Here is a 144,179-nt window from a genome sequence, read left to right on the forward strand (position 1 = left end):
TCTGCAAAACAGGCTTGGGATATTCTAGCAGGTCTTTATGCAAGCCGCAATGAGGCTAAAATTGCTTTGCTGCGTAAAGAGCTAGAGTCGAAGATTATGCATGAGGAAGATGATATGGACACTTTCCTTGCTAGTGTCAAGGATATCAATGAGAAACTCATTTCTGTAGGTGAAGTCATTTCTGACAGTTCCCTTGTGCAGACTGTTCTTGATGCCTTACCAGATTCCTACCAGACTTTTGCTAGTACTTGGAGACTGATGACCCAAGGAAATCCTGAAGTTGTCAAGTTTGATGCATTATGCACATTGTTGTTGCAAGAGTCACTTTCTAGAAAAAACAGGACTAGGCAGCGTGCAGTTGAACAGGCTTTTATTGCTTCTCAAAGAAAGGGTGGTAACAGTAATGCAGCCACTTCTTATGGTTCTGCTGCGAGTGGCAAAAATTCTGTTCCTAATGCTTCTGCTGGCAGCACTTCGTCTGGCAATTCTGGTGATAAGGGCAAAAAGAAGATGCGTTGCCATTATTGTAAAGCCAATGATCACTTGATCAAGTCGTGTCCTAAGTTGAAGGCCAAAGAGGCTAAGAAGAAAGAGGGTGGTTCCACTGCAAATGCCGGTTCCACTACAAATGCAGCCATTGTTGAGTCTTCTGTGAAAGGAGATTGTGATGCTGATATTGATGCAGAATGGGCTTTTAGCGCAGAGTGCACTTACAATCCTGCTGTCCATGATGCATGCTTGTCAGTTGCTGCAGATTCACATGTGTGGTATTTCGACAGTGGTGCTACAAAGCACATTACCTCACATCGTGAATTGTTTACCTCTCTCGAGTCTGTCCCTCATGGGAATTCAGTCACTTGTGCCAACAACGCCTCTTATCCAGTTCAGGGAGTTGGAAAGATTGTGCTCACTGCTGCTAATGGCAGTTCCTTCACACTTGTTGATGCACTTTATGTACCTGGGATCAAGAAGAATCTATTGTCTGTATCCGCACTTGCTAGACTTGGACTTGTAGTCAAATTTGTGGATGACAGATGTACAGTTCATGATCTCAGTTTTGGTGATGAAATTGTTGCATATGGGCTTTTGTGCCGTGGGCTGTATAAGCTCACTTTGTATGACAAGTGTGGACAAACTTTTGCAAATGCTGTTGCAGATTCAAGGGCTATTTCAGATGCAAAACTTTGGCATGCACGTTTTGGTCATCTGAATTTTGCCAGTTTGCTGCGTTTGCAGAAATCTGATATGGTTGCTTCTTTGCCGCCTCTTGAAGCACCTATCAAACATGTTTGTGAAGGCTGTATTCTGGGTAAAATGCAGCGTTCTAAGTTTCCAAAGGATGGTTCAGTTAGGGCCACATGCAGGTTGCAGCTTGTGCATAGTGATGTTTGTGGGCCCATGCAAACTCCGTCCTTGGGCAATTACCTGTACTTCGTGACTTTCATTGATGATTACTCCAGGCATGCATGGGTATTTCCGCTTAAAGCAAAGTCCGAAGTTTTTATGTGCTTCAAACAATTTTTGGCTATGGCTAAAAATGTCTCAAAATGTACTATGGGCACCCTCCGTTCCGATCGAGGGGGGGAGTATATGTCTCATGAATTTAATGCATTTCTGGCTAGTTGTGGGATAAAACACCAATGTACAGTGCCTTATACACCTCAGCAAAATGGTGTTGCTGAGAGGAAAAACAGGTCACTAACGGAAATGGCACGATGTATGGTCAAAAGTCAAGCTTTGCCGCATTCTTTTTGGCTTGAGGCCATCATGTGTGCCACTTATGTACTTATTAGGTGTCCTACGAAAGCTTTGCAGTCTATTACTCCATATGAAGCATGGCATGATAGAAAACCTTCTATTGAGCACATGCGTGTTTTTGGCTGTTTGGCATATGCTTTGGTGCCACAAGTGCAGCGCAGAAAATTGGATGATAAGGCTGTCAAATGTATTTTTGTTGGTTATAGTGCTGAAAGCAAAGGTTACAGGTTGTATCATCCGCAAACAAAACGTATTCTGGTTTCACGGGATGTAGTGTTTGTGGAAGACTCTGTTCAGCCCTTGCTGTCATGTACTAGAGACAGTAATGTAAGCTCACATGACATTTATGACACTTTGTTGCCTCTTTTCAGTGGTGGAAATACGAATGTAAGTTCCAATGAGGCAAATGTACAGCCTATGGGGGTTTCTGAAAATGTTTTAGAACAGCCTATTACTGATGCAGATGTACATGATGTACTTGATGAGGAAAGGGCTGAAAATGAGCAGGCTAGAGGTATGCCAAAATGGCTGGTGCACACTTTGCGTGACAGTAAATTGGATGCACCTTTATCTAGTCGTACTCGTTCAGGCTCTCGCCATGCATCTTATGCATCAGATTGTTATGCTTTGGCTGTGTCTAGTTTACATGATGTTGAGGAGCCTCTGTCTTTTGATGAAGCACAGAATTCAGAAAATTGGATTGCTGCCATGAAATCAGAATATAATGCACTTATAGAGAATGACACATGGACTTTATGTGATTTGCCTCCTGGCAAAAAGGCCATTGGTACGAAGTGGGTTTACAAGTTGAAACGCAAGCCGGATGGTGAGATCGATCGCCATAAGGCTCGACTTGTTGCAAAGGGTTATGCACAACAAAAAGGCATAGATTATGAAGAGACTTTTGCTCCCACTTGTCGTATGACTACTGTGCGTTTTCTATGTGCATTGGCAGCTCATTTTGGTTGGGATGTACATCAATCAGACATTGTTACTGCTTTCTTGAATGGTGACATATTTGAGGAAGTTTATGTAACGAAGCCTCGCGGTTTTGTCATAAAAGGACAAGAGGACAAAGTGTGCAAATGTAAGAAGGCTTTGTATGGGTTGAAGCAATCTCCTCGTGCTTGGTATGAGAAAGCTGACACTCATTTGGTTAAACGAGGCTTTCGTAACAGTCCAACAGAAAGCACATTGTATGTAAAGCGTGAGGATGATGTATTTCTCATTGTGGTTCTTTATGTTGATGATTTGCTGATCACTGGACCAAATGAGAGACATATTGCTGAATTTAAGGCTGATTTGAATGCTACTTTCAAGATGAAAGATTTGGGGCTGTTGCATCATTACTTGGGTATACAGTTTAAGCAGTGTGATGGTGGTATTGCCTTGTGTCAGAAAAGTTACATAGAGACATTGCTATGTAAGTTTGGACTTGAGGATTACAAACCTATTGCCACTCCCATGGAAACAGGTTTGAAGTTGAGTCTACATGATGCTGGCGATCCTGCTGATGTCACTCTTTACCAAACTGCTGTTGGCTGCCTCATTTATGTATGCAACACGAGGCCAGATATTCAGTTTGCAGTCTCGCAGGTCAGCAGATTTATGCATAGCCCAGGGTCTAAGCATTGGCAGGCTGTCAAGAGGATTTTCCGCTACCTTAGTGGCACTTTACATCTTGGCTTGTTTTATCCCAAGGGGGGATCATTGCCGCCAGACTTACATGCTTTTTCGGACTCAGATTGGGCTGGTTGTTTTGACACGCGAGTGTCCACAAGTGGTTTTTGTTTCATGCTTGGCAGTTCATGTATATCATGGTTGAGCAAGAAGCAACCTACTGTGGCCACTTCGAGTTGTGAGGCTGAGTACAGGGCAGTCTTCACAGCTACGGTTGAGTGTGTATGGCTCAGACGCCTTATGGCTGACTTGGGTGTTGGACAGGACACTGCCAACACTATCTACACTGACAGTCAGAGCGCATTGGCAGTTGCGAGGAACCCAGTTTTTCATGCTCGCACAAAGCACATTGAGGTGCATTACCACTATGTCAGGGAGAGGCTCTCAGCGGGAGAGATCAGCTTGGCTTATGTGCCAACACAGGACAACCTTGCAGATCTTTTCACAAAGGCATTGTCTCGTGAGAAGCTTGAAGCTTTCCGCAAAGCTTTGGGCTTACTCCCCTTTGTGGACTGATCCTGTCCTCAGGGCATGGCACTTCCCTTTACTCATGTGCCAGCTCTCGTTCACCGCATCACTCCAGGGGGGATTTGTTACCATATACATGTGGTAGTGATGTGTGTGAACACACTAGGACCGCCGGGGCATTTTTTCCCTCTTTAGGAGGTTTTTTCCCCCGTGCATTGTATATACGCCCATCACTCTAGGGCTATCTATCTTTCCATTGCACACTAAGTAACACACTCTCTATTGTGTGCCTTGAGCTTCCTTCGTCTTCTCCAAGCTGTGTGTGTTTCTCTGCAACCCTAATTCCAACACACACACAGGTCTAGACATGCATATTATTACCACTTGGCCATTGACACTTTTTAGAGAACTTGGCCAACAATTCAAAGCACCTTAAGCTAAAAATTAGATAGGCATTAGCACAAGCATTTGTGTATATTACACACCAATTATATTTGTGTATATTTGGCACAAAAGCATTCATGTATATATATGAACAATTTTTCAAGCATTATGACACAGAGACAATAACTAGCTACACAAGGTGTCTATTATGGCCACTTTTGGCTGCTTGGCATCTTCAACAAGTCTAGACTATCAATCCCTTCCTTGAGCTGTACATTTTCAGTAACAATGTCCCAATTCCATTTGCAAGCATCTCATTTCTTGAATCAAATGGACACTCACTGATAGCTTTCACTCTGTCAGCACTTTCAACCCACTCGTAAACAAATGCCACCACATCCTCTTTTAGAAACTTCTCCCACTACCTCTCATCTTGATTCTCCAAGCCAAGAAAAATGACATAGCATGCAAGATCATTGAAGTACATTGTATACAAAGAATCATCTGGCACTAATGTGTTTGACTTATTGAGGGAAAAGATACCAAAAGGTTTCTAGCTTTTTGAAGTACACTGGCCTTGGAGGGTTATCAAACTTCCAACTACTAACATGGCAAGCACCTTGTGAGAGCAATCCACTTAAGCATCTTTTGCCCTGGTTCAAGCACTTGTCAATAGCTTTTTCTAAGATCTTGTGAGTGCACGAGGTCCACAAAAACATCTCTGCTACCTAACTCAATGCAAGTAAGAATACCTCTGCATCATTTTGCAAGTAATAGCTGATGTTATCATCTTCAATTATTTTGCTAAAGTATAGCATTAACATATCTGAGGGTTAAGTGGTTTTTTTGCATATTGTGCACATATGCAAGCACATTGTTGAAGTCAACAATGACTGCTAAATCTTCACTGCCAATGAAGCGTCCGAAGTGCGTAAACACTTTGCACTCAATTTGCTCTACCTCGTCTTTGGGTGGTTGGGATTTTGAGCCAACCACGTGAATTTTAACTACATAACACATGAAATGGTCAAAACAATCGAATCAAGACACTGCACAAAAACTAAAAAAAACACTTATATAGTATATCGACGACTGACAATACAATAGCATGGTAAAAAAAGCTACAAATCTGCAAGAAGCTAAAGCTTCTTGCATGCTCGAGTTTTGGATGGGAGTGTGGTAGTAATTTTTTTGGAAGTCATGAGCCTTCCCATCCTCCATCTACTTTTATTTCCTTTGCATAGCTCCTCGTCAACAAATTGGAGCGTTGCTTCCATTTTGGGCTTCAACGACACTTCTTCCTTAGACGACACACCCTGATTTGCATTGCTTGGCTCTACAATCTGAGAATAAATGGGCTCTTCAGTTTTCATGGGAGAACACATTCCAACATCAACAGCCTCAGCCTTCCTAATAAAGCATGTGAGAAGATCAGGTACTAAATGGTGATCATAATGATCTTTCTAACCATGGATCACAAATACGCGGATAACCTATAGACAAAAAGAAACCTTGGGTAGAGCCCTCTAACTTCTTGTACTTCCTCAATATGGCATCCAGATCAAAGAGCTCATACACATCACGGGTGAATGATGTGGAAGTGCTTGGGTGACAACCCTGGTCAACCACAACTCACTCACCTGGCACAATGCAGACATTCAGTATACATACCAAAGTAGTTTGGTTCGTATTCTATGAAATCACCAACTTACCTATGGGCTTCTGATACACATTCCCTTGAGCCCAAAATTTTTCTATAGTAGGTATCTGACATTGGCAGTTGAGTACAATGCATTTAAGCTCAATTGTTTAGACAATTGAAAAGCAGAAGGGATGGTACTTGTGGCCACATGACATGTAATAAACCCCGACCCCATGCTAGCCCAAAAGAACTTGGCCACATGCCACATAGTTCCCTCCAATTATCACAATATCAACACCCAACACAATATTGGATGGTGGGGTAGGCACTAGTAGGGCCCTACCCTCTCGCTTCACAAAGTTGCAGGCCTCCTTCAGAAAAGAGGCTTGCCTTTTAAGATCACAATGCACCCTCTCCAATTTCGGAACTATTGTCTTTACAAAATGAAAAGCAGAAGATAATTATGGATTGAATAATCAACCATGAAGCACTCTCAAGCACATCTAAGAACTTCTAAGCATAGTTGCACTTCAGAGCACTTCGAAGTACTTTGAAATGATTCAAAGTGCATGGAAGTGCTTCAGAGTGCATGACTATCGATAAAAAATCCAAGTAAATAACTTATATGCTAGATCTTTTGAGCACTTCTAAGCGCTTTGAAGCATTATACAGCTTCTATGAGCACCTGTAGGAACTTTTTAGCACTTCTTTGCATTTGAAAGCACTTCTAGGCATTTTCAAAGTGCTTGGAAGTGCTAGGAGGTGTTTAGAAGTGCTTCAAAGTGCTTGAATATTGAAAAAACCCTTGTAAATCACTTAGATTCTAGCACTTGCGAGCACTTCCAAACATTTTATTGAATCTTTCAGCACTAAAATGCTTCAAACTGCTTAGCAAGAGCACTTTGAAGCACTTTAGAGCAGTTAAAAGTGCCCTCAATTGCTTAGAAGTCCTTACAAACTTTAATAAGAAATTTGAGGCACTTCTTAGCACTTTGAGGCATTTTGAAGCACTTCTAAGCACTATGAAGCTTTTCAATGTGTTTAGGGTGCTTCAAAGTACCCCAAAGTGCTTCAAAATGCCCTTATTATGCACTCAAAAGCACTTTAGAGCAGTTAAATTGTTCCCTCAAGTACTTAGAAGTGCTTACAAGATTTAATAAGAACTTTGAAGCACTTTTAAGGATTTGAGGGCACTTTGAAACACTTATCATCCCTTTGACAGTTCTCAAAGTGTTTAGAAGTGTGTTTCGAAGTGCTTTGAAGTGCTTCCAAGTGCCCTTGTTAAGCACTTTAGAGCAGTTAACCCCTCAAGTACTTTTAGGCACCTCAAGTGAACTTCCCAATGTGATCCCCATTATTTAGTTTTTCTTTTAGGTATTTATTTTACTTATTTGTCAAAGTCTTGGGTAGGAAAATTTACTAGGATTTCTATATAAGCAACCCCTTGCCTCCATTTTATACACATTTAGTTATTCATTGCCAGGGTTGATTGGTTCACGAGACTCTCTCTCTCTCTCTCTCTCTCTCTCTCTCTCTCTCTCTCTCTCTCTCTCTCTCTCTCTCTCTCTCTCTCTCTCTCTCTCTCTCTCTCTCGCGCGCGCGCGCGCGCGTGCGCGCGCACGCGTGCTCACTCCCCTCGGTCTCTACGCTTTTGCATCGTCGCCTTTGACACAATAACATTATATAGAACTTTCCCATAGGCACTATTTAACTCAATAGGGTATCGTAGAGGTGTGTCAGAGTCTAACCAATCATCCTCTATTTCAACTTGAAATGCATGTGTAACTCCAAGATTGGCTTCTCGTTGGTGTCTAATATGTTGTTGTTGCTCCTTAGCTTCATCTTGAGCTTGTATCTTTTTCATTTCTGCTAGTGCCTTGGCTACTTTTTTTTAATGGATGCCATGTAGCTCCTCTTGGCTTAAAGGATCATGGTATCTTTTAAATTTACTCCCATTGAGGAAGCCAATGGTTTCAATTCCATCAAGAGTTTCTACACGAATGGTACCTTGTATGGTGATTTTGCATACTCTATATGGTCCTTTTCCTACATATTTCAACTTTTTCTTCTCATCACGCACTCCATACATAAGGACTTTATCCCCAACCTTGATATCCTTGTTCTTTAAATGATGGTCAAACCATTTCTTTCTCGTATCTTTCTCCACAAGTGCATTTTGCACAGCCAATTGTCTTTATTCATCTAGCCTATCAAGGATATATAAATGCTCAACTAAAGGGTTACCATCCCAACCTTCTTGTGAAGCTACCCACAGACTAGGAATTACAAACTCCCATGGCATAACTACTTCTTGGCCATATACCAATTTGAATGGTATACAATTAATAGCGACTTTGTAAGCAATACGATAAGCGCATAGAGCCAATTTCAGCTTCAAATCCCAATCTGTACAATGCGCTTCCACTATTTTGGTCAAGATAGAAATTAGTGTCTTGATAGTGTTCTCAGCTTGGCCATTTTCTTGTGGATAATAAGGTGTAGATTTATGGTGGGCTATCATGAAGTTTGTCGTGAGTTTCTTTATCACTCCATTTATGAAATGGGTACCATTGTCACTCACAATTTCAAAGGGACAACCAAATCGCATAATAATGTTCTCAAAGAGAAACTCGGCAGTTGACCTTGCATCAGCTTTGCATGTCGCCTTGGCTTCCACCCACTTTGTCACATAGTCACAACGATAATATATCGAGATTGAGTGTTACGAGCTGCCAGACTAATTGAGCCTACAAAGTCTAAACCCCATTTTTCAAATGGTTGAGTCACTTTAATAGGATATAAGGGCATCTGATCCTTTCGTTTGTGTGATCTTGTAATGTTGGTATTCATCAACCCCTTTGCAAAAATTGATGCATCCTTGAGTAAGGTAGGACACCAATAGCATGATTGCAACACCTTTCTAGCAATTAGTTCCCCTGAAAAATGTCCTCTGGCTATACCAATGTGGGATTCTTGCAGTATGTATAAATACTCATCCTCCCGAGCACAACGTCTAAGAATATCACCCTTCCCTAGCTTGTAGAGAGTTCCTACAATAAGAGTATAATTCCTTTAACAATTTTTTAGCTATATCCTTACGAAGCTCTTTGGGTGGAAAACCACTAACTGAAAAGTTCACAATCTTCTCGCTCCACTCATGCATGGTCTCGACTAGGAATAGGGATGTATCGGGCAATTCATCATCGACTCTAGTAGGGGCTTCACCATTGGGCATGCGAGACAAATGATTCCCCATGACATGTCTTTTACCAGGTCTCACCACAACGGTAAAATCAAACTCAAGAAGAATTAATAACCATCGTGTAATTCTTTCCATGGAACAAGGTTTATTCACTAAATACAACAACGCTTGATGATCAAGTAGCAAAATTTCTTTACTACATAAATCATAGATAAACCTTCTCGCATTGTAGTGGTGTAGTTCCTCTCAGCATCATTTAATTGATGACTTGCAAAGCTAATGGGGTAGTCCAATTTATGTTCTCTTGGTTGAGCTAGAACACACCCAATAGCAAAGTTCGATGCATCAATATGCACATGGAAAGTTACATTCCAATTGGGCACTCGTAGAATGGGAGCACTTGTCAAGGCTTTTTTGATAACTCATAAGCATGGTCACACTCGGCGGTCCAGTGGAACTCAATAAGAAGCTTGCACAATGGGCAAGATATCTAGGCAAAGTTTAAACTAAACCGTCGGTAATAACCAACATGGCCCATGAACCTTTGAACTTTTATAGTTTGTAGGTGGTGGAAATTTGAAACTGGCTTTAATTTTTCTCTCATATGTGGAAATCCCATTTTTGGACACTATATGCCCTAAAATGACTCCATGTTTAACGCAAAATTGGAATTTGAAAGGGTTTAATGAGATACGATACAATCTGCACTTTTCAAACACTTTTTGTAAACACAATAGATGTTCTTTTCAAGAAGAATAAACACAAAGGTCATCTAAGAAAGCTTCGCAAAATTCCCTCAAATATTCTCTAAAATCAGTGTTTATTAATCTTTGGAAGGTAGCAGTGCATAACACGAAATGCAAACACTCCAAATTCGGTTATCAAAGCAGTTTTATCTTGGTCCTCTAAGTGCAATTGTGATTTGATTGTAGCTAGAATACCCATCTAAAAATCTATAAGCTTCCTTCCCTGCAACTATTTCAAGCACATGTTCTGAATATGGCAAGGGGTAATGGTATCTCCTAGTGGTGGTGGCACTGACTTTCTTAAGATCCATGCACACTCCGAGTTTCCCATTCTTTTTCATCACAATAACTATTTAAGATGCCCATTTTAAGTGCTCAATAGGATATATGAATTCGCATTTGACAAGCTTTTCAATCTCTTCTTGAACAATCTTTGCATACTTAGGATTAATAGGGTAGGGTCGTTGTTGGACTAGTTTATCCATGCTCTTCATGGGAATTGTGTGTTGCACCATGAAAGGTGAAACACCTTTCATAACATGATATGTCCAAGCAAATAAATCCTTGAATTACTTTAGAAGCTCCTTAAGTACATATTCCTCAGTCTTTGTTAGATCTTGGGCAATGAAAACAGGTTTGGAATCCTCACATGGGTTTGCTAACTCTATTTCTCTTAACTATCGCTAGACCATCATAGACTCCATTGCTTCCATTGATAGGTGTTATATGGGCCTTTGTATACATAATCTTACACTGCTCCGTGGTGTAAGATTTGAATTGATCAGGTGCAGGGTGTAAATCTGTGGGGTCTTGTTGCTCTATGGACTGTGATTTCTCCTTCGCTTCCTTTTGTTGTTGATCTAGCTCTTGATTTTTTCATCTCCTTACAATACGGCTCAACTTTGGCCTCTCTGTAGCTTCTACTTGTGCAATTTCAATGGGTTGTGGGTTGCACCACATGACACTTTGAAGGTATTGACCCTAATTATCTACCAACTTTCGATGAGCATTACATGCCCCCACATAATTAAGCCATTTTGTTGTAGATTTCCTTTCATTTATCCTAGCACATACATTGGCTCGATATTGTCGCCTCTTATATCTCTTACTCCTCTTGTCTAATTTTCAATTACCACCTTCCTCTAGTGAAGAGTCACTAGATGAATTGCTACTTGTGTCTTCTCCTCTCTCGGATAGATTGTCATCTACGGTATCATTGAACCCTCAATGGTTCATCCCCACATTTGCACCAAGATTTAACTTAGATTCTTCATCCTCAAAGTCAATTTCAATTGATGATTCTGACTCCGAATCGTGTGGGCTATAGTCTTTTGAGACGCTACTGGTTCTAATGTCAGTCAAGCCTTCATTAGAAGCTATATACATTTCTCATATCATATTTAAAGCTACGAGTTGTGGCATTTCATCCCCCTCAGGTGTTACCCAGATCATCCCCTATTTACCAAGTGTCTATGCTTGCTGCTAGGTGGACCCAATCCACATTGTCAGACTCAGTCATCCCAGGTAAAACATCCACATAAGGGGAATCTTTTCCAACATCAGTGTCCTTTTTACACGTGTAACAATACTGCAATGAAGCCAAGTGAATTGTGGTGTCAGATCTATGATCAATTATAAATCTGTTTCCTGGAGAATGTGCTCTGTAATGGAAATGGCCTATTAACTTTGAGAGTAGCTAAATTTAGAGAGAGTACTTTTGTGGAATTACTTTGTGAGCATAGAGGGTGAACTTCATTGATGGTAGAAACATAAACATAGCATTTAGTTAACTTGGCATGAACAATACTTTTGCAAGAGAGAGAGTTTAGAGAACATGACAACAATTGAGGACCGGATTTATGTGGAGCTGATCCCCCACTAATAGGCATTTGTATTACAGTTTCTCCCACCAACAGAGACTTGGTACAATACAATCTTTGTGTTCCTTGTGATCTAAGTGATGCAATGAAGATCGAAAGCTTCATGCATCATGACCATAACATAAACTTTGTGGAAAGCATTAAATATCCCAAGCCTTAGTCTCCCAAGGCCTCAAACACCTTCGAAGATGGAAAGAGCTAGCGGGGAATGAGGGTAGGGAAGAGGAAGAAGAACAATATAAAATAGGAGAAAGAACTAGTTCCTCACTTATCATCACTCTTCTTGCTAGCATACATAATATCATAGTGTGAAGATGGAAAGCTTAAGAATTGAAGCATGGCTCTTGGTTGGATAGCCAACGTGTTGGTGTAGGCTCTCAACTTCTCTACTTGCTTGGAGAAGGATATAGAGCTCTTGCACTTTGCACTTCACACAATGAAAGTGTGTGTGGGAGAGTATACCCCTCAAGCAACCCCCTAGCTTTCTTTGGTCGACCCCCCCTTTTATCTTATGAGATTGAAGATCATTGGACCTAGGGGGATTCACTCTATATACAAAATGGGATGCCACCTGCGAACGGACAACTTTGATAAAACCCCTATATACAACTCATACTAAGGAATATGACAATGAAGAAAACTATCATACCCCTATCTAACATATAAAATCTAGGTCTCACATGATCTAACTAAGTAAAACTAGTCAAAGAGTGTGTAGCAAAGTGATTGACAATGTACTAAGGAACCACTTGTATTGATAGCTAGATGTACCCTCAATGTGTCTTAGTTTGACTTTCAAACTATGTGTCCAATCAGCCTGCACTCTGGCTACTCGTTCAATTCTGACCCATCCAAATCTGGTGTAAATCAACCCTTGACCTGCTCCAAATCAGCCCTTATCTATGACCGGCTTGATGCAAAATTTGATGTGTGATATGATAGAAAAATTCCCCTAAATTCATTTGAGTTCTAATGCACACCGATGACCAATCGTTACAAGTAATCAACCCGGGTTAGGTCCCCCCCCCCCCCCCCCCCATAAATATGATATCCCCCTCCCTTATTTTTAACCTTGGGAGATAAATTATTCAGGGCCTGCCCCTAACTTATATGCTTATGTACCTTGTAAAAACCCCCCCCTCCCTTGCACTTACGTGGTGCAGTAAGTTTTTCATGGGGAATCCCCCGGGCATTGGACCTCCCCATGACTAGCCAATTACATGCAGGGGCATATCAAGCAACAAGGGTAGCCTTGGGACAAGTGTCCCCCTTTCCCCTTCGAGAGAGGGGACTTGATAAATGCTAAAAAAATTAATTAAATCTACTCAATTATCATTGGACCCCTTGGGAGGCCAACCAATAGGCTTTGGACACTCCTTGAGGGTAGCCTAGCTAGGGGCTTGACATGTGTCCCACTTGCCTCTTGAGCAAGGGGTGCCCTTTGTGAGAGAGAGTGGTCAAGAAACCACCCCCCCTACTTGCATAGCTCTCCCCCTCTTTGTAGGGTTATAATCTGACTTTTGTGACACCTCAAGCCCCTCAACCTTGGGCCTAGTTCTCACCACAAGCTTGGCCCTTAAGCCCCTCAAGCTTGGGTTGGGTTCCCACCGCAAGTACAACCCTAGCATCTCAAGCATGACAAGCACCTCAAGCATATCAATCATCAAGCAGTTCAAGCATCTCAGTCATAGGCACATGACAAGCACCTCAAGCTTGGTCCGGGTTCCCACTTCAAGCTCAGCCCTAGATTACCTAAGGTCAAAGGACTTTTACACTAACCTTTGGAGGTCTTTAATGAAGCTAACCCTAAGGTATTTATGATCCATTATCTAACCTTGCTCTTTGATAGACCATCTCTCATTTGGACCCCTTTACCATTGGCCCCGTGTTGAGATAGATCTGAAAGCACATGTCTATATTCTATCCCTTGTTCCCGTTTTTTCTTCCACATTAAATGATCAATTTAATATGAGAAAATCATTTGGGTTGGTTAGATATTAGATTTTATGACATTACCCCTCTCTTGAAATCATAGTCATTCTCGACTATGAGGTAGAAGAGATAAAGCCTTAGTCATTAGTCAATCTTTCTTATTAGCGGGTAGAGGATCCCTTTTTACCCTACGACATCTTTCTAAGATGGATGGCTAATCCATTTGGTGCTTGGGAGGCATAGCTGCCGCAAGCATGTCTGCTCTTTAGTCCATTTCATTTTCCCAAGTAGAGTGACAAATTCTACTTGTTGTTTGAGAGACGTTGTCATCACAAACATGATACTAAGCATACATACTATTTAAATTTGTGCATAATAAAAAGAGAGCTAGTCTTATAAGATAAAAACATTGGTCATTTACAAGAAATTTGTACATTTTCTTACTCTAATATAGCATTGTAAGCATTGACAAGGTTCATACTATCCTTAAGATGTATTCCTTGCATCCATCTAGCATCTTCAAAAGGATAATTTTTGAATTTAATAAAATACCATCCTATAAGCTTACCATGTCGTAGTACCTTGTCTTCATGCCAAAGGATAGCTTGAGGTTGTAGCAGCTCTTCTTGGTTTTGAATTTTGGGAGGGTCTTCAATAATTGGCTCACTTGGTGGCTCTCCTTTGTAGGGCTTAAGTAGGCTCACATGAAAAGAATTGTGTATGAGTCAATGGTTGGGCAACTTGAGTTGATAAGCCATCTCATTGATGGGCTTCAAGATTTGGAAAGGACCATAGTCTCTTTTTGCTAGTTTAGCATAGTACTTTTGATGGCCCGTAGGATTTTTACCCGTTGTTTGCCTTAATCGAGCCTTGGAAAACTTAAGTAAGACCCAATCATTTTCTTTGAACGTTAAGGTTGTTCTGTGTTTGTTAGCATCGGCTTTTTGCCTTTGTTGAGAGATGGATATAGCCTCCTTAATCTTTTGCCTAACATATTTAACAAAATCAATCGTTTATAGGCTACTTAAGGACCTCTCTTCTTAAGCAAGAAAAGAGAAACCAAATGCTCTGATACCAATGTAATGGAAATGGCCTATTAACTTTGAGAGTAGGGGAAATTAGAGAAAGTACTTTTGTGGAATTACTTTGTGAGCATAGAGGGTGAACTTCATTGATGGTAGCAACATAAACATAGCATTTAGTTAACTTGGCATGAATAATACTTTTGCAAGAGAGAGAGTTTACAAAACATGACAACAATTGAGGACCGGATTTATGTGGAGCCGGTCCCCCCTCCAATAGGCATTTGTATTATAGTTTCTCCCATCAAGAGAGACTTGGTACAATACAATCTTTCTATTCCTTGTGACCTAGTTGATGCAATGAAGATGGAAAGCTTCATGCATCACAAGAAAAACATAAACTTTGTGGAAAGCATTAACTATCCCAAGCCTCGATCCCAAGGCCTCAAACACCTTCGAAGGAGGAGAGAGCTAGCGGGGAATGAGTGTAGGGAAGAGGAAGAAGAAACATTTCATAAGAGAAAGAACTAGTTCCTCACTTATCATCACTCTTCTTGCTAGCATACATAATAGCACAGTAATGAAGATGGCAAGATTAAGCATTGAAGCATGGCTCTTGGTTGGATTTGCATTGCATAGCCAAGAGTGTTGGTGTAGGCTCTCAACTTCTCTACTTGCTTGGAGAAGGAGATGGAGCTCTTGCACTTTGCACTTCACACAATGAAAGTGTATATGGGAGAGTATACTCCTCAAGCAACCCCCTAGCTTGCTTTGGTCGACCCCCCCCCCCCCTTGTAGCTCATGAGATTGAAGATCATTGGACCTCTCTAGGCCTATCCAATCACATGCCGGGGCATATCAAGCAACAAGGGCAGCCTTGGAACAAGTGTCCCCCTTTCTCCTTTGAGAGAGAGGACTTGATAAGTGCTAAAATAATTAATTAAATCTACTTAATTATCATTGGACCCCTTGGGAGGCTAACCAATAGGCTTTGGACACTCCTTGAGGGTAACCTAGCTAGGGGCTTGACATGTGTCCCACTTGCCTCTTGACCGAAAGATGCCCTTTGGGAGAGAGAGTGGTCAAGCAAGCATCCCCCCCTACTTGCATAGCTCGTCCCCTCTTTGTAGAGATATGATTTGAATTTTGTGAAACCTCAAGCCCCTCAACATTGGCCTAGTTCTCACCACAAGCTCGGCCCTTAAGCCCCTCAAGCTTGGGTTGGGTTCCCACCTCAAGTACAACCCTAGCATCTCAATCATGACAAGCACCTCAAGCATCTCAATCATCAAGCACTTGAAGCATCTCAAGCCTCTCAATCATCAGGCATGACAAGCACCTCAAGCTTTGTCCGGGTTCCACCTCAAGCTCAGCCCTAGCTTACCTAAGGTCAAAGGACTTTTACACTAACTTTTGGAGGTCTTTAATGAAACTAACCCTGTGGTATTTAAGCTCCATTAGATAGCCTTGCTCTTTGATAGCCCATCTCTCATTTGGACCCCTTTACCATTGGCCCCCTATTGAGATAGATCTAAAAGCACATGTCTATATTCTAACCCTTGTTCCCGTTTATTCTCCCACATTAAAATGACCAGTTTAATATGAGAAAATAATTTCGGTTGGTTAGATGTTAGATTTTATGACATGCTCGACCAGTTACAAGATCAACTCAAATGACAGAGTCTTGGAACTACAAGTAGACATGGGTTTTAGACCAAGCAAGCACCATTTTTGCTTCCCTCATGAAAGGATGTCCTAAGATCATCTCAGATGACATAGTGTGCTTGGAAAAATCCATAACAATGAAGGTATGCCTTATTTTGTGTCCAAAGACCTTGATCTTGAGATCTTCTAGCATCCCAATAGGCTTAACAATAGTCCCATTGGCTATCTTTACCACTATGTTTGTAGTCTCGAGGTGAGGTCTTCCCATAGATTCCCATCAATTTTGAGTTACAATGCTAACCCCAGCACCACCATCAGGATTGCCTTCACAATTAATCCCTTGCTAGTGATTGGTATGGTCACATTGGATTCATCGCCTTCAAAGTATTGTCCCAACTTGTTAATAGGTATTTCAGCAACAGAGTTCTTATTTAGGTTGGGTTGTGGATCTAAGTGTTCTTCCTCTATTGGCACCTCCCTACCTCCATCCATTTGTGCAAATTGTGGTAGCCCGACCTTTAGCTCTCCATTAAGAAAATCTCAAAGAGCTAAGAATAGCTCGAGATCTCCATATACTTTAAACATGGTGGTGGTTCTAACTTTTGAAGCCATGAAATCCATCAATTTGGCAATATTTAACGACACCTTTTGGGCTTTAGTCCCTTGACATGGGGAAGATGGGATCTGCATTTTTTTAATAGGGTCAGGTAATCCCTCTCTAAACATTTCTCTCCAACAAGAAGTACGCCCGCTTCCCAATGACTTAGTTACTTTCTTCTTGGATGACACTAGGTATGGCTAGTGGTCTATGGTCTTTGTGAGGTTGATTTCGCGTAGGGAACATTGTGTCAGTAATCTGGATCTGCCTAGGTGCTGGCTATAGATCCTTTGGGTCTCTTCTACCAAACCCATTAATTGCTTGACTCTCTCGATCTCCTCTATAGGGTTTGGGTGAGTTCATATCTTCTTCTTGGGTCCTGGCCATTGTGGCTCATGACGATCTTCCTTGTTTGTTTGTTTCCTACTGGTTGTTTTAAGTCTCCATGGTCTCACCTGAATCAAAATCCACTTCAGTGTCGTTCACTTTTATGGGATCGTCACCAGTCCCTATGTTGGTCTTTGAACTGGGGTCTGACTTTGCTGCTTTTTGCGATATCTTCCTTCGTGTCTTCTTCTTCTTCTTCTTCTTCTTCTGAGATTGGGCAGATTTTATGTCTCTTTCTTCAAGAATATAATTTTGGTTTTGGAGCATTGATCGTGTGAGTACATTTACTGGTACCACAAGTGTACTTTGTGATGGCTCCTCGATAACCTCAATTAAGTTCAATGGCATGATCTTTGCCGCATTTGGATTATTAGGACATTGGGCAATCAAATGATCTTTGCCACATTGATTACACATGAGTATCGGCATTGTAGATGTGCTCACTTAATTGATTTGCATTAGTGTGGCATTCTTTTGTAATCTAATAGGACACTCGGCTACAAGATGTGGACCCCCACACTCTTAGCATTGAAGAGGTGGTCTCTTGGCAGTGAAATTGATATTTTGGCCTCTTGCCATAAGAGCAGCTACTTGATAGATATGTTTGACTTGTCCCCAATAGTCCTTCATGTAGTATTGTGGACTTTCTTCAAGTGCATCAATCCCATAGGAAATATTAGAGTCCAACTCATCCTCGCAATCCACACAAGCAATAGATGACTCACAACCCACTTGATTCATAGAAGTGATTCTCAGATGTGGGGGTTGCGGTCCTAGCACTAAAGGTAGTAATGGTGTTGTTTGCACAATATTTTGGGCCCTAGGGACCATGTGTTGTGATGGTTGTTCAAGAGGTGGGATCGTCATCAATGCAGGCACTCAAGGTGTGTCCGTCCATGCTAAGGTTGGTCTATTGGCCATCGCCCATTTAAATACTATGTAATCCTTGGCTTGATGACCATACCTCCCACAGGCATTGCAATTCCCATTAAATTTTACTCTAAATGTAGGGCATTCACTAGTACTATGTGGACCATAGCAAATTGAGCACCATTATTGCTCTACTCCCTTCTTGGATACATATGATTGTTTCGTGGAGCACAATTGTCTCTAAGACTTTCTTGAATGGCCTTGGTGAGGTTTGCTAAAGTCATCCCATATATCTTTGGCGCTTTAGCAATAGGCTTTATGGTCATTGGCCCATGCCTCGATGCTTGCGAGCTAGTAGATTTAGGCTGAACAGACACTCTTTCTCCTTGAATCATTAAGTTGTCCTCCAATTGGATCACATTGGTGGTGACTGCTTTCCAAGTGGTGATACCTCTAATGACTAGGCCATTGTAGATATCCTCATGTCGTAGTATCCTAATGAATCTATCGGTTATTATTGAAGTGCTCATTTGGATTACGAAGAGAATTCAAATGCTTCAAGCGACTAATAAAGTTTCTTACGCACTCCCCTTCCTCTTGTTGGGCTTTTTGGAGCTGAGATGGTACACCCCAAAGCACTCCCTTTCGTATGTACTCTTTCAAGAACAGTCTCCTAAGAGTAGGGTAAATCATTTTTTCTTCCACCCTTAGGATTCTATACCAATCCCTAGCCTTCCTACTCAAGGTCAGGTTTGAAGCATTACTCTTATGTAGGTCATTGTGTTCTCCTAGGGAATCACATATTTGTTCAAATACTTTGATATAATTTCTCACATCCCCGTCTCCAATAAATTTTTGTGTGAGCTTGGCTATTTGTATTGCCTTACTTCTAGGCTCTCTATCAGGCGTGTTACACATATTTTCAGCAATAGATTAACCGATAGCTTGAGCAAATGTTGCCAAGTCACCCAAGTGAGCAGGTATAGTGGGGAAATGCGCTCTTGGGATTGCATGTGGAATGGGGGTTGGCATTGGGTTTGGCGTATAGGAAGCCCTTGGGTTCCAAGTTGGGTACAATGTTATGCCATGTGGTGGCCCAAAGTTCATATACGTGGCCTTGGGCATAGGAGACGTGGGATGTGACATGCTAATGCTACCTGGTATGGTCTCATTGAAATAAGGGATAAGATGTTGTGGTCATGGAGCATAAGTTTTTGAAACAATGGGAGGGGTAGGAGCTACATGAGCACAAGGGTCCATACGTGCATATAATTTATATGCACTTGTAGGTACCCTTGTAGGCATTGGGCCACCATGTAGCGGTGTTTTACTAATAAATGAGGTCCATGGCGTGTTTTTTGTCATGCCCATCACTGGGGTAGGTATGGTAGCCATGGTGTCATCAAGAGAAAGATGAGCTAAACTTGGAAAGGTAAATCTATCACTTGTGGGCTGAGATTGTACTGAGACCCCTGGCGAAACAGCATATGGAGGATCCATCGAGCTTACCAGGGGAGTCGATAAAGCTGGTTGCTTAGCCTTCCCTGTATCCAAGAATCTCATGAGACCCGTTGAAGGCATTTGGATCCCTTTGTTCTGCCTTTCCAACTCAATAACCCTATGGATGACATCACAAACTCTTTGTTGTTGCTTCTCTACGCTAGTAGCACCCGATGTGGATTGTAGGATATCTAACCAGCCCACGTGATATGTGTGACCTATGTATAGGTCAGTTAAAGTCTCCGTTTGTAGTTTATACTCCTAGTTTTCATTTAGAAATGCTTTATCTAAGGATTGAGGTGCTAGGGATGTCCTTTGAACTAAATGCAATGTGACTCTCTGTGGGTTGACCATTAGTGGTTGCTAATTCAGGAGAACTCAATTGCTTGACTAGCATGGATGTTGACATAGGGGTCTTCTCCTTTAGCTCTCTTCGTTGCTCTCAATTTCCTTTTTCCTAGTTGCAATGATATATCGCTCAACCTCTTGCACTTCGGCAAGGCTTCTACCATCAGGTAATATAACCTTGGAGGGGAATAGCTCTGAAGAGTTAGGGGGTGCAGTGAATGGAGTGTTCACATGCACACTCTCCAGGAGCATGGGATGTACTTTGGTCATGAATGGTGAATTTGCTTTCCCACCCCCTTCATTTACATCGCTAGCTCCATGTTTGGAGTGAGTGGCTCTACTAAAAGTCTCCTTTAAGCGGCTAAGCATGCTCAGCCTGTACCATGGGCCCATGGCATGCATTTCTTGGCTTGATCTATCGGAATTGGGCATCGGGTAATCTTCCATGAATTCGTAGTTAGAGAAAGAGTCACTAGATGCAATAGGTGGGTCCTAAGTGGTACTACCTTGGATTCCCGTTGAGGGCCTAGAGCCTAATGTAGAGGAATAATGGGTGCCCGCGTAAACGAAGACACTCTCTATATGATCGTCATCTAGCACACGACCAAAGTATAGATACATGTAACCTCAACACTCTAAAAGTGTTGATGAGTGCCCGTGAAGACTGCTCACCTAGTTTTTTTGGTGTTTGCAACCCAAATTTACTCTCAATTTTTTTGTTTTTATGGTTCTTTTTTCTAACCAAGCCATGGAATATGGCATGTGATAGCTCAAAATCAGAGTCTTGGTTAGAGGGACGTGTCGTGCTTTACAGCCCCCAATTCGGTTACTTAAAGCCCTCGAAATCCTAAAAGTAGTATTTTCCTAGTCGAAAAGAATGCTAGAATTAGTAAGTCCAAAGGGTAAGTATGAAGGGAAGGGTGGAGGACTTGAAGGACTTGTCTCACATGCCCTCCCCTCACTTGAGGGACTGGTCTTTATATATAGTAGTGTCTATACTATATCATAAAACTAAGACTTGGACGTGGGCCTGGGCTCGCGCTCGCGGAATGATCTCAATCCTTCCTTTTAATATAAGATTTTTTTCTTTTTTCTTTGGTATTTTTTGAGCGTTTTTTTTTTTAACGCAAACTTTTTATGTGGATAATGTTCAACTGCGTGGGCGTCGAGCTCACTCACAGAGCGCCTGTCTCACGCATGCACATAGTTGTACCTGGTAGCTCTATCTAAGCTATCTACATCTAATTAACACTAACTAGCACTGCACACACACTTCCTAACACAGCAAACTGCACATGGTCTACTGCTCACTGTCTACTGCACATTACAGAATTGCACTACTAACAGACCTTCTAAAACCTGCACATTGCAATACTAGCAGATTCTAACAAAACCTGCACATTACAGCCACTTAATAGATCCTAATTCAAACTCAAAAAACACCAAAACAGATGAAAGAATGGCTTCAAGAGGTAGCACTGAGTGCTCCTAAAGCTTAGTCCAAGGCAATCCCCGACAGCGATGCCAAAAATGTACACTTTACTACATGTGTCGGAGGTTGAGAACTTGCCAAACACTGTAGGCGAGCCACGAATGGCTGCAAGCACACAACTAGACGATCCTAGTAAGCTCAAAGGGGCAATGGTGTGTCACTCACCGCTCAATGCTTTCCGTCATGAAGGATCATGTGTCGTGAAGAAGAGGGAGCCGTGGTCACCGCGCTCAACCGCCTCGCCACCACCGATGCCGCTGCAATGCTCTCTCTCTCTCTCTCTCTCTCTCTCTCTCTCTCTCTCTCTCTCTCTCTCTCTGTCTCTGTGTGTGTGTGTGTGTCGATCATACACACACACATACACACGTGAGCACACGATCGAGAAGAAATTAGAGATGGAGTAAGAGCACTTCTTAGCATGCACCTCAAAAAATGAGGATTTTAAGTCAAAATGGACTTTTTCTAAGAATATGACCCATTCAACACAGTGGCCGGTCATTATAAAAATACTGTGAAAATAAGATAAGTGGTGCATATTTCATCGGCGATCACCTACACACCTATAGGACCAACAAGCCCGGTCCATGACTCAAATAAGTAATAAGGCATCCATCAAAGGTGATAGAGTGTTCGTAAGTGGTTAATAGCTTTACAGATAATGCAATCAATGCATGAGCCTACGCATCTCTAATATCCAAATGAGCTTTCTCAGTCGTAGGCAAATTAGCTCTAGCAGCAGTAACCCTGCCACCAAAACTTGCAAAATCAATCGTTTGTATCCTCAGAACCAAGACGTACATCAATGCCTTGCAAAACATTCCAAATGCCCTATGACAAAAGAACATGTTGCATAATGTAAGCCCACATTGGGCAATTGTCCCCGTCCAATTTATCCTCAACATCAAACATCTTGAATACATCTGTGATGTTGTTAGCCATGGTAAATGTCTGCACCCGACGTAAAAACTACTTAAAAAGAGGAGAAAATGAAGCGGCACTAACATGTGCTATATAGCAACACCCAAAGAAGACTGTAAGAGAGTTGTTATGCAAAAAATGGCACTGATAGAAATTTTACACAAAATGAGTAACCTATAGTGGGAATGGAAGCCAAATTGAGCCCAATTCGAAAATCTCAACAAACCAAAGCTCATTGAAATCGAAGAAAGTGAGCAGGCATATGTTGGGGATGCAAGTGATTATGCTTGGGAGGATGCAACTTTCTTTGATACCAAATTGTTGGAAATAGGGTTGCAGGAAAACACACACAGGTTGGGGAAGACGAAGAAGCTCAAGGCACACAATAGAGAGTATGTATTGCTTAGTGTAATGAAAGATAAGATATCCCTAGAGTGGTGGGTGTATATACAATGCACGGGGGGAAAAACCTCCTAGTGAGGGAAAAAATGCCCCAACAGTTCTTAGTGCGTTCATGCACATCACTACCCCATGTATATGGTAACAATCTCCTTAGAGTAAGGGAGATCATCTTCAATCTCAATTTGGAAAGGGTCCATTTCATGCAAGATACTTGAAAAACGAACGTACGTAGAAAAAGAACAAGAAGGTACTGACTAGGGATGCACTGGCCATAGATAGGAGGTTCGTTGTAGTCACACAAATGATGATGGATAAATGAGGATTCATATTTTTAGGCTACTCAAAAACCTCCGTGACACCCTCATGATTACATAGGGTGAGAGACACGCAGAACCTATAACCAAAATGGTAGCACGTTCCCAACTTAGGTTAGCTATTGTAGTTGAAATAAAAACTTTTTAATCACCGTCCCCAAAGAATTGTTTTAACGGTAAGGCTTTGGCATCTCAACCTACGGGTTGTGGGTTCAAATCCCCCACTAGGTCACACTCTAGAGGGACACCTTGTGCTCTTCTTGTGTTCACGTTGCTAGGGTTCTTGCCCTTGGATACTCGAGTGCACCCTCCTCCTAGGGTGGGTCACTCAAGGAGGAGGTTCCTAGTTGATTGCTACGAGTTCTCTCCATCGTCCCAACATGTGGTGCATCAATTAGGTGGCCATGGTGATGCCTACGTGTGACTCATGCCAATGGTACGTGGCCCTTGTCCGACCATGTAACATGGATAATATTTGGAAGGGATAAGCACCACCCCCATGGGCCCTCTAGTGTGTCGGAAAAAAAGCCTTCTTAATCACCACTTAACATCACATATATAAAGCATGCTTGCTACACAAACTTGACCTTTGAGAGATTATGTGCAATGTAAGAAGGTGGACAACAATGAAAGGAAGGCCAAGTTATCTTAAAAGTTACGTGCCAAGCTAGAAGAGGCACATAGGGAGCTCTTGGAAGCTAAAGCAATGGTTTTAGAGATAAAGGAGACAAAAAAATCCCAACAAGTAGCCACTACAACAACAAATAGTGCAAAGCCACATGAGAAGAAACCCCATCAAGCCACAAAAGAAATTTTTTTTTCAAAACTCACAAATTGTGAGTGTTAATTGTATTAAATCCAAAAGGAATACATAGCTAGCCATGCTCACCTGAGCCATGGCCTCCAAACAGACATATCACAGACTTCCCTTGATCAAGCTACAAATCCACATACGAGCTGATAGGGGAGCCACCCCGTCATTGCCAATCAAAACACTTTATACTACCGGCTTAACAGGGAGCCACCCTCGCAGGACACGAAAGTTGAAAGGGCGCCGATCTCCTACCACAGGAAAGGGCCCCACCCGTTCAGAATCACCGATGGTCGCAAAGAAAGCATGCCGAGAATAGGGCGGAGACAAGCTCCATCGCTGGCTACACAGGATCCTACACCAAAATCCGAAGAGAGTTGCGCATCGTATCACAAGCCAAGCAAGCATGCACGGACAATCACCCCCCAGAAGCAGCAGTTGCCAAACCCCTCATGCAACATGCACGTGAAGAGAACTCCTCCAACCCATACCGCAACGGAGCAGACGCAACACCTTAGTTGCCACGAACAAGAACCGAGAGCACACCTCCACAGAGAAGCCAGAAGTCATCCCTTCCGAGCGATTTGGCCTTGTATGTAGAGCAGGCACCCGCAAAGCCCTAGCACAAAAATACCTGAGGTGTCTTCACCTGTCATGGCTTGGATGTGGATTAAGCCACAAAATATTAAATAGGAAGAGGAATACAAGGATGACTAAGGAGTTTCTAACTTGCTTGTGACACAATATGTAGTTATGAGCCTTTTTGTTTGGATATATGATCCTTTTTGTTTGTCTATCTTTCCTTTTTTTATTTATTTTTTTAATAGTAAAACTCACAATTGTGAGTGAATTATATTGAACAACCCAAAAAATTACAAGGTCTTGTCATGCTCTTGCTGAGCCATGACATCATCCAGGGACTATAATTACATCGGCTATCAGGGCAGCCACCCCCACCAACCCGCCGCCTCCTCCTCGATACACAGGGTCCATAAAGTTGTCCTTTGAGATCTTTTATTTACCGATGGCCAAGATTTTCCCCCATCCTAGGCATTCCATCTGCTGACAACAAGGCACAAGTAGTCCTAGACCAATCTCCGAGTGTTGCTTGCGCCCGAGCGTCCATATTAGCACTTTGCTTTCTTGAGTAATTTCTGCGAAGCTTGCCACCTCCGAAACTCCTTCAAACACACGGTGGTTCCTTATCTGCCATACATTATGTAAGAAGAAGTATCTGACGATTTGAGTGCTGACGAGGAGGGCAGGACTTCCTGAATTCTTACCTCCAAGGAATAGGTCAGTCTTGAAAAAACTAATTTTCCATGTTCTTTGGACCCACTTGCATATTTTCCCTACGAGGCCTTTAATAGTTGGGCAGTCCATGAATAGGTGAGCCAGATCTTCTCTAGCCATCCTGCACCCCAAGCATCGATCTGACCCAATCTCTCTCTCCTGAATCTTCACCCCCGTCGGTAGATCATCCCAAATTACCTTCCATAGAAAGACCTTTATGTGTTGCGGAACCTTTGGCTTCCATATGTCCTCCATTACTTGCTTCCACCTTTCCTCCGGCCATTGCTTTTTCCACAGCTTGTTTAGGGGGCTACACCAATTCTTCTTATGCACATTGTCTGATAAATGCTTTTAGGATGGGGTTTTTATAAGAGACTGCTTCCAGGTCATTTCCAAGCATTCCAGTCAAACACCGAATCACAGATTGGCATCACTAAATTGTCAAGCTCCTTCATCCCTTTGTGGACAAGCAAGACCTCCAAGCTATTGAGATGGTACTGAGTAATCAGAAGGTCAATGGTTTTCCAACTCTTGTTGCCACTGTCCCAGAAGTGCCCAAGTCGCTTCAAACCCTTATTATTCAGTTTCCTGGCCATCTCAATCCAATAGGGAGTTTGTGGCGGATCTACAAATTTGGACAACAGGAGGACCGATGCAAAATGGAGTTCTTGAAGTATCTGACTTCTTCCCCCCACTTTAAGACTCCTGCTGCTCTCTTGCATTTTCTTATCAATTCTCCTGAGCTGCCCCCCAGTCTTAAGGTAGACCACTCCAGGGCTAACAGTTTGTCATGAACCTCCACCCCTCTCCACTTTCCTTTCTACCATCCGAGCCAAATTTAGCTGCTTCTATCATATCACTGACCATGATTGCCCAAACTTGATCCTATTTAGCCAGAAACAACAAACTTGGCGCAACAGGCTTCTACATGGGCCACAGGGTTGAAAATTATGAGGCCTCCTTGATTCACCGGTCAAGCAACTCATTCCCACCCAGCCCATTGCCATGGCCTGGAGGATTTCGTGTTGTTTTTCCATAAAAACCTTTTTACTGGTTTTAAGAACTCTTTCCAGTGACACTTAGCCATCTTGAGAAGCGGGCTAGTGAAGGCAATGTAAGGAATCATAAAGGCATTCATTACGTTTATCCGACTTGGGAATGGGAGAAGAACATACTCCCACCTACTCATTTTTGTTTTGATTTTTTCAAGCACCCACTCAAATCTTTGCTTGTGAGTCACGTCCACCCCCAAGGGGGCTCCCAGATGTTTGAATATATTCCCTTTTGTGACAATCCCCCCCGACCAGACAGAAGGGTCAAATGAGTCATTTTCCGATAGGGAGATTAGCCTTGACTTCTCTATATTGCACTGAGACCCCGAAGCTATTGAGAATATTTGTACAATCTCCAGAGCTTTTCTAATGACCTAGGGGCACGCCTTCAAGAAGAGGAGAGAATCATCTACAAAAAGTTTTTCTAGGAGTTGGCTATTTCCTGGCAAAGCAAGGCCTTGCAACTCCCCTTGTTCCGCACTAGCTTCGAGTGTCGTGATTAAAGGATGTGATCCTATGGGAAAAAGTAGGGGGGCCTGAGGGCATCCCTGCTTAATAGACCTTTTGAACTCAAAAGAGCCCACAATTCTATCGTTGAACAGGAGCTCTAACTGGCTTCCATCCCCCAGTACGCATACCAACCGACATAGGCGAGGCCCAAAGCCCAGAGCTTCCATGAAGGCTTCTATATATGTCCATGTTATTCTGTCATAAGCCTTGTCCAGGTCCAACTGCCGCAGAATGCACTCCTGCTTTGTGACAGTTGCGTATTTGATGCCCACCATTGCTGCCAAGATGTTATCGTAAATGGGCCTTCCTTTTTATGAATCCATGTTGATGGGGAGAGATGATCTTGGATAATAAGGGGTCTAGTATGAGGGCTACTGCTTTAGCTATAATTTTGTAGGCCACCGACATCATCGTTATAGGGCGCCAATGTTTCAGTTGAGAATAGCAAATTTGTTTTGGGATGGGTTTAAAAAGCCCTTTCTTTACACTTACCTCCAACGACCCTTTGACCATGGCTTTATTGGTCAATCTTGTGACTGGGGCCTTGACATCATCCGAAAATTCTCTATAGAATTCCACTATCATCCCATACCAACTAGGGGACTTTTCCTTGCCAAGGGCTTGCAATGCTAGTGAACATTCGTCTTCAGAGAATGCCGTTTCAAGCAATTAGCTTCTGAGTGGGGAATTTCCTTCTTGACACTCTGCAGTAAGGTCCCTCTGGCTTCTTTCACTTCTTTGGATTGGATCTCTGGCCGTCCAATAATTTGACTAAGATAGCTCAACATCAGACCAGCCATCTCATTCTGGTTATGAACCGCTGTCCCTTTCTCATCATAGAGCGAGCGGACATGGCCCCGGCTCTTCTTGATTTTTAAAGCCCTAAAAAATTACGTTTGATTGGAGGCTTTAGGTTGAAGGAAAGTCTCCCTCGAGAGAAGCCTTGCCTTTCTGATATCTTCTAACTTCTCATTAGCAAGGTTAGATTTGGCTTCGAGCCATCGTTTGTCTATCTTTCCTAAACCATCTCCTTCTCTGGTTGATTTGTCACACCGCAACACAATAGGGTGGCTCTGGTTTATATATGTAAATTATCACTCCACAAAGTAAAGCGAGGAGCATGTTTTTTTCTTGCACCCTCCTCTCACAGTGTGGTGTGACAAGCATTATGTGTGCACACGTGTGTGTGTGTGTGTGTGTGTGTGTGTGTGTGTGTGCGAGAGAGAGAGAGAGAGAGAGAGAGAGAGAGAGAGAGAGAGATTGCCAGGCCACAATGCAAGAGGGAAGTCCCATTTCTAGAGGGGAGAATTCCCGTTTCTTTTTGCACCCCCTCTACATTCTCATGTCACAATGCAAGAGGGAACCCGTTTTTCTACACCCCCACTCACATTGTAACATGATAATGCACACACACACACACACACGTGTGTGTGTGTGTGTGTGTGTGTGTGTAACATTCTTGCTCCACAACGTGGAAAAGGGGCCCCATTTTCTTTTGCACCCCCTCTACATACACACACACACCTTTGTCACCATATGTGTGTGTATATATATATATATATATATTAAACATTATTGCACCACAATCCAAGAAGGGGAGCTCTTTTGTTTTTTCATTCCCCTCTCTTGAGTTGTAGCACGACAAAACACACACACACACACACACAGTTCATCATGCCACAATCTGAGGCCCCTCTCACGTTGTAGTATGACCAGAAACATATGTACATGCACATGCGCGCGCACGCACGCACGCGCACACGCACACATACACACACACACACACACACACACACACACACACACACACACATATATATATATATATATATATATATATATATATATATATATATATATATATATATATATATATATATATATATATATAGTGTGAGGCAATGACTATATGTACGCCTATATAAAGATATTCTCAATACAATTACTAATGACATTGGCTTGCTCACCAGTATTGGTTGACACTCTAGATGGTTATTACTTGGAAATGTTCAGGGGAAATTGAGGAGGGTAATCATAATATGATCAAAGGTATACCATTTAGTTGTATCCTACACCTCATGCATTGAGTTGCATGATCACTATTTTTAAAGAACAGTTATATTCAATGATCCTAAGCAGTGGACTACATGAAATGTGGCTATAAATAGTTTTTCTCTTTTCGTATTATTGGTTTGCCCATCCAATGCAATCGTTGGTGGTCTTGGGAGTTAATAAAGTGAACATGCAGGCTCTTACAATACACCCCCTCCCCCCCCCCCCCTTTTGATCAAGTTGATAGATAAAGAACGTGGAGCCTGGATGTTGAACGATACCCAACTACCTTCTATTTTGCACTACACACACATGCATATACACATGTGAGCACAAGGTCTGAAAGCCTAAAATCATATCCTTCTGAAATGCATTCCAAATGAGTCTCACTTGACTCTCTCTCTCTCTCTCTCTCTCCTTTATTGACGCTCCCTCCCCTTGGAGGCCACTTTTTGGAAGCTCCATTACAAAGATACTAAAAGCAAGATACCAATCTGCAATCTTCAAACACCAATATTGATGGCGGATCACTTTGGATCATAGTCTTAGAAAAAGTTGTCGAATTACATATTACATAATCAAAGAGTGCATGATGTTTACAAAACCTACAACTGCGTTTTAATATTTGCACGACCAGACTAAGAGAACTAGATTTTATTCTCTTAAAATAGAGGGTAAAATGGGGGGAAAAACCATGTCTTGCAACATGGTCTGACAAAGGCTTATCCATGGTTGTTGACATCCAATTTATACTTTGTAAAGTTTCATAATTTGATTCTTTCCAGTTGCACTTATCCATCTTGAGCAAGGGACTGAGGAAAGCAATAAACGAGAGCATAATTGCATTTATCGCTTTAATCCATCTTGGAAAGGGAAGCAGAACGTACTCCCACCTTCTCATCTTTGTATTGATTTTCTCAAGCACCCATTGAAATCTTTGTTTGTGGGTAACATCCACCCCCACGGGGGCTCCCAAGTGCTCCCAAGTGCCTGAAGATACACCCTTTTGAGATAATCTCACCTGTCCAAAGTGATGGATCAAAAGAGTTGTTTAACCGTCTTAGGATTAATGAAAAGTTATGGATGAAAAATAGTTAACCCTTTACTCTTTTCCTTTTAGAGTGTTTTACATTGCATTATTTCATTTCAAGATCATAGAAGCGGGTTTACTAGAAAAAACCCATCGATTCGAGCTACAAAAGTCACAACAAAACTTGGCCAACACAATATTTGGAGGAAAAAGATTTTAGAAATCTGAAATAGTGAAGAAGTGCTAGGAACACGCTTCTAAATTGATGCTGTGAAAGGGCATAAATTTCCACTTGTAGAGTGACCATCTGTGCAAAGCATGGACATGCTCTTTGTGCATCCACAATCATGTTAGGGTTCAAATAATTTTGGGATGATCTTAAGTCTCCAATCACGCAAATGGCTAACCAAGCCACTCAAGCATTAATAGGAGCCTCATCAAGCTTATTTTCAAACAATTGTTTTGCTCTCAGTTGAAACATTGGCGCTCTATTACTATGATGTCAGTAGCCTATAGGATTATCTCCAAAACCATAGCCCTTAGGCTCACCCCCCTTTCTAAACAAAGTAATCACTCCCCACCAACATGGATTTATCAATGGAAGGTCTATCTATGATAGCATACTAGCAACAATGGTCGTCATAGAGTAGGCAACATTCACTAAACAAGAGTGTATTACACTACAACTTGATTTAGATAAAGCGTATGGTCTTTTTTAGAAGATGTCATGAAAACATTGGGCTTTGAACCACACATGTGTCGTTTAGTCAGCACCCTTGGTGTTGGTAGCCAATCTGAGCTCTTGTTCAATGAGTAAATTGAGGATGCATTCAAAGTCAAAAGGTCAATCAAGCCTAGGGATTCCATCTTGCCCCTTTATTGTTTGCCATTGGATCTCATTCTTTTGTAACTTTACTCGAAGTGAGTGCTGCTAGAAGGGAGATCCAAGGGTTGTCCCTACCTAACAACGACCAACTCCTAGACAAGTTGTTTGCGGATGATTCTCTCTTGTTCCATAAATATTTTTCTCAAGTGATTAGGAAGTCTTTATAGATGCCGATGAGTAGTGGTTGACTCTTGAATACCTTCCCTTCCAAGAAGAGATTGTTCTTTTAAAAAAACTATCTTCTAGGTCTTTTGAACCCATTAACAAATCTTCCTTGCCAAGCCATAGATCTCCAAACACTCCTTGAAGAGGTGTGGATTCATTGCGGCTGTCACCCGGCCATTGCTTGCCCCATTGCTTGATCAGGGGAGGAACCAATCCTATGAGACCATAAGGGAGTTGTATACTGTCACCCGGCCATTGCTTGCCCCATTGCTTTATCAGGGGGGGGAACCAATCCTGTGAGACCATAAGGGAGTTGTATACTGTCACCCGGCCATTGCTTGATCAGGGGGGGAACCAATCCTGTGAGACCATAAGGGAGTTGTATACTGCTTTGATTTGAGGTTTGAGAAAGTGCCCATTCCCAGGCCATCACCATGCCTTCCACTCGAACTTAGACTCACAGGAAGGCATCCAACCTTTTTCGAGCTGTTCTAAAACAGATCAAGCCCCCCACAACTATAAATCATTTGACCTGCATCATTCCCCAGCTTCAAATTTGGATCTAAGAGCATTGAAATTGGCTTACAATCAGGCATACCATACTTTTTCGACATATCCAAAGAATATTGCTTTGTGGCAGCCATACACCTTCCTCCGTGCAAATAATTTTAATGCCCAAGAAATACCACGAGTCTCCCAAGTCCTGCCTAGGTAGAGCCTGCACGTCCTCTACTTCAGCCACATTATCACCTCCAACAATCAAATCATCCACATAGATACATATTACCACAATTCCTACCTCATTCTTCCTCACATACAATGAATGTTCTGCATCAGACATCTCAAAGCCCAATGAAATAAGGAATTCCACAATCCTCTCATACCAAGCTAGGTGCTTGCTTCATCCCATACAATGATCCCATGTTCCATTTACATCAAGTACAGCCATCTCTTCATCCATAGCTTACCACCATTTTTCATCCTTGACATCATCCTCAAAACATGTGGGTTCTACTTCTTTTGTAATCTTTGCCATAAATGCACAATGACGAGCCACATAGCTGTCATAAGTCAATCTCTGCACAAGATTTCTTGCTCTTTCTGGCCTGTGTGGTCTAGGATCACTTCTAGGTGCCCTATTCCTTGCTTGCATTCTTCTTGCACCCGGAGTCTTCACAAAGGGTGGTATGACAAACTCCTCATTCAAAATTTTCTCAGAACCATTGCTATCACCATCATCATAACCACCACTCAAATTTGGCAACTTAGGGGCATCATCAACTTTTTTCTTTCCTTTCCTTGATACATTTGAAGAGTTTGCCGGACTCACTCTTTGACATAACCTACCACTTCATGGATTCTCACCATGACTTGCACTAGAAGACTCTTGCGACGCATCAGTCCCCAAAATATATTTTACATCAGCATACCAACTTGCCATTTCATAAAAAACAACATCCTTGGTCACCCTCACTTTACCCGTGATAGGATTGTAACACTTGTACCCTTTCTTCTCAAGGGAATAAAAAATATATATCATTTTTTTTGCTTTTGGATCAAGCTTACTTCTTAGCTCAACCAGCATATGCACGTAAGCAGTACATCCAAACACTTTAAAGTCTAACCCATTTTTGGTTTTTCACCACTGAAATTTTCTTATGGTGTCATATCATGTGTTGCAGCAGTAGGGGGCCTGTTCATAATGTAGACACCTATAGCAACAGCCTCAGCCCAATAACAATAAGGCATGTTCTTCTCATTCATTAATGCTCTAGCAACTTCTGCAATGTGCCTGTTCTTCCGCTAGTCAACACCATTTTTTTGTGGAGTATACCTTCATGAAAATTGCCTCTAAATTCCATGATTTTTTGAAAAACCACTGAATTTTGATTGGAGAAGTATTCTCCCCCTGCATATGACTTGAGGTACTTTCAATGTTTCCTAGTCTTTTTTTCAACCATAACTTTGAAATTCTGAAAATGCATAAACACCTCACTTTTTTGCTTCATGAAGTAGACCCATATCTTCTTCGTATGGTTGTCAATGAAACTCAGATAGTATCTACATCCACCCATAGATGCAGTTTTTGTCGGACCCCATATATCTGGATGCCCTAAATCCAATGCATTCCTACTTACATGCTTATCATGAGGAAAGGATGTTTTTTCATGCTTTCCAAATTGATAAGCTTCACATACTTTTTGCATTTATACAACTCAAAACATAGGTAAACCTATAACCATCTCTTTAGTCTGCATTATTTTTAGCCTTTGCAAATTTACATGACCAATACATTTGTCCCAAATCTCTATATCTGGAAGAACACTTGCACCTCGTGCAAACATTGCAACATTCACCTCAGGCACATTTACATCCAAAGTAAACATTCTGTCCACTTTCTTTCCTTGCGCAACCAACTTTCCATCCTTCTTATTCTCTTTGACAAAGAGATCACTGGAGTTAAACCTGACCTATAAACCCTACTCAAAGATTTGCCCAACAGAAACTAGGTTCTTTGTAATGTTGGGTATATGTAGTATGTCATAAAATATAATATCTAACTTTATTAAATGAGTTTCTCATATTAAACTGATCACTTAATATGGGAAGATAAAAGGGGAACAAGAGCTAGTATATATATATGTGCTTCTAGACCTATCTCAACAGGGAACCAAAAGGAAAAATGGTTGTATCTCAATAGGGGTCCAAAAGGAGATGGTCTACCAAAGAGCAATGTGTAGTAAGTGCTTCTAGATTTACCTCAACAAGGGACCAAGAGGAGAGATGGTTACATCACAAAAGGGGTTCAAATGGAGGTAATCTATTAAAGAGCAACCTGCATCTAATGGAGCTTAAAAGACCTTAGGGTTATCTTTATTAAAGACCTTCAAAAGTTAGTGTTAAAAAGTCATTTGACCTTACGCAAGCTACGGCTAACCTCGAGGTGGGAATCGTACCTAAGCATGAGGTGCTAAGTTGCTTAAAGTGGTTGTGGGAACCTTGCCCAAAGCTTGAGGTGATTTTTATGCTTAAATGACTAAGGTTTTTGAAATGTTAAATTCAAAGATAAATTTTCAAGAGACATGAACGTCCATGCTTGATTGACTAAGGCTCGAAGTATTCAACTCAAAACAAATGACTTAAGAAGCATAAAAGACACATGCTTTCTTGATTGACTAATTCCTTGAAGTATTCAATTCAACCAAATGACTTAATAAGCATAAAAGACACATGTTCAAATGTTTCTCCACATGTGGCTCTCATGATGTTCTTGAATGCTATTGGTTAGGTTTTAAAGGGGTCCAATAAGAACTTAGATACATAAAAATAAATAATTAAGTTCTTTCTCTCAAAGAGGCAAAAGAGGACACATGTTCAAATGAAATAAAAAAATAATACGAGAGAGAGAAAGAGGTGGACCAAGCATGAAAGGGGGGGTATACTCTCCCACACACACACACACACACATTCTCTCATTGTGTGGAGTGCAAAGTGCAAAAGCTCCATCTCCTTCTCCAAGCTTGTAGAGAAGTGGAGAGCCTACACCAACACTCTTGGCTATGGAATGCAAATCCAACCAAGAGCCATGCTTCAATACTTAAGCTTGACATCTTCTTCATCTTCATTACTATGATATTATGATATGCTAAGCAAGAAGAGTGATGATAAGTGAGGAACTATTTCTATCTCGTATGGAATGTTTCTTCTTCCTCTTTCATACCCTCATTCCCCCCTAGCTCTCTCCACCTTCGAGGTGTTTGAGGCCTTGGGACTGAGGCTTGGGATAGTTAATGCTTTTTGCAAAGTTTATGTTAAGCTCGTGATACATGAAGCTTTCCATATTCATAGCATCACCAATGTCACATGGAACACAAAGATTGTATTGTAACAAAGTCTCTCTTGATGGGAGAATCTATAATACAAATGTCTTTTGGAGGGGGGACCGGCTCCAAGTAAATCCAGTCCTCAACTATTGTCATGTTTTCTAATACTCTCTCTTGCAAAAGTATTTTTCATGCCAAATTAATTAAGTACTATGTTTATGTTGCTACCATCAATTAAGTTCACCTTCTATGTTCTCAAAGTGATCTCACAAAAATGCTCACCTTAATTCTCTTAATTCCGCTATCCTCAAAGTTCATAGGCCATTCCCATTACATTGGTATCAGAGCATTTGGTTTTTCTTTTCTTGCTTAAGAAGAGAGGTACTAAAGTATCCTATTAGTGGTTGATTTTGTTAATTATATTAGGGTAAGTGGGATTGGGATCTATTATCGGTTTTGTTGAGATCACTATGTGGGATATGGTGCACACCTCGGGAGATCTGGTCTTAATAATGGAGTCTTTTTATACTTGCCTATGACTTTACCATTATTGATCCATAAGAAGTCTAAAAGGAGCTATCCCTTGGCAATTCTGCTATGTTAGACTCACCCCACTACTCTCTATAATTAACCAATTCGAGCCGTGGGTGTAGATACTTAAGTCTTTATTTTCAAAGGCTAAGGGGAGTAGCAACTAAGGTTTTGAATTGCTAAAGGATACACTAAGTAAACACATAAGTAGTATAATTAGCATGGCTGACAATAACCAAGAGAGTAGAATGAACATTGATAACTTTGATTTTTCACATGAAGGTGCTAATGATGATGCCCCCATGTTTATCAATTATTTTGTTACTAGGTTGCACCAAGCTATGGGCAACCCTACTTTGCAAGCCGAAGTTACCCAACCAACTTCGTGCTTATGGGATCTCCTTTCCTCTCCAAGAGGAGAGAGAGTTCAGGAGACCTCTTGATGAGACTCCCAAAATAAAACTCTCTCCCATAAGAGAGGAGGAATCCAAAGAACGAGAAAGAAGAAAATCCCTAAGTTCCTCTGAAGATGTAGCTCCACAAATACGGTAGTCTAGACTATCACCAAATCCTCCCAAGAGGAAATGGTCAACCCATAATCCTTCTCCTTGTCACTCCAAAAGGGAAGAGAGGAAACAAAGGAAGAAAAAGGCAAGAAAGAGGTCACCCTCTTCTCCTTCTTCTTCACCTTCCTCCTCTTCCGACGAAAGCAATAGTTATTCTCTTAGAGAATACAAGAGGAGAGGACATAGCAAAACTTACTCAGCATGGCGAAGGTCCCAAAAGCTCAAGAAATTCAAAGAGAGATGAAAGAGTATCTCTTTTCTCACCAATGATGGAACCTTTGGTACCACAGACAAAGTATTGGCCTTCATCCAACAATTTGATGTGGCCTTTGGAGACGAGGGCTTCACGGAGTCCTCCAAGCTACACCATGTAGCTATGCACTTCCAAAACTCTACTCGTCAATGGTGCGCTAGCCTTCATGGCAACGACGAGGCCCCAAAGACATGGAAAACTCTACAAGTTTCCATCATGAAGCAATTCCTTGCAGGCGATGCAAAGGACAAAGTTCTTACCAAATGGCGGAGTTCTACTCTTCAACGAGTCTATCCACAAATATGTAGACAAGTTTTGGGGTTTACATTTCAAAGCTACAGTCTTTCGAAGAATAGACTTTGTCAAACAAAAGCAACAATTTTGTGTGGTATTACCTGAAAAAATGGCCGTATGTCAACTCACAACGGCCTAGCACTATGACCGAAGCGATCCACCACATTGTGGTTGCTTCAAGGATCAATTTCCAACAAGGGGTGAGAAGAAATTTAAAGCCCATGGAAAACAAGGATCAAAATGAATCTAAAGGGAAGAGGAATGCTCAAAACTCTTCCCAAGGCAGCACCAACACCAACAACAACAAGGCCGAGGAGAAAGGATCCTGCAAAGGTGAAAAAAAATCTCTCTCCCAAAGAATTAGAGGTCTTTTGTAAAGACAATAAATGCTTTAAGTGTGGGAAGCAAGGACATGGTTATCGTTCTTGCCCCAAAAGAAATGTTTGCAATAACTCTCCTAGAGATTCCATGGTTGAAGCTCCAAAAGAGGATACTCATTGCAAAGGCTCATTCCTCTCCTATGCTTGGGGGAAAGTAAGGGAGCATGATACCTTCATCTTGTTTGACCCTCGATCTACTCACAACTTCATATCAATGGAGCTGGCCACCAAGTTGGGCATTCAAGCTTTTGAGATGGGAGATACTGTAACTACTGACACAGCTTTCAAGGGATAGCAAGCCTCCATTACTCCCTTGATTGGGAAGGAGGCTTCATGTCCAAAAGCTACGTTGACAAAGAAGATTTTGTTTTATCTCTCCTCTCTAACACGAGGATGTTATCCTAGGGGCACCATGGTCCAATCGTGTGGCTACCAATATGAAGTCCCCGGAAAAGAGAATCTATTCCACCTACAGAAAAAAGAGCATGTACATAGATGCTAACGAGTTGGGGAACACCATATCCCTGGTAAATACGCTTGCTTTTGATAAGTCAATGAAAAGCTCTATTTTTAAATATATGATTTTTGATAGAGAATCTGTAAATAATTCTAATGTTTTCACAAGTAGCAATAAAGGGAATCAAGAGGAATTAGAGTTGTTTAGTTTCCTAAATGGATTCCAAGATGTTTTCAATGATGACATCCCTAGTGATCTACCTTCAAAATGAGGGGATGATGAGACCATGCAATAGAGCTTCTACTAGGAATCTCACCTCCTAATAAACCTCCTTATTGAGTTTCACAAGCTCAACAAAAGGAGATCATGAGGCAGTTGCATGAATTGGTGGAGAAAGGGATGGTGAGACCTAGCTCCTCTCTATTCTGTTCACCATTACTTTTAGTGCAAAATCTTCAGGCCATTCAAATTCTCTTGAGGAGTATAAGTGACACCTCCAAATTCAATACTTAGGTCGTATTATCTCTCAAGATGGTATCCGTATGGATCCATCAAAGTTAGAGGTAATAAAAGCATGGCCTAATCCAAGGAATCTACATGAGCTAAGAATCTATATTGGTATGTGTGCATACTATAGACACTTTTCTCAAATAGCAGGACCATTACATGGCTTACAAAGAAGAATGTTAAGTATTCATGGATTGCTAAGGAGAAAAATGCTTTTGACAAGCTCAAAGAGAAGCTTACCTCTCAACCAATTCTTATGCTTCCGGGTCTCTCAAAGCCATTTGAGGTCCAATGTGTTGCTTGTGGTGATTGCCTTGGAGCAATCCTGCTTCAAGAAGGGCATGCCATAGCATATGAGAGACGAAGGCGCAATGTCGATGAACGGGTCTTGGGCATATATGAAAAAGAGCTTTTAGTTGTTCTACATGCCCTAGACACATGGAAGCACTATCTCTTTGGGGCTCCATTCATCCTACGAATGGATCACAAAGTCTCAAGTACTTCATGACGAAAACCAAGCTTTCCGACAAACAAATGAGGTGGGAGACTTTTGTTTGCCTTTGCTCAGTGGTGCGCCATACATGCTACGACATGTGCGCTATGTTCTTCAGTTGAGACAAAGCTTGATCTCAGTGAGACAGTTAGCAGACTTTAGTTGTCAGATACTGCTTAGAGAGGAGTCTTTCTAAATGCATTGCGGTTCATTAGTGATTGCTAGAGGAGCCCGCAGCGGCCTGGTATATCCTATGCATGTGTCGGAGGTTCAAGATGACATAGTCTTGGTTTTGTTGTTGGCATGCTTTGAGCAAGAGACGAGACGTGTCTCCTTTGCAGAGCTCCACCATGCCCTCAGACAGAGCATTTAGCTGTGCAAGACATGATAGTGGACTCTGTAGAGACCACCTGAAGTATTTGAAGTGACCTCCCATCCTAGTGATGAAGCCACTTTGTTGCTCTTTCTTAGTAACTCCCCCATGTAGGCCCCTATCTTCAATGCACTTTTGCCTCCTTCCATTCACCTTTTTTGTGAGGAGAGATCTGCTTTGTCAATCATATCCCAAGCCATGATTGTCCAATCATGTCTTTGATTTTCTAGGGAGCCTACTAGCTTTGCACACATGGCTTCTACGTGCGGTGCTAGGTCCAAGATCCCAATGCCACCTTGCTCCTTGGGTCTCACCATCCATTCCCATTTCCCCCACTACCATGGAGTTGTGTGTTTTGTGCTATTTTTGCATAGGAACCATTTGATGGGTTTCAATAATTCTTTCCATTTGCATTTGTCCATATTAAAAATTGGCAAGATAAAGGATATTTATGGAATCATGAAGGAATTAATCATAGTCTCTTTTTTGTGGAAGTGGAGAAGTGTATACTCACACCTACATACTGGGTCTATTCGACCATTCATTAATTAATTAGACCCTCAGATCGCTACTCCCACTCTTCTCAAACTAATTGCACGAACTTTGCCACAGTTCCCGCCTGCAAATATGCGTCAGTTCCCATGCATGACTGTAGTCACGTCACTGCACAGATTTGTTCTGCTGCTTCGCTACCGCCACTCTTGGTTTGCCCTTGTTGTTGTTCCCCTCCCAGTCTCCTTGTTCTCTGTGCACCCCCCACCTCCAAATTCTCTTGGCACTACAGCTCGAGGCTTCCTCCTACTACAGACGTGCTCCACCCATGGCCTCTCCCAGACCAAGACAAAGTTTCCCTCGCCTCTCCTGTAACGTGCCAGGCTAATCCACGGATCACACTCTACCTGCGACCCATGCATCCAGCTCCTGCGTGCACCGTTCCCTCCGGCCTAGGCATCTTGGATGAATCGATGCCCCACTCTCTACAGCAACCTCTCTCTCTCTCTCTCTCTCTCTCTCTCTCTCTCTCTCTCTCTCTCTCTCTCTCTCTCTCTCTCTCTCTCTCTCTCTCTCTCTCTCTCTCTCTCTCTCTCATTCATGTCATGGCGCAGATTTGCACTGAGACGGCATGCGGAAAAAACGCCACGATTCCCACTCATGCTTGACACGAAAAATCTCCCATCGACACATGCGCCAAGCCGTGCAAGGGGAAAAGATAAAATCCTGTCTCAAAATAAATATAAAAGCCCAATAAATAAACCTAATTTTATAAAATTTCCTCTTCACAAATTCAAGGAAAGGAATTTTGTATCCTCGGAATAATGAATTTTCCCGAATAGACAAGAAAAATGTCTTCGAAGATCGAAAAAATTATAGCTTTTCATAAGAAGACTAATTGTCTATCAATACAAGATGATAAAAGTAGAATTTGACTTCGCATGCTCTCTCCGATGGTGCGCCCACACCCGAAGCAGCAATATAGAGCGGTCTCTCAATGCCTGGGTCAGCGTCCACTCTTCGAGTATAACACCTCACTCCCTACCTCCAATATTGTCATATGCATCACACGAGAAGCAGCACGACAAAGAGCAATCCCACTCTTTTATAAAATTAGGTTTATTTTTTGGGTTCACACTAATTTTCTCTTTTCAGACAGAGTTTCTCCTTTTCCCCTTGCCCTCAACCGGCACGATATTCAGCCAAGACACATTTTTCCCAAAAATTTCCACGTCTAAAATCTCTCTCTGTCCCTCTCTCTATCTCATCCACGTGACATGTCCATGGGAAACCCCCCCGCCGCCGCCGCCCCCCCCCCTTCCTCTCCCTTTTACTCACTTTAGCTTCCATCCAAAAAGCATCTTTGCTAATTGCTAACAAAAAAAATGAGAAAAACGTTTGAGGGACATACCCCTCCCACCTTCTCGTCATATAATTACTTATGTTTAGGGCCAAGTCTGATATGTCCACACCTTCTCATCTTATAATTACTTATCTTTAGGGCCAAGTCTGATATGTCGGGCGGGGGGGGGGGGGGGGGGGGGGGGGTATTCTCAAAGTGCAAAGTGTTCAAACACACCTAGGTGTTTATTAAGTTTCTTACGAGCACAACGGAGTGTCTCCTCTCTCATCTAACTAGCTAAAAAAAAGTATTCTAGGTAGAGGCTTGAGTCATGCACCTCCGAGCATTGATTATGTGCTGCTAACATGGGTACCAGGGCATTAGCCACCTTAGGCTTGGCTCACACACCACTTTTGTTCATATGCCACTATTTCAACACCCCTTTTTTTTATAAAAAAAATCTCAGCCTACTCCATAAGCAAATTTGTTAGACATTTCCAAAGACAAAAGTACCCATCCATTGACATGTCATATAAAGGATTGCTAGCCATAACAAGGGAAGATACTCGTAAAATGTTGTTTGGGTCTCTCTCATACACACAGACACTTATCTCTCTCTCTCTCTCTCTCTCTCTCTCTTTCCAACCCCCCACACACACGCACACACAAATCAAAATATAGTAAACTGCACCACAAGAATCCACAAACAAAATGAGAGAGCACATGGAAGCCAAAAGTTAGGGGAACAAAGATTATCTTTTAGAGGAAACCAAGTGTGTGTGTGTGTGTGTGTGAGAGAGAGAGAGAGAGAGAGAGAGAGAGGTGTTCAAGATAAAGAAGCAGTAAACAATTTTGATTGCAAGGGGCTCTAGACCAAGGTAGTCAAGGTGTTGAAGAAAGCTAAGCAAGAGAGAACGTTTTTTGGCAATACTCACAATTGTGAGTAAGTGATATATATTCCTCAAAAAAGAATTACATAGCATAACAAGCCCTGCTCCAACTAAGCTAGGCCATCCAATGGGAAATTTTCTAGATACATCATCTATTCTGGGAGCCAACCAATCAAACCAGTCATCTAAAACAAAATAGCAAAGATCGACTAACAAGGGAGCCACCCTATCAAGGAGAAAAGAGGAAGCATGAGCCAGCAATGCCACCGCACGAGGGGGAATGTCACCTTACCCAAGAATGTCTACCAAGCCATTAAGAAGGCCCCAACACAAAGCTGAATCATCCACCCTATCCCAAGAGAAGATCATGCAGGTCTTTGACTCATTAGCAACACAACAAAAAATCAAGGACTTCAGCCAATTAGAACTAATACACGAAGCCATCCATCCATGGGATCAGTGCATGGGCACAAGGAAACCATCAAGAACCAAGATGAACCACCATCCAACTTTGGACTCTAGAGGCCCAAAGCCCTTCTAGTAGATCTAGCAAGCCCAGCCTCATGGACCAACAAATGCCCATGGATTTAGAACTAGGAAAGTTACTATGGTTAGATGATATTGGACCTGAGATCACTTTGATAGCTTGATTCCAGTCTTAAAAGTTGTTTTGTTTTCCAATGGGAGACAATCCCTTCTTTGATTTTTTATACATTCTCTTTGAAGCTTCTTGTACAAGCTCTTTGAAGTCAGCCGTCCAGATGTCTTTTCACAAACTTGTCTAAAGTAGCAAAAGACAAAACAAATGCTCTTTTCTTTTTCCTTTTGCAGTAGTCACAAACGTGATTGATATAGCAAAAAGCATTACAAGAGACGCCATGCTCAGAGCGAGCCATGTCATTAAGCAAACAGTACAGACCATCAACTCCCTTTTTTTTTTTTTTTTTTTTGGCAAACTCACAATGGTGAATGAATTACATTAACATGATTAAAAAAGTACAAATTTTAGTGATGCTCGTGCTAAGCTATGATGTATTCTAACAACTAAAGATACGTCGGCTTACAGGGGAGCCACCCCATGACATTGAGAAGGACCTTAGAGAGATAATTAACTGAACATGGATCAAAAACCTTCACGTAAGAAAAGATCCATATTCTAATCAGACAATACTACACCAACCACCCTGTTCCATTCATCAAAATTCATTTGTTTCCCCATGGCGACAATAGTTTCCCTACTTTCTTGTATAATTTCTGTGAACCTAGTTGTTTCATGGGAATTCAGTGAGGGAGGTTCTCACTAGCCGTTCTACATTGCGAGCATCTATCTAAACCAACGTCTCTGGCTAGAACCTTCACATTGGTAGGTAAGGCTCCCCAAAGGACCTTCCATAGAAAAACCTTGACATCCTAAGCAACCATTTGTTGGGGTAAAGCCCCATGTGGCCGGTTAGGCCAGGTGCCCGTCCACTATACTTATTCATTATGTACATAATAGAATAAGGGGCTCACATGTAGAGAGTGAGTTTTAGCCCCTGCAAACACAAGGTATCCTCTTCTCCTCTCTTCTCCATCGACTCACACACGCTCTCGATCGCGCACTTCAACTGGTATCAGAGCTCAGGGATTGGGAGCACCATTGGAGCTCAGCGGGGAAGCAGGCAAAGAAGCAGCAAAAACTGCAGCACGTTTTTGCAGATCTGTTTTGGTCTACCAAAATGTTTTCATTCAAGCCGATTCCCTCTGCTCATGACCGGTTTTTCGTCCTCTTCTACTTTGCAGAACAAAGTTTTTTCAAAATCTTCACCAATTTTGAGATACGTCACTCAGACTGCCTGCACGTCTAGAATACACAGGTACAAATTTTTATAGATCTGTTTTGACCTATAAAAACATCACATTTCAGGTCCATTCCCATCACCCCAACCGTTTTCGCGTGGTCTACAACTTTGCAGAAAGAAGTTTCCGCAAATTCTGAGCGGTTTGGAAGATATGAGCTGACAGGCTGCAAGGTATTCGAAAAGTTGAAGATTATGTATGCATATTGTGGTGATTTGCTACATTCGGAGAGCTCGGATTGAGCTTTTGTCATTCTCTTGTTTTGGGCATTGATGTTTTTCTCTCAGTGAAGAGAGTGTGGGTTGATATTTTCAACACATTTATGCGCACACATTGAGAACACTTCGTGGATGTATGCATTCTTGTGGACTCTCAGGTTCGAGAGTGGTTTCATCACAGGTTATGTGCATTGACTTATGCGATTGAGCAGATTTCGGAAAGTGTGGTGCATAGATTTACAGAGAGTTTTGCAAGCATTTTTGGCATGATTGTGAGGTGAATTTTCAGCTCATTTGGATGCTCTTTGATATACATCTGGTAAATGCTTCATGCTCGTTTATATTGCCATGTGGATGCACATGATGTGCGCTTTTCGGCGGATGGTATTCTTCGCCTTGCAATGGCATATGTGGGCTGATTTTCAGGTATTTTGAGCATCAATTTGTGTCACATTTTGGTTGGTTTGCATCCAAGTTTATGCTAGTATATGCTTCGCTTGTAGAGTGCGGTTCATGCACTTTGTGTTTCGGATTACAGAATTGTTTTCCAAGTCTAAGGAGTTGAGACTTTGGGGTAGCTCATGTATACTTGAGTGCGGATTTTGCGCATGATTTGGTCATGGTTTTGAGCATGTTTATGGCATGTATGGTTATTATGGTTAGATAGTCAAACTCTGCCAAAACTCTGCCGGATTTTTCTTGCGAGTTTATTTGTTTATGCGGATGGTTTGCAATCGTGTTTTGATTGGATTTGGCACTCAGTGATTGCTTTGCCATAGTGTTTTAGCATTGCATTGTGAGAGTGTTTTCTCACCAGATTATGTCATTTGACATACATGTGGTAATCTCTTCAGGAGAGAGATTGTTGATGATAGTTTCATCGATTACCACATAGTGCTCTTGAATTAGAGCGGGTGTTTTGGCATCATTTGAGCGGTTTTGCTCACTTTGTTTCGTTACATTGATTGCCATATTTGTTGACACTTCTCTTAGACAACTTATGATGTATTTTGACAGTACTTGGTGTATGAGTTAGCCAGGCTTTGGCTATTGTCAGTTGATTGACTTGTGCTTCGTCTTGTCACAGGTTATCGCCATGGATTTGGCATGTACATCATTGTCAGGGTTTGTGCTTTTCCATACAAAGTTTGATGGTTCGAACTTTGAACATTGGAAAGCAGGTATGCATGATGCATTGACTCAGTTGGGCCAAGTGTTGCTACTACAAGGCATGGATGCTAAGCCAGAGTCTATGACTAACGATGAGTGGGAGGACTTGGATGAGCTTGCACGCTCGACGATCATGTTACACCTTGGTGAGTCTATCTATCGCATTGGGTTGGATGCATGTACAACTAGAGAGTTATGGAAAAGATTGTGCAATGCTTTTGGCACAAATGAGTCTAGAGAGATGCCTACAGTCAAAGGATGATCTTGCAGACATAGCGATGTTGTGTGTTGGCATTGTGGTCATACAGGGCATGTACGTAGGCGTTGTTTTCGGTCGATGAGACAGCACAGGAGGGATGCTATCACTTTGGATGATGTGGGAGTAGATGTAGCGTATGTGGCTACACATGACGGAGATGTCGACTTTGCTTCCATGTTTACTCTTGACTTTCTTATGTCGGTTTTTGACGACACATTACCTTCGCATTGGATACTAGATGTGAGTGCTAGGTTTCACCTCACACCGAGTCATGAGTGGTTTAGCATTATGCTAGTGGTATGCTTGGACATATGTGTCTAGCTGATGGTTCAGTGCATGATATTATTGGTGCAAGAGATGTCAGACTATCGTTGTCGAGTGGTGCATCATACATGTTGCGAGATGTACACCATGTGCCAGGTTTGACACAAAGCTTAATCTCTGTGAGTCACTTACGAGATAGTGGATGCCAGGTAGTGCTGGATGAGCACAGTTTGCGATTGCATCGTGGACAGTTAGTCATAGCTGGAGGTGCTACTGTTGGCACGATTCATGCGATGCGAGTACGTCATGTGTGAGACGGCACAGTTTTCGTGAGTACGCAGCCATGCAGAGAGATGAGGCATGTCTCCTTTGCGGATAGGTTGCATGATGCTCCAGTTTGTGAGCATGTTGAGCCAATTGTGCAGACAGTTGTGCAGCAGGGCATGCCATTCGTGGATACGATCACAGATACGGATGACTTGAGTGCTGAGGATTCAACCATGATTCAATCATTCATGGATATGCTTAGGCCAGAGGCTATTGTAGATGAGTTAGAGCTAGGCATTGCTCTTACCACACAAGGTACGGGACAGATAGATGCTCTTGGTGCGCATGTGACATGCGATGGACACGAGGATGGATTCCAAGGATCGGAGTTCGGGTGTCAGGGTGATTTCCATGAGTGGAGTTCTGAGCCAGATTTGACTGAGATGGACACATTGGTAGATACCGCTAGGATTGCATCAGCATTCGGGAGTCTCATGTACGAGATACTCATCTCGTGACCCGACATTGCATTTGCAGTGGGAGCAGTTAGTCGTGCAGTGACTGACGTTGTCCTTGATCATAGGGGTACTTTGCAGCGTATGGTGAGATACCTGCAGGATGTGTGCGGCTTTGGTGAGGAGTATGATGTCGATCGCTCTATACTTCCTCTACAATTAGAGCTGGATGCACACAGATTCAGTGAGCCAGTGGGTGTTGGCTGAGGTCATACTTGTGATGGCTTGTACAGGTTTTGTACGGTTTTCTTTTCTCTCTCACGGCCACATTGGCCTTTACGTGGGAGGTTGTTGGGGTAAAGCCCCATGTGGCCGGTTAGGCCAGGTGCCCGCCCAGTATACTTATTCATTATGTACATAATAGAATAAGGGGGCTCACATGTAGAGAGCGAGTTTTAGCCCCTGCAAACACAAGGTCTCCTCTTCTCCTCTCTTCTCCATTGCTGCACACACACAAACACACGCTCTCGCTCGCGCACTTCACCATTTTGGGCCCCAAATGTTCTTCACAATTGTTACCCATCTTGATCTTGACCATTTGCTTGCCCTATTTCTTGTTTAGGGGGGGGGGGCATTTTCAAGACCATAAGGATGTTATACACGTCCTTGGTTTGCGGGTTAAGGAAATGTGTTCAAGGGACACCGCTATGCTCTTTCCACTCGAACTTGGATTCATAGGAAGGTAGCCAACATTTGTCTAGTCATTCTAAAGCTCTGTTGCTCTATAGTTATTCAGTCACATTGATGTGGAACTTGGAGTCCAGTTGATCTATTCCTTTTCAGCTACTATTGTTAGTGTCCCAAAACTGGCACATTCGACACAATCCTTTGTTATTGATCTTTCTGGCAACTTCCCTCCACAGAATGAGTTCAAAAAGATGCTTCTTGCTTTAGATAGCTATGGGGACTAGTGATAGAGTTGTGACAGTACCTCATAATATCTCCCCATTTCAAGGCCTTTGAAGCTCTGTTGCACTTTCGAACCAACTTTCCCCCTATTGTGCCCACAAGTTTTAGGTAAGACCACCCAGGGGCAAGCAATTTGTAGTGCATCTCAAGACCTTTCCACTAGCCCCCTTGCGAGCACAATTTGGCCTTGTCCATCATGGCCTTTGTCGTAATAGCCCATGCATGGTCTTGATTTGTGATTGCTACCATAAACTTGGCACATTGAGCCTCTGCATGAGTACTATTATTAAGGATCCTGAGGGCCACCCTACTCCACCAGTGTTGCCCACTGCTAAAGTTATCAACTCTGTGTGTGTGTGTGTGTGTGTGTGTGTGTGTGTGTGTGTGTGTGTGTGTGTGTGTGTGTGTGTGTGTGTGTGTGTGTGTGTGTGTGTGCAAAACTCACAATTGTGAGTGATTGTATTAGAATGCCACCAAGAGATAAAAATCAACCTCAAGCTCATGCCGAGCCTTGAGGGACAGATGGTTATATCAGAGGCTAGTAAGAAGTACTACTACCAAAATCCCTTTACACAACAAGGCTCAATCAGATGGTGAGGATCGCCTTAAGGCAACATCCAAGGTATGCCTTTTACCTATCACATATATTAACTCCTTACTTTTTTGTACAACCTCTAAGCAGCTAGCCACAGAGAGGACGCTATCAAAATACGACAGTTCTTGACGTTCCAAATATTATTGAAGAAACAATATCTGACAATTTGAGTTATCAACTCTCTTTTCTCAAGATCTCCACATTGATCGGGGTTGCTAGAGAGGACAAGTCTTCAGCGGAGGGCCCTGAGATGGAGACAAAGTCCAGTGAACAAGGCAGGATAGACGGGGAGGTGGCTAAAGAAATGGATTGCCCATCCCTGGAGGTACAGGAAGAACCAATGGCTCTGGATGACCCTTCAAGTGAGACTACTAAAGACACTGAGAGTCCGATGGAGGAGATGCAAGATAGATCGGAACCTGTTGCTAACCAGGACAATGTGACACTAATGCTCAATGAGACTAACAAGCCTGAGCGTGTTGCAAGGGATGTTCAGGAAGTCAAAGTAGACCTAATCAGTCAAATTGTTAAAACTAAGCATAAGAAGACTTGCATTAGTACTGTGAGCGTGCTGAAATAGAAGAAGAAGAAAAGATGATTCTTCCCTTTCTGTCTGTGTTTGTTTCCATATGCCCTAGCTTGGCATTCAAGGGGTGTGTTGTGGTAGAGCTATCTCCTTGGTGGCAACTAGGCCCATGCGAATGTTAGATTCCTAAGTTGCTTCAACCACAAGGTGGCTCCCTTTGTCAGCCAATGTACGAATGTAATGGTGCTAGTAGATGCCATGGCTGGGGTCTGGAGCATGGCTATCATTGTAACTTTCTTGTTTTTGTAATATATATATACACTCACTATTGTGAGTTTTGGAAAAAAAAAAGATCTCCACATTGAGGCTAGATATGTGTTTGTCCCAAGGAGCTAGCTTGGTTGTTTGAGCATTCATCCTTGCTGACCAGGGTCATTGGTTCAAATACGGCCAAGTGACCCCTTGGCGCTCACGAACGTACTTTGTCGCTTCGCACAGGAGTTGTTTTATTTACCCAAAAAAAAAAGATGAGGCTAGATATGTTTTTAAGCAAGAGATTTTATTAAAAAAAAGTTGGGCCAAACTCACAAGTATAAGTGGATGTGTTATATTACTCTAAAAGAAATGTACAAAGTAACCTCAAGCTCGTGTCGAGCGCCCTTGAGGGATCTTGCACTACACCGAAGAGCTCCATGGCCCCAGATAGAGGGGGACCACAACCCATAGAGACAAGTCAACCATTGTGGTGCCAATTGCACTATTCCACTCTTGAGAGTTCTTCCATTTTCCAATGGTGACAATCCGTTCCCTACTTTCTTGTATAATCTTCATGAATCCATCTAGCTAACGTGAGATATATGTATTCCCATTTTTGTGACTAGTTAAACTTCTTTTGAAATAACAACTGTGATTTAGCCTTTCATTTGCCTCTATCTTATTGAAGGTGTTACTTTTCCACGTACGTCTTATTTTCACCATATCACAAAGTTACATGATGCTTTTTGATTTTCTGCTTGAAATGGCAGCTTTTTTGGTTTGATTGTGCTGACTTTTGAAAGCTGTCTCACACTCAATTTGTGTGTATTTGAATTGGGTTCTCTCTGACATTTGCATGTGCCAAAAAGTCCATCTAGAAGAACCCTCCTCTATGAGTAGTGGTGCTTGAATTTAAAATTTACCAAATACTCCAAATATTTCCTACACGACATTGAAGCCTTTTTGGCTTTCCGCAAGAAGCCATAGAGAAGAGTTGGGCTAGGCGTACTTTGAGTGTTTTCAGTGACTATTGAGACTTACCTTAAATGTTATTTCAACTTTAAAATAGTAAATGGATCGTTCTATTTTCACATCATGACATGTCTTGATTTTTTTCGAGTAATGATTGAGACTTATCTTAGATGTCTTGATTTTTTTCGAGTAATGATTGAGACTTATCTTAAATATTATTTCAGTTTTAAAATAGTAAATGGACCTTTCTATTTCACCTTTCATTTCACATCATGACATGTCTTGACTTTTCTTACATTCTATTGTTTTAGAATAATAAAGCAGTTTTTGAAAAAATGATCATTTTTCCGAACATACAAAATTTCTTACCTTGGATTTGCCAAGAGAAAATGGGTTTATTTTTGGGTTTTTACACTATTTTCCTCTATTTTAGGGTGTTGGTGCCACTTGTGAAACACCTTAACTGCACAGTTAAAGTGAAGCTTCACCTTGCATAATTTTAGTCAATTCTATAGACACACACACACACACACACACACACACACACACACACACACACATATACATCGGGTAAAGGGGCCAACTTTAGGCCACCTAGGGTAAAACCCCCAACTTAAGGCCACCTAAGGGACATTGCAAATTGTTGCCAGCGTACTCCATCGTTTTCAAGTGGGAGGGGTGCAATTGGAAGAGCTCATCAATGCCCACCAACATTAAAAATCTCACCACGAACGGTGCTTCGACGGCGACGTGCAACAACGTCAAAGATTTTTTGTGTAACAAAACTGGACGTGAATGGAAAGCCACACCAGGGGGGTATTATGAGACATGGCGGCCAACAAGGCTTGAACCCAGATCAAACAGCAACAATTTAAAGTTGAGCTTAGCTAACCACCTCGCCACAAGGCTACTTGTGTCCTAGTATTGGACCATTACGATTTTAAACTTGGGGAGTCCAGGGTCCCATTACAGGGGGGGCGGTTTCTTATTGGCCCCTTTACCCTAAGGGACACAACAAATTGCAAAAGCCCTGCTGAACAGAAATGTGTGTTTAGGGGTGTGCTTGGAAGCTCATGGTAGCGGGCATTTATAGGAAAAATTTAGACGTGAACAAAGATGGGCTCACGATACAAGAGAGCATTCAATATTTTCAGTGTAACAAATAAGACCATGAAAAAGGAGCCAGTGAGGGGTGGAATTTAAATTGTTACACCACATCAACTCGAACTCACAATCTAAGGTCCATGATGCAATCCTAGCCTGCGCTAACCAACCCAATGCTGGCTTCAATGTATCCCACTACTGGAGATAATTTCCATTACTAAAAGGGGTCAACAATCTCAGGACAAGGGGCCAATTTTACTTGGCCCCTTTACCCTATATTGATGAGTTCTTTTTATTTCACATTTCATTTCACAACCTCACATGGCTTGACTTTTCTTGAATCCTATAACTTAAATTTAGTCAATATTCGGAAAAGCCTCTTTTATTAAGCAGCCATTGGCCGAGTTTCCTCCTCACAAAGAAGCGAACCTAAAATACTAGCAAAAAATTAACTATTGACGTTCCCCTGGTCTTCATAACTCCGCAAATCTTATTGTACAATGCTAGCTACACTATGGAAACAAAATTTTTATTTCACAAGTGAAAACCAAAATCTAGCAGGTGCATTCTAACTATTCTTAGGTTTTTAGTGAGCCCGAACATGATTGTGGATGCACAAAGAACATGTCCATGCTTTGCACATAGTGGAGGTGGTTGACAGATAGGGTTTTGTTTTTGCACATAATGGATGGTCACTCCACAAGTGGAAATTTATAGTGAGAATACAATAAATTTATACCCTTTCACATTATAGTAGAAGTATGGATCATGTCTTGCAATTTAAACTCTACCAAGTGATAAAACCTCATTTTGCCACTATGTTGCCAGGGAAAAATGGGACGGTTTTAAGATGGTTGTTTTTGGGAGAAGCAAATATGGTCACAGGATTGTTAACCATCTTTTTTTTTTTGCAAAACTCACAATCGTGAGTGAATTGTATTATAACCATCAAAAGAAATACACAATGGCCTCAAGGTCAAACCGAGCCTTCAGGTTTGGAAGATAACAAACTGGACGCCTCTACAACATATTTGAGCTGACCTTCTAGGCTTTACCTTATGGGTGCCAACATGGCTTTAATAGTCCTAGATCAATCACTCAAGTCTTGTTTGCATCCAATCATGCACATCGTTACTCTGCTCTCTTGTATAATCTCTAAGAAGCTTGCTACAACCATTTCTCCTTCAAACACCCGACGGTTCCTCGCCTGCCATAACTGATGGAAGAAGCAGTACCTGATGTTTGAGTGCATACAAGAAGAGCAAGACTTCCCAACCTCTTGCCACCAAGGAACAAATCAGACTTGCAGAACCTAATTTGCCATGTCCTTCATAATCCTTTGATTGCCTGGCATTCCGTGAATAGGTGGATCAAATCTTCACTAACTATCCTACAACATGAGCAGCGATCAGACCCGATTAATTTTTCTCTAATTTTTACGCATGTCATCAACGCACCCCACAACACCTTCCACAAGAAGGTCTTCATGAACAGGGGCCATTTTGGCTTCCAGATGTTCTCTATAATTACCTTCCACCGATCTTCCGACCATTGTCTCTTCCATACTTTATTCAGGGGGCTAAACCAATTTTCCCCGTAGATAAGTGCATGGTAGATGCCTTTACTTTGGGGTTTCCAAAACAGGCTACTACTGGGCCATCTCCAAGCATTGCACTCAAACTTGGATTCACAAATTGGCATAACCACATTATCAAGTTCCTTTATCACTCTGTTGACAAGCAATATCTCAAAGCCATTTAGTTGATATTGAAGTGCTAGAGAGTTAATGGTTTTCCAGGACTTACTGTTTCCGTCCCAAAAGTCTCAAGCCGAACTAGACCCTTATTATTCACTTTCCTGGCCATTTCTATCCAGAAGGGGCTTTGAGGTGGCCCCAACAGTTTAGAGAGCCAGGGGGACCAGTGTAGGGAGGAATTTTTGAAGTATCTGGTAGCTTCCCCCCATTCCAATACATGAGCTGCTCTTTTGCACTTCTTCAGTGATAGGCCACCCAGTCTTATGTAGGACCACTTCGGGGCTAAAAGTTTGTCATGCATCAGAACCCCTTTCCACTTTCCACCATTCGATCCCAATGTTGCTCCATCTAACATGTCCTTGGATATGATAGCCCAAGCTTGGTCCTATTTAGCCATTGAGACCATAAATTTGTCGCAAAGTGACTCAGCATGAGTTACTGGGTTAAGGATTCCGAGACCGCCTTGGTCCATTGGTCGAGCGACGGATTCCCATTTTGCCCATTGCCATGGTCTAGAGGTTTTTGTGTTGTTCTTCCAAAGAAATCTTTTTATGGGTTTTAAGGATTCTTTCCAGTTGCACTTATCCATCTTGAGCAAGGGACTGAGGAAAGCAATAAACGAGAGCATAATTGCATTTATCGTTTTAATCCATCTTGGAAAGGGAAGCAGAACGTACTCCCACCTTCTCATCTTTGTATTGATTTTCTCAAGCACCCATTGAAATCTTTGTTTGTGGGTAACATCCACCCCCACGGGGGCTCCCAAGTGCCTGAAGATACACCCTTTTGAGATAATCTCACCTGTCCAAATTGATGGATCAAAAGAGTCGTTTAACCGTCTTAGGATTAATGAAAAGTTATGGATGAAAAATAGTTAACCCTTTACTCTTTTCCTTTTAGAGTGTTTTACATTGCATTATTTCATTTCAAGATCATAGAAGCGGGTTAACTAGAAAAAACCCATCGATTCGAGCTACAAAAGTCACAACAAAACTTGGCCAACACAATATTTGGAGGAAAAAGATTTTAAAAATCTGAAATAGTGAAGAAGTGCTAGGAACACGCTTCTAAGTTGATGCTGTGAAAGGGCATAAATTTCCACTTGTAGAGTGACCATCTGTGCAAAGCATGGACATGCTCTTTGTGCATCCACAATCATGTTAGGGTTCAAATAATTTTGGGATGATCTTAAGTCTCCAATCACACAAATGGCTAACCAAGCCCTATTTACAGGGGTCCTTGACTCAAGCATTAATAGGAGCCTCATCAAGCTTATTTTCAAACAAATTTTTTTCTCTCAGTTGAAACATTGGCGCTCTATTACTATGATGTCAGTAGCCTATAGGATTATCGCCAAAACCATAGCCCTTAGGCTCGCCCCCCTTTCTAAACAAAGTAATCACTCCCCACCAGCATGGATTTATCAATGGAAGGTCTATCTATGATAGCATACTGGCAACAATGGTCATCATAGAGTAGGCAACATTCACTAAACAAGAGTGTATTACACTACAACTTGATTTAGATAAAGCGTATGGTCTTTTTTAGAAGATGTCATGAAAACATTGGGCTTTGAACCACATATGTGTCGTTTAGTCAGCACCCTTGGTGTTGGTAGCCAATCTGAGCTCTTGTTTAATGAGTAAATTGAGGATGCATTCAAAGTCAAAAGGTCAATCAAGCCTAGGGATTCCATCTTGCCCCTTTATTGTTTGCCATTGGATCTCATTCTTTTGTAACTTTACTTGAAGTGAGTGCTGCTAGAAGGGAGATCCAAGGGTTGTCCCTACCTAACAACGACCAACTCCTAGACAAGTTGTTTGCGGATGATTCTCTCTTGTTCCATAAATATTTTTCTCAAGTGATTAGGAAGTCTTTATAGATGCCGATGAGTAGTGGTTGACTCTTGAATACATTCCCTTCCAAGAAGAGATTGTTCTTTAAAAAAACTATCTTCTAGGTCTTTTGAACCCATTAACAAATCTTCCTTGCCAAGCCATAGATCTCCAAACACTCCTTGAAGAGGTGTGGATTCATTGCGGTTGTCACCCGGCCATTGCTTGCCCCATTGCTTGATCAGGGGGGGAAACAATCCTGTGAGACCATAAGGGAGTTGTATACTGTCACCTGGCCATTGCTTGCCCCATTGCTTGATCAGGGGGGGGAACCAATCCTGTGAGACCATAAGGGAGTTGTATACTGTCACCCGGCCATTGCTTGCCCCATTGCTTGATTAGGGGGGGAACCAATCCTGTAAGACCATAAGGGAGTTGTATACTGCTTTGATTTGAAGTTTGAGAAAGTGCCCATTCACAGGCCATCACCATGCTTTCCACTCTCACTTAGACTCACAGGAAGGCATCCAACCTTTTTCGAGCCGTTCTAAAGCGCTAAAGGCAAGCAATCTCTCATTCCCATAAAGGTGAAATTGGGAGGCCAGCTGGTTTGATCCTTTCCAATTTCTACTGCTGATGCCCCAAAATTGGCCCAGCCGACATAGTCCTTTGTTATTGGTCTTCCTACCAACTTCCCTCCAGAAAGGGTTCAAAAGGACTCTTCGTGTCTTAGACAGCCAAGGGGACCAATGAGATATAGATTTGTGAAAAAAAGCTAGTTATCTCTCCCGATTCTAAGGTCTCTATTGCTCTATTGCATTTTTTAGCTAGCTCGCATGTTGTTCCCCCAAGTTTCAGGTTCAACAATCAAGGGGCAAGCAACTTGTTTTGAAACTCAATCCCTTTCCACTAACCATCTTGTAGCACAATATGACATCGTCCATCATGGCCTTCGTCATAGTAGCCGTAGCCTTTTCTTGCTTAGTAATGGCCACCACAAACTTGGCGCACTGGGCCTCTGCATGAGCACTAGGGTTAAGGATCCCGATACCTCCTTGTTCAAGAGGTCTTGCGAGGGAACCCCATGCTGCCCACTGCCAGGGCGTCGAGTCTTTAGTGTTGTTTCTCCATAAGAATCTGTTTACTAGTTTCAATAATTCTTTTAAGTTGCATTCGACTAGCTTTAGCAGTGGACCATTGAAGGCTATGCAAGGCAGCATGAACGAGTTGATCACTTTTACTCTGCTTGGAAAAGGAAGAAGCACATACTCCTGTCATCATATCTTTCTCATCACCTTATCCAAAACCCATAGGAATCTTTCCTTGTCATTGTGACATGTTTTTGAGAAATTATGTGAACAGCCCCAAAGTCTTCGAAAAATGTTTTTTGATGCCTTTGGACCTTTGGATGTAAATAAAGCATGCTTGTACAAAGTGTATAAAGGCGGTATGTGCTAGGTGTCTCTACGCATGTGGGCCAATTGTGCGGGATACATAGTTTTGTTGATTTTGTACATAGAGGTGTCGTGACTTCAAAGAGTGAGTGAATCATTCAAAAATATGAAGTAAAACTAAACTTTTATCAGCTTGGGTCATGAGTGGAGGGATATTTAGCTGTGAAGAAGAAAGTCTATGTTATTGTAGCCTACGAGGGCTTGGAGCCTTGATTGGAGAGTGTGTCTCTCATCAAGAAGGCCATGAATATGGCTAGTGACCTCTGCACTTTCACCCCTCTTCTCTCATTTTGGTGATGGAAGCCGCAGGAAGCAAAGCTCTCTTGTTCACGTGTGCCTGTTACTCAGGTTTGACAGTGGAAGCCCCTTGTTATTGTTATGAATAAGAGGGTATTTCCCCATGGTTTTCATGGTTTTTTGTCAATTTTTTGGCTAAACATCATGACTTTTTGTATAAATCATAATTGGCATGGTTTTTGAAGGGTTTGTGTGCATGGTTGAGAGCGGAGAATTTCCTTGGTCTTTTGTTGGTCGTTTTTCCAAAATTTAGTGGTTTTTTTGCTTCATTGAGTGCAATTGATCATAGTTGGGGCTATGGTAGTGTAGAGCGAAGCTAGTCGAGTGTAGGTGGGATTTTGTGTGTGTAAGGGTGAGTGAATTTGTGAGTGGACATCGGATACCATCCTCTTGTGAGAGCTACTTTACTTTTCCTCATATATCTTGTGAAAGTGGAGGTGTTATAGAGGCAACCCCCAAATCCTTCACATGTTTTGGTGCCTCCTTAATGAGGATCTACTTTGGCTCTCCCATTGAGACTTTCCCTAGAGTCAAGCTCAACCTTCTATTTGTATGTTGTTGTCATGAGTTCTCCAAGGTTTACATATGAAGATGGTGAAGACCCAAGAAGGTTCTTGAGATAGGTACAATTGCAATGTTTACCTACATGGAATGATTGTGAAGCTGAATGGTTGTGTATGTTTCCTCTCTTGCTTAAGGGTGATGCATATGTGTGGTACAAGAGCTTGCAGGATGAGGATAAGAGTTGTTGGTCATTGTTGGAAGCAGTATTTTGTCAAAGATATGTAGTGATCCCCAATCCAAATGAAGCTTGGTCAAGGGTGAAGAGCTTAGCTATGCATAAAGATGATTTTTTTTTCTTGCTTTTGGAAGAGGTTTAATGATATATGGATGCAATGGGAAAAGTGTGTGAAGCATGCTAAAGTGATGCCACTGAAGGAGTTACATGGTACGCACATGAAATTTGAGAGGTTGAAAATATTGATAAGCAAGTTGAAACCCACCTTGCATTAACATGTGGAATTGAAGAATCCAAAAAGCATGAAAGAAGCATTCCAGGTTGCCTACAACAAAGAGAGGAAAATAAGGCTTATGGCAGGTTTAAATGCTCCACCAAAGAGAGAGGATATGCACTTGGTTGATTTATTGTATGGGGTTGTTGAAAACGATAATGCACTCAAGAAGCCACTTGATATTGATTAGGAGAACATAAAGCATGCAAATGTAGCAGCACGTGATCATGTGGAGGAAAATGGCATGTATGTGGTGAATGCTTATGATGTAGATATAAATGACTCTATGGGTTCTCCTCTTTATGTTGGAGATGCTGACTTTTGTGCTTTGAAAAATAATTTGAATTGCATGGGTAAGAGTGATGTTGATATGGATGGAGATTATGTGTTTACATATGGCTTATTTGATGACAATGCTTTGGTATGCAAAGTTATGGGAACATCTACAATGGATGATATATGTGATCTAGGCTGTATAGACTCTCCTCTTAAGTATGAGGATGTTGATGTGGTTGAGTTTCATGGTCTACAAGGCTCTTGTGCTACTCTTGTGGTTGATGATGAAGAATGTACTTCCACTTATGGCGTGTTTGATGATATACCTATGGTTGTCAATCATATGGATGTTTGTGCTATAGATGATCTTATACATTATCATGTTGAGCTAAAAAGTATTGATTTGGACACTCTGAATGTTGATTTGAAGCCCAAATTTATGAATTATGTTACGCTCATTGATGATGGTATACCTTTAAATGACTTGTTTGGTGAGCTACTTGTTGCTGCAAGATCTAATGTCAAGCAAGAGATTTTAGAGAAATTTATGAAGATTGTGAAAGAGGGTTTTTGCTTTGGAAATTTTGATGAGATGGATGGACATATGCTTTGTGTTAGTGGCTTTGATATTCTTACCAAGTTGGATGATGGCATGCCTTATAGTCTCAATTGTGATGGGCAGAAGAAAGTGCTCTTTTGTAGTTTGGCATGCAAGAATGCTTTGGATGTCTTTATTGGACAAATTATGGTTGAGAATGTAGAAGCTTTGATGGATAGATTTGAGATCAATTATCCGTATTAATTGAAGCATCAAAGTTTTGGATTGGATTCAATGCAATCTTATGTGTATGATAGAGGAAAGAGACATATGTTTGATTTCATGAGCATATGGGTTTTTGCTTCAATGGAAAAAGCTTTTGGTATGATATGTGTATCTTTATCAGATGCAACATGGAGGTGGATGGTAAGAGAATCCATGTCTTTTTAAAGCTCCTTTTGTATATAGTGATGCTTTTGTGGGATGCAAATCGGAGGATGCCTACAATGATGCTAGAGTATATATGTGAAACACTTGAAAGTGTTCCATGCTTGTTGGGGGGGGGGGGGGGGGATATGTGACGTGATTTTGAGAAATGGTGCGAACCTCCCAAAGTCTTTGATTTTTTATTTTATTTTTTGATGCTTTTGGACCCTTTGGATGTGAATAAAGCATGCTTGTACAAAGTGTACAAAGCTAGTGTGTGCCAGTTGTCTCTATGCATGCAAACCTGTTGTGTGGGATACATAGTTTTGTTGTTTTTGTACATATAGGTGCTGTGACTTCAAAGAGCGAATAACTGCTTTAAAAATATGAAGAAAAACTGAACTTTTATCCACTTGGGCTCGTGAGTGAGGAGAGATATTCAGATGTGAAGAAGAAAGACTTTGTTACTGTAGCCTTCAATGGTAAGTGGGGGTTGTGTAGTGGAGGTGCCGATTTTCACCATTGAGAAGCAGACGAACTCTGAGGAGTGAAATAGAGCAATTGGTGCCGTTTTGGCTGCTTAGCACCTACATGTTCAACCGACAGTCTTGTTAAGTGTAGCGGGGTGGCTCTCCTGTTAGCCGATGTATTTGGAGTTGCTGAGAGAGGTCATGGTTGGGCACGAACATGATTTGAATTTTTAATTTCTTGGTTTTGTTAATACAATTCACACACTCACCATTGTGAGTTTGGGCAAAAGAAAAAAAAAAAGGTGTGGATCATGTCTTGGGCTGTGGAACACAAGCAAGTGGAAAAGAGACTAGTTTAAAGAACATAATACACAGAAAAGCTCAACCTTCTTAAATTAAAAGTGGGACAACTACATGATGTAACATGTAAGGCCTCCATGAGATTAGCATGCAACACCAAGTTATTGTTCCACGCACATGTAAAGACCATCCCATGGGTATAGAAATTGAAAGGTAATCATGTGCAATGTGATAGGGAAAGTGGATGCAAGCTAACGTAGGAGGAGTAGAACCTTGTAGATTAAGTAAAAAGTGTAAAAAGTGCTCTACCTGTTTTGTGGCTCCATGTGCAAGTTTCTTGGTCAGTGGATGTAAGAAGATTAGCCTAGTAGACTAAGCCCTTTTCGTGGGGGTGTGTGTAATAACTGAGTTTCTATTCCCATCAATGGCACTATGCTTGCTCTCCCCTTGAACGGCGTGAGATTCCTTTATAGTTGCTCTAATTTTAAGCTTTCCTATGGTCTTTTAATCAACATTTCTTGCTTGGCCTTTCGATCCCCGAAGATTTGAGTCTTTTTGCCGTCAGCTTTTTGATGTTCACCATTTGTGGGAATCTATCAAGATTCCACTATCCACATGCTTGCCTTTCGTTAGTATATGTATTAGCACAAGCTATATTAAAATGTTCATTGAATTCTACAAGCACGAGTCAAGCTAGCGAGCTCTGTCTCACAAAGTGCTACCTGAGCTAATCACTCCAGCACGAGGGGCTTGATGCTGCATCTCCCACACCATAAGTATTATAAAACAAGGTGAGGACTCACGATGGTCTGTTGAAGGTAAGGGGGAAGGAAAGATTTATCGAAAGTAGGTCTTAATCAGTGTTGCAGTTGTATTGTTTTAATATAAAATTATATTATACATACACACAGATAATTACAAACGAGCGGTTCCAGAACGGTTTACTGGTCGATTTGATCCCCACCATTGTCTTCAACGACAGATTATGCTATAAACTCCCTACCTAATGTCTTGTTATTTAAGGACTTCTTTTTTAATGGCCTCATAAAAAGAAGATAGGTTTAATAAACATAAGTACATAAATATATATGTGTGTGTGTATATATGTATGTATGGATATGTATATATTTGTATGTATGTATAGAATTTACTACAATTATGTAAGGTGAAGCTTCACTTTAGCATTCTAAAAGAATAGAATGCAAGAGAAGTCAAGCCTTGTGAGGATACGAAATGAAAGGTGAAATAAAAAGAACCATTTAATATTATAAAATTTAAATAACATTTAATTCATTCATAATTATAATTTTTGTTAAATAAAAAATAAAAAATATTATAAAATTTAAATAACATTTAAGGCAAGTCTCAATCTCACTGCCACCGAAAACATTGAAAATATGCCTAACTCAATTGTCCAAGGCTTCTTTTAGAAAGACAAAAATCAATGTGGTAATTTTAGTTAAAAAGTATAATTTAAAGTGATTCTATAGATTAAAACCAATCAAATACAAATTCTTTTGGATTCAACTTTACATAAATTGTATACACTATTATGGATCTGAGATTTGGTTCAATAAAACTTATCAAAACATTAATTTAATTGTGACTATCTAAGCATGGAAATGAGAATATAAATGCTTTAGTAAAATTTTTCTTGTGGAGTTTTCTATGATTTATTGATCGATGTAACTTTTTGAAGTCATGCTGATCTTAATAGCTTATATTGCATGTCAAACAAAAAAATTTAGTGTGTAGTTTTGCAATGTTAAAAAAAAAGTATTTATAGTTTTCATAAATGTCATTGATTATTATCCCAAGTAATTCTTAAATAGCCTAAGTGAATTAAGGAGAGATAGTTTAGATACATTCATACATGAAGAGAAACAATTACATACACTTCCTTTATTAGAGGTCTTTAAGCTAATAGGTCACGACTCTATAAATAAAAGTCCCACTTAGCCTAGTTTTTATCTTCTTTTCAAGGTTTTGTATGTGGGATTCTTGTTCGAGCTCTCAAGAACACCAATTAAATACCATAAGAAGGCTTATATTTAGTAAGATTTAGAAGAAATTATATGTGAATTGTTAGAAACAATATTAAACTTCACATGGGCATTCTAAAAGAATTAGGAATGGAAAGTCAAGCCATAGTAATGCTGTGAAATGAATGACAAGAGAATTTTATAATTGTTTGTACGAAAAGGTAGATCCAATCACTATAAGGAAACAATAAACTTGCATAATGTCCATGAAAAGGTGATGCAAGGAAACAATTGAAGGGAAAACAAAGTTATTTTACAAAGGCCCTTGCCATTTGGCGCTCATCTGGCCAAAGAATCCAATGGCCTCGGTGTTGCAACAACCTTGCACAATGAACCCTATGGCCTTCCACATGCCAAAAAAGAGATTGGTGCTCTTGCACCTTTAAGCATCACAAGCACTACGACCTGCTCCTTTGTCTTAGACAAACCAGTTAAATAATCACATCGGGATTGTGGGCTATATAAGATGATGCAAGATGCTGGACGAATACGCCCAAGTGACTAGGATGGTGCCCACAGACATTGTTTGTATCTGAACGAGTGGGAATGCTTGTACCGCTACAAAAAAAATGATGTGAGATTGACTTCCACATATTCGGACTAGAGTTTTGGCTCTAGATGTGGCTGCTCTGTGCTTGGCACATTTGACCTACAAAGGACCATGAGATGAGGGCTCATTGGGTTTACTGCAATAGGAAATGTGGCGGCTATATGGTGGTTCAAAGAGACTGTAGGAGGCATTGTCCACTGGGAGGGGGTCGGCGGTGCCAACGAGGGGCTCTTGTCTGTCTTACCCTCGACTCTTCTGATGCTTATGGTGGCTTCCCCTTATCTTTGGCAGTAGGAGAGGCCGCCCTCCCAACTCCCTTTTCAAGAGTTGGGATTAATGCAAGTCAAGCTCAACTACGCACTTTTTTAAAAAAAGATTATTGTTTTCCTAATTTAATTCAACTCTCTCTCTCTCTCTCATGGAGAGAGTAGAGCCAAAAAAAAAAAAAAGATGCAACATTGTGTGAGGACCCCAACTTAATGCCTTTAGCTATTAACACTACATCAAAAGTATGAAAAATCTATACTTTTCATCATTAACTTGCCAGGTGGCACTAACTGAAAGAAAATTGAAATGGTCCACAATTACTTGCCAAACGATTTGAAATGGCCTACATAAAATGATTTGAAGGAAATTAATACTAAGAGGCTTCTTTGTGAGAGAGAAAACAAAAAAGTGATATTAATATTTTAATATATTTTTATCACAATAAAATATACCATAAACTATTTAGAATCACATATATAAAAAATAATGACTAAAAAAGACATTCCGAAGCATTGTAACATGTGGTATCACAATAAAATATTAATTTTTGAAAAAAATGCAACAAGGAACTACTCAGATTACAATATATTCCAAAAGCTTAAAAAATAATGATTAAAAAAACACTTGGAAGCATTGTAAGAAATTGAAAAAAAAAAGTGAAAGAGGATGAGAAAGATTGTGTTTTACACAATACTCAATGTCAACACCCTCTCACAAGGGAGAAAAAAAAAAAGTTTATTATCATTAGCTTGCCATGTGGCACTAATCCGCAAGCTTTATCCAATGGCCCAGAGATGCACCCAAAGTCCAACCCTTTACTAAAGACTTATGTAGTTCAAAAATTAATTGTCCCCAAAGTGCTTCTGTAGGCCAAAAGAGAAGAGTTCATTTCACAGAAAAGTATCCTTCTAACAAAGTAGAAAACGATGTACACGCTTCTTCAATCAGCAGAGTAGTGTAGCCTACAAGAGGATTTCATAAAATAAATTTTCTATAAAATAAATCCACCTTTCAACGTGCTTTTTGTGTCCTGGAAAGTAGTAAAAAGTGATCAATACTAAACACTATATGATGATCATGGGGTGTCTTTATTTGGAAGATGCCCTTGCCCTTGCCCTTTCCCTTTATACCCAGCGTGTCTAGTGGCTTCTACACTGATCCATTAATTGCCTTGGAAGTGTTAAACACGAATATGTTACAAATGGAACCTAAAAGTGGATACTTGTGACAAAGGAAGCTAGACAAAGTGGCTCTTTGTTGTAATCTTTTGCTTCCTAATCTATCCACAAGTGCAGTTGTGGTGAACAAGCATCGGATACAATAAGAAATAAATTTTAAAATTTGATTCTAGCACTTAGCATTTTTATTTTTATTTTTGGCCATACTCACAATTGTGAGTGGTAGAGTTATATTATCTCAAAAAAGAATGTACAGAAAGCTTCGAGCATAGCCCGTACCCATTTGAAATGAGTTTTGCTTTGTAGTTGGAGTCCCATAGTTAGAGTTTTTTGGGTGTCTAATGTCAAGGAGTGTTTGATTCCACTCATCAGAGTCCTTGTTTTTGCAGAAAGAATCCATTCATTGCTCTCCTAAATGACATCTGTGAAGTTGGCCATCACAGGGTTACTTTCAAAGATTCAAATGTTTATTGACTTCTAGGTTGGCTTGAAATATCACAAGCGGACAATCTGAGTACAAACCTGAATTTCTTGATTTTTGTAAATCTTTCCTCCTAGAATTTAAGTCGTCCTTGAAATAGTAGATTTTCCAAGTCTTATGTACCCATTTTCATACTTTACTCACAAGACCTCTTGTGACCGCGCGCAGTCTTTGAAAAGATGAAGACGGTCTTCAATAGCCGCTTTGCATCCCGAGCAAAGGTTAGTGTCTATCCCTCTTTCTTTTATCTTGATCCGAGTCGGTATTTCCCCCTATGGAATCTTCGAAAGGAAAAAATTTATTATGCTCGTGTATCATTACCACTAGCCTATCTAAGTCCAAAAAGGCATGCAAATCTGGCGGCCTTGGGATAGATGCAAAGTGTCACTCAAATCTAGCGGCAATGATCCCTCCTTGGGATAGAACAATCCAGGATGTAAAGTGCCACTAAAATAGTGAGGAACCTATTAACATCGTGCCAATTCTTAGACCCTAAGCTATGCATAAATTTGTTGACTTCTTGTGAGACTAACTCTCTGTTAGAGGGCAAATGTCCTTAGTTGCTAAGTTACCTACAAACCATACTTGTAAGAAATAATGGTTGAAATCATGTGTCAAAAATAAAACTCTTACATTTAAATATATGAATTTGCTTAAGCTTGTCGTCATCCACATACTGCATATTATAGTGTGCCGTACTACGAGAATTTGCAGTGTATGTCACATCCTGATGGATCAGGATATCATTGGTCACACTGATTGGTCAATAATCAATTCTTATAAATTGGAAGTCCAAATCCATACATAGTGCCGACAATCAATCATCACAAACCAAATCCAAATTCAACTCCAATTCCAATTCCAAATCATTTTCATTATATACCCGGGTAGCAAAATCATACTAAGGACATTGGTGGCTAGTCACTAAGCATGCCTTTGTGATCGGTGTTGCCTAAATTGGTGAATTGATACCAATGAGACATGTTGCTGCCTGAACCGGTGAATCTGCACTAATATTATTTAAATTAGTGAATATGTTGTTTGTTGGTGCTCGTTCATCGAATGTGCAATAATAGTAATTTTGTAGATGGGTGGTAGCGGGAAGGGTGGTTACTCGTTTGAGATGACCTACATGTTGATGTAGCATTGTGAATGCTTGTTGGCTATCACCACTGGCTGCCACTACCATCACAGGGTTGTAGGGTCGGCATGGAGGTGGTTGTGTTTGCATGGGGTGCCATATGCAAAGTGGCACTGCTCGCCATTCCTTTACAATGGCATTGCTTCTCATTCCTGTATAGTGGCACTGCTTGTCGTTCCTTTAGAATTTGGTATGATTGTTTGGGTTTCAAAAATATTTCACTTATTTGTGACCAGCCTGGTTCCCACAGGGTGCCATCTAAAATATCATGCTAGGGTGTGGTTTGAGTGAACATAAACTCTCTTTGGGGATAGCATCTTGAGGTCGAGGTTTATAGATCTTATTTGTTCTCAGAAGGGTACTATGTGACCGGCACTAAAAGTTCTCGCCGCCTCTTCTTCTTTGTCAAACATGGTGATGTAATTTCAGAGCGAACTCAAGGCTAGGTCTCTTGTTAAAGCTTTTCAAAAATTCCTCTTTGTTAGTTTTCCCACCTAAACTCTCATACACATATTTCTATTTTAAAATCCTTTAGTTTTCTCTAGCTGATCACATGATTTTCTCTCAAGTAGACTTCTCTATTATTGTAAAGAAAAATCTCCATTAGTTCACTTAATCTATCTATATAATAATAGTATCACATAAGATTAATTCGATATTGTATGCAAAACCTTCATACAAGCACGGACATCTTATGATGCATGCAATCAAGAATGATCAATTAATACCTCAAAATCAAGGAACCTTGAGAAGAGATGCAACATAGCTAAGAGAGAAAAATAAAGTTCCAACATAAAATAAATTTGTACTTAGCTAGCCCTCAACTAGCTATATGAAGGGTATGTCGACTTCCATAGCCACAAGTTGGATCCTATATTTGATCTTATTTATGGATGCCTTGTTTCTACAAACTGCAGGAGCTTAGCCTTAGCTCTGATACCACTACTACAATTGGGAGCATAGAGAGCATGTAGAATATACAAAAAATACCATAATGCAAATGAAAAAACAAATGAATTCGCATACTTGATGAACCGTGCATACACATAATTAAAAATAGTCACGAACTAAGAGAGATAGAGGAAGAAAGAGAGGGTAGAAGAGAGCACGTGTAGGTGCACCTCCTAGAGCAGAGTGCTACATAGGCACAATTAGAGAGGAGAGGAGAGAAGATGACATAGACATTGGTTGCAATCTCCCCTTGTGCAAGAGTGAGAATTTCCTCTTGCACACATTTATTTATAGATTGTTAGAATGGTCAAAATGATTACAAGTTGTCCGCCCTGACGTACAATGACCATAGCTCATAAAGAGCACTTTAGAATTAAGATATTCATGAATGTGTTATCCTTTCTCATAGAGCATTGACCGCGTATGCTTTTGTAACTTGTTTGCTGTAATAAATAGATGATTATCAATTTTCATTACACTTTCCAAATTCCTTGACTGGATGAGAGACATTGGTTGCATAAGTGAGCGATTCTTTGGGTCATAAGTCTCTAATTACAAGGAAAAGTCGAGTAAGAGTCTAGCAAGGGATCGAGAACAGTCTGTACGTGTGAAATGTCAAAAATAAATTCACCTACAAAAATGAGTTACTTATTGATATTCTTGATACCAACAAGAAAAGTGTCCATGTCATATTTCTCTTGAATAATCTTTGACTCTAGATCTTTATGTGGCAATGGAATCTTAACCTGATTCCAACTTGCATAAAGGCTAGCCAAAATATTCCAAGCGTGTTTTGCTGAGAAGCAATAGTGTGCTTCATAGATAATGCAATCAATGCATGAGCATGCACATCTCTAACATCCAAACGAGATTGCTTAGTTATAGGCAAAATAACTCTAGCATGCTAGAACCTACAACATCCTCAACAAAGCATGTATTTATAGAAGGTGAATGTACATCAATACCTTGAATTCTATTTTTAGTGCTATTGTTTCTTCATAAGAAGCAAGAAGCAACCTTAATGTGAGCACATATAAGGAGTGATATGTATCGGCCATACAAAAACCAATAGTGATCAAATAGGTTTCAATCCTCTCATACCATGCTCTAGGTTCTTGATTCAACCCAGAAAGTGTTCTCCTTATCTTACATACATTTTCAAGATGTCTTGCATCCTCAAATACCTATGGCTACTCCATATACACCTCTTTGCAAGTCGAGAATGCACTCTTCACATCCATTGATCATGCAATATCCAACCTTTTGTTATAGCCAATGTAATAATGGTATATACACTAGCCATATTAGATATAGAGTTGAAAGTATCCTCATAATCAATGCCATAAATATGTGCATAGACTTTGGCTACCAAGATAGCTTTGTACATGCTCACTACGCCATCTACATTGTGTTTTGCCTTATAGACACATTGAAATCCAATTACATTCTTTCCCTTTTGCAATGGAGCTAACTCCCATGTATGATTTTTATCAAGGGCAGCCATATCCTCATCCATAGCTTGGTTCCATTTGGTATCTCCAATAAGTTCCTTAAAAAAGGGAGGCTCTACAGCCTACATAATATTCACCCATAAAGGAACAATGGCAAGCCACATAATTGTCATATGTCAATCGATGCACATGATTCCTTAACCTTTGAGATCTAGTGATTTGGGATCACTAATAGGTGTGGTATTTTCATCATACATCCTTATTACACCCAAATTCCTCACAGAGGGTATACCAAACTTGTAATCAAGACTTTGCTTCAAGCCACTTGAATCACCATCATCATGACCTAAACTCAAATTTGGGAACCTTGGTGCATCGTCAACCTTTTTCTTCCCCATTCCATGATACATTCGATAATGTTAGTACTTACTCTTTCACATAACCTGCCACTCCAAGGGTTTTCAACATTAATTGAACTAGGTGACCCTTGCGGTTCACCCAAAACCTATGACTTGTGCACCCATATTATTGCAGCCACATTATCTTTTACATCATCTCCAAAATCATCCTTTACATCAGCATACCATCTCTTCAACTCATCAAAAATAGCATCCCTACACACTCTCACTTGATGTGTGATAAGGTTGTAACATTTATTCTCTTTCTACTCTAGATAATATCCAATAAACACACAATTTTTAGATAATGTGTCAACTATGTTCGCAACTCATCTAGCACATGCATGTAAGAAAAACATACCAAACACTTTAAGGTGTGCCAAACCAAGTTTTCTATCAATAAACTTCTCCTCATGTGTCGTGTTGAGTACAATTGTAATAGGGGTCCTATTCATAATATAGATAATCGTAAAGAGTGTCTCAACCCAATAACAACGAGGCATGTTCTTGTCATTCATCATTGTCTTTGCAACTTTTGCAATGTCCCCGTTCTTTCTCTCAGCAACACCATTTTTCTACGAAGTATACCTATATAAATTTTTTTAGAATTTTGTGTTTTCTCAAACTCATTAGAGAAGTACTTGCCCCCTCCATCTGACCTCAGGTACTCCACATACTTTCATGAATATTTTTTGGTCATAACGTTAAGATTTTGAAAGTGAGTAAACATTTTCACTCTTCTCCTTCATGAAGTACGCCCATAAAGTACTAGCAAACATGTCACAAGCTCTTGACTCTACATATCTTTAGCCTTTGCACATTTTCATGTCCAATATGCTTATGCCAAGTGTTAATATCTACAACAAATCCTAACCCTTGCATAAACATGGCAACGTTCATCTGTAGTATGTCTACATCAAGTGTGAATATTTTGCCCACCTTTTTGCCTTATGAAATGAGCGTTCCATTCTTCTTGTATCCCTCTACATACAAAACCCTAATCCAGTTTCCCAATAGACACCAATTTCTTTATGATGTTGGGCATATGCAATACATCATGCAAGTACTTTACTTTTCTATCTGTCAAGGACAATGGCGCTTTTCTTATATGTGCAATAGGATGTGATATATCATCCTTAGTTTCAACATAACAAAGTTTATCCAAGGCTTGCACGTTGGAGAGGGGGAATAGGGAACACACCCACCACACAAAATATTTGCCTCTCTATAGCCCAGGGATTCCATAGCACCCCTAACCTCTCAAATAACACCTTCAAATTGGCTAATTTGCACTAACAACTCCACTTTAGCATACAAAACAACTATCTCACACCTTGCAAAAAACACTCCACAATACAAATGCACCCACATTGCTCAACTCACCCTTTCTGACTCACAAAACACTCCTAATCTTCCCTCTTGGTAGCACCTTTCAAGCTGCAGGCAAACCCTCTGCAAGCAATGGCCAATACACAAGCAGCGAGAGAAAAGGAGGGGAATGGGGAGAAGCAACACCAGAGATTGGGGCAAATAAGTGGTATTATTGCATAGGGAGTATTACAATCAAGTATGCAGCTTCAATGGCAAGCTTAACAACACACAAGCTTCAAGCTTCCAATCACATACATAGGCAAAAAAGCCCTCAAATTTTCACATTTACAACCTTTTATAGGAGTGCCTCTAGGAGGTCCAAAAAAAGAAAAAAAGATGAGTTTCTCCTCCCGTGGCCTTCACTTAGAGCTTCTTTTAAAATTTGATTGCATTGCCAACACTTGGCATAGTTCATTTTTGGAAAGAATCCCATGGTGTGCACATTGGTCCTTTACCCCTTCCATTTGGCCGCCCGGATCTCCTCTTGGGCTTTTGAGTGCCGACAACGACGACGATGATGATGACGATCAAGGTGGCCAGAACACATGGCATTCGTAGGTGGATCAACAACTATTGGGAACCAACCTCTAGACCATGCCACCGATAGGCTTCCTAAGGATCAATCACCACCTACTAGGGACACCACCTAATCATCCGTAAATTGGCGGACGTGCAGATCATAGTCGGTGTAAAGGCAAGCCATTCTATTGGAACCTGACTATGACTTTGAATGCAATCATTCTAATTGTCATCAAATATCTAATATCTAACCAACCCAAATGATTTTCTCATATTAAATTGATCACTTAATATAGGATAATAAACGGGAACAAGGGTTAGAATATAGACATGTGCTTACGGATCTATCTCAACACGGGGCCAATGGTAAAGGGGCCCAAATGAGAGATGGTATGTCAAAGAGCAAGGTTAACTAATGAAGCTTAAAAGACCTTAGGGTTAGCTTCATTAAAGACCTCCAATGGTTAGTGTTAAAAGTCCTTTGACCTTAAGCAAGCTAGGGCTGAGCTTGAGGTGGGAACTCGACCTAAACTTAAGCAAGCTAGGGCTGTGCTTGAGGTGGGAACCTTAAGCAAGCTAGGGTTGTGCTTGAGGTGGGAACTCAACCTAAACTTAAGCAAGCTAGGTCTATGCTTGATGTGGGAACCCGACCTAATCTTAAGAAAGCTAAGGCTGTGCTTGAGGTGGGAACCCCACCTAAGGTGCTTGTCATGCTTGATGACTAAGGTACTTGAGGTACTTGTCACATTTAATGACGAAATTGCTTGAGAAGCTTCCTATGCATGGGGGGAAAGATGCTTGAGTCAAAAAGAGAACCTACTCACTTAATGAGGAAGTTGCTTGAGAAACTTCCTATGCATAAAAATCTCAAAGTTAGGGAAATTCTAAAAGAGCACATGGGACACATGTCAGACTCTCACTAAGCTTAACCACATGGGAGCTTGAATGCTATTGGTTGGGCTAAAGAGGGGTCCAATGAGCTTTCACTTCCACCTAACAAATATCTAGATATTTTCAAGCTCTCTCTCTCTAAGGGGTAAGGAGGACACTTGTCAAAACAATACCCATATGCTTGACTGCATGTGGCATGTGATTGGCTAAGGGGAGAGGGGTCCAATGAGCTTGCAATATGAACAAATTTCACCCAAAGCAAGCTAGGGGGGTGCTAGGGGGGTATACACCATCACACACACTCATTGGCAAGACTATTCTCACTTGGTGAAAGTTGAGGAACACCACCTCCTTCTCCAAGCTTGTGAGAGTGAAAGCCTACACCAACACTCTTGGCTATGGAATGCAAATCCAACCAAGAGTCATGCTTCAATGCTTAAGCTTGCCATCTTCTCCATCTCCATTACTATGCTATTATGTATGCTAGCAAGAAGAGTAATGATATGTGAGGAACTACTTCTTTCTTCTATGGAATGTTTCTTCTTCCTCTTTCCTATCCTCATTCCCCGCTAGCTCTCTCCACCTTCGAAGGTGTTTGAGGCCTTGGGACTGAGGCTTGGGATAGTTAATGCTTTCTTCAAGTTTATCTTATGTTATGTTTGTGATGCATGAAGCTTTCCATCTTCATTGCATCACCAAGGTCACAAGGAACACAAAGATTGTATTGTACCAAGTCTCTCTTGATGGGAGAAACTATAATACAAATGCCTATTGGAGGGGGGACCGGCTCCATATGAATCCGGTCCTCAACTATTGTCATGTTCTCTAAACTCTCTCTCTCTCTCTTGCAAAAGTATTGTTCATGCCAAGTTAACTAAGTACCATGTTTATGTTGCTACCATCAATTAAGTTCACCCGCTATGCTCACAAAGTAATCTCTTAAAAGTGCTTCACCTACTTTCCTAATTCCGCTACTCTCAAAGTTCATAGGCCATTTCCATTACATTGGTGAGCTACTGACACTGAACAAGAGCCTGAAGAAGCGAAAACATTGCTAGATTCAGTAGTACTTGGATGATGGCACAATCTATTTAGATCTAGAGAGGTTTTAAATGTTGTATTTGGGAGCTAGTTGGATGGTGTTAGATTGGAAATTGGCCAGTTTTCATAATCAGGGAGTATGCAAGTTTCCACCATAATCAGACAAGATTCTAGCTTCCAACACATCCGAGCTACGTCCAAGTACTGGACAGGGTCTCAAAATGGTTCTTGATGCATGATGACAAAGCCATAAACTTAGCAATAAAGGACTTAAACACTACAAATCTGATGTCTCTAGGGATACATGTAGAGATGTTATTGGTAACCAAACTGACCTACTAGTGTATGAAAGATATTCGACTGCAGATCAAAGTGATGCTCATGTAAATGCAAAGTGCTCGGGGATTTCTTGATCTAAGGGTCAAAACCTTATTGGTAAACAATGCGACTAGCATTCAAGGACCCAAGATCAGAATGACTCTTAGTAGTCTCTCTCTCTCTCTCTCTCTCTCTCTCTCTCTCTCTTTCACTCTCTCTCTCTCTCTCTCTCTCTCTCTCTCTCTCTCTCTCTCTCTCGTACTAGATCCTCTTGATCTCTAGATCTCCTATAATCATGATATTCTACAGCCTATATCTAGCCCCAAGCCTTGCAATCGTATCTTGAGACATTGGTTGATGTACTTTGTAATCCCATTAAGTTGAAGCTCTTTTTAGTGTTTTTTCCAGTTGTACTCTGTTTGGATTCTAAATAATGCAATTCCACTTCGAGTCATTATTTCCAGTGTCATTTCATTTCCAATTCTAGTTTTGTCTTTCAGTACTCTGAAGTCAGGTCTAAACTCTTAAGTATGATATCAACTAACTCTAACCACCAACCTGGAATAGCTGTCTGAACACATCTAGCTCATTTGACTAGTGGTCATTAAATATATTCAATTACTTTTGGTCACATTTCCACCAAAGTTCACGTACCACATTTGGTAGGCATGCACACGAGAGAGAGAGAGAGAGAGAGAGAGAGAGAGAGAGAGAGAGAGAGAGAGAGAGAGAGAGAGTTTTCCATCCCAACAACGACAAGAGATAGAGTGTAGTGCTCTATCGCAACAACAAGAAAGAGAGTTTAGTGCTCCATCATAGCAATTTCGGTGCTCTAGAGAGGAAGGAAGAGAGATTGCTCCATCACAACACCAAAACAGCTAATTGAGGGCACCTATATACCCAAACCTACAGAAGACAAAGAAGACTTCAAGGCTAGGTAGTAGGTACTTTACTTTTACAAATGCAATGTTTACTCTACTTTAGTACCCCACTCTAAACACCTGCACTTAGTATTAAAATTCTAAATATTGCATATATATTGAAGGTCCATATCATTTGAAATGGAGTAGTTCCCCACTTTGAACACACGCAATTGGTATTCATATTCTAAATATTGCGTATATATTGAAGGTACAAATCATTTCAAATGGAGTAGTTCCCCACTCTGAACACATGCAATTGGTATTAATATCCTAAATATTGCATATATATTGAAGGTCCAGATCATTTCAAATGGAGTAGTTCCCTACTCTAAACACACGCAATTGGTATTCATATTCTAAATATTGCGTAGATATTGAAGGTAAAAATCATTTCAAATGGAGTATTTTGCTATTGTAAACTTCTTGCAGTATTCATATTCTAATTATTTCGTATATATTGAAGGTACATATTATTTATTCTCCTAGTGCTGCCAGGTGGATGATATACAATTCATTTCAAAAGCTTCCATGTGCAACGTAATGCTAATGTATGTAGAGGGCTAGGTAGATAAAGTGGGGGGGGGGGGGGGGGGGGGGGGGGGGGGGGGAGAGAGAGAGAGAGAGAGAGAGAGAGAGAGAGAAAGATTAAAGTGTGAGTGAGAGAGAGAATGGTGTTACAATGCGTGGGTGACATTCTAAAGAAGGTGAGGAGAGAAAGAAACATAAAGAAAGATTGATAAAGAGTGGGTCAGAGAGAGAATGATTTTATGAAACACGAGTCAAATTCCACTCATTCTACAAGCTCCCTCGTGCATCATATTATCATTCCATAAAGAGGGTGTGAGACACACGCACGCACGCACGCACACACACACACACACATGCACACGCATGCACACGCGCGCACACACGCGCACACGCACACACACACACACACACACACACACACACAACACACACACACACACACACACACACACACACACACACACAGAGTAGATGGTTAGTATGGGTTGATTTTTCAAGATAATGGAAAAAACAAAGGCGACTATAAGGAAGGCAGACAAAGAGCTAGGTGTAGCTGCCAAAGGAGGGGGTAGGTCGATCAACAAGAAGAAGGGGTATGAAAATCCAATGAAAATCATGAAGGCCAAGAATGAGGAAGATACAAAGTAACTTGATGTTTAGGGAGATTAAAAAACACACACGTGCACAAAATGTGCCTCTCTCTCACACAGACGCGCATACAGATTTAGAATGTGCACCCTTCTCTCTCACACCCACGTGCATGTGTAGAAGATTCTGAATGTGGCTCTCACCCTCTCTCTCACACACACAATGTCACAATGTGTCTGCGCACGTGTCTATGGGTGTGTCAGGGGGGGATAAACTCCAAAGATGACAATGAGAGAGAGAGAGAGAGAGAGAGAGAGAGAGAGAGAGAGAGAGAGAGAGATTTGGGGTTGGGGGCAAGGCTAAAAAAACACATGATTTTTAATCTTATGAAGCCTCCAACTATGGAAGGGAGTAGGTTTCTTTCTGTTTTCCTAATTAAGAAAAGTAGAAAACTTGTAGACATAGGTTAATTAAGTTTGTCCCAGAATTTTGCACTTTGAGAACCTACCCGAAACCTAGGCATAGCAAGGAGAGATTTTTGCTTAGCAGAATTTGAAGCCATAAGAAAACCTTACATGAGAATTTGTTTGATGTGGTAGCTCCAAGATCAAGATACTAATCGAAAGGCTCTTACACCTTTAGCTTCATGCGTGATAGTTCAAAAAGCAGCTCGAGATTTCTTTCTGCATGGAAAGGTTGTCCACACGAAACAATTAAGAATCATAGACTTCTAAAAAAATATGAGTACACATTGCTAGAGAAAACCTTGTAAAAGTCTTATTACATAGTACATAGGCTCCTCTCTCTCTCTCTCTCTCTCTCTCTCTCTCTCTCTCTCTCTCTCTCTCTCTCTCTCTCTCTCTCTCTCTCTCTCTCTCTCTCTCTCTCTCTCTAAAAAACCAGCTTGCACCCTACAGTTCCTTGCTCCGATCTTGATGCAACAGCCGATGGTGGTGTACATAGGAGCCACTTTTTTCCTCCTCAGAAAAGTAGCCTCGAGTACTGCATGGCTCAATGACAGCCACACAATCAAATGTCATATGGCTATAACCTTAGTGTGGGTAATAAGTTGTGGCCTATTTGCTTTAGGCCACCCAATCCTAACAAGAGAATGCTTAAAAATTGGGAACAGGGCCATGTTGAGGTGTTCCATGTACTTAGACGCCCACTAGAAGTAATTGGTGTCTTCATCCTTGGGCTAGTACTTTCGAAACTCCAATTTATACGTCACAAATGTATATGCATCCTATGCCATTAGGAAGAGGATGAGGTCTAGGAGGGCCTCTTTATTTGCTATGAGATTATGGAGGTGATTATCATTTTGACGAATAGGTGCATGCCATGTGTGCAAGAATGGTGGGTGTGTAAGAGAGGTGTAAGAATGGTCAAAGAATTCACATTTCCCCCCCAAAAAGGGAGGGGACAAATTTATGATTTTTGGCCTTCCGTAACTCCTACATACTATCTCAGATTTGAGCGGAGATTATAGATCTATAATCTACATACCGAGCTCTTTTTGTAGATATGTTACTTGATATAGTTTTTCTTGCTAGAAAAAGGGGCTAAAAGAAATGTCAAGCCCATGGAAAACAAAGATAAAAATGATGCAAAGGGGAAACCCAATGCTCAAAATTCTTCCCAAGGCACGTCCAACAACAACAACAACAATCGGTCCAAGGAGAAGGGAGTTTACAAAGGCAAAAACAAACTCTCTCCTGAAGAGCTTGGAGCTTTTTGCAAGGACCATAAGTGTTTCAAGTGTGGGGAGCAAGGACATGGCTATCGTTCTTGCCCCAAGAAGAATGCTCGCAATGAGACTCCTAGAGCTTCCACAATCGAAGCTCCAAAAGAGGATGCTCATTGCAAATGATCATCACTTTCATATGCTTGGGGAAAGGTAAGAGAGAATGATGCCTTCATTTTGTTTGACCCTGGCTCTACTCACAACTTCATATCAATGGAGTTGGCCACCAAGTTGGGCATTCAAGCTTTCGAGATGGGAGATATTGTAACGACTGACTATAAGGTCTCCGACCCCGAGCTAAAAGAACACCATTGTACCATGAAACAATCGTAATGGAAAAAGTTACTATTTTTAGTAGTTTTCCAAAATCTGTCGATGCCATGATGTTTAGAATGTCATAAAGCTTCCAAAATTGAATTAAAATATTTTTTGTGGAAATTTTCCAAAAATAGTAAGTTTTTGGCCACCTGACCCGTTAGTTTTGACCGTCTCGAAAAACTGCATCCGTACCCCAAATTTGACAAAAAATACATTTTTGGACGCCGAGGGCTGCTAAATATGGTAGGTACCCAGGTTAATACACCTTAGGTAGAGCTTAGTATAGCAAGTTCCGGCATTAAATTCTGATTCGTATTGCCCGTCTTAGGTTAAAATTAAATTTTCCTAAGATTGTGCGGGTAGGCACCGGGGCTCAGGGGCTGTGTGGGAACAAGTCCCAGGCCACTGGGAGCTTGCTTTAGCAGCTAGGGGGCGCCCTCACACCTCTAGGGACTTGTGGGAGACTTGCCATGCTTGAGAGAGAGTGTGAGAGTCAGTTATACTAAGTTAATTGGACACTTGGTAGGCATGTAACTAAGTTGCCCTACATGAGGTGAGCACTCCCTCAGATGCATTTAGCAGCCTAGTTTGATTTTCAGCTTGGGAGATCCTATATAAGAGTGTGCGCACACACACACACACACACACTCCTACACACACACATACCTTGGGGTGGTGCTGCCGACGAACATAGTCTTTGGAAGAAGAGCTAAGGAGGAAAGTGTTGCCCATTTCTCGTCTCGAGGACTCCATTGCATCCGAATTTCGAGAGGAATTCAGCCGTAGCCTCAGTAATTTTTTATTTAAATCACACTTGTTGTAATTCCCTCTCTAATATCCTCTTAATTTCGCATCTAGTATGCATAATCGTAGTCAAAATACTCATTAGATACTCTCTAATTCTCCGTATCCATGATCTATTGCATAAATCTTAATCTAATTAGTAATCATGCAAGCAATTAGTCACTCTTAATCATAGTTTAATGCATGTTTAAGGAATCATCCACTAGTCACTGTTGTGATTAAAAATCAAGTCAGCTTTGAGGTGGGAATGGTCCATTGCATTCTATTACTCCATAATGTGCAAATAATTAAATTAGAATCAATTGCTCATGGATTAGGATTTAATTAGGGGAAATTATTCCATCATTAATCATTAGGAAGGGAGAAATCCTCTCATCTATGCATACAGTAAATCTGCAATTCTCTACTTGCATTAAGAAGTGATTAAGCACGTCTATTTCATCTCTAGTAGAACTGATCAAGTAAAAATCTAAATTTCATAATTATCTAGGTCAAGTAATTAACCTTAGGGCCTATTCCCATAGAACAAGTATGGTGCTATCGGGATTCTCTATGTCTTGAAGTAAGCCTAACCTCTCGTATAAGGGGATTTGCTTATTGAAACTAATCCGTCATCATGGTTGTATGTTACTCTCGAATGTTAGCTCTCTTTTTCCAAGTTGTCAATTAAGTAGTGAGTATAAAATGGCCCCGGTAAAGAGAACTCGTTTCGGTGGTTCCCACGACCGCGAGGCGGAGACAAGCAACACTAATGGAAAGGGAAAAGCTCCCATGGTCGACCAAGTACCGGCCATCTCACGGAGCAATGACGAGGAAATTGTGGAGGTAGGTCAAGTTTTAATTTAAGTTTGTTAAAGCAACATTACATTCGATAAGGTAGGATGAAAAACACATTTCCCAACATGTTGGAAATCAACGAAAACCACGGCATTTAAATTAATTGTATTTTATATTCAAGTAGGAAAGAATGCTTTCGGAATATACTCTCTGAAGTAGGAAAGATTGGTTGCTAGGGAAAATTTAGCTCAACTAGTTCATTTTCCATTCCAATGTTGATGTAGTCCGAACCCCCTCTTGATCACAAGGGGCAGCTCGCGAAGTTATTTGCAGGAGCTAGAGTTCCTGGTTAAGGGCTCTTGAATCCACGACTGCTGGTTAAGCAGTGGATATCGACGATAGCTGGTTAAGCGGTGGAAGTCCACGACTGCTAGTTAAGCGGTGGACAACGTCGTTGTATGGGAAACTAGGCGACAACGGGTGGAGTAAACACTCGCTGGGGGATTTCGTGCCTCCATAGCATTGGAACTTTAAATGAATGAGTTTTTGAGTGAATTTTTACTAGAATTACTGTCTTGGTGCCGCTTTGCAATACTCGTATAAGGGCTGCATTAAAGAACTTGTGAATCGGAAAAATAAACAAAGAACTTATATGTTGAACAACCATTGTGGTAGTAATTAGGTAACAAACGAAGTGTGAGTATGGGGTGGAAAGTGGGGGCTTGGCTCAGGTTGCCAATGCCTATGAGAAGGGTAGTCCCGATTGGTCGGGAACTCTCCGTCCCCATAGTGTTATAAATCGATGCTAGTATTACTCATTTCCCCAAGAGCGGCGAAACCTCAAGTGTACGTGCCTCTGAAACATGGGGAAAAAGGCACTCGGGACTTCTCTCCTCTTGGAAGGTGGGTCTGAGGATCACTAGATAAGTTAATCACGCTTCCCCTGCGGGGTGGAACTAGATCTCGATGCTAGTAGGCTCGAACTCGACTCACTTTGTGATGAGAGATCGTCCGCTAGATGAACCATAAACCACTTTGTTTGCTTCCACTGTAGATCTAGTGGCCACCAGGTTTACCATCAGATTTGTCGTTTGAGACGACGGGGTGGGGACCTCACACCTGGTATCACAGCTTTAGGTTTACGAATTGGAAAATGATGTTGTTTGAAATTTTAAAAAATAAGGGATAGTAGGATAGCTCATACTCAAAGCTTGAGCATGATGTTTCCCAGAATAATGACATTGGATTTGTCTAGTGGATTGTCTCCTGAGTGATTTTAAAGAGTTTTACTCGTTGAGCTTGTTGGGATTCAGTGGGTTCCACATGATGTTTTTTGAGAAGTCGTTGGTGCGACTAGTGCTGGGGGCCGGTAGCTTGTTGATGCACATAAAGTTATAAGTATGGATCAAAGCTCTTGAGTAAAGTTTTTACCATTATTTATCGGACAATTTTGGATGTATTCAATGGAATTAAACTAATGGTGGAATGCTTAATTCCTTTGTGATAGCTGTACAGATTAAGTAGGCTGGTTAAGCCCAAAAAGTTAAATTTCTTCTTGAGTATGGAAAAGCCTAGGTTCATTTGAGAAGAGTGCTATAGTAATGAGTTTTATACCATTGGATAGGTACCGGCTACTGCGCTATATACCACCGTTTAGGAGAAAAAGCTTCTTCTTAAGCAAGCTCAGCCTCCAACCTTTAAAGGCGAAGGGGTTAATGTGGAGAGAGATGCGGAAGTATGGATGGAAGCAATGGACGACTATTTTGAAGCTGCGGGAACTCAACACGAGAACCAAACCATGCTTGCGATGTTCCGCTTGTCTGGCGATGCGAAGATTTGATGGAAACAACATTGCAGGGACTTGGATATCAAGGGATCTTCCCAGTCATGGGAAGACATCAAGGCTGCTGTGATGGAGCGATACTTACCACCCGCTCACAAAGCCTTGAAGATGAATGAGTTTTTCTCACTTCGACAGCTGACTTCTTCCATCAAAGAATACTACTCGAAGTTCGTCACACTTCGGAGATATGCTCCTAGGATGACATTGGAACAGCAAGTAGCACGTTTCTGCCAAGGACTCATCGGCCCCTTAAACAACCGACTAGAAGCTCTCAGGCCAACAACTCTGCAAGATGCCTTGCTAAGGGCCAAACCGTTAGCTAAGAGATTCAGAGGACTACCCAAGATAGTCAATACTATTTTTCAAAGAGTGTCAGGCTAGACAACTGGAGTAACAGACCAATCAACCCTGCATACGACCATCGTCCAGTAGTAGCTACTACAACAGTTACCGAGTTTCCCAATATAAGATGCTTTGAGTGCCAGGAGTATGGACATTACAAAAGCCGATGTCCAAAAAGGATTTCCCAAACATCCGGTGCTAATAATGTACCTCTGAACGTCAACGGGCGAGGTCATCCAAATGGAAGAGGAGGCCGAGGAAGAGGAAACATAGGACAAGGAAGTGGAGCTTTCGCTAATGCCGCAGTGAGACAACCAACTGTGGGTGACAAAGCTGATGAGAGAGCAGTTATGTATGCTGCAATTGCTAATCCTAGTGAGCAATAATTCAAGCATCAGGATCTCATCCAAGTTCAGCAAAATAAGACGCATAAAGCTAAAGACTATTCTATTATCAAAGGATGTCCTTACTTTAGACAAAGGATATATGTACCAAAGTAGTTAGCATAGAGTTTATCCAGATGTATTCTTGAGATGAGGACGTCTCAAATTTTTCACGTTGGGGAGGATGTAGGTCTCCGACCCCGAGCTAAAAGAACACCATTGTACCATGAAACAATCAGAATGGAAAAAGTTACTATTTTTAGCAGTTTTCCAAAATCTGTCGATGCCATGATGTTTAGAATGTCATAAAGCTTCCAAAAGTGAATTAAAATAATTTTTGTAAAAATTTTCCAAAAATAGTAAGTTTTTGGCCACCCGACCTATCAGTTTTGACCGTCTCAAAAAACTGCACCCGTACCCCAAATTTGATAAAAAATGTATTTTCGGACGCCAGGGGCTGCTAAATATGGCAAGTACCCAGGTTAATACACCTTAGTTAGAGTTTAGTATAGCAAGTTCCAGCATTAAATTCTGATTCGTATTGTCCATCTTAGGTTAAAATTAATTTCTCCTAAAGTTGTGCGGGGAGGCACCGGGGCTCAGGGGCTGTGTGGGAACAAGTCCCAGGCCACTAGGAGGTTGCTTTAGCAGCTAGGGGGTGCCCTCACACCTCTAGGGACTTGTGACAGACTTGCCATGCTTGAGAGAGAGTGTGAGAGTCAGTTAGACTAAGTTAACTGGACACTTGGTAGGCATGTAACTAAGTTGCCTTGCATCAGGTGAGTACTCCCTCAGATGCATTTAGCAGCTTGGTTCGATTTTCAGCTTGGGAGAGCCTATATAAGAGTGTGCTCACACACACACACACACATACACACATATGCTCACACACACACTGAGTACACACACACTGAGTACACATATATGCTCACACACACACACTGAGTACACACACACTCTTACACACACACATACCTTGGGGAGGTGCTGCCGGCGGACATAGTCTTTGGAAGAAGAGCTAAGAAGGAAAGTGCTGCCCGTTTCTTGTCTCGAGGAGTCCATTGCATCAGAATTTTGAGAGGAATTTAGCCATAACCTCGGTAATTTTTTATTTCAATCATGCTTGTTGTAATTCCCTCTCTAATATCCTCTTAATTCTGCATCTAGTATGCATAATCGTAGTCAAAATACTCATTAGATGCTCTCTAATTCTCTGTATCCATGATCTATTGCATAAATCTTAATCTAATTAGTAATCATGCAAGCAATTAGTCACTCTTAATCATAGTTTAATGCATGTTTAAGGAATCATCCACTAGTCACTGTTGTGATTAAAAATCATGTAAGCTTTGAGGTGGGAATGGTCCATTGCATTCTATTACTCCATAATGTGCAAATAATTAAATTAGAATCAGTTGCTCATGGATTAGGATTTAATTAGGAGAAATTAATCCATCATTAATCATTAGGAAGGGAGAAATCCTATCATCTATGCATACAGTAAATCTGCAATTCTCTACTTACATTAAGAAGTGATTGAGCACGTCTATTTCATCTCTAGTAGAACTGATTAAGTAAAAATCTAAATTTCATAATTATCTAGGTCAAGTAATTAACCTTAGGGCCTATTCCCATAGAACAAGTATGGTGCTATCGGGATTCTCTATGTCTTGAAGTAAGCCTAACATCTCGTATAAGGGGATTTGCTTATTGAAACTAATCCGTCATCATGGTTGTATGTTACTCTCGAATGTTAGCTCTCTTTTTCCAAGTTGTCAATTAAGTAGTGAGTATAAAATGGCCCCGGTAAAGAGAACTCATTTCGGTGGTTCCCACGACCGCGAGGCGGAGACAAGCAACACTAATGGAAAGGGAAAATCTCCCATGGTCGACCAAGTACCGGCCATCTCACGGAGCAATGACGAGGAAATTGTGGAGGTAGGTCAAGTTTTAATTCAAGTTTGTTAAAGCAACATTGCATTCGATAAGGTAGGAGGAAAAACACATTTCCCAACATGTTGGAAATCAACGAAAACCACGGCATTTAAATTAATTGTATTTTATATTCAAGTAGGAAAGAATGCTTTCGAAATATACTCTCTGAAGTAGGAAAGATTGGTTGCTAGGGAAAATTTAGCTCAGCTAGTTCATTTTCAATCCACTGTTGATCTAGTCTGAACCCCCTCTTGATCACAGGGGGCAGCTCGCGAAGTTATTTGCAGGAGCTAGAGTTCCTGGTTAAGGGCTCTTGAATCCACGACTGCTGGTTAAGCAGTGGATATCCACGACAGTTGGTTAAGCGGTGGAAGTCCATGACTGCTGGTTAAGCGGTGGACAACCTAGTTGTATGGGCAACTAGGCGACAACAGATGGAGTAAACACTTGCTGGGGGATTTCGTGCCTCCAGAGCATTGGAACTTTAAATGAATGAGTTTTTGAGTGAATTTTTACTAGAATTACTGTCTTGGTGCTGGTTTGCAATACTGGTTGAGCTGTATTGAAGAACTTGTGAATCGGAAAAATAAACAAAGAACTTATATGTTGAACAACCATTGTGATAGTAATTAGGTAACAAAGGAAGTGTGAGTATGGGGTGGAAAGTGGGGGCTTGGCTCGGGTTGCCAATGCCTATGAAAAGGGTGGTCTCGATTGGTCGGGAACTCTCCGTCCCCATAGTGTTATAAATCGACGCTAGTACTACTCATTTCCCCAAGAGCGGCGAAGCCTCAAGTGTACGTGCCTCTGAAACATGGGGAAAAAGGCACTCAGGACTTCTCTCCTCTTGGAAGGTGGGTCTTAGGATCGCTAGATAAGTTAATCACGCTTCCCCTGTGGGGTGGAACTAGATGTCGATGCTAGTAGACTCGAACTCGACTCACTTTGTGATGAGAGATCGTCCGCTAGATGAACCATAAACCACTTTGTTTGCTTCCGCTGTAGATCTAGTGGCCACCATGTTTACCATCAGATCCGTCGTTTGAGACGACGGGGTGGGGACCTCACACTCACAAAACTTTCAAGGGACAACAAGCCTCTGTTACTCCCTTGATTGGGAAGTTGAGGCTTCATGTCCAAAGCTATGTCGACAAAGAAGACTTTTTCATCTCTCCTCTCCAACATGAGGATGCTATCCTAGGGGCGCCATGGTTTGATTGCATGGCTGCCAATATGAAGTTCCTTGAAAGGAAAATCTACTTCACCTACATGGGAAAGAACATGTATATAGATGCTAGTGAGCGTGGTCGCACTATTCCACTTGTAAATCCTCTTGCTTTTAATAAATCAATGAAGAGCTCAGTTTTTGCGTACATGATTTTTGTCAAAGAGTCAAATGTAAATGGTAGGAATCAAGAAGAGTTAGACTTGTCTAATTTTCTAAAAGGATTCCAAGATGTGTTCATCGGTGATATCCCTATGGACTTACCTTCAAAATGAGGGGATGATGACCATCGAATTGAGCTCCTTCCAGGAAGCTCACCGCCTAACACCCCTCCTTATCGAGTCTCTCAAGCTCAACTGGAGGAGATCATGAGGCAAGTACAGGAATTGGTAGACAAAGGGATGGTGAGGCCTAGCTCCTCTCCCTTTTGTTCTCCAGTCCTTTTAGTAAAAAGGAAAGATGGTACATACCGTATGTGTGTGGACTATCGAGCAGTAAACCATATCACTATTAAAAACAGATTTCCCGTGCCTCGGATAGAAGATCTATTTGATAAGCTACAAGGCTGTACCTACTTCAGTAGGATTGACCTTAAAAGTGTCTATTATCAAATAAGGATAGTGGATGAAGATATCCTAAAGACTGCGTTTCGCACAACGTTTTGGCTTGACTAATGCAACAGCTACATTCAATCGTCTAATGGAGAAAATTTTTAGACCTTATCACAAATTCACTGGAGTGTTCTTTGATGATATCATCATCTACTCCAAGTCTTTGGAGGAACATAAGCAATATCTCCAAGTGATTTTTCAAGCATTGAAAGAGAACAGCTTTTTCTCAACCAAAAGAAAATCGAATTTTTCCTTCAAGAGAATCAATACCTAGGTCATATTATCTCTCAAAATGATATCCATATGGATCATCGAAGTTAGAGGTAATAAAAGCATGGCCTAATCTAAGGAATCTACATGAGCTAAGAAGATTTATTAGTATGTGTGCATACTATAGATGCTTCATAGCAAAATTCTCTCAAATAGTAGGACCACTACATGACCTAACTAAGAAGAACGTTAAGTATGTATGGACTGCTAAGGAGCAAAATGCTTTTGATAAGCTCAAAGAAAATCTTACCTCCCAACTAGTCCTCATGCTTCCAGATCTCTCAAAGCCATTTGAGGTCTAATGTGATGCTTGTGGTGATTTCCTTGGAGCAGTTTTGCTTCAAGAAGGGCATGCCATAGCATATGAGAGCCGAAGGCTCAACATTTATGAGAAAGAGCTTTTAGTTGTTCTACATGCCCTAGACACATGGAAGCACTACTTATTGGAGACTCCATTTATTCTACGAACTGACTACCAAAGTCTCAAGTATTTCATGACGCAAACCAAGCTTAGCGACAAACAAATGAGGTGGGCAATTTTTCTTTCGCAATTTAATTTCCATATTGCTCACATTTCTGGTAAGCACAATCAAGTGGCCGATGCACTTTCACGACGACCAAAAGTTAATGCGATGTCTATAGCTACTCACAATGATCTATCTTCTATGATAGATGAGTATGTTACTGACCCTGACTTTAGAGACATAATGTCAGCCTTTGCTTTGGGGAAGAAAGAGGAACCAATCACCTTGCAAGATGGCTTCTCCACGAAAATAGGCTATGTATTACCCATTCCCTTCTTGAGAAAGTTATATATGAATCCCATGCTCCTCCCTATGCAGGGCATAGAGGCATTCAACCTACTCTCCGAGGAGTAGAAACGTACTTCTATCGGCCTACCATGAAAGTGGACATACAAGAGTATGTTTCAAAATGTGTAGTATGCCAAAAGACTAAGTATGATACAGGGAAGCAACCTGGATTACTCCAGCCATTGCCTATCCCAAATTCACCATGGGAGAGTATATCCATGGATTTCATCTTTGGATTGCCCAAGTTTATCCATGGGAACACAGGAATATGGAAAATAGTTGACAGGTTTAGCAAGCAAGCACACTTTATTCCTGTCAAAAAGACTATTAACGCTCACCAAATGGAAACTCTCTTCATATCTTAGATTTTCAAACACCATGGATTACCAACATCCATCATGTCAGATAGAGATCCTAGAATGACCAGTAACTTCTCGAAAGGTCTCTTTGAAAATCTAGGAACAAGATTGAATTTCTCTTTGGTCTATCATCCACAAATGGATGGCCAGAGTGAGATAGCCAATCTTATGATACTTGATCTACTCAAGACTTACGTTACCAAAGTAGATCAACACTCACAATGGGAAAAGTAATTACCTCTTGTAGAGTATGCCTACAATGATACTGTACATACGTATACGGGAAAATCACCTTTTGAAATCATTGAGGGAAGACCTAAAAGTCCCTTGCTACTCAAAGTACATGGGAAGATCCTCGCTACCGATGAGTATAGCCGTGACCTACAAGAATATTTTCAAAAGATTACGGAGGCTATATCCATCTCTCAACAAAGGTAAAAAGCTTCTTACAATACTACATTAGAGTAAGCAAATGTAAAAATTTCTTTTAAATGACTCATGTTTTGTCTTATAAGACTAGTTCTCTTTTTAATTGTGCACAAATTTAAATAGTATGCATGCTTAGAATCATGTTTGTGATAACGACGTCTCTCAAACACCAAGTAGAATTTGTCACTCTACTTTGGGAGAATGAAATGGACTAAGGAGTAGACATGCTTGTGGCAGCTATGTCTCCCAAGCACCAAATGGATTATTCATCCATCTTGGAAAGATGTCGTAGGGTAAAAAGGGATCCTCTATCCACTAAGTAAGATTGACTAATGACTAAGGCTTTATCTCTTCCACCTCATAGTCAAGGATGACTATGATTCTAAGAGAGAGGTAATGTCATAAAATCTAATTTCTAACCAACCCAAATGATGTTTTCATATTAAACTGATCATTTAATGTGGGAGAATAATCAAAGACAAGGATTAAGATATGGACATGTGCTTATAGATCTATCTCAACACGGGGCCAATGGTAAAAGGGCCCAAATGAGAGATGGTATGTCAAAGAGCAAGGCTAACCAATGGAGAATAAAGACCTTAGGGTTAGCTTGATTGAAGACCTCCAATAGATAGTGTAAAAGTCCTTCGACTAGGGCTGAGCTTGAGGTGGGAACCCGGCCCAAGCTTAAGGTGCTTGAGGTGCTTGATGGTTGAGATGCTTGAGGTGCTTGTCATGCTTGAGATGCTAGGGTTGTACTTGAGGTGGGAACCCGGCCCAAGCTTGAGGGGCTTAAGGACCAAGCTTGTGGTGGGAACCGGGCCCAAGGTTGAGTGGCTTGAGGTGTGCAAAAGTCAATACCAATCCCTACAAGGAGGGGGCGAGCCTTACAAGAGGGGGGATGAGAGAGAACACACACACACACTCACACAAGACATGCTTAGTACAAAGAAAGTAAAAGGGACACTTGTCAAGTTCCTCCTCATGTTGCCCTCATGGTGTGCCTGAAGCCTATTGGTTGGCCACCCAAGGGGTCCAATGATAATTGAGAAGATTTAATTAATTGTTTTTACATTTATCAAGTCCTCTCTCTCAAAGGGGAAAGGGGGACACTTGTCTCAAGGCTACCCTTTTTACTTGATTTACCTCCTGCTTGTGATTGGCTAGGCCTAGAGGGGTCCAGTGAGCTTCAAGCATGAGCTACAAGGGGGGGTCGACCAAGGAAGCTAGGGGCATGCTTGGGGGGTATACTCTCCCACACACACACACACACACACACACACATTGTGTGAAGTGCAAAGTGTAAGAGCTCCCTCTCCTTCTCCAAGCAAGTAGAGAGGTTGAGAGCCTACACCAACACTCTTGGCTATGGAATGCAAATCCAACCAAGAGCCATGCTTCAATGCTTAAGCTTGTCATCTTCTCCATATTCATTACTATGCTATTATGTATGCTAGCAAGAAGAGTGATGATAAGTGAGGAACTAATTCTTTCTCCTATGAAATGTTTCTTCTTCCTCTTCCCTACCCTCATTCCTTGCTAGCTCTCTCCACCTTCGAAGGTTACTATGCTATTATGTCTGCTAGCAAGAAGAGTGATGATAAGTGAGGAACTAATTCTTTCTCCTATGAAATGTTTCTTCTTCCTCTTCCCTGCCCTCATTCCCTACTAGCTTTCTCCACCTTTTAAGGTGTTTGAGGTCTTGGGACTGAGGCTTGGGATAGTTAATGCTTTCCACAAAGTTTATGTTATGCTTATGATGCATGAAGCTTTCCATCTTCATTGCACCACCTAGGTCACAAGGTACACAAAGATTGTATTGTAACAAGTCTCTCTTGATGGGAGAAACCATAATACAAATGCCTATTGGAGGGGGGACCGGCTCCACATAAATCTGGTCCTCAACTGTTGTCATGTTCTCTAAATTCTGTCTCTTGTAAAAGTATTGTTCATGACAAGTTAACTAAATGCTATGTTTATGTTGCTACCATTGATTATGTTCACCCACTATGCTCACAAAGTAATTTCACAAAAGTACTCTCTTTAAGTTCCGCTACTCTCAAGTTAACATGGAATGAGGGTAGGTGTTTAGAGATAGTTTGTAGGCATGATCACCAACTCGCATGAGGATTTTGAAAGGCCCACAATATCTTGGAGATAATTTAGGTGTTGGTCCAGTTTTTAGACTTTTTGAATGCTCTGGCATACACAAAAATACTTCCTCCCCTTCCTCAAAGGTAACTTGCCGACGTTTCTCATCAGCGTATTTCTTATACCGATCCTGCGCTTGTTGGATATTCTGACGAGCGAGTTTCAGCATATCCATATGGTCTTGGAGAAAATCCTTAACCTGCTGGAGTTCTTCAGTTGCCAACCCCACCGGTAGCTAGACCTTGAGATCCTCCTCCCAACCTCCCATTATAAAGGCAAACTCCTAGCCTCTTGCCCTAGATGGATTCCCTGTCCACATTGCCTAGCCTGGCTGCCTGGCCGTAGTCGTGACTCCCTGGCCTTGCCCTTGTCCTGACAGGAAAAAGGTACTCTTAAGTGTCTCCCTTTGAGTGTTAAATCAAGAACTTTGGCATCCCAATCCTTAACATCTTTATAGGTTATCATCCATGGGACTCCTAGCACCATATCCTCATTCATACATTCATTTGGAATGCAAATGAAGGTGTGTGTGTATAGAAATCCATGTACAAAGATGTTGAGATTAATTGGACCCAATGTTGGTGTGAACTCTTTGTGATAGACCTTGACTTTAGTTCTACAATATTCAAGAGGTTGGGTTGTCACTTTTTTGTATGTGGAATAGTTGACAACTTTGAGTCGTGCACATGTGTTAGCTAGTGCTTTGAATTTAAATTCATTCTTTAAAGTCACTATTATTCGCATATCCAATCCATACAACCATTCATCATCTGTTTCCACTTCATCATCAGCTAAAGATTGAGTAAAGTAGTGATGGTGAACTTGAAGGGTATTGAGTGGTAAAACTTCAAGGATTGGTCACGTTGCAGCAAAATTTGAATGCGCTTCTTCAATCACCTATTGCTGTTTGAGCTTTTGTTCTTTTTTTGCATGCATTCTTTGCAAGAGGTCATTAGTTAATGGCAGGTGGTATTTCCAAAGACGACGACATGCACTAATCTAATTTCTCATCACCTCTCCATCTAAGGTAGCTAGTTTTATAGCCCCACTTGGCAACACATTTTCAATGACAAAAGGACCATGTCCTTTTTACTTGAATTTAGGTATGTGTTGTTTCAGGAGTGCTACCTAAATTGACGTATCTACATATTTATTTGGTATTGCCTAAATCGGAAAATTGACACCAGGTTAAGCACATACACTTTGCCTAAATTGGCGAATCAATGTGCATGTGACCAATGGATTAGACAAGGCATAAAAGAAAAAGACATTTTTTTAATTGTTTGACACCGAGTATAATTGAGTAGCAAAGTACTTACAAACTATTTTCCACTAACCCAAAGGATCTCAGCTCATATGAGTAGCTGCATAACATAATGTCAAATGATCTCAATAGCAATTCAATTCAATGCAAGTATGGTATCTGGAGAGCTTTTGCTATACAAAACTTAGAAAAAGGAAATGGTGTGAACTCTAGAGACTCATATTCTCCATATGTGGAATATGTCTCATATAGTGATGTGAGAAAAGATGACATCACTTTGTTGCTACACAAAACTTAGAAAAAAGCACTAGTGTCAATCCAAAGACTCACATTCTCCACATGTGGAATATGTCTCATATAATGATGTTAGTAAAAGTGACATCCGTCGTCAAGAATTACTTGTGTGCAGAGGTAACTTGAAACTCTCAGCAATATGCGTGAGAGGGACCCACATAAACCTTGCTCCATACTAGCTTAGGGAAACTCCTTGAGGTCCTAGAGCATGTTGTACACCATGTGGTATTCTTTTTTTGTTGCAAAACTTCTTGGGTGTGTCTTGTTAGGTATATCTTCCAAGAGAGTAACTTACAAGAAGTGAATTAAATAAATATCTATTAAATAAGAATATTGAACTGGGAGATTATATGTGGCATTTGATCCTATTGAGAGAATTGGCTTCCGAAAGAGAGAATGTTTTTTTTATAATACATGAAGAAACAATGGACCTGGAGGTTCTTTGAAGTAGCTAGTAATCAAACTGATAAATAAGCCACCTAATTAGAGCATGTGTACTTGAATTTTCCTCTTTGAATGCAATCAATAGATGGTTTTAAGAGGGTGGCACGGTCATGCATGAGAGATTTAGTATGTTGAACAAACTCAGTATCATAATTTACAGTTAGTCTGGATATTTAGTACTGTGTAAAAAAAATGCAAGAACATTATCTCAAAATGTGATATCTTATTGTTCATGTATTTTAATCGGAGTTTTATAAACGAGTTTGCAAAAAAAAAAAACTAAAACAAGGAGAGAGTTTATTTGATCGCTAATTTGTGTAAACAGTAAGGCTCTAAAGCAAGAAAATCTCCATAAATTTGTAAATGGCATAAACCGTAAGCCATACTGATGCAAGTTTTGGTGATAATTGTAAAGTACTTTAACTCACGTGTTAACCTTTATCTTCAAAAGTGTTTCTTAAGAGAAACATTAATAATAAAAACGATCTTGTAAGATTCAACCATGGATTTAACTATACACTAATTAGATTAATACTTTAGAAGTTTGTACTGACAAAATTGATGGATTCGATGGCATTTGATGCAATAATAACAACGAAAATAGTCAAATTTGAGGTCAAATTAGGGGATACTGAGAGAGCTATATGAATATTGAGAGTGGTTTGCAAGGTAGGGGGTAGTCAGTAGATATCCACCTCCCTATGTGAAGCTATCCACCTCCCTGTCCTTGAATTGTGTTTTCTAGGGGGCTTCTCACTCTTTACAGTTTAATGTGCTCTGGCCTTAAAGCCCTTTAGCAGATCACTAGTTTTTTGTTTCTTATTGGCTGGCCTAGTTGTTGTCTAGGTTGTTGATGTGTGTTTTGCACCAAGGGCTTCAATTGTTTTCCTTTATTGGCTTTGCAATCAATGTTTTCTTTGTCTGGATAGATAGCATGTCTACAAAGGAAGCAATACACACATAAGAAACCAACCATTTTAGTTGAATTAGTTTAGAATGTTTAGAATCTTTACCTCAATGCTTGGATTCTTATCTTAAGACCGCTAGATCCAAGATCAAGAAGAGAATGGGATCTAGGAGAGCCTCCTTATTTGGCAGTTTAAGGGATACAAACCTTTAGTAGTAAGAAAGCAATCAAAGGACAGCCTTTGAATTCAAACACGCAAAATGACTAGTTTATTTAAATTCAAATCCCACTTCCCCCCCCCCCCCCCAAAAAAAACAAAAAAAACAAAAAAAAACGGGCAAAACCCTCCCAAAACCATATCATGTAACATATCTATGAAAAGAGCTCAACGTGTAGATTATAGATCTATAATCTCCACTCAAATTGGAGATCATATGTAGGCATTATTGAAGGACAAACATCATAAAGTTATCCACCCTCATTTGAACACTCTTACACTTCTCTTACAAACCCATCATTCTTGCACACATGGCGTGTATCTATTTGTCAAAATGTTAATCACCTCCATAAATCATGGCAAATAAAGAGGCCATCCTAGACTTCATCCTCTTCATAATGACCTTCAAGGTTTCAAGATTTCATAGTTTCTTATTTTTCACATGAGCACCTAAGCTTGTATCTTTGTTTCATAAGGTGTGTACCTTTTCTCGTAGGACTTGTAATTTCTATGTGTGCTGCAATATAATTTTTGGTCATTACAATGCAAATGAGAAAGTTGTAGAATCTTAGTTGCTTGAGCATGAACCATACATTTATGAATTTTATGTTGGTCAGTTGGATCTTTGCAATAGCTGGGGGCTTTCCATTTTGTTTGTTCCAAACCTACCAATAGGCTAGATGATCCTGTCTTGTCCTTTCTAGACTCTACCATATTCCAATCTCAATGATGCACCAATCTCCTTCCAAAAGCATAGCCATGAGATCCACCCATAGTTTGGCTCTTCCCTTGGCATCACAATGGGCTATATATGTTAATAATGGTGAGATATTGATTTGGCCAATTTATCCTCATGCCTATGGCTCCTTGAGGCATTATTCAACACCACTTATGGTTCTAGATCTGTATTTATAATGGTTAGCACCCCACTAAAACCAAGTGGTCCCTCCTAGTAGGTGTTTTCTTGCAACCCTAATTCCAACAATTGATATCAGAGCAGATTGCGTCCTCCCGGGCTTAGTGCCAGTAGCTCCACCATACACCTGCTCACTTTCTTCGATTTTAGTGAGCTTTGGCGAGCGTTCGTAGGTCAACACATTTTTTATTTGGGCTCATTTCGGCCTTCGTTTCTGCTACAAGCAGTATTGTGCAAGATAGAAGCAGTATTGTGCAGGCTATCACGTCATTTTGTGCAAGAATTCTTTCAGTGCTGTTTTTTGCATAACAGGTCCCTTACGGTCTTCTACGATTTGTGCTATATAGCATGTGTTGTTGCCGCTTTTCTTCTCCTCTTTTTGGGCAGTTTTCACATCAGGTGCAACATTTACCATGGCTGACGACAACACAGATGTGTTCAAGATGTTTGCTGCTGAGGATAGATTGGATGGGGACAATTACCCTATGTGGGCTTATATGATACAACATGTTCTTGTGTTGAAGGGCGTTTGGAATTGTGCAGGGCATTGATGTACGCCCTGGTTTGGGGGATACATGCGACGTTGAGGATGTTGCAGGTCTTGCTGCAAAGATTGCTGGGGTTAGAGTTGTTTTGCCTACGAGAGAACAAGCTCGTTGGGATGTAAAAGATGCACAGGCTCATGTATTGATTGCATTGTGTGCGAAGCCCATTAATAATCCTCTTGTTCGTTCAACAAAACCTACAAAACATGCTTGGGATATTTTCACTAGTCGTTATGCAAGTCGCAATGACGCAAGAATTGCATTGCTGCGTATAGAGTTGGAGTCGAAGATTATGTATGAGGAAGATGACATAGACACTTTCTTTGCTGGTGTCAAGGATAATAATGAGCAACTTATTTCAAGTCATTTTAGATAGTTCCTAGGTGCATACTGTCTTGATGCCTTGCCAGATTTTTACTAGACTAGTACTTGGAGACTTATGACCCAAGGAAATCCTGAAGTTGTCAAGTTTGATGCATTATGCACATTGTTGTTGCAAGAGTCGCTTTTCCAAAAAAATAGGACTAAACAGCATGCAATTAAACATGCCTTTATTGCTGCTCAAAGAAAAGGTGGTAATAGCAATGCAACCTCTTCTTATGGGTCTTCTGCGAGTGGAAAATCACCTCTTCCTAATGCTTTGTTGCCTTTATTATTGCTCAAAGAAAAGGTGGTAATAGAAATGTAGCCACTTCTTATGGTTATTCTGCGAGTGGAAAATCACATGTTCCTAATGCTTCTGCTGAGAGTCAATAAACTGGTAGGGTTTTCAAATGCAGGAGAGGCATTAATCATATGATTTATATCAAACCATGTGTCCAAATATCTACATGTTTTTCTCCCTCTTCTCTGAGTTTTTCTTTCTTTGCTAGTGTCACTTGTATGTTAGCTTTGCTTCACTTACATAATGGCTCATATTGAGGATCCAAGTCAATGTATAGATAATAATTTAGGATGTTTGGTGAGGAGGTCTATGGGTGTGACAACCATTCAAAAAAGGTAAAAGTAGATTCTTTTCGTAGTGCCATAATGTGTTTGATTTTATTTTATCTTACCTATTTTCTAGAGAAAGAACACCAAAAATTATATTTTTTTAGAAGGCCCTATAATTTACCTCCAAAATTTCCTAATGCCTGTGATAGTCAAGATCACTTTGAGCATGATTTTCCACAAAGAACGTAACAAATAAACTTTGTAGGTACTATAGTAGAGATGTGGATGTGACAAAGAAACTAATAGTTATGTAGCATATGGTGAACACTATGTCTACAAATGTATCAAGATGTGGTGATAATGTATGATATTTGGATTTGGGCGTATCAAATCACATGACTGGCCATAGTGAATGGTTTTGGGACGTTGGTGCAGCCAAAGTGTGTCGACTCTAGAAGGTGGCATGGACAGATGTATGCAGGCAAACAGAAGCATGGCAAAGGACTGGAGCAGCTAGGAAATTCATGGGATGACAGGTAGTAGCGAAAGTGTATGCATGATGCGGCTTATAGGCCAAGAAAGGCTCCATGAGGGGCTAATTTGGATAGCAGGTGAGGGAGATGCAAAGTGCAGCTTTGGGGTCTAGGAATGAAGAGCTTGAAGTGCTAAAGGATCAGATCCAGACGGCTCATCCCACCGAGCTACGCAGCCCAAGTTATTGAAGGTTGAAGCTTTGATGGTTTACAAATTATTGCCGGACAGGGCAGTAGGAGATAGGTGATCCAAGGGGAAGTCGAGGTACAGGTGTGTGGAACTCAATGCATGGAGCCTACCTGTCTTTTCGGATTGCGGATCGGAGACATGGTTTGCAAGATATGATCAATTGAAGTTTTTCCAGGGGCCGGGTTTGAGCCCACTTCGTGTCATTGGAGAATGTGCTATCTGGCATCTTTTGAGCACCGATGGAGTTCTATAGCAGGGTATGCATCATAAGGAGCTAATAGGAAGTGACTGCATGTCAAACGGAGTTTGGAGCGGAAGGATATGGAAGTCGGAAAATAGGGTGCCCTTGCCCAAAGTTGGTTGCGGATGATTTTTTCATTTTTTTTGAAGGCCTTGGTTCGAAGGTGCTGAGGGGTCGAAATGCAGGGATGGCAAGTGCGGTTGGAGCCGGAAAGATGGAGTTTCAGTAGGTTGTTACGGCTTGGCAATATGACATTGGAGCAGTGGAAGAGAGCCAGGTAAAGGAAGGCCAAATAGGGTTTTGTTAAAGAGATCAAATGTTTTTTTTGAGGCCCTTAGGCTAGAGCTGCCACGTGTCCTGCGAATATCCCACATGCGCAGTGAACGGGGACGGTGGCGCGGTATATATGGCAGAGCCTGAGGTCTATAGGGTACAGAAGAGGGGAGAGAGAGGGGAGCTCTCCTCCCTTGGCCATGGCGCGCGGGCCTGGTGTTGCGCAGTGGTGGTTGGTGGCGATTTTGGCGGCAGCCGGTGACACGAGGCGGCGCAGGGCGCTCGCGTGGTGTGGCATTTCGGTGATGACATGGCAGCCCGTAAGAGGATGTGCCCGCGCCTCCTAAGGGTCAAAGTTTTTGAGGAGAAGGGGTGTACCCCCCCCCCCCCCCCCCCCCAAATAGCGACATTGCTATTGCCTCAACAGGGGAGGAGTCTCACTGCAAAGAAGTGCCGACAAGGGCGGTTAAAGGGCAAGGCCAAGGGCACTCAAAAGCCCAAGAGGAGATCCGGGCGGCCAAATGGAAGGGGTAAAGGACCAATGTGCACACCATGGGATTCTTTCCAAAAATGAACTATGCCAAGTGTTGGCAATGCAATCAAATTCTAAAAGAAGCTCTAGTGAAGGCCGCAGGAGGAGAAACTCATCTTTTTTTCTTTTTTTGGACCTCCTAGAGGCACTCCTATAAAAGGTTGTAAATGTGAAAATTTGAGGGCTTTTTTGCCTATGTATGTGATTGGAAGCTTGAAGCTTGTGTGTTGTTAAGCTTTCCATTGAAGCTGCATACTTGATTGTACTACTCCCTATGCAATAATACCACTTATTTGCCCCAATCTCTGGTGTTGCTTCTCCCCATTCCCCTCCTTTTCTCTCGCTCCTTGTGTATTGGCCATTGCTTGCAAAGGGTTTGCTTGTAGCTTGAAAGGTGCTACCAAGAGGGCAGATTAGGAGTGTTTTGTGAGTCAGAAAGGGTGAGTTGAGCAGTGTGGGTGCATTTGTGCTGTGGAGTGTTTTTTGCAAGGTGTGAGATAGTTGTTTTGTATGCTAAAGTGGAGTTGTTAGTGCAAATTAGCCAATTTGAAGGTGTTATTTGAGAGGTTAGGGGTGCTATGGAATCCCTGGGCTATAGAGAGGCAAATATTTTGTGTGGTGGATGTGTTCCCTATTCCCCCTCTCCATCTTCTGGTGCCCCCATTGAGGAGTTGTCTTATGCTCCAATTTGAGGTTCGAAGTGGTGTTTTTTTTCCAACAAAGCGGTTGGCTGATGGACGAGATGTTTGATGGTCGAGTTTGAAGTTGATGGAGATGGTGGAGCCAGGTTTTGGCCCCATATTTACGGGCGTCGAAGATCCCGAGGATTGGTTAGCAGATTTTGAATTATGGCGGCTGTCGATGCGTATGTCGACGGATTCAAAAAGGTTATAGATGGTGCCGTTGTTGATGCGAGGACGAGCCAATGTGTGGTTCGACGGTTTAAAGAGCAGTGATCGAGAATCATGGCAAAGGTTGCAAATTCAGTTTTTGGAGCGGTTTCGAGAGGTGCTTACAGCGGAAAAAGCCGATGCAAGGCTGAAGGCGGTACACCAGGATGTAAGTAAAGATTTCTCTATTTTCATTGAGCAGTTTGAAGCTTGTTGGATGCAGTTAGAGATTTCTAATGGGGTCAAAAGCAATCAATCTTTGAAGTTGTCAAAGTTGTTAGAGTGCTTGCATCCAAGGATTAGGGAAAAGGTCGAAGATGGCGCAGATACCTATGAAGACATGATCTATCTGGCAAAGATAAAGAGCAGAAAGGTGAAGCGGAAGTTGGAGTTGGGAGTGGTAAAGCCAGCAGATTATATGCCTGTTGTTGCGGAGGTAGCGAAGTGCTCTTGGGTCCAACAAAAGGTGATTCCCGTTTTGCAAAATGCAAGGCCTGTGGAGGTAAGACCTACTATTGGTTATGTTCCTTGGAGGTTTCTAGTTTGTGATGTGCATGTGCCGAGGGTGGAAGAGTTTGTCAATGAGGAGAAGCTCCATGTCGAAGTGAACCAACATGCAAAAGCGGTAGCGGATGTGGAGGTTCTAGTACAGATTGAAGAGGTAAAGCATGTTCTTGTTGAAAGTTTGCATGAAAAGGTAGCAGAATGCAATCGAGATGCAGATACCGAGGGTTCAGAAGCTGATGAAGAAAGTTTGCAAAACGGTGAAGATGGTCAAGCTTTTGTGGAGCATCAAGTGAATGCAGATGCTGATATGGAGTCGGTATATGATGCCAATGCCGATGATGATACAAGCTCGATTAGCTGGGAGACAAGCAAGGAGGATAGAGCGGATGAGTCCACATCCTATGACGAAGAGACGAAATCTGATGAACCTGAACTGGTAAAGGTAAATCTGCCCTCTTATATGTTTGATGATATGGTAATAGAACATGTGCAAGAAGAGTAGGGAACAGAGCAAGCCGAGATACTTGATGAAGGCCAAAAGGTGCGGTCTAGACCTACCGATGATGGAATGCAAGTGAAGGTAGCGTGTGGTGTCATGCTAATGGCTGTGCTAACGAAAGTAGCGGTGGAATGTGCCATGGTGGTGCAACATGTGCAAAATTTTTCCAAGAGAGATAAAGCAGTAGTGTCTATGAAGGAAATCGAGATGGATGTGGTAGAGAACAAGTTTCTCTCTTCCATATAGGAGCATGATGCAGCGGTAGAAGAGGTGCTTGAAGAACAGGTAATTGAAGCTGACCAAGCGGTGGTGCAGATCGACCTTGAAGGGCCGGTAGACAAGGAACGGCTCAATGATGCTGGAATTGAGTGTGTGGCCAAAGAGGAGGTTGTGATGCCAAAGGCGGAGGAGATTCCGATGCAGCAGACATGTCCAATGGTGGAGAAAGGAGAATCTCAAGCAGTGGCTTTGCTTCCAATGAAGGTATGTGAATTATGGTTGATGAAAAAGATGGTGGATACAGCTCTATGGAGGCTAGTTTAGCAGGTGCAGGGGTATACGCTCAAGGCCTTCACTTTATTTGGTTGGAAGGGAGGGTCAGACATGTGTTGTAGCGTGGTGTCAGGTACTTGTTTTTTTATGATGATATGCTTGGTGCTTCTTGGTATGGAGTAGACAGGTTGCAAAGGAATGCAGAAGGTAGGTTATGGGCAGTCTACACACATGGGCTATATGATGCATGGTTTTTAGGACCCCTTCTGAAGATGCAATAAAGGCACAGTCAGTTGTTGGGGAGATGAGGATACTCTAGTCCAAGGGATCTCGAAAGAGAAGAAAAATCTACTTCACAAGCACCAAAGAGTAAAGAGTGCCATGGACAGAAGATACGTGGGAACGAGCTCTTATGCATGCCTACAACCTATATCTTACAGAATAGCCCATTCTAGGTGTGAATTTCTAGTGAAATTTACACGAGGATGTTCATGTGGACTCACAGCACAGCATACTCCGTTTTCACTTTTTTACCGACAGTAAATATTTTTTACCTATAGTAAATATTTTTCACCTACATGGTAAATACAAATCACTTTTTACCTACAATAACTTTTTTTACCCATGGTAAATATTTTTTACTGCACCATAAGTATTTGGTAGGTAACAGTTCACTGTTACTAGAAGCAGTGATTGGGCATCAACAATGTAGTTACAGGAGGAGAAAAGGGGAAAATCTTATGGTAAAGGTGAGTCAACAGGGATAAAGACTTTTGAGTTGAAAAGAGACATGCTGATTTTTTCAAAGAACACATGTCAAAAGAAGCCATGGTTGAGGATTTTTTGAGAATTTGATATTCAGGAGGACCCAGCAGGTCCCCCCCTGACATGTGCAGAACCTCCAGTTTCAACAGCCACCTACCTGCTCTTAAATGCTGGTCAAGGCCTTATCCCCATGTGTCACAATCAGAAAAATCAGCATTTACCCTCCCCTCTCACATCACTCTAGAGAATATCTTGATGGTGACATATTAGGTGACCTCAATCTGTTGACCACCCTAAGCAAAAAGTAACCCCAATCAGCGGATTTAAGCATGTTTATCCCTAATCCTAAACCCTCTCAGAAACCTATATAAGGAGGCCTTCTCTCACTCAAAACCACAACACTTCACCCACTTCACCAAGCAATGAAGCTATGACGACATTGCTCACAACGAGGCGCTATGGATGGAGCTCTACTCTCTCTCCCTCTCTCTCTCTCCCTCTAGTATGCTACATTACTAGCCCTAAAACCTAAATAAGGAGTCTTCTCTCATGCTCCATGGCCACCATCCTCGCCATCATTCTCTAAGGTATTGATGTGTTGCTAGTAGGATCATACCTACTTGCTGGGTTGATTGTTTTGACAAGGGATTATGCCATCCTTGGCTTGCTTCTCTATATCCTTGTTATGTATGATCAGATGCCGTTGTATTGTTAAGCTGATGTCTTTTGTATATATATGCTACATAAGGTCCCTAAGCTTCATTTCTATGTGTTTTCCCATATGTTTTGATGCCATCATAATGCCAGAAGTCTCACTTGCCTATGTGCACTATGTGTGAGGTCCCTAAACCTCTTAATTTAGGGTGGTGCCCCCTTTGTTTTGTTCTTTGCTTGTTTGCATGAGGCGTGGTTTGTGGAGTGTGCACGAGTACAGAGGCCACCCGATTGCACTGCTCTTTTTCCCGTTATCATTTTGGTGCCCCCACGGAGGAGGGCTACACAGAGCTTCAGTCCACAAGCAATGAAGATGTGCAATTTACAACATGGACGAATGGCGTGAGGAGTTTGCAAATTGGAGAACAGAAGAGGAGGAGGCTTTAGAGGCCTTAAAAGCTTTCATCGAGGTCTTGTTACCAGGTTGCAGTGTCATTGAAATTCAAGAAGTAAGTTCTTCTACATGCCTTGTTCGTGATCGTCGCCAACGAAGGAGAGTGAGAAGAAGAGCTTGATATACCTCTCCTCTCAACCTATGAGTGCTCCAGAAACCTCCAACGCACACGAGCTTGAAATATTCTACATCACATCCTCATCCGTGTCCTTATCCTCATAATCTTCATCTTTATTCTTTAGATTCTCTATATATTCTATTAATGACGCGTTCACTAGTGTCGTGTTGTACACACTAGCCTTCTCTTGGAGGTCTGATTGAATAGACTCTATAACATTTTCTAAATCAATCACATTCACTATCAAATTTCCATCTTTATTCATAATTTGTACCAGAGAATGATAAATGTATTTTTCCATTATTGTATCTTTTGTTATGTGGTGTTTTTGGTACAACTTCATGCTTAAAAGAAAGGCAATATGAAAATTGTAGAGGAATTGGGAACCCGGCTGGGGTCTTTGAGGTGGAGTCTTGATGGGAGGTGTCATCCTCATGAAACACATAAATTTATTGAGTAGTTATGAGATTGAAGGAGGTAATTTAACAAGTTTGACCATGCTTGATGCTCAAGTTACAATATATATACAAGGGGGTTAATCTCATAAACTTGGAGAAAATAATGCCCCCCTTTTCAACAAAACCAAAATGATATCATATGAACAATCCCCAGATCTAGACTCAAATCTGTTGGATGGTAGTGATAACCAGTGTTGAACTCAAGAAATTGTTGAGCGGTCTTGCTAGGAAGGCATCGGGCCTCTTGGTGTGAGAATTTGTGAGGAAGCTCCAAAGACTATATAAAGGAGTTATGCCATAGATTCCATGAAGCCTAAATCTTGGTAAGGAGAGCATTCAAAGAAGCCCCATTCTCTTTCTCTTGCAAACACACACACAAAAATAGAAAGAGCACAAAAGGGAAAATCACAAAAACACTAAGTTGAAAACATCAAGGCTTTGGTCATATCTTATCAGGGTTAGCATGAAAGGGTTAATAGATGAGTTAATGGCATTTAACCTTTGCCAACCAGAGGAATCCCTAGCTTTGAGCAAGTAAATCCAAGAAAGCATTAAATCAAGAAAATAAAAACGAATACCAAAACACATAGACATCCAATAGTTTTGAATCATACACTAAATACTTCGCAGGTTAAATTATCGGTTACAAGGTAAAGCCAAAAGATTCAAAACTGCACCACATGAAATCCTAGGATAGAAGCTGCTCATAAATCTAAATACTAGGAAAAAAATAGTTGCAATGGTATCCAACACACATCATCAACCTTGAGCTACAAGTATCCTAGTGATGTACACTGCATTGCATGCGTCCCTCCTAGAGCCTGAAAAAGTTCTACCTTGGTTAAAGAAGCCTGGTGCATGAACTCATGAGCATGTGAATCTAACCCAAGAGTATGAAGAAACACATAGTACATGTGTTTGCATGGCACATAAGTGTGCTTTTTGTATTCTCTCTTTTGGAAGTCCTCATGTGTGCATCGTGGAAATGCATTGTGGAAAATCTGAGATTGTGATTGAGTAGGTGATTCCCTTTGCTTCAGACTCCGTTGTAGTACTGACATAGAGAACATGTGTTTCATTGCACAGGACAATCACCTCTTTCACCAATTGTGTTGCAACGTTGACTCCCAAATCAATCCTAATTTGAAATTATTTTGTAAGCTTTGATCTCCATTTAACACTCTTCCCATCCCTATATTTAGGTCGGATGGCACTAGGAATTTCTATTTCCCTCTCTAAAACCACCACTCACATTTGTAGCTTTTGTCTCGAACTAAAGGACAAATCCATTTGCTGGCAAGCTCCAACTCATGTGGAAATAGTTGTGTTGCTAGCGCTACAGGCCAAATCCCTGGAGCTGGCCCTGGAGGTCAAACAATCATGTCATGTATCCGCCATGTATGCATGTTACTAGAGTTGCAAAACCACACAAATCCCTCAACCAAACCACCAAGATGTGTGGCAGATGCAGGATACTTTCTGCATCCCCAAAAACATGGAGCTACTACCCCACGTGTTACATATGCATTCCCATCATTAATGAATCGACCACATCTAGCACTGTGATCACCAATTATCCCAAAGAAAGTCATCTTTCGGCACGGCTCAATTCTTCTCATTGTCCAAACCCTCTTTGGAACATCCACCTCCGGCCAATACTCACCAACTCTAGATGTATTTTTTGCTTGCACACCACGCCCTACCATAGGCTCAGTGTCTGTCACATATTTGAGTCTATGACTGTCTTCTTCAATAAATATTGGTCTCTTCTTCCTGTGCTCTTCTCTCGCAAGGGAGTTGTATTCATTTCAGGGTTTGCAAGAGTGTGCCAAATCAACCAACAATTTGGTAGTTGATGCAATTGATGGGTTCCTCAAGAATCTTTTTGCAATATCATTAACCACAGAACCAGTAACGGACCTTACTCCTTTGAAATAAGCATTATATTTAACGCTTTGAAGCACTACCATTGCCATGGCCGTGCTAGCCGCCTCATATAAGCTAATTTTTTCCTTGTAACCAATAGATGCATGCATGCTAGCATGTTTTGTCTCAAAAAAGTTGATGGTTGGCACAAAAATTCCAAACTCATCTTGCATTAAAAATCTCCCCAATGCGATACTCTTATATCCCACCAAGCCATCCATGTCTCTAAACAAGAAATTTCTCCATCGACAACATGGCTTGCCTTCCAAAATTGACACAGATCCTCCTTGCAAATGTTCACTTGATTTTTAGAGGTAGCACTCTTCCAACTTCGACATAAAATTTTGTGATCCACTTGTGAGGATGGACGAATACATTTCACCATGTGTTGAATCATGGACTGCACCCAATGAAAGCCACAAGACCTTTCCTTAGAAGGAATTATCTTTTTTGCTCCCCCAAAATAAATTGTTCGCACACCAATCCAATTTGCATTTGCTTCATCTTCCATAAACCCTCTGAATTCTGGCCTTCCAAATCCTTGGTCTTGCACGACCTTATTTAACATCTTCCAAAACTCTATCAGAGCATGCTTATTTTCAACAGTGAATTTGCAAGTAGCAATTGTCATTAGTTCACGCACAAATGGGTCATATACATGAGCTGACATCATTGCCCACCCAAGTACACGGTGCACATGGTCAAAGTGGACCCACATGTGCTCCAAGTTTCCTCCTGGTAGCATCTTATTCACCAAGTCAACTCCACTACGCGAACCTTTGACCGACATCTTAAACATATGTGGCTGCTCCTTTCCTCCTAGTTACCCTAGAAAAGAACACTTTGAATGAAAGGATAGGTGCACCTACTCTTGAGGTCTAGGACAACCTCCAATCCTTTTGAACTTATGTGTTGTGACCTCTTAGCAGATTCCAAGCTTCTCTCTATTCTTCGCTTATTAAACAATGATGTCATAGTATCAAGAAATTTTGAAAACTCTCCATCTTCAATAGTGGCAATATTGTCAATAGTGTCCATTATTATCTTGTACATTATAATGTCTTGGGTGGTAGCTCTCTCTAATTTCTTGGCTGTTGTGAAAGGGTCTTGAGCTTCTCTAGCTTGAAGGAGAGAATCAATCCTCTGTTCAGAAGACCTTCACTTCCCTTCAACACATGGGTGCTTATGTTCTCCCATATGAATAGCACAACAAGTAACTCTTGCTTATCTCTTGGAAAACAATAATAAATAACTGTAGTAAATATTTCCATACACAGAGGCATCTGACTACTATGAATGCAAACCATAGTCCCATGGCAAGGTGTTATTCTCCCAACAAATATAGTTTTGGAGAGTTGTCCCTACCATTGTGACTCAATGTGCACCCTTGCTCTCAAATAGAAAGGACATTCAACATAAACACAGTGAAGATGACCAGAACACTTGTTGAAGCGGATGGCACTGGGAAAACAAACACTACTACAATGACATATTTTGTCCATAAATGACTATCATGGCATTGCTCCATCCCAAACATTGCATTGTCGTGACTTGTTTAAAATGCAACGTATCCATCATAGTGCATAGGGAGCTCATCACATTTACCTATTTGTTTTTCTTTCTTTAGTGCAAAATAAAGATTGCTTTGACTTGGCATTTGCTTAATGATGTCTATTACACTTGCATGTGGCATGGATGTATCGTTTGAATCCACATCCACAAGAATAGGTGAAGCTTGACTTCCATAGACTCCTTGTACTCCATCATCAGCTTTTACATGAACCTTAAAGAACTAGAAGAGTTCATGATCAAGCATAAAAGCCTCCTCACCAGATGCACTTTGTACTGTTCCATTTTCACTTGCTCTTCAGACAAGGTTAGTGGGTGCATGGTAAATGAGCTTTCATACAAATAAAAGTTCTTCCTCACTAATAACAGGGGAAAATCATAGACTCTGATTGCAAAAATCAAAACAAGTTTTTGTCCACGAACTGGACCATACACATCAATTGCTCTTTGGACAAGGTTAATGGGTGCATGGTTAATGAGATGTCATACAAATTAAAGTTCTTCCTTACTAACGATAGGGGCAACTCATCGACTCTGATTGCAAAAATCAAAACAAGTTTTTGTCCATGAATTGGACCATACACGATGATTTATCGGCCCATGAAAATATCAGTGGTTTAGCAGTTGAAGCTCGAATACGGCGGGTTGATTTGCAAGAGAGTAAGATCACGTCAATTCATATAATCAAATCTTTCAAGATAATAATAAAAAAATTTCTTGACGGCAAGCATTAAAAACTTAACATCTGTGATCACATATATAATTACTACATGTTCTTGTGATAGGTACGATTTTGTTACCACCAATAAATTTTGACATTCACCTCTAATTTAATATTTACATGTAAGACCGAAAAACCAAGAAAATTTACAAACATGTGATGGACTTTAGTGTAAAAACCTTCAAATTTAGTGATTTTACCTATTTAACATTCTTGTAAGGTTTTTTTTTACCTGGGGCCATAAATTTTACAGAGCAAGAGTGATTGAGAGAGAGAGAGAGAGAGAGAGAGAGAGAGAGAGAGAGAGAGAGAGAGAGAGAGAGAGAGAGAGAGAGAGAGAGAGAGAGAGAGAGAGAGAGAGATTCGATATTCTCGAATCATTTTATCGACCCTAAATAAACACTCTTGATATTAAGAGTGATTGAGAAGAGCGATTGGGTATTCAAGAAATCAGATCATCAACCCTAAAATAACCAAAAATTATTCCTACTGTGCAAAAGAACTAAGCTTCTACTGTGCGGTTGTTTCTATTGAGCAAAATTATCACAGTCCTACTCTGTTGGCCAGCTGAGTGCACGCCATCGTGCAGTCCTTAACTTGTCTTCTCTCCCATCAGGTCGGAGCTCTCGCAACCAACATACATTGATGTGCATCACTTGAGGTAGAGACTTTTTGCAAGATGCATTTGCGTACGCCAGTAGCGACTCATATTGCTTGCACTTATTTTTTTGGTATTATTGTGCCAGCAATTCATATTGTGTGTGGAAATGAGAACATTGTCAAAAACTTCCTGAGAAGTGTCCAAGAGGGGGAGAAATGGATTTGCTGCAAAGAAAAAAGGCCTTCCTCCTGTTAGGTACTTTCCCTTGAACAATTTTGATAACTTTGATTGCCTGTAGGAATGCACGTCAACATATGTAGCTATAGATAATAGCAAAGTGCACATTGTGTGTATTTAAGTATGAAAATCCCCTCATAATTGAACCATACTTAGACAATTGTATTAAATAATATATTGAATAACAATATTTTAAAACAAGATGTCATAAAACTCAATCAACATTTCATATACACCAATATAACATTCTGTATCTAATGGATAATACAGTCATTTAGATCAAAATTTTTATCTTTGATCAGTACAAATTCTGTGTGTCCACCCTTTGGGATGAGCTTCCACTACATCTACATGGAGAAGGATCTAGCTGTTACCTGCATCCACACAAAAACATTTAGTTAGAACTGGTTATGTTTGTGTGTTTCGCAGGTGTCAATACTAGATCCAGTTGTCATCCATGTCACACTTGTAGACCTAGTTTACAGCTTACCATTAGGATTAACTATTAAGTTAAGAATCTAAGTAAGATAACCTCTGAATGTAGATTCATGTGTATCCCAATATTCATTGAGTTCTCTCAAAAAACTACTAGTGTCAATTACCATATATGATTCAAATACCTATGTAGTTTTGGGTTAAAGATCAATGTAGAACACCTGGCCAAAATTGGACATCGCCTCCTTTGTAATTTGAGTAGTATTTCAACAAAATCAGTTTATGCCATCTCCCAACGAGATCCTCCACAGGAAGTTTATGGCTTTAGTAACTAAAATATATCTCATGTATCACGAACTAGCAGTATAGCATATGTTACTAGCTCAAAAATATTGTAGCATCCTCAAAACGGATTAGAGACTAATATAATTTTACAAGAAACTCTTTTTTAACATTCTGTCATATCATATATGTTCAATCATGAATGTGAAAGGGCATAGGGGAGATAGACATGCCAATAACCACCCAACCATACCTATATATAGGCCCTTGGCCCTCTGGCTCTTAGCTATATATAGCCCCTATACCGCATGTGTATCCATCGGCCCTTGGCCAGAGCCGTGCCCTCCTATAGTCCTACCCTTGGCATGACATTACTCCCCCCTTGGAGAAGCGTTTTCGTCCGTGAAAACAAAAGTGATAGGATCTTCATAAGAACACTAATGTTTTCTAGAGTGTATCCTTCATGGATCCAGCTGTTTGTTTGACCAAAACACGGTATAGTAGGAGGTTCAATGAAATCAAGAATAACATCGTGATTTTGCACATTGTTGTCCTTTTGGAACCATCTAGTGTGTAGACTCCATTTAAAATGCACATGAGCATGCTTAAACGAGTTATCACAACAAGGATGTACTTGAAAGAGCTTGTCACTTTCCCTGAAAGTAACTTGCTGACATAACTCATCAGCCAAGTGTAAGTGTTTGAATTGTTCTTAAATTTCATTAGTAAACAACCCCACCATAACTAGTGTGCAAGATTGAGAACGTGATTTAAACATGAAGAGACTAAACCTATTCGCAAACATGATTTATCTGATGGTAAGCAAAATCCAAGTAGAGCAATAAATGCTTATTAATTGGATTGCTTGGTGCTAATGTACGCACTTTACATATCCTTTAGCACAAGATTACACTTTGTAATTTGCCTATCCCCTTGGATAACTGATAGTACTTAGGTGTGTTTCCCCCATGGTTTACAGACAGTCTTCCCAGATGACTGGTAAATGGGAATCACAATATCGTGTAACATTGTTGAGGAATCAAAAATGTCCGGAATAACCATCATGGCTAACATGAAAAATCCACAAACACACAAACCGAGCCATGACCTCTATTGGTGATTAGTAGACCCAAAAGTAATCTCATAGATATATGACACATAGAGTGCAAAATGCTTCATAAGCAACAACTTGATGAATACGCATGCCATTCCAAATCAACCTTTGCTAAACATGAGGGCCCATAACACCTAGTGTGCATACATTTAGCAAAAAACAGACCCGAACTTGTATATCCATGGTGATCCTTGCCAATACTTATGGCAAATGTGATGCACCTAGCACACATTAAAGAGGAATGTAAATAGTTGTAAAAAGAAACTAAATACTTTCAGTTGCAATCATTTGCAAGCCTTGTTGAAATGTCTGAACCATAATAGAAGTGATCAGTGATCACTTCTAGGTACAAACAATGAAACTTTTTCATTAACAACTCATAGCCATTCTATATGTAAAACAACCATCTATAATGTTGTTTAGCAGCACTTGTACCTTAACAAGTCATTCTAAGTATCCAACAATTTCTGGCCACTAAAATTGCTCCTGATACGTCGTGCTAAAAATGGTCTAGAAAACAGATGAGACCAGCACCGAGGGACATCGTCGCAACACATAATTGAAATAGCGGTGCCAGTGTCTGTTTGTTGCAGAGACTCATATTCTCCACATGTGGAATATGTCTCAGGTAAGGATGTCTGAAAAAACGTCCTTCTAGTATGAGATGTACTTGGGTATGGAGGTAATTGTAAACACGCATGCGACGTGCATGAGAGAGACCCTCATTATCCATGCTCCATACCAGCTAAACCGAAATCCTTGAGTTCCTAGACCATGTTGCATCCCATGTGAAAACATGTGCCAAATAAACCCTACAAGTGGGTCTATAGCTGCATAATGCAGAAACTTATTTTAGGCACCACAATTCAAATTGCATGGCTCTTACATGACCTTGTCATTTCGCTTAAGAGCAAACATTGTTTATGAATCCTACGTACAAAAATCAAACAAAAAAAAAAACCAAACCAAAACAGATGCGTATATGTAGCGGAGTGAAAAGCACCTGCCCAAATTTCCCGCATGCAAAGGCCTAGGAACACTAATTGAAAATTAGTGAAATGCAAGAAGTATTGCACATGTTACCTTGGGTGTTGTCTTTGCACTTGGTTTAAATCAATGTCAAGGCTAGGGACTTGCTACGCGCCGTGTGCGAGCCACAAAGGCTCCTAGCACACAGTCATACAACAGACAAGCTCACAAGTAAGAATGGTGTGTCACTCACCTTCCTGCGTAGTTGCGAATGAAGGATTCCCGCGCCACGAAGAAGAGGGAGACGCCGCTACGCCGCGCTCAACCGCCTCGCCGCCGTCGTGCCGCCGCAACGCTCGATCACACACACACTCTCACACTCTCTCTCTCACATGTACACACACACACACACACACACACACAAACACACACACACACAAGGAGATGGTGAAGGAGAAGGTGGAGATGGAGCAAGAGCGGCTTCTATTGCACAATGAGAGAATGAGTAAAAATTAGGTTTAGTGGCTTTTATATGAGCTCACCCCATTCACACTTGGGCGCCCATACTTAGCCAACTAACTCCTTGAATATTCCAGTTAGAGTGCGCCTGTCATCGGCGATCACCCTTACCCTGTTCCTATTGGTCCGACAAGCCCGGTACCTGACTCTAAATAATACAACGTTTATAGATCATAGGGTGTCCGTGTGCCGAGAGGGTTAACATGCCCCCCTTCCTGATGTAGATTTCGTCCTCGGAAGCTATCCAATTGAAGCTCGTTCGTCGAGATGGAAGAGCAATCGACATGGATGTGCGTAGCCTTCTTTAATCACTGCAAAATCAAACAACATTGCCACAGTAATTGCATTCTCATATACAATTAAAAATCATATGCAATTTTAGACATACAAATTGATTGGTAACAGAATTTTAGACAATTTGTCAGCAATAAACATTAAATTGCAATATAATCAAATGCATAAACAGATGTAAAGGTAAAAAATTAAACAAGTCCGGGGTCGCTAATTTAACGGTCAAAAGGCACTAGAGCTCGACTATTAATACCATGGGTAACTTCTTAATTTTCTCTGGTCAATTAAGTTGTTTAATAGCGAGAGCCAAGTATTTGATGTTCGAGGGCTGACTAGAGGCTATACCTAGAAGACCTTGTAGTTAAGCTACGATAAAAGGAATTTCTCATGAAATCATCGCCTGACTGATTACCTTTTCTTTGACCCCCCAAAGTCTTTTCACATTGATTCAATTTTGATGTGTGTGCTTATTTTGTATGCCTTGGGTTTTTTGCTTTTCAAGGAAAAGCGCCCACACTGGGAACCTCTAGGGCTCTAGTACCATAGGCGATACATGTGAGTGAAGTACCAATTTAAGCAGGGATTTCTCTTCCAGCTTAAAATTTTACATTGTGGCACTTTGATTTTTTGTTTGTTCATTTTCAGCATTTTAATTTTGTAACTTTGGGGGGTCATATAACACTGTTACCCTCCCCAGGCTCATCACATTAGTAAACTCCCTTTATAATACTTAAGCTAAAGGTCAATAGGGTTAAGCCCACTAGAAAGCCCTAGTACATTTCACACAATGCTGCCTAAATCGGATAAAGAACCTAAGTAACCATTGATTATTAGGAAGGCATTCCCCATGGTATTAAGAGAAGATTTCTAATACCTAGCTTGGTCAAACTAGCTTAGTCGGACTGCTTGATTTTTAAACCTAGACAAGTGATTATGACAAAACATTACATTGAATTAAATGTTTGATACTAAGCAAATGCGCTGAATATTATGCTACCAATCACAATCAAAGCAGACAAACATGGATGCAAAAAGATAAGGGCAATGCTAATGGACATAAAACACCTGTTTGTGTTGATGGTCGCGCTTGATTTGAAGTGTGAACGAGAGAAAGATTCCATGAAGGTCCAAATCCTATCAATAGCAACACGCTCCTGTACACACTAGGAAACAAAAGGAATACCTCCAGGAGGCACATTAGTGGGAAAAGGTACCAACACTTATTGAACACAACAAAAAACATAAGGATCCCTAACCTAATTATTTGCACTCCCCCTAAAGAGTCAAGGGCATAGGATATTGTAGAGGTTGGGGGGAAACCCTAAGGCTAAACCCCTATCCTCGTCGTTGAGATAAACAAAGTCATCATCCATGAGACCATATGTGCCATCCGTGTAGTCATGTAAATTTTCTTCTTCATCATAGGTGCCCATGTTTACTAAGAAGGTCACTAGACGCCTATAGTCATCTTGGTCAAAAGGGTAGGCTTGTGCAATGGGAGAAACGCTCTCTACTAAGTATGGATCAGATGTGGTCAAGAGACGTATCAACCATTCTAACTCCTCAAACTTCCTCTCACATGCTAGCGTACCTATCAAATCCCATTCACATGCAAGCACTGGAAAGACCATGTGAAACATTTGTGAAAAGTAACGAGGGTACCTCTCACCCAAGGCAGGAGTGGATGACTCTAGCGTACTAGCCATATCTGTACACGCAAATAGATGATGGTTAGAGTGCAAATATTACAAGGGTCTTGTTCTTGTGCATAATTTGTTTTTATTATTTTGTGTTATGGCTCTTGCTCTTTTACTTTTTTATCTTGTTTTTGTGAGTATAAGGCTTTATAAATACATTCCCTAAGATTGGAGATTGAGAGGTCAGGGAGGAAGGTTGAGAGGGAAGCAAGTGAATGACGGATGTCAGCAAACACTCCCCCCTTCCTTGGGTAGATCATACCTTTTGGAATGATGTCGTCACCTTTTGAAACCAATTGTTCCAAGTTGTTATGGGTAAAGGCTTTAACCAATAGTTTTCGATCACCCTATGTGTTTCATCTAGTTGCAAGGGTGGTAAGGTACTCTCCCATGATTTTATTTGCAACATTGTTGGAGGTGGTGAATCTACAACGAGAGGTGCAAACTCTTTCTTGCTTGTATGGATATGTACAATCGTAGGTGGAGGTTGTGTCAAAGCTTCTATTTCCATATAGGAACTACATGAAGAGCAAGAAGCTTCATTTGCTTTTCCTGTTCCTGAGCTAGGTGGAACAAATCGTTCTTTCTTTGGTACCCAAACTAGCTCTGGAGCAGGTGTGTCGCATTCCGTGATTTTTTCCTTTCCACGATTTTCAATTTGTTTTGGAGCCACAGGATTGGGTTTACATGGGCCAGGTGAGAGGTAAGAGTACAATTTACGTTTGGGCACCCAGATTTGATCATTTCCTTTATAGTATCCTTGGGCTTTTAATAGTCGTTTAGGAATCCAGTGCCACGTTTTCTTACATTTCTTGGAGCGAGTGGGACATTTCTTACGAGGCTTCCGTTTTTTAGCATCAGCCATGGTTACTAAAGAAGCTTTAGGGACCCACTTGTATGCTTTCTTTGTTATATTAGGATGGTTCTTGTGTGTCTCAAGCTTTCTTTCAACTACATCAGTTGAAGATCTAGAGAGTTGGGCTATGGGGACGTATGGTTCAACCTCCTGGACATGCAATGTCTTGGGTTTTATTTCCTTAGGCAATATCTCAGGGACTATGGATTAAGTGGGAGGGATAAGAGTTGGTTTTTGCGTTGTGACACCCCCAGTCCCCCAATCAATAGTGCATTTGGTGGCTATCATCCATGTGCGTCCTAGGTTTATATTACCCTCCATAGTTCCAGTAGGCATGACCAAAAAGTCTTGAGCTACAATTCCATTGTCATAACTGACAGAAGTGTGCCAGATTCCAAAAACCGTAGTTTTTTTCTTGTTGACACCCTTGACTTGGATAATACTCTCAGATAGAGGTGGCTTTTCTAACTGACACCACACCCCATAGGATAGCAGATTATATTTAGCACCCGTGTCCAATAAGGCGTTATATAGCACTTTTCCATAGGCACTATTTAACTCAATAGGGTATCGTAGAGGTGTGTCAGAGTCCAACCAATCCTCTTCGATTTCCACGTGGAATGCATTTGTGACTTCAAGGTTAGCCTCTCGTTTTTATCTTATACGTTGTTGTCGCTCCTTAGCCTCAGCTTGAGCTTGTATCTTCTTTAACTCGGTTTGTGCTTTGGCGGCCTTCTTTTGATGAATGGCCCGTAGTTCTTCTTGGCTTAAAGGATCATAATATCTTTTGAATTTACTCCCATTGAGGAATCCAATGGTTTCAACTCCATCAAGAGTTTCCACACGAAGGGTACCTTGTGGGGTAATTTCACATACTCTATATGGTCCTTTACCAGCATATTTCAACTTTTTCTTCTCTTTACGTACTCCATACATAAGGACTTTATCACCAACTTTGATGTCCTTGTCCTTCACATGGCGATGATGTCCTTGTCCTTCACATGGCGATCAAACCACTTCTTTCTCCTATCCTTTTCCACAAGATCATTTTGCACAGCCAATTGTCTCTCTTCGTCTAGTTTTTCTAAGATATACAAACGCTCGGTTAAGGGGTTACCATTCCATCCTTCTTGCAAAGCTACCCTAAGACTAGGAATGACAAACTCCCAAGGCATAACCGCTTCTTGGCCGTATACCATTTTGAATGGCGTACAATTAATAGCCACTTTATAAGCAGTACGATAAGCCCATAGAGCAGATGTTAACTTCAAATCCCAATCAGTGCGATGAGCTTCTACCGTCTTGGTTAAAATAGAGATTAGAGTCTTGTTGGTGCTCTCGGCTTGTCCATTAGCTTCCGGGTAATAAGGTGTAGACTTATGGTGGGATATCATAAAGGTCGTGGTAAGCTCTCTTATTACCTCATTTATAAAATGGGTACCATTATCACTAACAATTTCAAAACGGCAACCAAATCTTGTGATAATGTTCTCAAAAAGAAACTTAGCTGTTGTCCTCGCGTCAGCTTTTTGTGAAGCCTTAGCTTCAGCCCACTTTGTTACATAGTCCGTAGCAACTAGAATATATCGAGATTGAGTGTTGCGAGCTGCGGGACTAATTGGACCTACAAAGTCTAAGCCCCATTTTTCAAATGGTTGGGTTACTTTAATAGGATGTAAGGGCATTCTGTCTTTGCGCTGTGCGGTCTTGTAACGTTGGCACTCATCACACCCTTTTGTAAAAAGCGATGCATCCTTAAATAAAGTTGGCCACCAATAGCCTGATTGCAGCACCTTTCTAGCACTCAGGTCTCCTGAAAAATGTCCTCCTGCTATGCCCATATGTGCTTCTTGCAAGATATACAAATATTCATCCTTGCGGGCACAACGCCTAAGAATATCGTCCTTGCCTAGTCTATACAGAGTTTCGGCAATCAAACAATAGGGTTCACATTCTTTTACTAGCCTTCGAGCGATATCCTTACGAAGTTCCTTGGGTGGAAAACCATTAACTAAAAAGTTAACAATGTTCTCACTCCATTCAGGCATAGTCTCCACTATGAATAGGGAAGTATCAGGTAATTCATCATCAACTCCTGTAGGGGCTTCACCATTGGGTATGCGAGACAAATGATCAGCCATGACGTGCCTTTTACCGGGTCTCACTACAATCGTGAAATCAAACTCCAGAAGAATTAACAACCATCGTGTGATTCTTCCTGTGGAGCATGGCTTGTTTACCAGATACAGCAACGCTTGATGATCCACATAAAATACAAACTTGTTTGCCAGAAGGTAGTAGCGAAATTTCTTTACTGCATAAACCATTGCTAAACCTTCTCGCTCTGCAGTGGTGTAGTTCCTTTCAGCATCGTTCAATTGACGGCTTGCAAAGCTAATGGGATAGTCCAATTTATGTTCTCCTGGTTGAGTGAGAACACACCCAATAGCAAAGTTTGATGCATCAATATGCACATGGAAAATGACATCCCAGTTAGGTGTCCTTAAAATCGGAGCACTTGCTAGTGTTTTCTTCAATTGTTCATAGGCCTTTGACTCTTCAGTCCATTTAAATTCAATGAGAAGCTTGTACAAAGGACATGCTATCTCAGCGAAAAATAAAATAAACCGTCAATAATAACCCATGTGTCCCATGAACCTTTGAACTCCCTTGTAATTGGCTGTGGTGGTAACTCTAGAATCACTTTAATTTTGCTCTCATCGGTTGAGATACCATTCTTAGATACTATATGCCCTAAGATAACTCCATGCTTGACCCAAAATTGGCATTTGAACGGGTTCAATGAGATACGATATAACCTACACTTTTCAAATTCCTTCCGCAAACATGATAGATGTTCTTTCCAAGAAGAGTAAACACAAAGGTCGTCTAAGAAAGCTTCACAAAACTCTCTCAAATATTCTTTAAAAGCAGTGTTTATTAATCGTTGGAATGTAGCAGGGGCATTTGTTAAGCCAAAAGCCATCACACGAAATGCAAGCACGCCAAATTTTGTGATGAAGGCAGTTTTAGCTTGGTCCTCTAGCGCTATCGTGATTTGGTTGTAGCCTGAGTACCCATCTAGAAAGATATAAGCTTCCTTGCCTGCAACTCTTTTGAGTACATGTTCGGAATATGGTAGGGGGTAATGGTCTCTTCTAGTAGCTGCATTAACTTTTTTGAGGTCCACGCACACCCTGAGTTTCCCATTCTTTTTTGGCACGATAACTATTGGAGACACCCATTCAGAGTGTTCAATAGGATATATGAACCCACATTGGATAAGCTTTTCTAGTTCTTCTTGAATGATCTTTGCGTACTTAGGGTTCATCGGGTAGGGTCTTTGTTGTACGGGCTTCGCAGTGCTAATCATAGGGATTGTATGTTGGACCACAGAAGGTGGAACACCTTTCATATCATGGTATGTCCAAGCGAATATTTCCTTGAATTCCTTGAGAAGCTCTTTGAGGACCGCCTCTTCAACTTCTGTGAGGTCTTGGGCAATAAAAACAGGTTTCGATTCTTCACCGGGGTCGGCTAATTCTATTTCTTTAACTATTGCAGGACCATCATAGATTCCATTATTCCCATCGATAGGTATTCTTTGGGCTTTTGTGTACACAACCTTTGCTTCCCCTGTGGTGTAAGATTTGAAATGTTCTGGTGCAGGATGCAAGTCTGTGGATTCTGGTTGTGCTTTGGTCTGTGCTTCTGTTTCTGCTTTCTTGTGTTGTCGAGCTAACTCTTGGTTTTGACGCCTCCTTGCAGTGTGGCTCAACTTTGGCTTGTCTATGATCTCTAATTGGGCTATGTCATGGGGTCGTGGTCTACACCACATAACATTTTGGAGATATTCACCCCAATCGTCTACCAATTTTCGATGAGCATCACATGCTCCTATATAACTGATCCATTCTGCTGAGGATCTCTTCTTTTTTATCCTAGCACATACATTGGCTCGATATCGACGCCTCTTAAAGTTTTTCTTTTTCTTATTTGAGACCTGCTTTTGATTTGCATTTAGATATGGCTCACTAAAGGAGTCCTCGTTGGTGTCCTCTTCACTCTCGGAGGAGCTATCATCGGTTGATGTGCTCGGTCCTTCCGAATGTTTTGACTCTGAACTTGCTCCACTCTCTAATTCATGAGATTCAGAATCCGTTTCACTCTGGGAGTCCATGTCTGAGTCGTGTCGGTCAAAGTCTTCTATTGAGCTATCGGTGTCACTGTCAGATTGGTCTACAATTGCCTTGCCCTTAGAAGATGCATGTATGGCACTTATCATGTTCAGAGGTGCAATTTGTGGTACCTCTTCCCCCTCTGGTGGGACCCAAGTGGTTCCTCTATTTCCCCAGGTATCTATGGTTGCAGCTAGGTGTACCCAGTCCACGTTGTCTGATTCCGTCATACCCGGTAACACATCCATGTAAGGAGAATCTTGGCCAATGTCTGTATCCTTCTTACAAGTGTAACAATATTGTAGTGGGGCCGAGTGAACTGTGGTGTCAGAGCGATGATCAATAATGGTTTTACTCCCTAAGGGGTGTACCTTACCAGTCACCAAATCCACTCTAAGGACAGAGTCTTGGAATTGCAAATAGACATGATTTTTAGACCAATCATGAACCATTTGTGCTTCCCTCATGAATGGTCGTCCTAAAATCATTTCATATGACATAAGGTGTTTAGAGAAATCCATTACAATGAACGTATGTCGTACCTTGTGTCCTAGAATTTTGATCTTAAGATCCTTGAGCATCCCCATAGGTTTGGCTATGGTACCATTTGCCATCTTTACCACAATGTTAGTAACACTGAGGCGGGGTTTTCCCATGGATTCCCAACAATCTTTTGTAACGATGCTAACTCCGGCACCACCATCAAGAATTCCCTTTATAGTTAATCCCTTGGTAGTGATGGGTAGGGTCGCATTAGACTCGTCGCCTTCAAAATACTGCCCTAATTCGTTAATGGGTACCTCGATCACAAACTCGTGTCCATCTAAGTCAAGTGATTGCACATGATTTTCCTCATCAATCATAATCGAGTCAGGCCTATTTGGTTGCGCAAACTGCGGTAATCCCGTTTGTAGCTCTCCATTAAGGAATGCTCGAAGTGCAAAGAATAACTCGGGATCTCCATACAGCTTTGCTATGATCGTGGTTCGGACCTCAGAAGACATGAAGTCCACTAGTTTGGCAACATTCATTGGCATTTTGTAGGGTGTAGGTCCTTGACTAGGAACTGGTGAGGATGGAATCTCATATTCCTCAATGGGATCAGGTATTCCTTCGTTAAACATCCTTTCCAACAAGAAAGGTGTATGCTCACTTTCTGATGTCCCGTCCTCACTCCCTTCTTGGATGATACTAGGTATGGCTAACGGTCTATGGTTCATGTGGGGTGGATGAACTTGCGTGGGAAACACTGTGTCATGAATTTTGACATGCATGGGTTCTGGTTCTAGTTTCCTTTGAGTCTCCTCCACTAAACCTCTTAGATGTTTCACCTGCTCAATCTCGTCTACTGGGTTTGGGTACGTCCCAATCTTCTTTTTACGATTCTTCCCTTTTTGCCCCTGCGGTTTATCTTGGGGGTCTTGGATTGGATTTGGAAACACTTGTGGTGTTTTCAGAGGCTCTTTATGGTTTTCTCTTATTCGGTTTTCATTTGGTTCCATGTTACGGTTTTCTTTGTCGGTCTTTCCCTTTGTGGTATTGGTTCTAGTCTCCATTGTCTCGATTGAATCTGAATCATCCTTGAGGTCATTCATATACACGGGGTCATCTCCTGTTCCTATGTTTGTTTTGGAACTTGGCTTTGAATTTCCCGTATTCTGCGACCTCTTCCTTCGTGTCTTCTTTTTCTTTGCTTGGATAACTGACGCGGTATCTCTCTCTTCGAGGATATGGCCTGGCCCTTGAAGCATGGACCGTGTAATCGCATAAGCGGGTGCGACGGGTGGTATTGGCGATGTCACACTAGCAATTTTGACCAAATTTAGGGGTGTGATTTTAGGCGCATTTGGGTTATAGGGGCATTGGGCAATCAAGTGATCTATGCCACAACGATTACATGTGAGTATTGGCATTGCAGACGTGCTCCCTTGATTCATTTGCATCTGTGCAGCATTCTTTTGCAGCCTAATAGGGCACTCCGCTGCCCGATGTGGTTCACCACACTCGTAGCATTTAAGAGGTGGCCTCCTAGCCTGGGTGTTGATATTTTGACCTCTGGATGCGAGAGCAGCAGCTTGATAAACCGGCTTGACTTGCCCCCAACAATCTTCCATGTAGTATATAGGACACTCTTCCAATGTATCAAGTCCGTAGGCAATACTAGTGTCTATTTCCTCCTCACAGCCATCTGCATAAGCATTAGATGGCTCGCAACCCACTTGGTTCATAGGGGCGACTCTTGGATGCGGGGGTTGCGGTCCTAGCACAGGAGGTGGTAGCGGTGTGGCTTGTACAACATTTTGAGATCTAGGGACCATGTGTTGCGGTAGTTGCTCAACAGGTGGAGCAGGCATCAATACAAGAGCTCGAGGCGTATCCGTCCAGGCTACAGGTGGTCTATTTGCCATCATACGTTTGATCATTAAACAATCCTTAGCTTGGTGACCATACCTACCACATGCGTTGCAAGTTCCATTAAATTTTACTCTAAACGTAGGGCACTCACTAGTGCTATGTGGACCTAAGAAAATGGAACACCATTGTTGCTCCCTTCTTGGATACATGTGACTATTTTGAGGGGTTCGATTATCCTTAAGAGACTCTTGGATTGCCTTGGTGAGGTCTGTCAAGAATGTCTCAAATACCTTTGGCTCATTGGCAATGGGCTTTGCAGTCATGGGTTCATACTCAATGGCTTGTGAGCTAGTGGATCTCGTGTCAGTAGACACCCTCATGCTTGCTATCATCAAGTTGTCCTCTAATTAGATTGCATTGGCAGTGACATCTTCCCAGGTTGTGATACCTCTAATCACTAGTCCATTATAGATTCCTTCATTACTCAACCCTCGAATGAATCGATCAAGCAGTTGGTTATTGTTGAAGCGCTCATTTACAGGGCAGCGAGAGTTTAAGTGCTTTAGACGACTAATGAAGTCCCTTACTGACTCTCCTTCCTTACGTTCGGCCTTCTGTAGCTGAGATGCTACACCCCAAAGCACACCTTCTCGTATGTAATCCTTTAGAAACAACCTTCGAAGGGTAGGGTAGATTGTTTTCTCGTCCACCCTTAGGGTTCTATACCAATCTCCAGCCTTCCCACTTAATGTCAAGCTTAAGGCATTGCACTTATGTAGTTCGTTGCGTTCCCCTAAGGAATCACATACTTGTTCAAACACTTCAATGTGTTTTCTAGCATCTTCATCCCCATTGAATTTTTGCGTGAGTTTGGCAATTTGTACTGCCTTACTTCTAGGCTCTCTATCAGATGCATGACGCATATTTTCCGTGATAGATCGACCTATGGTTTGAGCAAACGCTGCCAAGTCACCTATGTGAGGAGGCAGGGCCGGTGGAGGTACTCTTGGAATCATATGTGGGAGAGGGACGGGTACCGGTCTTGGCATATGTGTGGATGATGCAGGATATGGAACATAACCGGGCATAGGTCCACTCGGATAAGGGCTAGGGAGCGGCACTCGAGGAGCATGAACAAGTGGTACAATTGGAGGTGTGGGGGCCATGTGTGCATAAGGGGCTAGATGCACATACGGTCGAGGCCCCATATTAGGTACTACGACACTAGGTAGTGGCATTGCGCTAACCGTAGATGTCATCGGTACATTCTCTGTCAGGTCTATCCCTGGAGTGAGCACTGTGTTTTCCTTAATAGAGGGTTGAGCCAAGTTAGGGAAGCTAAAGTTGTCGCTCGGAGGCTCAGATTGCATAGAGACCCCATGTGAAATGACGTAAGATGGGTCCATGGGACTCATTAGAGGAGTCTCCATTTGTGATAGAGTAGGCTGTTGAGCCTTGCTCGTATCCAGAAATCTCATGGGGCCAGTTGAGAGTATATTTACCCCTCGGTTTTGCCTTTCTGATTGAATAATGCCATGGATAACATTACAGATCATTTTCTGTTGATCTTCGATGCTCGTGGCACTAGAGGTGGATCGTACAATCTCTATCCATCCTACATGGTAGGCGTGGCCAGAGTGTAGATCCGTCAACACCTCAGTGTGGAGGTCGTATGTCCAATGATCATTAATGAACAATCCTTCTAGAGTCGACGTGTTAACGGTTTCTTGTGAGGTAGAAGCAATGTTGCTCCCCGTGGTTTTACTTGTCACCAACGGTACTCTAGAGGGGACTTCTGAAGGAGGCACTCAACAGGGCCTTCTTGGTAAGAAGTTGGCAGGATATCCACATGGACACTCTTTGGGGGTGTGGGGTCCACGTGCGATGTGAAAGGAGAGTCCACTTCCCCACCCCCTTCGTGTGCTTCATTTGCATCAGGTTCCGAGCGAGTAGCTCTACCTAATGTTTCCATGAAACGGCTAAACATACTAGTACTAGGCTGTGGAGCTTCGGGAGGTGCATGGCCTTCTCTCTCAGTGTTTTGGGTAGGGTATGCTTCCATGATTTCTGAGTCGGAGGAGGAATCACTAGCGGCTATTTTAGGGTCTTGGGTGGTGCTACCTTGTGTCCCCGCTGAGGGTCTAGAGCCTATCGTGGATGGGTAATGGGTGTCCGTATGAACAGAGGCACCCTCAATATGCTCGTGTTCTAGCACCCGCCCAGAGCGTAAGTGCATGTGCTTTTGATACCCTAAGGTGTCAAAAAGCTGCTCTAGGAGGCCTTGTGACTAGTTTTTTGCGTGTTTTTTGTTTGTTTTTTTGCTAGATTTTTTAGATCGTGTCGTGGAATGGGCCGTGTGATAGCTCGAAACAAGCGTATCGCTAGGAGGGACGTGCTGTGCTTTACAGCCCACCGTTTGGTTCTATTTTGCTCCAGAAAAGCCCGAAACCGTCTTTTCCTAGCTGGGCAACTAGGCTCCAAATAGCAAGTCCTAGTGTGCAATGAAGGAGAGGAGAGTGTAGGACTTATCCCACATTCCTCAGTCCCTCCTTGTGAGTCTAGCCTATATGTATAGGAGTGAGACTACCCTATATCATAAGACAGAGACAGAGCCAGAGCCTGGGCCTGGGATTGGGATTGGGATAGGGTCCCGATCCCGATCTCACTTTTATACAAACCAACCCGTCCGTTTTTATAACCTCCCCCTCACTCACGTTTTTATTTTTTGGATTTTTTTTTTTTTTGGGGATATTATTTGGTACGCGTTTTGGTGCGCGTTGACCTCACCTAACTATTTACTGTCTCACCTACCTACTGACCTGCTAATCAGTGGTTCACCTAATTACTAACCTACTTAATTAACTAACTGTGCGCCTAACTGTGCACAAACCAGAAAACACAGAAAATGCAGAAACGCAAGAAATGCTAACTGTGTAAGCTGAAATCTGAGCTTAACAGAACACAGAAAACTTGAATGCAGTCAACAACATTGTGTCTTTCTCTACTGTTTTTGCATAACAACAATAATCAAACTTAAGCCGCGCCTTTCCTACATAAAAAATAGCTTCAATACAATTTACAGGTCGCCATTGGAGCTTCACGCGCAGCAGCTCCCTGGCAACGGTGCCAAAAATGTCAGGGCTAGGGACTTGCTACGCGCCGTGTGCGAGCCACAAAGGCTCCTAGCACACAGTCATACAACAGACAAGCTCACAAGGAAGAATGGTGTGTCACTCACCTTCCTGCGTAGTTGCGAATGAAGGATTCCCGCGCCACGAAGAAGAGGGAGACGCCGCTACACCGCGCTCAACCGCCTCGCCGCCGTCGTGCCGCCTCAACGCTCGATCACACACACACTCTCACACTCTCTCTCACACACGTACACACACACACACACAAGGAGATGGTGAAGGAGAAGGTGGAGATGGAGCAAGAGCGGCTTCTATTGCACAATGAGAGAATGAGTAAAAATTAGGTTTAGTGGCTTTTATATGAGCTCACCCCATTCACACTTGGGCGCCCATACTTAGCCAACTAACTCCTTGAATATTCCAGTTAGAGTGCGCCTGTCATCGGCGATCACCCTTACCCTATTCCTATTGGTCCGACAAGCCCGGTACCTGACTCTAAATAATACAACGTTTATAGATCATAGGGTGTCCGTGTGCCGAGAGGGTTAACAATCAACATTGTCAAACCTCGTGGTTAAACGTTGCATGAAAACTGCTCAACGAGTAGCCACAGCCCTTGGCCAGGGCCGTGCCCCCCTTGGGTTTGCCCGTGGCATTTCATTACTTTTGAAGTTGAAATATTTCCACTACCCCTTGGCAGTTTGAAGTCTTCTTTCCTTGAAAATTCAAGTGTGATGGTTCCAAAAATTGACCATCAACCCATACTAAGTGATTTAGTAATCACGCACTAGGTCGTACCCCAAAGGTGACTCATATAGGCACTCTTAGTGCTACTGTGAACTCCACTAAATTTGGAGTTGTAATCACAAACTAAATCTTGTTCACACCAAAAAATCCATGATCTTGGTTTTTGTGAACAGTCGTGTTGGCGAAAATTCTGGCGTCCTTTATACACCTTGGTAGAGATAATCCCGTACGAGTTTCACAACTCAAGTTGACGCTCACACGTAAAGTGTGTTGCTTGAAAAGAATGCCCCACAATTGGCTAATGAGAAGACTCTTCCTTGTCCATTAGAATCGATGGGTACTCAACAAAAGAGAATTGTTCCATCACTAATGGACTACAAACAGATGGCTTTTAGCCATGCCCAAATAGGTGGTAATAGATGGCTCTTAGCCCTTCCTGCTGGCTCGGAGCCTTTCCTGTTGGCTCGTAGCACTTCTTGTTACCATATTGACATAGAAAGATTGCAATAAAATTATTCCTAGCTACATCTTTCCCGCATAGAAGTTGGGTAGAGAGAGAGAGACAGAGAGAGAATGTTGGGTTGAGGAAATCCCCTCGTTCTAATATGTTGTATGCCCTTTTTAAATTCTCCAGTGTAGACCGTATCTGTGTCATAACTTATCCTATAAGCGTACATCAATGTAATTGTACCATGCTCTCGTAGAGAGAGGTACCAGAAGTCACATCTTGATCCATGTACCTTGTATGTGATCGTGATTGTATCCGGGTGCAGATGTATGGCACGTTGCCTGTGAAAAAATAAAATGTTTGAAACGGCAACAACTAAGCTCGTCCTTGATAGAGTAGCTAGTGCTATAGCGGAAGCGTATGCAATGATGGATGTTGTACGTCCATCATACTAGTATGGCATGCATACAGATCAAAAATTGAATGATAAGCCCTTGGCTTCAATGACAGTCTCAACCATGTGAGCCCTTGGTATACGTGCCTTGCACGATGACACGGGCATGGATACATGACAGTGCGTTGTTGCGTAAACTATGAGCTTATATCCACAGAGTGCCAAATATGGGTGCCATTATCATTGATCCGAAGTCAATCAATAATACTGTGGCACATAGAGAAGCCGTGCTTCACATGAAGATAGGCAAAGAACTTTGCTCTATACAATTGCTTCATATGGAGTCTGCCCAAGCACTTTGCTTTGTAGAGCAGAGAGATCGTTTGCAAAGCGAAAAGTAAAAAATGGATGAAACAAACATAACTTGAAAGTTACTAACCTTGTCACCCATTTGTGGTCAATTTTTTGATAATTCGCTCAAATTTGGCACATATGTCATAATAATCAATATCTAATTCTCCTAAATGATTTTCTCATATTAAACTGATCATTTAATGTGGGGAAGTGCCACGGGAGAAAAAGCTAGAATATTGGTTAAGCTAGCAGACCGGCCACTGTAGGGATCCAAAGGAGGGAAAATAGAGATCCAAAAGGGGGGCCATCTGCAAAAGAGCCATGTGCAACAATGGGCTAAAAAGACCCTAAGGTTCAACCCATTAAGACTTCCAAAATGCTAAGGTTCCAAAATTCAAAGGTTGTGTCCAAAGGTCAACCCTAGGGGAATTGGAAGCTTTGTGTGTGTACAAAAAAAGTCTTTTGCAATCCCTACTTAGGAGGGGGCGAGCCTTTCTTGTAGGGGAGGAGAGAGAAAGCCACACACACACACACACAAGCTCCCTTTACACAAAGGGAATGAGGGACACATGTCAGTTCCCTAGCCCAGATGCCCACAAGGTGTACCCAATTCCTATTGGATGGCCTTAGAGGTGGACCAATGAGAATTAGGCTAGAGTAAATCTAGTTTAATTAATTTAAAAACATTTAATAAAAGAACCAATGAGAATTAAGTCCTCTAGAAGACTATTGGACAGTCTCCCAAGGGGTCCAATGAGCATTCAACAGCCCAATGGCTTTCCTGATTCCTATTGGCCAGGAGGCAAAGGGGTCCAATGAGAGTTTAGTTGAATTATTAAATTACCTAAAGCTCTCACAAAAGGGAAAATGGGGACACATGTCAGAAGGCTATCACTTATACTGCTTAATTACCATTGGCTAGGCCTGGGGAGGTCTAATGAGGGTAAAGCAAGAGCAAATAGCAATGGGGCTCACCCAAGAGAGAGAGAGGGGGCTGATTTTTGCAAGGCATTAACACACACACACTCTCACACAGTCTATGTGAGAAGCAAGAAAAGACTATCTCTTCCCAAGCTTTAATGGAGAGCTCATCACCTACTCCAAGCTTGTGAGATAGAAGCCTACATCGACACACTCTTGGCATGTGGATGCAAATCCAACCAAGAGCCAAGCTTCAATGCATGCTCATCTCCTCTACCATGCTAATTACTAAGCTAAGCTATGCTAATATGAGTGATTATGTGAGGAAATGTACATCTTTCTCGTAAGATACTCCTTCTTCCTCTCAATCTACTCTCATACCCTGCTAGCTCTCACCATCTTCGAAGGTGTGTTAGGTCTTGGGTCTGAGAATGGGGATAATTAATGTTGTGTTTGCTAAGTGTTTTGCTTAGTGCATGAAGCTTTCATCGTCATTGCACTAGCTAGTCTTGAAGGAACACAAAGAATTGTATTGTACAATGTCTCTCTTGATGGGAGAAACCATAATACAAAGCCTTTTGGAGGGGGGACCGGCTCCATGCAAATCCGGTCCTCAACTGTTGTCAAAAGCTTAATTTCTCTGTCTTTTGAAAGTATTGTTCATGCTATCTAACTAGGTGTTATGCTTTTTTGTTGCTCTCTCCACCCAAGCACTCTTGTAATTATCATTAGGAATCTATTCTAATTAAATGCCCACTATGTTCATGCTAATTTCCGCTACACACAAGTTTTTAGGCCATTAAATGTTACAACATAGCTAAGATCATATTCCAAACTGTAAAAATCACGATGCCAAATACCAAAAGGGAAGCCTTGCTTCACATAAGTACTCATGTAGTTCGATCGACCTTGTCGACTGGTAGGGAAAGGTTGGTCTTGCCGAGGGACCTCGTCCACCTTCATCAAGGCTAGCAGCAGGTCGTGTTGATCTCCATGAGATTCTCAAGCACTACCATGCCTGGACCTTGACCATGCATGAGAAGAAGCATTGCTTTTAAATGAGAAGATTGCTCACTCAAGCCGTGCTTCAGTGTGAGTGGTTTTTGCTCATAGTATGTTCAGAAAAACAAAAATAGCATGCTTTTGGGAATGCTCATGAGCCTTGCTTGTGCCTTAAGGGTTGAAATTGTAAAATCATGGAAAAGCAAATTGCAGGCAGCATACATACCTGCTAAAGTACTCGCATCGAGTTTCCTAATAATGTTTGCCTTACATGCCATTTGTCCTTGACAAACACTATGACATTTTTCCTTGACAAACACCCCATGGAACAAACTCCCCTTGGTCGACTTCTATGAACGGTGTCAAAGAAACGGCCATGCCAAGCAACTTTGCACCCATCATGAAGTCGAGTAGCACGCCAGGATGATCACCTTGAGAGTGTAAAGGATTGATGCGTTGCCTTTGCCGGAAAATGTAACCTCGAATGAGCATGCACACTATCGAGGTATTGACAAGAAGCCATGCTGTTGATCAAGACTTAGTCGTACTCAAGCCATGCTTGACTGTGCTCATCAAAATGACCTTGATTCTGTGCGAGCTGTGCATGTGTGCGTCGAGTACATAGAGTGCACACATTGTCGTTGCATGCCATATCTTAATGAAAAATGAAAATTGACGTCGTACCTTATGAATTCCTGATGTCTTCTTGGGCTATTTTTTGCATCTTATAACCTTGCGATCTTCACATATGCAGATGACATGTTGTTCATGAGCTTGACACCTTGCCAAAGCTCGAGTGTTCGTTGCTTGGTCTGTGCATGTGTCCCTGAGGACCTACACCATCCTTGCATAGTTGTGGTCGACTAAACTGGTGATTGATCATCAATGTCGACAAAGCCTTTGCTTGGCATGGAACTTTGTTCATCTTGCACAATTGTGTAAGAATCAATCACTGCATATCTGTGAAATTTTCTGAGTTTGCTGAGGTTGCAGGAATTTCTCAACACTGTGTGGACACCCTCGTCAAATCATCCAAGAAGAGAATGGGGGGAGAGCCGGCCCATGGCATCCTCCCATGATACATAGATTTTTTTGAATCCTAAGGGCCAACCCTTAGGTTGGGTGCCCTAAGTATGGAGGCAAACACCTTTTGCAGTGCACAACGATGGCGGCTCTCCTGCGCCTGAGAGAAGAGCTCACCCTCGTGAGGTGTGGTGCTCAGCCAGCATCCACCCTGTGACGTGAAAGCTCCAGCAGACTAGCGCGAATGCAAATAGACCAAGAGCACTTGATTTCCTGCTGCTCGATGTTGCTCCACTCCCCGGTTAAGCCCTCTGCACATGACGTTCTCGATTTGGCTGCCCCGCCTAGCAAGAGATCCTGCACACATGGTCTACCTCGTCCCCGACCTTAAACACCACAGCTTGCATGATCATGCAAGACCATGCATGGCACAGCTTGTTGCTGAAAACGAGGGCGTGCTGCTAAAAACGACGGAGAGAGAGAAGACTCGGGAGAGAGGGGAGGCCCTGCCTCATGCTGCAGGGCCATGCCCTCCTATAGTTAGTCCTAGAGCATGACAGAATGAGAATCAAATAGTCCCTCACCGAACCCACCAATATCAATGATTTTCAGCTGTCGTGTGCATTGTCAATCACATGCAAAGAATATGCATGAAATCGTTCTACCTGCCAGTACACAGAAGTGGCATTACTATCCCTTTTACCTTGATTAATAGTAGCTTATATTTTAAGATATAAAGATAAGAGCATTCTCAAGTCTTTTTTTTATGAATAGATCATCATCTAAGTTACTCGTGAAGTAGAAACATGTCAAAAAATAATAATGTGGAAAATTAATTTTAAAAAATATCAACATGTCAGGCATACCAAAATGAGAAGTCTCCTAAAATATATTTTGCAGATAATCATCTACTCATATGTTAGCTAGGCATATGTCCTAGTAGCTGACATTCATTTTTTACTTGGATTAGCAAAATTTTGACAACATCTCCCCTGTATTTTGAATACAATTTCAAATAACTCCAAAAATTTATGCCATCTCACTTAGAGACCCTCACAGGAGAATTAAGGTCAAACTATATATCATCTGACTCAACATCTTTATTCCATGTTCAAAATCACCTTACCAAAATGCTTTAAAAGTCATAAAGCTCAAAATTTATACCTCCTTGCTCAAATTGAACCCATGAGTTCCATAGTATCAGCCCGATTAACTTGGACACTCCATCATCAATCTGCTTGTACTATTTAATCAGTAATGAGTACTAAAACTTATTATTTAGGAAACCAATCCAGATTTAAATAAGCTTCAAAGAAGATGCATAAATCCTCATTCAAAAAAGGTGCTTAACAAAGCTTGTTTACCTTGCTTTTCAATTGTAAAACAGAAACCAAATGGTGGTAATATTCTATCCGTATCAAGAGCTATCATGTTCAAGTTTTCATATGCAAATGTGCACAGTAAGTTATATTCAAGTAAATTATAACATATTTTCCTACTTCATTCTGTTGACAGTAACAATTCACCAGAACCATTCTAAGTAGGTGAAAACCATTCTAAGTAGGTGAAAATCACCTACCTGATGTTGTGCGTATACCAGATGTGTGAGAATGTCTCCATTGCAAGTCAATTTCCAAAGTACTGAGCTTGGATGTCTTCATGATTTCCTCCCATCTGTGTAGACAGTTGTTGCATATTGCCCTTATGGTAGATAGAGAGCCAATTGTTGCAGTTCAGGCATTGAGAGAGCCGATCTTTTCAAGCCAAGGCCAAAGGAGACACATCGAGAGAGGGTGAGAGTTCATCGGTCCTCCTTCATGCAAGCACCTCATTGCATGTTCGTGTGGTGTGTTGATAGGGCACGCAGAACTAGAGGACTATGTCTACATGTGCTAGCAGAGGGGTATCTCTTACGAGCAAGCCGAGGATGATTCAAGACCTGTGCGGCATGCCAAGAAGCACCCCCGGGGCGGTCACTTTTTAGAGTGTGTATGATATCACGTGAGTTAACCGGAGAGGATTATTAAAAGACCAAAATGTATAAAAATGTATACATACAGAGGGGGGTGGGGGTTTTTTAAATAGGCTCACAGTGTAAGTATAGTATGTATATTGGGGTATTATTAATTACCTCTTGAACGCACGTGATATAGGGGTCTTTTGATAAGTGACTTCCTCGGGGAAGCACCCGAGAAAGGGTGTGAAGCTTACATAAGGGTATGTGTGTGTGTGTGTGTGTGTGTGTGTGTGTGTGTGTGTGTGTGTGTGTGTGTGTGTGTGTGTGTGTGTGTGTGTGTGTGTGTGTGTGTGTGTGCGCACGTGCGTGTGTGCGTGTGTGTGTATGGGTAACACTCGCACGTAAAGCAAAGCATATGAGCAAAGCAGCCCAATGCATAGAGCAATGGTAGCAAGAACCACACATAGATCAGCATGAATCGAGGTTGACCAGATATAAAGGCTTCATACTGAGCCATTTGCAACTCATGGCATGCCTCACATACGGTGCACACTTGGATTCCTTTATGAGTGCCCAGATATAGATATGTATTATTAGTATCAGCTAAGTTTGGTTTTCAATGGCATTATCCATATTAGGCATACAAGCCAAGATACTAAAAATCAAAGAAAACTTATATACGTAAGTAACATGTTTCGAGATATACTAGGTAGATAACATGCTCAAAACGTTACATAGAGAAAACTGGAATCAGTTTATTATTGAAGGTAAAGGTAACTTGTGTAAGCTGGCATATCATAGTTGTACACTATAGAAAAACCCGATCACGGAGAATTAACGCTATTCCACAAAGGGCGTGTATGTTAAGCCTTGTGTAGGTACACATTTCAAGAGGAGGGGACTAGTTTACTAGCACTTGTGTCCACTTATATGCCGAGGTAAAGGCAAGGTTCAAATCTTTTTATGTGAAATTTTTTACCAGTATATTGGATGGGGTATACTTAAATGTGCTGTGTCAAGCAGCTCTCAATAGATCTGAGCAACTAGTACTCTGATTTACTATGAGAGAAAAGATTGTGTGGGTGTGTGCATGTGAATCATTCATCCAGGAGTGGGTATACCCATGTAGATGTGTGTGTGTGTGTGTGTGTGGCCCTCCCCCATCCCAGAGGCGAGATCCAGCCACTCTCTGTCATGTAGATAATGTGTGTATGTGTGTGTGTGTGTGTGTGTGTGTGTGTGTGTGTGTGAGAGAGAGAGAGAGAGAGAGGAATGCACGCACTATCGTAGATAATACACCTTACACACATACTTATCCTATAATGTTTTCTAATTCCTTGCTCTCTCTCTCTCTCTCTCTCTCTCTCTCTCTCTCTCTCTCTCTCTCTCTCTCTCTCTCTCTCTCACACACACACACACACACACACACACACACACACCTCCAAATAATGTCAATGCCTATATTATGTGCACAAACTCCTGCTTTAAATTATGCACACAAACTCCTACTCACTTTAAATTATGCACACAAACTCCTGATCCAAACGTGTCGATTTTCGAAAAGTGTGCCATCTAATTGATTTAATCTTGGTTACGTCATTGTGTTTAATTTTTCATTTTCAATTGCATAATGCTAACACTCAATATGTCTTGCCTTTAGGCATAATGCTAACACTCAATATGTCTCGTCTACAGGAAATAAATTTTCCTGAATATGATGCTTTTGGAATGTAGGTAATCATATCTTTTCATTTTAATTTTTGATTAATTAGCTCTCGACATGCATGTCTAGAGGCAATGCATTGTTTTGTTTTGTTGAAGATAATAAGACGTGCATATCAATGTATGTGAAAATCCTCCAGTGAGGTGTCTGGTGGACCATAGAAAACTTTGAGAATTTGTTCCATTTACAAAGGAGTATGTACGTTATGTAACATTTGGATAATACTTGCCTCTAAGAATGCCCATCGACATGCATCTCTAGAGGCAACAAATTTTGTTGCCCAAATTTTTTTCAAAACTTTGAATAAGATAATGTGTTTTATTTAACTTTGTTTTAGATAAGTAAATATTTGAGAAAAATGACTTGTGTGATTAGAATTATACTTGCCTCTAGGCATGCCCGTCGACGTGCATGTCTATAGGCAATTTGTTTTTTTATATGATGCTTTTGGAATGTAGCTAAGCATGTCTTTGTATTTTAATTTTTGATAAACCCTTGTATGGATTAATTAGCTCTAGACATGACCATCGACATGCATGTCTAGAGGCAATGCATTGTTTTGTTTTATTAAAGATAATAAGACATGCATATCAGTGTTTTGTGAAAATCCTCCAATGAGGTCTCCGGTGGACCATAGGAAATTTTGAGAATTTGTTCCATTTACAAAGGAGACTCTGTCCGATTCTTTTCAAAATATGTATTTTGTGTGACATTAGGATAATACTTGCCTCTAGGCATGCCCATCGACGTGCATCTCTAGAGAATTTTGTCCAATTTTGTTGCCCAATTTTTTTCAAAACTTTGAAGAAGATAATGTGTTTTATTTAACTTTGTTTTAGACAAGTAAACATTTGAGAAAAATGACATGTGATTAGGATTATACTTGCATCTAGGCATGCCTGTCATCGTGCATGTCTAGAGGCAATAATTTTTTTGAATATGATCCTTTTGGAATGAAGCTAAGAATGTCTTTTTATTTTGATTTTTGATAAAAAATTTTTTTGGATAAATTAGCTCTAGACACGCCCGTCGACATGCATGTCTAGAGGCAGTGCATTTTTTTGCTTTGTTAAAGATAATTGGACATACATATCAAGGTATGCATTTTGTGAAAATTCTCAAGTGAGGTGTCCGGTGGACCATAATAAATTTTGATAATTTGTTCCATTTTCAAAGGAGGTTATGTCCCTTTTTTCAAAATAAAGAGTATGTTTTTAATGTAACACTAGTAATAAAGTTGCCTCTAGGCATGCCCGTCGACGTGCATCTCTAGAGACAATAAACTATTTTGAATGTGATGCTTTCGGAATGAAGCTAAGCATGTCTTTTTGTTAATTAATTGTGGAAAATTTTTGTTTGGATTTATTAGCTCTAGATATGCCCGTTGACATGCATGCCTAGAGACAGTGCATTGTTTTGCTTTGTTAAAGATAATCACACATGTATATCGATGTTTATGTATACATTTTGTGAAAATCCTCAAGGGAGGTGTCCAATGGACCATATAAAATTTTGAGATGACATTGTTTTATGCCTTGTGGGTTTTTTGTCCAGTCCCACAACACGTGGATGATCAAAGAGTGGTAGACCTCTACGAAAAGTCTCATTTCAGCCTCTTGAGAATAGTGATCAAGTGTCATCAATTTCAGTCTGAGATGTCAGAGGATCAGGGGACCCAAGAGGAACAAATTCACTCTGTTGAAATGGGAGAAGGGTATGTGCATGAAGTTGACGATACTCTAGCTCCTGAGGAGAACAACCTCCATATTATTCCATGGGAAATGCAAGATGAGGTTACCGTGGCCACAAAGATAAATGAGGAGCATGATATTTATATGCACAATTGTGTCAATGTATTATAGAGCACACGTAATTTCAGATGCTTTGATTGTCCTCCTATACCATTGTGCATGCTAATTCCTTATGCTAGAGTAAGGGGACTTAGAGATGATCTCAATGGCCTAAAAGCTACATTTTCAAAGGAAGGATGTATGCAAAAAAAGGGGGATTTTATTGTTTCACTTTGGACATTTAAGAAAGAGGAGACACTTGTGATAGGTGAGAACAAAGATCTTGTTGTTGTTTTGAAGTTTGGAACTTTCAAGTTGTTTTGCATTTTATCTAAGAATGTTTTTATTTTGAAGATGAAATCAAACAAAGCTGGGATCCACTTTGGAAGGACATTAATGAGGAGTTCGAGACAAAGCTGATGCAGCAACCAAAGTTTGTAGATCTTGTAGCACATATGTTTTATGTATGGGAAGGTAACCATTGCACACTTGAATGGACTGAAGCTATTAGAGAGAAATTATCCACCTCAAAGGAGAAACATCGTAGAGTGCTATGCTTTGTTGAGTAGCTTGCAGAGAATGAATGTGTAAGTTCTTGTATCTTATGTTTATAAGGTCTACTTTTTGTGGTTACTTATTCTAGATTCATAACATCTCAATTTGGTTCTTGTAGTATGAATATGCATGCTTTGGTGGCCACCCACCTATGGGACGAGATTGTGAATACCAGTCACATATGTGCGGCTGATCATGAAAGCTACATGAAATCTCTCCCAGAGAAACATCAAAAGCTCATTGCAACAGTATGCAGGAAGTATTCTAAGGGTGCAAAGCCGTGGTATCCCCTCACACAACGCTATCTTGGGATGCTGTTTTTTTATGTGATTAATCATTGAGCCAATCTTTTTTATAGATTATGACTCTTAGTTTTATGGTTATCTCTTACAAAAGTTTGTTTTGTTTTAACGTTCAAACTACAAAAAAGAGAGAGGCTAGAATGAGTCAACTTAAGCAAGGATTGTCTGAAGAAGATCGAAAGAGAGAGGAGTGTGTTTGGCAGGAGATAATACATAATTATCAAGAACGTGTTGGGTAGGTACATCAACTATATAAACATGAAGTCAATGTATTTGTTGTAGTCATTAATATTATGTTGCTAATGCTATTTTGTAGCTCTTGAATATTGTGGATCCCAATCTTGGGACCGATTGGTTGGAAAGAATTATGTCATTGAAATGGAGAAATGATAGTTGGGAAACTTTAGAGAAGCTCAACTTGATTGCACTTCATGATGCTCCTGTGCAAAATAAGATCTAGTGGATTTTGCTACTTGAGTTTGACAAGTAGCCTTTGATGAGATAAAGAATGAGGCTAGACCATTCCTCTTTCCACTCGAGGTCTCTTTAGAGGCCAAAACAAAGGATGTTGAGAAACAAGCACTAAAGAAGGTGGATACTTTTCAAATGGTAGCTCAACAATTGGCCTCCAGGTTTGCAACTAATTTAATCTTGCCTTCTATGTTCATAGAGGTCTCTTGTGTTTATTATTCTAGTTTCTTATTAGGTTTTTGTCCTTTTTGGTTTCTAAGGAAATTTTGTCGGCCCTTCCATATGTACTGAGATAGTGGACACAGACTACACCAAAGGAGGCATACATGTATGCACCCAACATGCCCACTATGACCACACGGGAGAGAGATACATGTCCTTGGTGGTTAGATATGGAGAAGGGTCACATCCTTGCTCGATCACATCCTTGCTAGGGAGAGAGATTTTTGTGTGGCTATGCTGAAAGATGCAGCTGCAAAAGTGCCGCCACCACCCTCTACTTTAGAGGAGAGACAATCAGGTACAATGACATCTATCTTTGACCAAAAAGTATTGATGCTTTTGATTCTAATAGTGTTGCTTGTCTATTAAAGTGCCTGTTCTTCCTGCAAAGGAAAAGAGAGTGTGGTTGATACCACTATTTTGGAGGATATTTCAAAGTCTGGTGAGTTTCTAAAATCATGTTGTTGACTTTTCTTTGTAATCCAAGAAAAGATTCTCATATTGTGTGTGTGTGGTCTCAGACTCTCCAGGTACAATTGTGGCAAGGAAGAGCATCCAATTTGTATATTTTTTGAAGTCTCCATTGTGCTAGCCAAGGTTTCCTATTGACACACAATGCATTGCTATTGTTGGGGACTATATTTCTATTGTTGTAGACTTTAGAGAGGGTATTTGCAATGCATCATGGAGTCCCGTGCATGATCACATGTCTCGACTGTGTTCTAATGACGAGCCATACACTCGTGGGGGAGACCAGTGTCATGGGCTGTGGACTTCATCTTCTTGCATCTTCCCTTTGGTAGATTACATTTGGGGTCTAGTTCTCTACCTTGTTGGGATATTTGCAATGAGGAACTTGTGTGATATGGCATCCATTTGGCATTCTCGTCACTTGCAGATTTTGGATGGTTGCTGATTATGGAGTCCATGGCATGTATTTTTTTGGCTTTTTTGTTGCTTGCATAGCTAATGGTTAATATCATAAGTATTTTATTCTTGCAAATGGTAATATGATCAAGAAAGGTTATTGGATGGGTGGAGAGGTTCTGTAGGGCTTCGGAGATGGTGGTGCATCATCGCATTGTGGTGCTTCATCACGGCTCATATGGATATGTCAAAAGTTTAGCTGGTAGAGTTCAGGTACTGCTAGTTTCTATATTGTCAACGATTTTATTATGGCTCTTTTTTATATGCTATAGTTGTGTGATTTGGTTTGCAGTGTCATTGCTCTATGCTACTTATGGTTTATAGATACGGGATGCGACCTTCATGCTATGACACAAGAGAGCACTGTTATGTTCTCTCATTTGGGTATCCAGCCTTTAAATTCATTCATGAGACCCATCATCTTCCAAATCTTTCTTGGACAGGGGAGGTATGGCATGGCGGATTGCAGTGGAGCCAGGCTTTTGTAGAGCTCCTTTGTTGAAGTGGAGGTATTTGTTTGGAGTTAGGGTGAAGTACAGCTCCTGTATTGGCTGCATGCTTATCATCTGGATGGGCATCTGATGCACTTGACATTTATGAGACACTGATTACAGATTATGTGCTACCCTTGCTTCGTCCTAAAAAGCGAAGCTGAGAGGAAGGATCTACCTCTTTAGATGTTGATGATGGGGGTGACATGCCCTCGCGTGTCAACCTCTTTGATAACTAGTGAGGCCCCACTCCTACTATGATGTTGGCATTGCTTTCATGTTTTTTGTCTTGATATTTGTACGTTGTTCGGCATATACTATGATGTGACTTCTATCTATTTTTGTTTAGGAGTTTTTTGGTAGGATTTTTATTTTTATGTGTATTTATTTCCTAGCTTTTGCTTGTTTGTGGAATTGCATTGCCGATCTACGCAGAGGTGATGGCCCAAAGGATGGCAATGGACTTGCGATACAACTCTCATATTTGTGAGACGCATCAGAAAGGAACTATTTTTATTGATGATGAGTGCAACTCTTCATAGAGTTTAAAGAAATTGTAGCAAGTGCTTTTGATGCAGGGTTCATTGTTGATGCATAAATATGTCATTCTTGAAATGATTTTGCAAGTCAATGTTTAGAAATCCTCATGTGAGGTGTCTAATGAGCCATGTTAATTTTTTTAAATTCTCTTCTCTATACTAAGAAAATTTTGTCCCCATTAAAAAAAAATAAAAAATCTCTTTGTAGCAATGAATTGACAATGCAATGTGTGGGAAGGACAAAGTTTTATAATGCTTATGATTTATGGTTGCATAGCTTTTTGACATCATTTTCTTGTTCTGAGGTTCAATTCATACGTACATGTATTTTGATTTATTGACACACTGATATGACATTCCTGAATTGATTTTGCAAGTCAATGTTTGGAAATTCTCATGTGAGGTGTCGAATGGCCAATGCTAGAAATTTGTATCCCTTATACAAAGAAAACTTTGTTTGATGTTTCTAAAATTCTTCTTTTAGTCATGAATTACCAGTGTAATGCGTGTTATGAACAATACATAATGCCAATGAATAATTTATGGTTATGTAACTTATTGACATCATTTCCTTGTTTCATGATTTAGTTCATGTGTAACTCATACATACATGCATGTCAACCCTAGATTGTGCGCTCGGATTTGTGTTTGCTCGAAAAACATTGCTCGATGTTTGATAGGACTCACCAACCAAACAAGCTACGGATTTCTCTTTGGAATTGTTATTTTGTACTTACTATGATATATATGTGTTTTCTAATGATTAGAGTCATTCATGTGTACAAATCCTCTTGGCTTATAGCAAAATAACTATACTCATATCAAAAGAAAAGTTATAGTCTCTAGAAGGGGTAATATGATGGGATCCTGTGAACAAAGTATTTCACTAAGCCTTTCTAGACCAATGAAAAACACTATATGTTGTTAAAAGTGAATCTTACGGCTAATCCATATGTTAATTGTTGTAAAAGATTAGCCGTAAATAAATTCACATCACATACACTACCCTTATTCATCTAAGATATTTTTAGTATGTGCAAAACATAGATGTGAGAGAAGTTTAAGGAAGAGAATATTCCTTCCCAAGTCCTATTCTTATCGCAGGCAATAAATAAGGATACTACGGGGAGAGATGTACCTATAGCAAGGAGAACCTAGAGCTCGTAGAGAGAATGAGCTTCTAAAGAGTGAGAGAGATTTGTGAAAGTGTTTGTATGTGAAGATATGGCTACTCACCTTCTGCATTAGCATAGCTTCCCAAGAAGGTTGCTCACTGCTTTGATGGAGTGTTGTTGCTTGAATGCCTTCAATACTAACAAGTAGGACACAAGAGAGATGGAGATAGGGATAGAGATAGAAATAGAAATAAAGATAGAGATAAGGGTGGGTGTAGAATTAGAAGTGGATAATAGATAGGTTTGAAAATAGATTTGGAGATAGTGGTAGAGATATATATAGGTTGGGCTAGAGACAAAAACCAAAACAATAAAACAAAATCACAAAACAAAATACACCTTACTTGACAAATCCTTTGGGAGTTATATTGCCAATTTTATGGAGAGAGAAGAAGAGGGAAGACTTCAAGCTTTGATTGATGCACCAAATTCAAGTCCTTCAATCAAAGTTGATTTTACAAGTAATGCTTACAAATTGGCTAGTCTTCCTCAAGGGGCAAGTGTAGGGCTTAAGTTTATATCTATGGATAAGTACGATTTGGTATTAATCCTTTCACTCTCTATTGAATGGTTTTCAAGGAAGAAGAGGGGTATTTTTTACATGTGAAAGGGAACCCCCAAGGGTTACACAAGAAAGAGAGGAGCCAATGTGAATAGGAGCTAGCAAGTTTGAAATTATATGTTCTCGTATGATGTGGATAGACTGAGGTCCACCGTTTCGAACATATCTTCTCGACTATAGCTCCAAATATATATAAAAAAGATAGGTTGAGAAATCTTAGCTTATGGGTGCACCCCCAATGTATAATATTTTTGCTAAATCGGATGGGAACTATGTATAAAAAGGTATCTTTTTGGAAACAAAAGGCTAATTGTGATTCCCTTAGCCTAGACTTCCATTGATTCCAATAAATACCTCATGCAATATGAAAGTATGACATCACTCCTTGAAAAAATCTTGAAAGCATTCTTTTAATAATAGATTAGAATAGGTGTATCTTTGAAAATTAAGCAAGTTAGTGTCCCACTAGGATTTGATAACTTTTTAGTAGATATTAAAAAGGAATATGAGAACAATATGGATTAAAATACATAGAAAATTAATATATTTTGAAATCACACTAGCTATAGGATGTAGCTAGAGTATGAGAAGATAATGGGATAGTAGAAAGAAAGCACCAACTCTTTTTTTCCACGTTAAAGAGGCACAACTATTAACGCTTTTTTCCACGATACTTTTTAACAATAAAGTACAAATATGTTACCCTTGAGATAAATACTCGGATGAATAGAAAGCTTATTCTTATACTTAGACATGTATATGTACATTCTAAGAAATATAGTCATGCATCTAAAAAATCACAAAATAAATCTCCTATCATTCATTCCCACTATGTATGTGTCACTACACGACATGCACTCCCTCTACAATTGCACACATTCATTTGGTATGTGTCACATTTGATTTTTGCAGGTCCAATACTCTTGTAGATCTTTCAGTTGTCCAATAATCTTGTAGATCTTTCATTCCAATTTGGTATGTGCCACCTTTGATTTTTGTAGGTTCAATACTCTTGTAGATCTTTCATGCTTTCATCTTCAATGATAGATTCTAAAGCTTCATCTTCACTTTGATCTTCACTTGTTTTTTGATCTTTCTCTTCCTTAACATCTTCTGGATCACTCTCTTCTCTTCTTTTAAACACTTTGATCCTTTCCCCCACAATGGGAACCTTTACTTCTGTCCCATCTAGTTTTGACAAGTTGTAAGTAGTATTTCCATGAACATGTTTTACAACATATGGTCCAAACCATCTTTTTGAGAACTTACGCATGACTGCATGTACTGGTTATCAAGGCTACTATCATACACTAAAACCCAGTCACCTTTGTCCATTGCTTTACTCATGAGACGATGAGGCTTATCCAAGTGGTCCGAGTTTTTCAACCTTGCATTTTTCAATTGCTCTTTTGCAGCCTCAATGTCTCTAGGTCTTCTCTTATACACAATGCAAGGAGCTCTTCCTTGCTAAGCCCATCTTGCCAAGGTAGTGCACTTTATGTGGGAGTTGTGTCTTTGATTGGAATTACTAGATTTTGACCATACATCAGCTCCCCATGCATATCGCCAATTATTGATCTATGTGTTGTACGCTTAGCCCATAAATCATATGGAAACATTTTTGGCCACTCACTAACTCTTCGTTCACAAGACTTTTCCAAAGCTTTGATGATAGGAGGATACCCTCTTTCACTCTTTCCATTGCTTTCAGGGTTGTAAGATGTAGTATGGGAAAGCTTGATCCCTAATCTGGAAAAGAACTCCCTTGCTTCCCCAACATCTAGTTCACCTCTATCTACAATGATCTTTCCCACAACGACTGTGGTTTTTTCTCTTAATGCTCGCTCTTCAACTTGGTTAGTTAGGTCCTCTCATGCAAGAACTAAGTATCTCATCCACCAGAGTCCTAAAGGCATAGTGACTAGATCCACAATCCATGTATAATGCATGGCTAGTGTATATGTAGGGTACAAACCATCACAATGCCATACATTTGAATACATTTGACAAGTTACACATGACTCTACAATTCGAGATACATCTTTATACATACCCTTACACCATTATTTTTCTTTCAAATTAGAGAAGGTTTCCCACACATCCCTGTGTCCAGCCCATAGACTCTCATGAAACTCTTGAATGAGCTTTACTTGAGTCTCTTTATTAAATATAACCCTTTGTGGCATAGCACCCTTTTGTTTTGCCCTACAGATGAGGGTATGAATTTTTATAACATCAATTGATGAAATAAATCACAGAAAGACCATGTAGTGTCATCATCATACGTTGCAAAAAGTGGTAGGGGTCTTGTATAGGAAGAATACTTGGGTATTTGGTTAGGTAGAATTTTAAAACACGGCATAATTAAAGGATTAACTACTCTTTATTGATATGAATGATGGGGTTGCTAGATTGAGGAACACATTCTTTAACATGATGATACGTACATGCGAAAAAAATTCAGAATGAGAGTGTGATGTGCATGTAGTAGAATAGCAAGAAAAACTAGTGACTCGTGACAACACTGATAATATATTTAGACATCAATCATGTTTTGATAGAGGTAGTTAGACTATGCAAGTCAGTAAGATTGAAGGACTCATTGAGGAGGTATGGAGCTTTTCCCAAACGGTTGCCATATATATCTAAAAGTGTGTTGAAACATGACTAAACTTTATTTAGCTTCCACCATATCTATGTGCTACTTTGAAGCAAGAACATGAGGAATTTCCATAGCTGAAGCCAAATGGAGGCCATAACATCAACCAAAATTTTTAACAAATCAAAAAAGGAAACATGATGTCTTCATCTTGAAACACATGATTACGTTGAAAAGGGATGCAGAGCAAGGAAAGGGGGTTTCTCGTGCCAATTGCAATCCCATTAAAGGAAGCCTCGACAATAAACTCAAACTTCTACTCAATCCACTTCCGAAGATAGGTCGCCAACCTTTATCAGGCCTCTTTGGAAGCATCATTACAAAGGCCATACTAGTAGCCCCAAACACCCGCAATGCCTGAAGGAAGGATGGTTGGCCCACCAACAACAATTACAACAGCTGGCGCACCTGCCACCCCAATGTTAACCACCAATTCATTCGTCACCATAGTGGCACTATGATTCCTTACGCAAGAAAGTATTCATGAAATAATGAAGTTGAAGCTGAGCGAGAAGGTGGCTCCAGGAGGATCATTTTAAATGCCGAGTATGTTCAAGCTCTAAACCAAAGACCTAGTCCAGAAAATTCATTGTCTGAAGGCTACAAATGTTGGGTTTTGGGGGAAAAAGTTGAGCAAGGTGTAGAGCCCACCAAGAGCTTTCTTTGTAAGTGGTAGAGGTGAGGCAAACGAATTAGATTTTGATTGCAGCTTTCCTAGCAGTCATGCATCACCAATGAAAGGAGCAATACATGAGAAGCAATCATTGTAAGGAGTACTCCGAAAGGTGAAGGGGTGGATCCTGCCAATGTGGCACGTCTAGGAGATGAGTACCAAGGGAAGGAAGCCTGTGCGAGTAGCACAGGAACTGCGGAGGAGAAGAAGGTGACGAAGGTTGTTGCTGTTGCTGCAGGACGCAGGGAAGTGGGGGGGGGGGAGAGAGAGAGAGAGAGAGAGAGAGAGAGAGAGAGAGAGAGAGAGAGAGAGAGAGAGAGAGAGAGAGAGAGAGAGAGAGAGAGAGAGAGCATGGCATGTGGCGATTGCGAGGTTTAAAGGTGATGTGGTGGAGAAGATTTTCTACATGGTATGGTTGTGGACCCTATGCATCTTCAAAAGCGGCGGTCATTTATGGAGAGTGCAAAAAGTGGAGAGGGGTGTATCTAACAGCGTACATCGATGGTGGCATCAGTGCTCGGCCTTTGCATGGCTCTATTTGCTAGCGATTCTAGTGCGGGTGCACCAGGAGGTGAGAGAGAGATAAAAGATTCTCAGTGTCGTACAATAGTTGTGGCCGTGGGGGGGGGGGGATGAGGATGGGGAGGAGTAGTTGGGTGGTGGGAATTAAGAGAGAGAAATCGCTGCTGCACGTAACTGATTAGCCGGGTTGTATGGCGGCTGCTGAGGGGTGATGAGGTAGAGAAAGAGAGTGAAAGAGAGAGTTAGGTGCCCTACTCTGTATGGGAGTTAGCAACTATGTGAGTCACGAAGGTGCATGCACCACAGGCAGAGTTTGAGGCAATGCCACCTTTTTTTTTTTTTTAAATGTCATGCAACGATAGGAAGGGCAACCATTTTCGACGATTGGGTTTGGTGAAAAGCGTCGTTTTTTTTCCTGGTTGTTGTTGACCCCAACTTTGCTATTGGGATGCATGCAGTGGTGGAAGGGAATCGATGGCATGCCGTGGTTGGCTGATGGCGGATGGTGTGCTCGGCCAGTCACACGATGATGCCATGCATAGAGCTTTTTGCTGCATGTTGGCAAGGGGGAGTGTACTGTAATAAATCGTCACACTTTTTAATTTTATTATTATTATTATTATTAAGGCTTCATAGAGAAGACCTTTCCTTTCTTGGGGGTTCTTTCCCACAACGTGAACCTAAGGTCTCTTGAAATTGTTTCTACAACTTTGAAATTTTTCTTCTTCTAAACTTCCTCTCCATTATTCTAGATTTAACCATTGAAGAAAATATTAGAGCCTAACTCTTTCTCTCCTTGCGTTTGCGTACCTCTCTCTCATCGATTGTAACACTCAAATTCACTGCGATTTGGTGTTGAATTATACTAGTCATATATTCATTAAGTAAATTTGCGTACAACCATGAGAATCTATGATTTCTAAATAATCAAAACATGATTTTGATTTGAAAGAATTAATAATAATCACCCACATGAAAATTTAAACAAAAAGAAATAGATTAAAGGTATGCACGACGTATCTTTAATCATGATAATCTCCATAGCTATGGTTCTATCAAGCCTGAGAATGTAGCCGTAGCTCTGATACCACTGTTGCAAACGGAGGTGAGATGGCCCTGCAAAATACTCGAAATAACACGCTGCAAGCCATAAACGAACAATCTACATACCTGACGACTCGCACAAATCCATAATCGAGCTCAACACGAATAGAGAGAGACAGAGAGCGGGAGAGAGCAAAAGAGCACGTACAAATGCACCTCCTAGAGCGGAGTGCTACGTCGGCACGATGAGAGAGAAGGGAGGAGAGGAGAGAAGAAAGACACAGGCGTTGGGTGCAATCTCCCCCCGTGCAAAAGTGACCGTTTCCCTCTTGCACGTATTTGATTTATAGATTGCTTGAATGGTCAAAGTGAGTACAAACTGGCCAGCCGGTCATAAATGGCCAAAGCTCATAAAGAGCACTTAAATCAGAAAATGTACATAACCTATATATCATTTCGCATAGTCCAATAACTGTTGATGCATTTGCCACCTGTCAGCTGCAATAAAATATCAATTTCCATAACACATCAAGTCCAAATGAATTATGACTAGCAACAATGAATTTTGCACACACCCATGGTGTTTTCTATATGTCGTGTTGGTTCCTTTCAAGATGCATGTGCCTTGAGCTCTGACACATGGGTTTAAACACCGATAACTTGAACTCTAACACACGGGCTCAATTATGTGTAGGGAGCCCCTTTTGCCCATCTCTGTTACTCACAAGCTCTCTCTAGCTAAAGCATGTTCCATTGGGCTAGGAAGCCGAAATAGATTCCATTGTGGTCGCCGTCACATTAGCCATGCCGCCTTTCATTGTGCAAATGCTCTCTTTCTCATCCACATCAAGCTTGGATTTTCCTTTGTATTTTTGTGAGCTCTTGCAATTTCCTTTGGCATTACAACTGTTGGGATTCAGGCCAACTAGCCGGACATCCCACTTACTACTGACCCATCTACTAACTTAACCATATTATACACTTATTCTTTAATACAATAGAATAAGGAGCTGCACAACAGGATTACGTTGCTCTGTGTGCTCCACCCAAAGCAGGTCTCTCTCTCTCTGCACTCGCACACGCTTCCTGCGGCACCTTCAACTCGTATCAGAGCAAGGTTTGTGCTTGCCGTTTTTGCGTCCGCGCGCGTACACTTTCAAAAGTGCAAACAGGTTTTTGATTTCGGCATCGGCAAATTCAATGTTCCGAGAGCGTTTCCATTAGGCGTCCTGGAGGTTTACCCCCCTTTCGAAGTTGTTCGTGCAGTCGAAAGCTTCATCCGAGCTGCACTTTAGGAGTTGTATTTTTCAACTCCACTTTTGCTACAGCTACAGGTACAGGTACAGGACATAGGTGCATGTTGTTCAGAGACTATTTTGGGATAATATATAGCCGTTTTATGGCTATTATGTGTTATTGAGATGGTGTTTATGAGCTGATTAGGAGCACTTTTCGGCATCGACATTGTCTCGGGTTTTTAGGCATCCATCTCCTCACAGGTTCTTGCATACATAAAGGACATCAAGGTTTCTTACAGGTTGCAGTGTTTAGCATCAGCATAGATTTCAATGGGAGTACTTGATGCGCATATGCATTGTTTTTGCACTTTTGATAGTGCTTGAGCTCTTTTGAGAGCGGTTTTACTCCCTGCAGGAATTTGTTTACTGCTTGCACATTTTGTTTGGCGCCTGTTTGAGCGCGTATACTGCACCTTGCAGTATTGTTGACAGTTGATGTACGTTGAGTTGTGGAAACTGCCATATGTACCTTTTGTGGAGCCGATTTGGCTTTTTTCTAGCAGTCCCGACCGTTTCTGAGACTCGGTTCATAGGCCCTTTCTGAGACTGAGCTGGTTTCTTGTCTGCATAACCTTTTGTGAGGGTCAATAGCGTGAGGTTTTCTTGAGCTGAGGGATTCTCGAATGTTGAGATCCTTTCGGTGATACAGGTTGTCGGAGTACCCCTTTTTTTGTGGCCTCGTGTTGGCAGAGGCTTGGGTCAGCTTTTTGACTTTTTATGCACCATTAGTGGTTGATGCGCCTGTCTTATGCTCTGAGAGCATTACTTTTGATGCGTTACTGATCTCTTGTGACAGTTTTGGATTGAGATTCTGTCAGTTTTTATGGGGAAACTTTGCCGAATTTTTCCCAGAATTACCAGTGTTTATCGCCATATTATCTTTAGCTTGCAGCCATGTCATCTAATGGTGAAAAGATATTTACAATATCCGGAAATTTGATGGGACGAATTTTGCTATGTGGAAAGAGCAGATTCAAGATGTTCTTATACAAAAAGTCCAGCTGGATCCTATCATGGAGCGCCCAGAGGGTGAGTATACAGATGTTTCCACTACGGAAGCAGAGTACGTTGCATCGTTGGATGTAAGTAAAGAGGCTGTATGGTTATCTCGCTTGGTCAAGAATCTTGGCATTGATGAGACTCCAGTGATATATTGTGATAGTCAGAGTGCTCTTGCATTGGCAAGGAATCCCGTGTTTCACTCCAAATCGAAACACATTGAAGTCAGGTATCATCTCGTGAGAGATTTCTTAGCCAAAAAGCTCATTGATTTGGTCAAGGTACACACTAACGACAACCCAACAGATGCTTTGACGAAAGGCTTAGCTTTGGAGGGGTTTACACATTGAAGTGAGTTGATGGGTATAGGTTGAAGCCACTAGATTGCTTCACGGTTGTACATATCAGGCCACTTGGGCTGTGTTGGCCTTCAAGTGGGAGTTTGTTGGGATTCAGGCCAACTGACTGGACATCCCACTTACTACTAACCCATCTACTAACTTAACCATATTAAACACTTATTCTTTAATACAACAGAATAAAGAGCTGCAATAGGATTACGTTGCTCTGTGCGCTCCACCCAAAGCATGTCTCTCTCTCTCTCTCTCTCTCTCTCTCTCTCTCTCTCTCTCTCTCTCTCTGCTCTCGCACTTGCACTCGCACACGCTTCCTGCGGCACCTTCAACAACACCGAGACCGCTGATGGATATGCATCTCTCTCTAGCATGGTCATGAGTACTGAGTTAGCCAGTTGAGTACTAGTGCGAGCACTGTCCATAGTCAAGAGTTGATCTTGGTTCATTGTGGTCGCTTTTCCCAAGGGGATAAAAGGTGTGTGCCTACCAAGTACGTGGGATTTCTTCTCGAGGGTCCAACTCTCTCAAGTGACACGAGCTCCATGGTGCCCTTTTTGCCTGGTTGGAAAACGTCCCCCTTGGGCAACGTTGCAAAACGCTTCCCTAAAGGGCAACTACAAGCATTCCTTATCCAGTGAGTCCCAACATGCCTTGAATAGCATGCAAGCTTTTTACTTACTTGAGGGCATTTCAAAATGCTCATCTAGGGC

The sequence above is a fragment of the Adiantum capillus-veneris genome, chromosome 4 (genome assembly GCF_014529385.1).
Source record: "Adiantum capillus-veneris isolate H3 chromosome 4, ASM1452938v2, whole genome shotgun sequence".
NCBI lineage: Eukaryota > Viridiplantae > Streptophyta > Polypodiopsida > Polypodiales > Pteridaceae > Adiantum > Adiantum capillus-veneris.